We start from the raw sequence: 138663 nt of genomic DNA on the forward strand, positions 1-138663 counted from the left end.
CGTATTTATTTGAATCTCTTAGTTTATTTAAGGAGAAAAGGAAGAGGTGGTGTGACCAATTATTGAGGGCTGAAAAACGACCACTCGCATATAATTGAGAAGTGGGACTGATTTGGTCAAAAGTGACAGTCAAGCTACATTAAACATGTTTTAATATATAAAGCTGATTTTAGAATCATGAGAATGAAACAAAGAAATGCATGTTCCACTTTGAGTGTAATTTACGTCATGTATTCATGAGCAAAATCTGCTAATCAACTAAGTTTTACAAATAAGGGAATAACCAAATTAGAGCTATAGTATTTAAACTCACCCACTCAATATGTTTTAAAATGCTTTAGCTTCTTTCTGCTTCGCTAAGAGTTCCTGTTTGGTTCTTCTGTTGCCTCCAGAGTTGACTGGCGCTCCAAATTCACTGTTACATCCTCATCTGCATACTAGGGCCTCTCGTGGGTTATGTGCTATGAAGTAATATAACCAGCTTTTGGGTTCAATCTTATTTTATATCTAACTTGTAGATTCAGAAGTTCAAAACGAATTTGGAGGATCTGAAGAATATTACCATTCTTAAGTAGTGGAACATTTACATATGAAAATACATTCCTTCTCATGAAATCGAAAGTTAAGCTTCAGAATTCTTACATATGAATGTGGTCGAGATGATCACCACACACCTTACCGTTTAGCAGTCATAGTTTATTACAGAGCTTGGAATATTTGGGGAGAAAATCTTACTGTAGGGTTAAACTTAGAAAAGTCACATAATTAATTTTATGATAAAGATATTACCCCAGCTGTTATGTCATATGGCAGATCTTTAGTATTGCTCTTGCACCCCAGCTAGACTTTAATAATTCATTTTGGCAGTTAAGGGCCACAGCCTGATTATATGCATGTGCAGCCTTTTCATCACTAAGTTTGAAATAAAAAAGTTAAAAATAGGTATAATGTATTAATTTAAAATAAACTGAAAGTCATATATGAAAACTAAATAAAATAAAATGTTAATATTGGGTGAAGTCAAAGATTCATTAATATGTAAGTGATAGTGTTAGAAATTTAAAGTGCATTTCAAATAATTCTTCCATCAAAAGATCTATCATGGCTATGGTATATATACACAATGGAATACTACTCAGCCATAAAAAAGGACAAAATTGTCCCATTCGCATCAACATGGATGGACCTTGAGGGTATTATGTTAAGCGAAATAAGCCAGACAAAGACGAACTCTATATGACTCCACTCATAGGTGGAAGTTAACATATAGACAAAGAGAACTGATCAGTGGTTACCAGGGAAAAGGGGGGAGTGGGGGGAGGGCACAAAGGGTGAAGTGGTATACCCACAACATGACTAATAATAACGTACAACTGAAATCTCACAAGGCTGTAATCTATCATAATCTTAATAAAAGAAAAAAAAGATCTATCATGGCAGTATAGTGGTTCTCAAAGCATGGTCCTAGGACCCCTAAGTGGCTCCAAGTTTCTTTCAAGGGGTCCATGAGGTCAAGACTATTTTTGTAGTACTGCTACTAATAATACTAAGTTAAATAATCTTAACTTTTCTCTCTCTAGAGAGTGCATAATGAAATTTCCCAGAGGCTACTCGACGTGATGATGATGCCAGTGATTTTACGCACCAATGCTTTTGCACCATCAGTGAAATATAAACATAGTAAACAAGGCAAATAACATCTGAATATTATGATTAAAATAGCTTTGGACTTGCAAACACCCTAAAAGCATCTCTGGTTCCCCCAAGGCTCTCCATTCCACGCTTTGAAAACTGTAGTATTAGGGTAATGAATCTTGCCAGCAGGTGACAGGTGTAGTGAGGCATCTTCAAATTACTCCTGGCCACAGTTTATGGTATTGTGAGTTATTGCATGTAATCTTGGATTAGGCAAAGCCTTCTTAGATATATCACAAAAGTATAAGCAACAAAAGAAAAAACAGATAAATTGGACTTCATAAAAATTAAAAACTTTTGTGCTTCAAAGGACACCATCAAGAAAGTAACAAGACAACTCACAGAATGGGAGAAAATATTTGCAATTCATCTATCTGATAAGGGTCTTGTATCCAGAACATATAAAAACTCTTACAACTCAATAAGACAAATAACCAAATTTAAAATGGAGAATGGAGCTGAATAGACATTTCTCCAAAGAAGAGATACAGTTAATAAGCACATGAAAAGATCCTCAACATCATTAGCCACTAGGGAAATGTAAATCAAAACCCCAATGATATACAACTTCATATTCACTAGGATGGCTATAATGAAAAAGACAGATAATAACAAGTGTTGGCAAGGAGGTGAAGAAATTGGAACCCTCATATATTGCTAGTGGGAATGTAAAATAGTGCAGCTGCTTTAAAAAACAGTTTGGCAGTTCCCCCAATAAAAAGAGTCACCATATGACCCAGCAATTCCACTCCTGGGTATACATCCAAGAGATATAAAAACATACATCCACACACACAAAATTGTACATGAAAGTTCATAGAAGTATTACTCATAATAGCCAAAAGGCATAAACAATCCAAATGTCCATTGACTGACGAACAGATAAACAAAATGTAGAATATCCATACAATGGAATATTATTCAGCTATAAAGGGGAAGAAAGCACTAGCACATGTTACATCATAGATGAACCTTGAAAATGTTATGGTAAGTGAAAGAAGCCAGTCACAAAAGACCAGATATTATTCCATTTATATGAGATACCCAGAATAGGCAAATCTATAAAGACAGAAAGTAGATTAATGGTTGCATAGGGCTGGGGCAGAGGAGGGTGAAAGAATTGTGACTGCTAACGGGTAGGAGGTTTCTTTTGGGGGCGATGAAAATGTTCTAAAACTGATTGTGAAAACGGTTGCACAACTCTGTGAATATACAAAAAAACCCACTGAATTGTACACTTAAAAAGGTGAATTATATCTAAATGAAAATATTATATATACACAAAAGTCAGTGCCCTCATTACGACTTTAAGACACTACATGATCTAACCTTAATATTCTAACCTCATTTCCTACTATCTCCTCCTTTTTCTCTCCACTCTAGCCTATGCCTCAAAGATGCCAGGCATGTTGCCACCTTAGGTCCTTTGCATTCAGTGTTTCCTCTGTTTCATATATTCTTCTTTTAGATAGGTACAGTAAATTCTCTCATCCCCTTCAAGTTTTTACCAAAAAATTACTTTCCCAATGAGGCTTTCCATTTTTATCCAAATGAACATTTCAACCCCCTCTGACATATCCTGTCTTCATTCTGCTTTTCTTTTTTCCTCAGCATTTCTTTCTCTCTCTCTCTCTCTCTCGCTCTTACTCTCTTTCTTTCTTTCTTTTTTGGTGGAGAAGATAGGCCCTGAGCTAACGCCTGTGCCAGTGTTCCTCTATTTTGCACATGTGATCCTGCCACAGCATGGGTTGATGAGTGAGTGGTGTGTAGGTTCGCGCCTGGGAACTGCAGGCTACGGAAGCAGAGCATGCAAACTTAACCACTACACCACCGGGCCCACCCCTCCTTAGCCTTTCTTAATATCTAAAATGTTAAATATTTTATTCTTTTATTTCTTTTCTGTCTCACATTTTAGAGTACAAATTAATGAAAGATTTTTGCCTGATTGTTAAATGCTATATATCCAGCACCTAGAACAGCATCATACACATAGGACCTCATAATTATATGTTGAGTGAACATCTTTATAATATAAATGGTTGGCATAAGACTATAAGAAAAACACTAAGACTCCAATATTGGGCAAAGAGAAAAAGAGATAACTCACAGAAAAGGAAATACAACTAGTAATAAATGGTCAGTAATAAATCATGATGGAATAATTTCAATCTTACTTGTAATGGAAAATGTAAAAAGTGGTGAGATACCATTTTAGCCTATCATATTCAACAATATTTTAAGAGATAGCAAAACCATAATAATGCTATCTATCAAGTGTCCTAAAATGATCTGGTAATCCCATTTCTAGTTATCTTTTCTTAGAAAACAATCCAAATATAGAAATGACTTTATGTGTATAGGTGATCATTGCAGTTTGATATGGAATGCTAAGAGTGAAAGCAAATGAAATTCCAACAATAGTGAAACATTTAAACTGAGGAACAACAACTATATTCAGTTATAAACTTATGTTTCTGAAGACTATGTAATAATAAATGAAAATGTTTATATATGTAATGAAACAAAGCATACCATAAAACTCTACTAGGTGATGATCACAACTATAGAATTCACTTGATGGAATATCATAGAGTGACAAAGAAGTTGTGATATTCCTACAGAGAAATTTACCAATTTAAAATGTGCATATACTTTCAAAAATATACTTTTCCTAGAAATTCAAGCTGTGAGCAATTCTCCTACACAAGAATTCATTCACTGATTCAACAATTTTACTGAGCATCTCCTATATGACTGGCACTGTGCTGGACAACGGGGGTTTAAAGATGACTATCAACGATCTCAGGGTAATAGTTAATAGATTACTGGGGGAAATAAAGATATGAGGAAATAATTACAATAAAGTACAATATTTGGAATAGAGAGTTGGATAGGATTTTGTTCTCCTGTAGAACAGTATCTCTGTGAGAATGAACAAAGGCTTCTAAGAACAATTAACATTTGCCAGCTATATTTGCCATATTTGCAAGGTGGAGAATGCATAAGCTAAGGACCGCTAGGCAAGGTAAAGAAAACTGTGAGGACAGAGGCAAAAAGCGGAGAAAAGACAGACATCTTGTTTTAAGACGGTAAAAGGTTTAGTGTGGTAGAGATTAGACATAGGCTGAAATTATCGCTGGCCATCGGTATACTTTTTTCTTATCCCCTCTATTGAATACAAGAAGTAAATGCTGTTTATTTGTGACTTATCAGTGGTTTTAGCATATTCACAAAGTTGTGCAACCATCACCACTATCTAATTCCAGAACATTTCCATCACCCCAAAAAGAAACTCCATACCCATCAGCAGTTACTTTCAATTCCCCTCCTATTACCTCCAACCAGCCTCTGACAAACACTAATATACTTTCTGGCCCTATTCAGTTGCCTTTTCTGAACATTTCAGAATGTCCAGAATCATAAATGGAATCATACAATATATAGCCTTTTGTGTCTAGCTTAGCTTATTGAGCATAATGTTTTTAATATTTACCCCTGTTATATCATATATCAGTACTTCATTCTTTTTATGTCTGAATAATATTCCATTGTATGGCTCTATTACATTTTGCTTGTTCATTCATCAATTGATTGACTTTTGGATTGTTTCCACATTTCAGCTCTTATGAATAACAATGCTATGAATATCCATGTACAGGTTACTGGTGAACACACACTCTGTGGATAATAACTATTAGTGGAATTGCTGGGTCATATGGTAACTCTATATATGACTCTTTGAGGAACAGCCAAACTACTTCCAGAGTAGTTGTACCATTTTGCATTCCCATCAGCAGTGTATAAGAGATCCAATTTCTCTGCACTCTCTCCAACACTTGTCATTATTGGTCTTTTTAATTAGTTGTCACAGTGGATGTGAAGTGGTATCTCATTGTGGCTTTGATTTGAATTTCCTAATGATTAATGATGTTGAACATCTTTTTGTGTGTTAATTGGCCATTGTCTATCTTCTTTGGAGAAATATTTATTCAAATTCTTTTGTCAGGGCCAGCCCTGTGGCTGAGTGGTTAGGTTCATGCGCTCCGCTTCGGCGGCCCAGGGTTTTGCTGGTTCAGATCCTGGGCATGGACATGGCACCGTTCATCAGGCCATGCTGAAGCAGCATCCCATGTACCTCAACTAGAAGGACCCATAACTAAAAATATACAACTATGTACTGGGGGGCTTTGGGAAGAAGAATGAAAAAATAAAATCTCTTTTAAAAAAAAGCGTTAATGTTACGAGTACACACACATACACACAAAAATAGCACATAGCGTAGAAAATAAAATTTATTTCAAAAAATCCTTTTGTCATTTTTCAATTACGTTCTTTTTCTTTTTATTACTGAGCTGCTTGTTTTCTTTACATATTGAGTGCAGGCACCTTACCAGATATATGGTTTGCAAATACTTTCTTTCACTCTGTGGGTTATCTTTTCACTTTCTTTTTTATTGATTTTTTTTCTTATTGAGGTAATATTGGTTTATAACATTATATAAATTTCAGGTGTACATTATTATATTCCAGTTTCTGTGTGGATTACATCATGTTCACCATCCAAAGACTAACTACCATCCATCACTATATATGTGAGCCCTGTCGCCCCTTTCACCCTCCTCCCTTCCCCCTTCCCCTCTGATAACCACCAATCTAATCTCCGTATGTGTTTGTTTCTCGTTGTTTTTATCTTCTTATGAGTGAGATCATATGGTATTTGACTTTCTCCCTCTGACTTATTTCACTTAGCATAATACCCTAAGGTCCATCCATGTTGTCACAAATGGCAAGATTTTATCTTTTTTTATGGCTGAGTAGTATTCCATTGTGTATATACACCACATCTTCTTTATCCATTCATCCACTGATGGACATTTAGGTTGTTTCCAAGTCTTGGCTATCATGAATAATGCTGCAATGAACATAGGGATGCAGATATCTTTATGCACTCAAATTTTCAGGCTCTTTGGATAAATACCCAGCAGTGGAATAACTGGATCATATGGTAGTTCTATTCTTAGTTTTTTTGAGGAATCTCCATACTGTTTTCCATAGTGGCTGCACAAGTTTACATTCCCACCAGCAGTGAATGAGGGTTCCCCTTTCTCCACATCCTCTCCAACACTTATTTCTTGTCTTGTCTTAATTATAGCCATTCTGATGGGCGTGAGGTGATATCTCATTGTGGTTTTGATTTGCATTTCCCTAATAATTAGTGATGTTGAACATCTTTTCATGTCCCCGGTGGCCATCTGTATATCTTCTTTGGAAAAATGTCTGTCATATATTTTGCAATGGGTATCCTTTTCAAATACGAAAAGCCAGAATCAATCTTATTCTCTCACATTGACATAAATAACATGAATAATAGAACTCTTAATAGATGAACTATTGAATGTTTACTTTGTGATACACACTCTGCTGAGCATACATCTACCATTTCCATTTCACTCCTCCCAATAACTCTGTGAGGTAGGTTGTTTCAACTTCCATGTGTTGATGGGAAAATTGAGATATAAACATACTAGTAGCCATGCCAACATCATAAAGCTGTTAAGTGGTGGAGCCTAGATTAATACCCAATGCCTAAGCTCTGAACTATCTTTTCATATCACATCTGGCTAAGAGGAGTCAGCCCATGTCATTTCAAGGTATAACACAGGTCCACAAAGAACCCCAACCTCTCCTAAAAACAAGTACTGATACATGCAAGAACTTGGGTGGGTTGCAAACTAATTATGCTAAATGAAAAATGCCAGTCTCAAAAGGTTACAAACTGTATGATTCCATTTTTATAACATTCTCAAAATGACAAAATTATAGAGATTGGGAACAGATTAGTGGATGCCAGGTGTCAGGTGCAAGGCTTTATCTGGTAGGCAGTCCTTAGGAAAACTCCACGAGATGGTCAACTCCCATCTCCTTGTCTTCTTTTGAGCTCCTGATGGTTTTCTTCCTACCCAAAGCCCAGTCTTTTTTCTTCCCAGCACACTACTACAGCTCCTTCTCAGGGCTTAATCCCGACAATTCTTCCTTCCATCCACTGAGGACAGGAGGCACCAGCTAATTTTCTCTTCGCACCCAAAGGACTACATATAAGCTAATACAATTTTTCTCAAACTCTGAAGAACGAAATATGCATTATTTTCTAATTAGGAGCAAATGTATCAGTGTAACGTCAAGAAGAGGCCAAAGAGTTCATCAAAGAGCAAATCCATTCACTGCAAAGGGGATCGATGGTTGACGAGTGGCCTTAGTCCTCCCGGCCCCCTCCGAGACTCTTCCTTGTCAGGTGAGGCCTGGACCCCGGTGGCCTCATCCCACCCCTCAGCCCGCCCTCCTGTCACAGTTACAGACTCACTGAGAGGAGGAAATGGCCCACGACCGTAGGTCAGGGGGCATTGCTATGCCCTGAGGGGGATTTTTCGGGGGGATGAGGGCCAGTCACCCCACATTCTGCCCCCACCCGGGCGGCTCCCCTCCTTCCAGCGCCCAGAGGCAGGTGAGAGCCACTGCCCGGGTCCCAGAGCCTCCTCCTCCCCACGGCTCCGCAGTCACGTTACCTCTCAGCACACACCGAGCCTGAAAACAAACATGGCGGTGGGCAGTTAACACTGCCCCAGCAACGATGCTGCCCTTAAAAGCGTGTCTGAGCACGCGCTTCTCACAGCCAATCAGAGGCAAGGGTGGACGTCTCTGAGTGGCTTGCCTGGAGGCGCGAGTCTCGCAACCCATCAGAGCCAAATAAGCTCCGAAGCGTCAGCCCTGGGGGTGTGTCCTTTGGTACAACCTCACGGTCCATCAGGGCCAAGGCCGCTGGTGGTCCTGATGTGTCTTGTGGCCAGTCAAGGTCGAGAAAGGGAGGCGTGTCTTGGGGGTTCGCCTGGGGCAGAAGGCGCGGGAACATCAGAGGTCTCACCGTTGCGCTCTGTCAGGGCTCAGTGCTGTGACTAATAGGAGGCTCAGAACTACAGAACATCCGAGCCTGAACTCGCACTGTTCCCTCTGCCATAAACGCCCTTCTCGCTTTCCTTCCCAGTCGACTCCAGTTCGTACTTCAAAGCCCAACTCAGTGCCACCTTCTGCTTTAAGCTTCCTCCAACCTGGGAAAACTAACATCATGCTGTCTGGCCCTAGTCATCCTGCGTTGAGACCACGCTACTTTTGTCCCTCGCCCTGCAGACTAGGAGCTTGTCACACCGCCAGGAAGTGGAGGCAAAATTGCACAATAACGACTTGCAATAGCTTTGGGGTCAGAGGCTGAGCTTCACTCACAGGCAGGTTCCACCGCTTCCATGTTGTGTGGCCTCATGGAAGGGAATTCACCCGTTTGAGATGCACTTTCTCATCTGCAAAAGGGAAGAAGATGAAAAAGCCTCCATTTGGGTTGGACAGATTGAACTGTAAGTAGAGGGGCAGTAAAGCCAGTGCAGGATCTTGTCATTTCCCTAACCTCCTGAAGAATGGGAGGAGTTCAGGGACTGAGGAGTGGCAGGGGATTGTAGCACCTTCTGTTGCCTAAAGGCTTCTTTGGGAATAGCCATTTCCAGATTTGGGGCAGCTTAAGATGGCATTGGCCAAACTAGGCCTGGCAGATGGAAGACGCAGGAAGGGTTCTTTGCATGGAGAAAATGGCTCTAGTAAGGGGGTGATGTCCCCATACCATGATGGTTCTAGCTAGAACGAGGGCTCTTCTCCAGGTGGAGATGGACAAGAAGACTCCCTCAGACTTTATTCCAGACTCAGAACCTGTGACTGAGAAGGGAGCAAGTTCTGCAGCATTTTCCTCTCTGGGCCCAAGCCTCCTTGTCTCTAAAATGAGAGGACTGGGCTGGACATCTCTGGGCAGACAACGGGGTTAGTGTGGACAGCTAACCTTAGAAAAAAGCCCAACCCTCCCAAGCGCTGCCACTGTGCATCCTTGACCTCGTGGCCTTTCACCAGGAACACCTAATCCCACCCAACCCCTATGTTGTCTACCATTTCTCTCAGTGTTTCCTTTACTTTCAATATACTAAATACTAAATACCAAAATCTAGCTGTCCCCTCAGGGCCCTGATTTTTATCTAACCTTCTCAGGAACTGTTCTTTCTTAAATCCTGGTTCTAAAGGATTTGGAGGAGAAAAAAGATGGCCTCCCTGCAGCTCATTTCCCCTTCCCAGTCGTGTCTCTGTCCTCCTCCTTCAAACCCTCTCTCCTCCGAAATGCAGGCCATCAGACTCCGCCACATCTGTGCTGCAGTCATATCTACTCACAGTCTGCCAATTCCTTCATTCACTGAGGACTTTTCGCCTGGCTCACAGCCTTACTTTCTGTTACATGACTCTTCATCCAGGCTTTCAGCCATGACCCCTGATGTTGGCTCTAGTACCCTGGACCCAGAACTTCAACCTCATTTTCAACAATCCTTTCTGCATCTCACCTGGTCATTGTCAACTTCGCTACCTCCCACTTGTCCATTTCAAGCTTCCTACTCTCCAAAAACCACATAATGTTTTCCTAACACTCTCGTCTTAATAGCTCTTCTCCAATAATCTCTTCATCCCTTTGAGGCCTCCAGTTGATTGATTCGCCACTCTTGCTGCCCCAAAATCCCTTTGTGTCTTTGCCTTTCTTCCACCTAGCTTAGAAGCTTTGGCCTCATCACTGTAACAGCTCTACTTCAAAAATTGTTAACTCCCTATCCTCTCTCTTCCTAAATCATCTTACCTGGAGCACCCCAACCCTAGTAAATTCAACTCTTTACTCATTTGTCACTGGAATCTGAGCAGCTTAATGTGGTAGGAGAAGAAAAAACGTTGTAGACTGATCTCACATCTAGTTTCTAACCATGAATCTTAGGTGGGCCCTTGCCATTATCTGGCAATCTTACTAGATTTCTTCAGTCAATGTACTCCTCCATTCTCTGAAACACAATTTCATACCTCATTTCACATCAAAATTCCAGCATTCCTCCTGTTTCAGCTTTTAACCATTTCTAGATTCACTGGGAGTTAGAATAGAACCATTTCACTTTCCAAATCTTCCAACCTACTTGCACTGCATCCATATCATGTCCTGTTAAAATGCATGGTTCTCCTCTGCTCTTCCTAAGGTCGACAACTGCTCAGTCTCTCTTCTCTGCTAGTTCATCCCCATGTTTAAAAAACAAGTCTTGGGGGCTGGCCCGGTGGTGTAGTGGTTAAGTTCATGGGTTCTGCTTTGGCAGCCTTGGGTTCGCCAGTTTGGATCCCAGGCATGGACCTGTGCACTGCTTATCAAGCCATGCTGTGGCAGGCGTCCCATGTATAAAATAGAGGAAGATTGGCACAGATGTTAGCTTAGGGCCAGTCTTCCTCAACAAAAAGAGGAAGATTGGCAGCAGATGTTAGCTCAGGGCTAATCTTCCTCAAAAAAAAAACGTCTTCCTTGACCCCATGTTCCACTTCCACTACAGCCAGTTTCTCTGCTTTCCTTTATAGCAAAATTCTTCAAAGGAGTTGTCTGTGCTATGGTCCTCGCCTCCTGTTCTCTTTATCCAATCCAGTCTGGCTTTTATCTCCACAACTCTATGGATTCTGTTCTTGTATAAATCACCAATGACCACCATTTTCTCAATACAAAATCAATTTTCAAATAAGAACATGCTAAGCAAAATCGGAAAACACAGTGAAATCTTAGCTGATGGAAAGAGTGAAAGAAAAATTTTTGCTAAGTGTTCCATCAAACACACTAAAATCATGCAACATTAATATCTGCCTAACAAAGTGGCAAATATTCTTAAAACATGAAAATTCACTCACTGTGATAAAGAAGGTATAGGCAAACTGGCCCTCATACACTTGTGAGAGACCTAGTTCAGCCTATTGATAGGGAAATTTGAGAATATGTACTAAAATCCAGAAGCATTTACCATTTGACCGAAAATTCTACTTCAAAGTAATTTTTCTTTTGGAATGAATCAGAGTTAATCTTAAGATTAATGTAAAGGAAAGTCATGGCAGCATTATCGAAACAGTGAAAAGTTGTTAAATAATATGAAGACCAGGCCAAATAATATGAGAGTGAATCAATTAATTATGGAACACCCACAGCATAATATTTTACAGTCTTTAAGCTGCTGATTTGGAAGGCTATTAAAAACGAGAACATTCCCCCAGGCATGATAAGGTAATGAGTATATTCTTATATTATATATATATATAGTGTGTGTGTGATTCTAATTTTGTATCATATTTATCTATATACAAAACTTGAACTCATTATTTATTATTTTATATATTATATACATTTACCTATTTTATGTGGAAACGGTGATGGTAATCTCCTTGTGAATTATAGCTGTTTTTTCTTCTTTATAACTTCTTTTTAGATGTTCTTAGATATCTGAAAATTTCAATGATGATACTAAATGTCACTCTGAGCTCCACGTGCCTACTCTTGTTTCTCGGGATCTCTTGGTCTTTCCTTTCACTGTCAGGTTCTTTGAATAGGAGGCCCTGCTCACTGTCCTCACTTTGTGCACCTCCACGCACTCCTCATGCCCTGGCTGCTTCCTCACTCTTGTCCTAATATTGCTCCTGTTAAGGAGGGCCACAGTCTCCTAATTTTCAAATCAAATTGCCACCTCTAGGTTCTTATCTTCCTTGCAGCCAAGGTATTTTACACTATTTTCCATTATTTAATTCTCCCAAATCTGTACTCCTTTGTTTTCCAGGGCACTGATCTCTCCTGGTTTTCCTCCTACCCAGTGTTTGCTTCTTCAACCAGCCCATTAAAGTGGGTCCATTCATGCTTCTCTTTTCTCATGTTGCACACATTACCTGATTTTTTTTTCTTCTTCTTCTTCTTCCTCTCCTCAGAGCCCCTCAGTACACAGTTGTATATATTAGTTGTAGGTCCTTCTGGCTGTGCTATGTGGGACGCCGCCTTAGCATGGCCTGATGAGCTGTGCCATGTCCCTGTGCAGGATCTGGACCAGTGAAACCCTGGACCGCCAAAGCAGAGTGCACGAACTTAACCACTCGGCCTCGGGGAGGCCCCTGAATTTTTAACTCCAATGGAAGATTTACCATGAAGCTCATAAAGTTCACCTTTATGGCCTCTCACTTCCATGGGCTCCTTTGCAGGCTCTGGGAGAGACCCTAGTGTTAAAAGACAATTTTTTTTTAAAAGAAAGGTAAAATTATGACTCATGCAGATATAAAATAAACGTGTGTTAACGATTTTATTGTAAGTATAATGAGGGAACCAGGCAGATGTTTATAACCAGTTCAAAGGAAAAAACAAAGAACAGACACATTTATAGATCAGAAATATTGAAATGAATTTGCAAATGGAGACAAAGCTGGTTTTTCCCAAGGAGAAGAAGGCTGTCCTTCCACTGGGCAGAATTCATTTGCATTTCTACCGTATGGAAATTATTTTGCATTGCTATCACTTATTTACAATTTTGAGTTATTAAAAAGCTCCCATAGAATTAGAATCAGATAATGCAGAAGATGTGTTATAGATAATAAGTAGTTTTCCATGAAGCACAGGTTTTTCTCTATGGTACACCAATGTGCTAACACGTAACACAGTTTTATGTTTAATAAGACAGACAAAAGTCAAATAGCTTGACTGTAATTGGCTAAGACTGTTCTCTTCCCACTGGGAGTTTACACATACTTCTCATGCCAGAGGCTCAGGGGTGGCCACTGACATTTTAGGGGACCCAGCTAAGGGGAAATTGAGCTGGGAATACACTTAGATTGGATTTAGCAGGATATATTTATGTGGTCCCTAATCGCTTCTGAGTATGATTAAGTCACTGCTAATAGGAATGGCTTCTAGCAATAGTCCTACTGCCCGCTGTGCCTATGTACCTAACATGAAGCAATGGTATAGGGCCCAACCTGAAATCCAGAATGATCCATGGCAGCATCAACAATCAATGAGGCATTGAGTGTCACCAACGTAAATAATATTTTAGATTATTTACTGGATCCTCAGACCTTCCGCCTCAAATGACAGAAGTGTGAAACAGGTTTTCTCATATCGACAACATTCTTAAAGATTTGGAAGACACTCCTTATAAGGAGCTGTGGTGCTGAAAGAAATTTTTCTAAACTATCAATAATAAAGAAAAAGTTTTGATCAACCATGCTAGAAGGAAGATTGAATTAACTGTCTATTCTCTCCATAGAAAACATTTTAAAAATCGTTGTCACATGAGGAAGGAATCAGAGTATATGCAGCAGAAAATATAGGGGAGAAACTTTTATAAATATGTTGTAGACAATACATATTATATATTATTTTTGAGAATTTTGTGATGTTTGTGCTATTTTTCAAATTTATAATTTATTATGATTTCCGTTATCATGCTAAAGGAATATTTCTTTTTAACCTCCTTTTGCAGTTGTAATTTTGTACTTTTTCTCTTAAAGAGGGCCCCCACATTGAATAAGCTTCAGACCCACAAACCTAGATCCAACCCTGACTTCCAATTGGAGTCGTACAGCATGTAGCTTTTTCAGACTGGCTTCTTTCACTTAACATATGCACTTAGGGCTTCTCCATGTCATTTTGTGGCTTAATAGCTCATTTCTTTTTATTGCCGAGTAAAATTCCATTGTCTGGATGTAGCACAGTTTATGTATCCATTCACCTATTGAAGGACTTCTTGGTTGCTTCCAAGTTTTGACAGTTATTAAAAAGGCTGCTGTGGGCCAGCCTTGGTGACCTAGTGGTTAAGTCCAGCGAGCTCTGCTCTGGGGGCCTGGGTTTGGTTCCCAGGTGCAGACCTACACCACTTGTCTGTCAGTGGCCATGCTGTGTCAGCCGCTGACATACACAAAAAGGAAGATTGACGCTGGATATTAGCTCAGGGCGAATCTTCCTCAGCAAAAAAAAAAAAAAAAAAAAAAGCCTGGTGTAAACATTCCCATGCAGTTTTTTGTATGGACATAACTTTTCAACTCTTTTGGGTAAATACCAAGGAGCAGGATTGCTGGATCGTATGGTAAGAGTATGTTTAGTTTTGTAAGAAACTGCCAAACTGTCTTCCAAAGTGACTGCACCATTTTGCAGTCCCACCAGCAATGAATGAGAGTTCTCGTTGCTTTACATCCTTGCCAGCATTTGACACTGTCAGTGTTTTGGATTTTAATCATTTTAATAGGTGTGTAGTGGTATCTCATTGTTGTTTTAATTTGCATTTCCCTAATGACATCTGATGGTGAGTATATTTTCCTATGCTTGTTTGCCATCTGTATATCTGCTTTGGTGACTGGATGACCACAATGTACTGACTGTCAACTCCAGGACTCTAGGAGTCTATTTTCATCCCTCAAGTGACCAGTGAGTGGGCCCTTGTGAACTGTGATGCAGCCACCAGGGGTCAGTGGTGAAATGGGTCCCCAGTCTATCAAACCAACGCCCTCCTTAAAAGATGCCTTTGGTATCTGAGCAAATTACAAAGCTACTACTGGCGAAGTGGTTGTCCCATTACCAACACCGAGAGTGGGACAAGACTTTTTCCTAACACAGGGAGCTGCCATCGTGACACTGACTTCCATTCACCAAGGGTTTAGACACTCAAGAAAGTCCTTTCTATCTGTTATTTTCTTTATTTCTCACTGTGATCCTACATAGCAGCTGTCATTCTTCCCATTTTATAGGTGAGGAAACTGAGATGGAGAGAGGTGAAACAGCCTGCCCAAGATCACACGGCTAGAAAGTGGTGACGCCAGGATTGTGAAACCAAGTGCAGGACAGACCCTCTCCTTCCCCTTCTTACTGATGCAATCGCTGTGCTGCAGAACCAATGGCAACACTGGACACCCAGCTTGTGGCCACTTTTAGGGCATTTCCCACACACTACACTGTTCAAGCCCCACCATAGTCCTGTGAAATAAGGCAGGGTGGGTTTGGTGACTCGCCCAAAGTCTCTTGGTTTGCTCAGAAGTAGCAAATCCAGGAGAACTTGAGAATGGGGAGGGGAGATGATTTTCAGGGAAGTCAAGAAGGTCCAGTGTCCTGGCATGGAGTAGATGAGAAACGTGAGCCCAAAGTACAGACAGCTTCACTTGGTGAGGAGGCAGCAGGGTCTGAAAGCTGGGATTTCTAGGCCAGGGCCCACAGAGGTCTCTCCTGAGGGCTGGAGAACAAAATCGGGGAGAGGGGCGAGAGAAGCTCTCCCTTGATTCACCAGGACCAAAATATAGAAAGGTCTTGAGCACAGGCTGGAATCAGACCCTCCTGGGTTTGGGTTCATCTCTGACCTAGGGCAAGTTACTGAACCTCTGAATGAGGCAGAATCTTCCCGTTCCTCTTCCACCTCCAATTCCACCCGTCAATAAGCCTTCCAGATCCCCGCTCATCTGTCTTCCCCTCAGGTTTTCTTAGTTTGAGCTCTTCCCACCTATTCCCAGTCTCTCCTCTGGGCCTGTCTCCTGCTTCTCATCCCTCACCCTGGCCTCCTGCACCTGCCATGGAACCAGTCTCCAAACTCTCGGCCATCCTTGCTCTCTTACCATCCCACCTACCAAAGCCAAGCCACTGAGCTGAGCTCCAAGGCCCGTCTCCCCTCTCTCAGCACCCATTTGTCCCGCAGGAATCTGGCCCACAGCGAGCTGATTCCTCCCCACCTGCACCTCCCTCCAGAAAGGAGCTCATCCCACCCCCATTCTTTGCATCAACCGCTCCCCCTCTTCCAGAATCTCTCCCAATCCAGACCCATCTCTCTTTTACAACCCCAGCCCTGGGTTTTGAGAGTCACAGTCCTGGGCTTGGATTGTCTCTGCCTGTGGCCAGCAGTGGCAACTTATCTTTAAAGATGGATATGAAGAGAAAAATGAGAAAATTACGTGAAAGTTACTTTTTAAATGGTATGATACAAATATAAACTGCTATATTAATATTTACTGTTATATACACTCCTTCCAGAAACTCATAGAACAGCAAACTCCCCCTCCTCAAGGGATGGCTTCCTGATAACCCCACCTCTCTCTTGTGCTTCTGGCCTGCTTGCCATCCACGGTTCCCCAAGCAGAAATTTGTTTGGTGGCATGGAAATCTCAGAACGATTGGAGTCAGCTGGAGCTAAGGTAGAATTCCATCTGTCTCTTATTAACTCCGTATCCTTTAGCAGATTCCTTACTGCTCTGATTTCTTACCTTAAAATAAGCACGTTATTGCTTTATTTGGTTGCTGTGATACTTAAGAAAATACTTGTAAGGTGCTTGACAACAGGAGTTTTCTTCCTTAAGTCTCTGGATGACGAGGTCTTCACTGGTGGTGACAGTGAAGTTCGCTAAGCACAGAGAACCAGAGTGCCTGGATGTTTATGACCCTCTTAGTCAATGACTGACTGATGCAGGGGAGAAATACCCCAGCCTCCTCACCCCAGGGTAGAAATACCCCAGCTTCCTTGCTCCTCTTTAGGACATCTTTGAGTGCGTGCTATAGTATCTTCAGTGCTCTCCTTTTGTGCGATTAAGTCAAAGTTATCCACTGTGGTACACCCTTGCTTGGCCTCCTTCCCTTCTTACGTCTCTAATCCTCTTCCGGTTTTCCTTGGGAATACTTCCTGACAAAACACTTTCACAGAAATCCTCATTTTGCGAACTGCTTCTGGGGAACCTGGATCAAACCTAAGAAAGGCTCATAACATCTACCTCAGGCTGCTGAGGATAAGAGCTTACGTAAGACAGCAGAGAGCCTGGCGCACAGTAGGTGATCAACAACATGGCTGAGCTGAGGAAGCACCAACAAAGAGACAGCGGTGCCAGCACTGAGGAGGGGACACACCAGCTATGCCAGGAAATGGGAAAGGGATCTCAGAGAACGTGGAAGAAGAATAGTAGTGTCTGCTACACATCCTGATGACACAGGTGAAGAAACGGACTCGGGCTCTGTGTCCTTTGCCCAAGTCCCCTCAGCTGGGGAGTAACTGGGATTCAAACCCAGGTCTGCAGTGTGGTGATAGAAGGAAGAAATGGCACTGGGAAGGTGAGGCCGGGAGACTAAAGAGAGCAGAGAGCGAAGAAGTTGTGGTAATCTAAAGGGAGAGTGGAAATAAAGAGGAATGGGGTCATTTCAGGAGAAGAAATGGCACGATCTAGTGAGAGCCTGGAAGCAGGGAAGGCGGTGCGTGAGCTCCGTGAGGGCAGGGAGTCCTGTCCGTCTTGTTCACTGCAGTATCCCAAGCACCTTGAACAGTGCCTGGCTCCTATACAGAGGCACTCAAGAAATATTTGTTCTAGAGCAGATGACGCATAGAGTGGAGGGATGGCAGATAAAACAAAAAACGTAATTAGTTGAAATTTATATTGCTTACAAAATTCCAAATACCTTACATAGATTTGTTCATTCATTTTTCAAACACATATTGAGTGTTTTTTCCATGCCGGATAATGTTGAGGCCCTGGGAATACAGCGGTAAATGAGCTCAACAGAGGGGGAGGGGATAAAAAAATGAAAAATAAGTCAATAAACAAGATGATTTCAGGTATTGATAAATGCTAGTGAAAAATGAGAAAGAAAAATATCCAACAAATATTTGAATATTTGACTATTGAATGAATAAATAAAATGGCATTGCCAAAGCCTCCGGTCTGGGAATATAATACTGGTGGTACCCTTGGCAGACATGAGGAGGTTGCTCAGGGAAGCCACTGAGCAGAGAAGAGAGAAGAAGCGTCCAGTTTTACAGCACGTTAAGTTTGGTGGTGGCAGAGATTCCCGGAGAATTGACAAATAGGAAAATGAACTTTCAGGTTCATAGTCATACATATACTCATGTATGTATGATACATGCATATCTGGCATGATCAAGAATAAAAATATTTAAAGCAGAAAAGAAAAGAACCCAAAGAAGTAAGGAGTGGCTCTTCAAAATGGGAGGGTGCTACTTGGCCTGTGTCCCAACTGGGCAAACTGCCCCACCCACAAAAGGCCATACTGGGCCATTTCTCTGTCTCCAACACTATTTCCTGCTCCTCCGAGGTGGGCTTCTGCCTGTATCTTGGTCTGCCTTGATTTAGGAAAATGTCCTGGAGGGAGATCTTTTCAGGAGAGGTTTTGTTGTTATGTGGAAGGTGTAGCAATAACAAGGGGCGCTGGAATCACGACGGAGCCTGTTTTTCAGGGATTCTGCTGGAATTGGCTGGGAACGTCAACATGCTGGCACCTGCCCAGCCCTCCTTGCATGAGGGGTGTGGGACAGTGTGTTCTGGGTGGGTCCCTCACCTTTTCTCTCCTCATTCCCATCACAGACCTTGTCTGTGGGCACATTCCTAAACTTAGTTCCCAAACCTGATGAGATCTCAGTCCAGATTAGAGGCTGTATTCCAGTCATTACCCCACCCTACCCCCCATTATTAAGCACTCATCCCAGTGCCAGCCCCTCACAGATAACCAGTGATTCATCTGGCAGAAAGGTGGTCCAGGCTGCTGTTGAAATCTCATGCAGTAGGGTTTATCCCTGCCCAAAACACGGTGTAAAAAGTTAAAAGTTTCAGATTCAGTTTAACTCAGTCCAGAGAAAGTACTCTGTCTTTAGCCTTTTGTAGCAAGGATAGTACACATTACTAGAAATAGAACTCTAGATCACCATTTTAAAACATGTTGGGAATGCTTGACTGTAAAAGTTGCCAAGATAAGCCTCAATCACTAAAATCAAAGTTGACATCTTTTGAGTAAAACACCAGGAAATTACCCCACCCAAGAAAACAAAGTTGTCAGGCCGCCTGTCCTAGCAGGCCCCTAAAGGGTTTGTTGAGCAGAAAGTACATTTGCATCACAGAACCCACCAGGCAAAAGTGTGTGAACACCTGGCCAAAACCATGTATCCATATGACTTTGGACTAAAAAGATCATGTTCACATTTGTCAGTGTTGCAGGAGGTCTTCGCTCCCAAACCCAGCTCCAGACTCCATACATCTACTTCCTCCCCACTAAAGGGCTGCCCTCCCAACCTCCTCATTTCTCCCAGGAGTGCCTTTATTCTGGCACGAGGCTAGGCATGGAGGATCAAGAGTAAGGGTAAGTCATAACCCTGCCTTAGGAAAAAAAAAAATCTGCAGTCCTTTTGGGGGAAAAAAAGATCGACACTGGAAACGGCGTTAGGAAATTTCAAACAATGGAAATTTCATTAGAAGGAATGAGCCAACACACCTCCAATCCTTTTGCAGACGGGAACATGGTCCCAGCTTGTATGTGGAACTGCTGGAGGTCAGCCACCTCTTCTTAGTCCTCAAATGGACTTTGTTTATGTCCATGAACATAGTTCACTTCCCATGCCATCCAAAATCACTCCTCACTCTGAATGCATAAAGTGTTTGTGTTGAGGAGCGGGCACTATGAAGGAATATGGAAAATCCATAATGAGAAAATAAAGCTCATAAAATTTATACATAAAAGGACAGCAGTACTTTTTTATATGAGGCAGAACTACTGAGAAGGTCCATCTGTGGAAGCAGCATAGAGAAGGCCTCTGGGAAATAGCAATTCAATGAACATATAAAATTAAGCTTGAAGAAAGATAATTTTATTTGATGGTTCTTTTAAATCAAGAAAATAGCATATTTAAAAAATTACTTTATTAGCTTCTATAATAAAGAAGTTTGACTTTTTATAATTAATGTCATGGCATTTTGTGAATTTTAGGGGGAGAAAATGATTGATGCTGAGAAGTGAGGCAATGAGGAGAGGCCACCTTCCTGAGTTGCACAGGCCAAGCCAGAGGCTGTCTCATACCTGGACACTGGAATCTCTACTTCAGCTACTGGGGATCCTGGCATCTCGCCCTGTGTTGTTGTTATATTTATTTGGGGCAGTGCATTATAAAGGAATGAAATCTAGACTTTTTTTCTTTCCTTATCTGTAATAAGATTTTACTAATTTTTTTTGTTGTTCAGTATGCAAGCACCTTGAATAATTTGTATACAATTCTTAACATAAGCATGAACTTGTAATGCCATGTAAATAGAATTCTTCTCTAACCAAGTTATTCTAACCACTTTCCCAATTAAAATTTAGAGGCAATTTTCCCATAAATGAAGATTTCAAGTTGAAATTTCAGATGAAATTAAGATTTCAAGTTCCAGTACATTAAAATATTGATAAGTTTTTGCGTCTTTTATGGAGAATTTCAGGATTTAATGACATAGCCAATAAGAAAGTTAATAGGGAAAATAGGGCTACCCAATATCTTAGAGAATGTAATAGGTTCACAATTAATTATGGGCAGAGGAAGACCAAGGGTTTTATTTAGGAATACATTATACTTAAAATAAAAATAATATTCGAACAAATAGATTATGGAAAGGAAAAATAGTAACTTTATAGACACCATCTTTTTTTGTTTTTTGAGGAAGATTGGCATGGATGTTAGCTCAGCGCCAATCTTCCTCTATTTCATGTAGAACGCCTGCCACAGCATGGCTTGATAAGCAGGTATAGGTCCACACCCAGGAACTGAACCGGCGAACTCTAGGCTGCCAAAACAGAATGTGTGAACTTAACTGTTGCTCCACCAGGCCAACCCCTATAGACACCATCTTAATCAAGTGATCAAGGTTAGTGATAAGTCATGTTGATAACGTGTGCCTTCTATTAGCAATGAGAAGCAACAATAGTAATGGCAATGAAAAGATTACATCACCTCTGGGGTAATCTTCCCCCAAACTCCAAAACACGTCTAATCATGAGAAAACATCAGACAAATCCAAATTGGGGAAATACCTGACCAAGACTCCTCTGAAGTACCAAGGTCATGAAAAACTGATAAAATGCCACAGATTGAAGCAGATTAAGGAGAAATGATGACTAATAATAAAACTAATCTCAAGACAGAAAAAGTACATTAGTGGGTAAACTGGTAAAATCCAAAAAGAGTCTGTAGTTCAGGGGCCGGCCCCGTGGCCAAGTGGTTAAGTTCACACACTCCACTTTGGCAGCCCAGGGTTTCACTGGTTCAGACCCTGGGCGCGGACATGGCACTGCTCATCAAGCCATGCTGAGGCAGCGTCCCACATGCCAGAACCAGAAGTACCCAGAACTAAAATAATGCAGCTATGTACTGGGGGGATTTGGGGAGAAAAAGCCAAAAAAAAAGTTTTTTTAAACTAAAAAAATAAATTTAAAAAAAGAGTCTGTAGTTTAGTTAACAGTATTGTACCAACGTTAATTTCTTACTTGTGATAAACATGTTCACCTCAGCAGAGCTGGGTGAAGGGTATACAGGAACTCTCTGTACAATCTTTGCAACGTTTCTGTAAATCTAAAATTATTTCAAAATAAAAAGTTAAAAAATGGAGGAAGGAACAAGACAGGGAGGAAAAAAGCAAAGAGAAGGAGAGAAACACTGTTGGTAGAGTTGTAAAACTGTGCAACCACTATAGAAAAAAATATAGTTGTTCCTGAAAAAAATTAAAAATAGAATTACCATATGAACAAACAATCTTATTTCTGTGTATATATCCAAAGAATTCAAAGCAAGATCTAAAAGAGATATTTGCACATTCATGTTCATTGCAGAATTATTCACAATAGCCAAGAGGTAGAAGCAACCAAAATGTCCATCAATGGATAAATGGGTAAAGGAAATGTGGTATGTACATACAATGGAATATTATGCAGCCATTAAAAAGAAAGAAATGCTGGCACGGTGTACAAGGATGAACCTGAGGACATTGTGGTAAGTGAAATAAGCCAATCACAAAAGGACAAATACTGTATGATTCCACTCACACGAAGTATCTTAAGTAGTCAAAAATCATAGAAACAAAAAGTAGAAAAGTGATCACCAAGGGCTGAGGGATGGGAAAGGAGGAATTAGTGTTTAATGTGTATAAAGTTTCAGTTTTGCAAGATGAAAAAGTTCTATAGATTGTTTGCACAATAATGTGAATATACTTAACACTACTAAACTATACACTTAAAAATGTATAAGATGGTAAATTTAATGTTATGTGCTTTTTGCCACAATGAAAAAAATAACAGATTAAAATTTCAAAAATTGTAAAGTACAAAACCAAAATTAAGAATTCAACAGATAAGTTTAAGAGCAGATCAGGCACAACTGAAGAAAGATTTTGTGAACTGGAAGATAGGTTTTAAAAAGCCAAGAATGAAGCTCAGAAGGACAAAGTTTGGAAATACAGAAGTGAAGGTAAGAGAGAGAGGTCTAGAATACATTCAACAAGAGTCCCAGAGACAGAAGAGAGAATAAGGAAGAAGCAATATTTGAAAAGACACTGACTGAAAAATGTCCAAAATTAATGAAATATGTCAAGCTATAAATATCAGGCAGCATAAAAATAAATACTTATGTAAAACCATCATACTAAAACTAGTAAAAAGCAAAGACAAAAAGATCATACAAGGGACAGAGGGCACTAAAAACACAGAGATTACTCTCAAAAGAGCCATGCTGAAACCGACAAATGACTTCTCAGCAGAAGCAATGAAAGTCTGAAGAAAATATGTTTTCAAAATGCTGAAAGATTGTGGTGATGGTTGCACAACATTGTGAATGTATTTAATGTCACTGAATAAGGACATTAAAATGATTAAAATGGTAAATTTTATGTGAGATATATTTTACCACAATAAAAAATTAATTTAAGAAAGGCTAGGAAGCCAGCCTCGTGGCTGAGTAGTTAAGTTCGTGCGCTGCAATTCTGCAGCCCAGGGCTTTGCCGGTTCGGATCCTGGGCACGGACCTAGCACCGCTCATCAGGCCATGCTGAGGTGGTGTCCCACATAGCAGAACCAGAAGGACCTACAACTAGAATATACAACTATGTACTGGGGGGCTTTGAGGAGAAGAAGAAAGAAAAAAAAGAAGATTGGCAACAGATGTTAGCTCAGGTGCCAATCTTTAAAAAAAAAAAAGAAAGGCTGAATGAAAGAAAATAGCTTCCAGGTTAGAATTATATTTCCAATAAAAATATCCTACCAGATTAAAGGTAAAATACAGGCATTTTCAGACAAGCAAAAGTGAGACTTTATCATTAAAGAACTCGTGCTAATGAAAATAATAACAAAGGATATTCTTCAGGCAGAAAGGAAATGATCCCAAATGACACCTTGAAGTTGCCAAGAAGGAATGAAGATAAATATGTAGATTGATCTAAATAGATAATAACTGCCTAAAACAATAATAATAATGCCTGTGGGTTCTAAAAATATAGAGAGTACTAAAATATATTTCAACAAAGACATATAAGTCAAAGAAGAAGGTTGACTAATGAGGTTAGCATTCTAAGGTCCTTGCATTGATGACAAAAGTGTAAAAGTCCCAATTAACGTTGGACTTTTTAAAAAAAGGTTTTATTTGAAAGTAATTTAAAATTTATAGAAAAGTTGAAGGAATAATACAAAGAATTCCAGTATTCCATTTATCCAGATTCTCCAGTTAACATTTTGCCATATTTGCTTTATCATTCTCTCTTCTCTCTTCTTTCTCTTCCTTCAACCCTCACTTTCTATATATCTACATATATATTCTTTTTTCTGATTCATTTCAGAGTAGGTTGTATTAATCACATTCCTTTAAATCTGAATAGAAAGATATTATCTTACATAATCAGTATACACTTATCAAATTTAGTAAATTTAAAACTGACAACATTTTAATCTACAGAGCATTTTCCAATTTTGTCCATTGTTCCTATGGTGTTCTTTTCTTTTTTTTTTTAGATTTTTAAAAAATTTTATTGCAGTAAAATATACATAACACAACATTCACCATCTTCACCACTTTTGAGTGCACAGTTCGGTGGCATTAAGTGCATTCACGTGGTTGTGCAACCTTCACCATCACCCATATCCAGGACTTTCCATCTTCCCAAACTGAAACTCTGTCCCCATTGACACGGACCCCCTCCCCGTCCCCCAGGCCCTGGCAGCCCCTCCTCCTTCCCATCTCCCTCAGCTTCACTGCTCCAGGGACCCGACATGAGTGGAATCCTGCAGGAAGGGTCCTTCTGTGGCTGGTGTCTTCCCCTCGGTGGCGTGTCCTCCAGGCTCCTCTGGGTCGTAGTATGTCCGTGCCATTTTGAAGGAGAGTGGGTATCCTGCTCAGGCCAGGCAGGTCGACGTGGCAGGCCTCACCTAGCGATGGGGGGCCGGGGGAAAGCCCAGGGAGACCCCAAGAGCGGAGGGTTTGCTGGAAGAGGCGCGGGGGCAGGGAGGCGGCAGCCGTAACTACAGTCCAGCAGCAAATTGATGTCTCCAGGCAGCCGGCCGGCCAAGAGGATTTTTGTTTTGTTTTGTTTTGTTTTTAAGGTTATGAACGTTAACATCCTTGTGAAATTACAGTTGTACATCATTATTAGTCATGTTGTAGGTACACCACTTCACCCCTAGTGCCCTACCCCCACCCCCCTTTCCCCTGGCAACCACCGATCAGTTCTCTTTGTCCATATGTTAACTACCACCTATGAGCAGAGTCATACAGAGTTCGTCTTTCTCTGTCTGGCTTATTTCACTCAACAAAATACCCTCAAGGTCTATCCATGTTGTTGTGAATGGGACGACTTTGTCCTTTTTTATGGCTGAGTAGTATTCCATTGTATATATATACCACATCTTCTTTATCCAATCATCAGTTGCTGGGCACTGATGTTGGTTCCATGACTTGGCTATTGTGAATAATGCTGCGATGAACATAGGGGTGCATGGAACTTTTGGAATTGCTGATTTCAGGTTCTTAAGATAGATACCCAGTAGTGGGATGGCTGGGTCATAAGGTATTTCTATTCTTAACTTTTTGAGGAATCTCCATACTGTTTTCCATAGTGGCTGCACCAGTTTGCATTCCCACCAACAGTCTATGAGGGTTCCCTTTTCTCCAAAGCCTCTCCAACATTTGTCACTCTTGGTTTTGGATATTTTTGCCATTCTAACAGGTGTAAGGTGATATCTTAGTGTAGTTTTGATTTGCATTTCCCTGATGATTAGTGATGATGAGCATCTTTTCATGTGTCTATTGGCCATCCGTATATCTTCTTTGGAGAAATGTCTGTTCATGTCCCCTGCCCATTTTGTAATTGGGTTGTTTGATTTTTTATTGTTGAGTTGTGTGAGTTCTTCATAAATTATGGAGATTAACCCTTTGTCGGATAAATAACTTGTGAATATTTTTTCCCAATTAGTGGGCTGTTTTTTTGTTTCAATCCTGTTTTCCCTGCCTTGAAGAAGCTCTTTAGTCTGATGAAGTCTCATTTGTTTATTCTTTCTATTTTTTCCCTCATGTGAGGGGTTATGGTGTCCTAAAAGATTCTTTTGAAGCTGATGTCAAAGAGTGTATTGCCGGTATTCTCTTCTAGAAGACTTATTGTTTCAGGCCTAATCTTCAGGTCTTTGATCCATTTTGAGTTTATTTTAGTAAATGGTGAAAAAGAATGGTTGATTTTCATTCTTTTACATGTGGCTGTCCAGTTTTCCAAGCACCATTTGTTGAAGAGACTTTCTTTCCTCCATTGTAGGCCCTCAGCTCCTTTGTCAAAGATTAGCTGTCCATACATGTGTGGTTTTATTTCTGGGCTTTCAATTCTGTTCCATTGATCTGTGCATCTGTTTTTGTACCAGTACCATGCTGTTTTGATTACTGTGGCTTTGTAGTATGTTTTGAAGTCAGGGATTGTGGTGCCTCCAGCTTTGTTCTTCTTTCTCAGGATTGCTTTAGCAATTCGGGGTCTTTTGTTGCCCCATATGACTTTTAGGATTCTTTGTTCAATTTCTGTAAAGAATGACGTTGGAATTCTGCTTGGGATAGCATTGAATCTGTAGATTGCTTTAGGTAGTATGGACATTTTAACTATGTTTATTCTTCCAATCCATGTGCATGGAATGTCTTTCCATCTCTTTATGTCGTCGTCGATTTCTTTCAAGAAGGTCTTGTAGTTTTCATTGTATAGATCTTTCACTTCCTTGGTTAAATTTATCCCAAGGTATTTTATTCTTTTTGTTGCGATCGTGAATGGGATTGAGTTCTTGAGATCTTTTTCTGTTAGTTCATTGTTAGTGTATAGAAATGCTACTGATTTATGTATGTTGATTTTATACCCTGCAACTTTGCTGTAGTTGTTGATTGTTTCTAATAGTTTTTCTATGGTTTCTTTGGGGTTTTCTATATATAAGATCATGTCATCTGCAAACAGCGAGAGTTTTACTTCTTCGTTGCCTATTTGGATTCCTTTTATTTCTTTTTCCTGCCGAATTGCTCTGGCCAAAACCTCCAGTACTATGTTGAATAGGAGTGGTGAAAGTGGGCACCCTTGTCTTGTTCCTGTTCTGAGAGGGATGGGTTTCAGTTTTTGTCCATTGAGTATCATGTTGGCTGTGGGTTTGTCATATATGGCCTTTATTATGTTGAGGTACTTTCCTTCTATACCTATTTTATTGAAGGTTTTTATCATAAATGTATGTTGGATCTTGTCGAATGCTTTCTCTGCATCTATTGAGATGATCATGTGGTTTTTGTTTCTCGTTTTGTTAATGTAGTGAATCACATTGATTGACTTGCGGATGTTGAACCATCCCTGTGTCCCTGGTATAAATCCCACTTGATCATGGTGTATAATCTTTTTGATGTATTGCTGTATTCAGTTTGCCAAAATTTTGTTGAGGATTTTTGCATCTATGTTCATCAGTGATATTGGCCTGTAGTTTTCCTTCTTTGTGTTGCCCTTGTCAGGTTTGGGGATCAGGGTGATATTGGCTTCATAGAATGTATTAGGGAGTGCTCCATCTTCCTCTATTTTCTGGAACAGTTTGAGAAGGATAGGTATTAAATCTTCTTTGAATGTTTGGTAGAATTCTCCAGAGAAGCCGTCTGGTCCTGGACTCTTATTTTTGGGGAGGTTTTTGATTACTGTTTCTATTTCTTTACTTGTGATTGGTCTATTCAGATTCTCTATTTCTTCCTGATTCAGTTTGGGTAGGTTGTATGAGTCTAGGAATTTATCCATTTCTTCTAGGTTGTTCAATTTGTTGGCATATAGTTTTTCATAGTATTCTCTTATGATCCCTTGTATTTCTTCAGTATCTGTTGTGATTTCTCCGCTCTCATTTCTAATTTTATTTATTTGAGACTTCTCTCTTTTTTTTTAGTGAGTCTGGCTAAGAGTTTGTCGATTTTGTTAATTTTTTCAAAGAACCAACTCTTTGTTTCATTGATCCTTTCTACTGTCTTTTTTGTTTCAATATCATTTATTTCTGCTCTAATTTTTATTATTTCCCTCCTTGTACTGACTTTGGGCTTTGTTTGTTCTTCTTTTTCTAATTCCGTTAGGTGTTGTTTGAGGTTGTTTATGTAAGATTTTTCTTGCTTATTGAGGTGAGCCTGTATTGCAATGGATTTCCCTCTTAGGACTGCCTTTGCTGCGTCCCAAATAATTTGGTACGGTGTGTTTTCATTTTCATTTGTCTCCAGATAATATTTGATGTCTTCTTTAATTTCTTCAATAATCCATTGTTTGTTCAGTAGCATGTTGTTTAGTCTCCACATTTTTGGCCCTTTCCCAGCTCCATTCTTGTAGTTGATTTCTAGTTTCATAGCATTATGATCAGAAAAGATGCTTGATATATTTTGACCCTCTTGAACTTATTGATGCTTGCTTTGTTTCCCAAGATATGGTCTATCCTTGAGAATGTTCCATGCGCGCTTGAGAAGAATGTGTAACCTGCTGTTTTTGGATGAAGTGTCCTATATATATCTATTAGGTCCATCTGATCTAATTTTTCATTTAATTCTATAATTTCCTTGTTGATTTTCTGTCTGGATGATCTGTCCATTGGTGTTAATGGGGTGTTGGGGTCCCCTACTGTTATTGTGTTGCTGTTGATGTCTCCTTTTAGTTTTGTTAATAGTTTCTTTACAAATTTTGGTGCTCCTGTGTTAGGTGTGTATATATTTATAAGTGTTATGTCATCTTGGTGGAGCGTCCCTTTTATCATTATATACTGCCCCTCTTTGTCTTTCTTTATCTGTTTTTCTTTGCAGTCTACTTTGTCTGATATAAGTATGGCAACACCTGCTTTCTTTTGTTCATTATTAGCTTGGAGTATTGTCTTCCATCCCTTCACTTTGAGTCTGTGTTTGTCTTTGGGGCTGAGGTGTGTTTCCTGGAGGCAGCATATTGTTGGATCTTGTTCTTTGATCCATCCTGCCACTCTGTGCCTTTTGATTGGAGAGTTCAATCCATTCATGTTTAGAGTGATTATTGAAACGTGGGGGCCTACTGTTTCCATTTTATCACTTGTTTTCCAGTTCTTTTGCATTTTGTCCTGTTGGAGAGCTGTTACTTTGTGTTATTGTCCTTCTGCTTATCTCCTTTGTTCTGGATTTTGTAACCCCTTTCCTTTTTTTGATTTTTCAGGAATGAGGTTCTTCCTGAGCATATCTTGAAGAGGAGGTTTTGTGGCGATGAACTCCCTTAACTTTTGTTTATCTGGGAAAGTTTTTATTTCTCCATCGTATTTGAAGGATATTTTTGCTGGGTAGAGTATTTCTTGGCTGCTGGTTTTTGTCCTTCAGAGTTTTGAATATTTCATTCCAATCTCTTCTAGCCTGTAGGGTCTCTCCTGAGAAATCTGCTGATAGCCTTATGGGGTTTCCTTTGTAAGTTATTTTCTTCTGCCTGGCTGCCCTTAGTATTTTCTCTTTGTCATTGACTTTTGCTAGTTTCACTACTATATGCCTTGGGGTTGGTCTTCTTGCGTTAGTAAAGTTTGGAGATCTATTGTCTTCTGTCACATGAAGTTCCATCTCTCTTCCAAAGTTTGGAAAGTTCTCAGCTATTATTTCTTTGAACAGGGCTTCTGCCCCCTTCTCCTTCTCTTCTCCCTCTGGTATACCTATAATCCTTATGTTGCATCTCCTAATTGAGTCGGATAACTCTTGGAGAGTTTCTTCATTTCTTTTTAGTCTTAGTTCTCGCTCCTCCTCTGTCTGCAGCATTTCTATATTCCTATCCTCCAAATTGCTAATTCTGTCCTCCATATTATCGACCCTACTGTTCAGAGAGTCCAGATTTTTCTTAATCTCCTGCATTGTGTTCTTTATCTCCAGTATTCCTAATTGGTTCTTCTTTATAGTGTCAAGCTCTTTTGTGACATAGCTCCTGAACTCATTGAGTTGTCTATCTGAATTCTGTTTTAACTCATTGAGTTTTTTAATAATGGGAGTTTTGAAATCATCATCATTTAGGTTATAGATTTCATTGTCTTTGGGATTGTTTTCTGGGTGCTTATCATTTTCCTTCTGTTCTGGAGATTTAATATATTTTTCCATACTGCTTGATGGTGTGGATTTGTGCCTCCGCATAGAGATAGAGCTTCTACTTGTTGCAACTGGTGTGTGTGTGTGTGGGGGGGGGCAGCTGTTTAGACTGCACCAACCAGGAACCCTGTCAGCTGTTACTCACTGGACCTGGACCCGAACCCCTCCTTGTAGTCACAGTGGTCCTGTGGGGTCCCTCGTCAGTTGTGGGGGCAATTGCAACGGGGCCTCAGGCTGCTGGTGCCTACTGTTGCAGCCCACTTAGACGCGCTCCCTCCTTGTGGTCTGCAGCAGTGTTGTGGGCTTTCCCAGCAGCCAGGAGCAGGATCACCTATAATTGCCGCTTTGTCCCTAACAGAGCCCACAAGATCACACTTGTCCACTATAGGTCCCAGCAGAGCTATGGGTATCTTCTGCAGTCTGTCGTTAGCTCACCTAGCTGTGCTACTTTTGCCCCAGGGCCTTCCCGCCTTGCGATTGCCAGTCAGGACCTCTCCACTAGTGCTGTGCAGAGGCTTTCACTGAGGCTGCTGTAGGAACCTGGAGTTCCCCCCTGGGCTACATAGCCATTTCACCGGAGCTCCACTCTGCCCCACTCCACTCTCACGGGATCTCTGGGAGCCCCTTGCCTCGTCTGGGACACGGCCAGAGTCCGTGGGCCTGGTGGTGGCTCGTAAGCTGCTGCCTTGTGGGGAATTCTGCTCTAGGGAGCTTCCTGGTGTTCTGAATGCTGGGCGGGGCCTCCCTGCCAATGGAGAGCAGAGGCCCTCCCTGGTGGGGGGGTGCGGGACCCTGGAGCAACCCCCAGGGTGGCAGAGCTGGGTGTTGGAGCTCCACCCAGTCCCCAAGCACGTCCACAGGAAGTCCGGGCACCCCCTGCACCAACCCGTGAAATGGAGACCGTGGGCCCAGCAGCAGCTGGCGGTCTAGTGCAGTGCCAGGGAATCTACCCACCAGGAGCTTCCCTTTGTTCTGGATTCTGGGAGGGGCCTCCCAGCTAATGGCAAGCAGAGGCTTTCCCTACCGGGCGGGGGGGGGGGGGGTGCAGGACCCTGGAGCCTCCCCCCATGCTGCAGAGCTGGGAGCTGGAGCTCCAACCCTGTCCCTAAGCACGTCCACAGGAAGTCTGGGCACCCCCTGCACCGACCTGTGCACCGGACACTGTGGGCCCAGCAGCAGCTTGTGATCTGGTGCCATACCAGGGAATCCACCTGCTGGGAGCTTCCCTTTGTCCTGGATTCTGGGCATGGCCTCCCTGCTAATGACAAGCAGAGGCTTTCCCTGCCAGGGAGGTGCGGGACCCTGGAGCCTCCCCCCGGGCCACAGAGCTGGGCGTTGGAGCTCCAACCGTGTCCCCAGGCACATCCGTGGGAAGTCCGGGCGCCCCCTGCACCGACCCGTGCGCCGGAGACTGTGGGCCCAGCAGCAGCTTATGGTCTGGTGCCATGCCAGGGAATCTGCCCGCCAGGAGCTTCCCTTTGTTCTGGATTCTGGGCGGGGTCTCCCTGCTAATGGCAAGCAGAGGCCTTCCCTGCCGGTGGGTGTGGGACCCTGGGGATTCCCCCTGGGCTTAGGTGTAATCACGACGGGCTTGGGTCAGCCTGTTGTCACCTGTTTCCACCGTTGCTCCGCTGGTGAGTGCACACTCCCGCCCTTGGTGTGTGGCGATGCTATGGGGGAGTTGGCTGGAAGAGAGCCTCCTGCAGGAACTAGGCTGTCTGGGGGTCGGGGGTTGGGGGTCAGAGAGTTTTCACCTATTTCCACCTCCTCCCGGAGGCAAGTCTGTCCGCCTTCCGATGTATAGTAGCACGAGACTCTTAAGCATCTTGAGATGCTATCTGGATATCCTTTGTTAATCGGTGAATGTCCAATTAGTTGTAGATTTGACGGGGGAGAGACAAAGAAGACCACTCACTCCGCCATCTTGGTCCCGCCTCCCCTATGATGTTCTTAATAGCAATTTTTCCTTTCCCCTTCAGGATCATGTATTGCATTAGTTGCCATGTCTCTTTAGACCATTTTAATCTAGAACGGTCTTTGTCTTTCATGGCAATGATATTTTGAACAATAAAAACCAATTATTTTATAGAATGTAACATTTGATTTTGACAGGTTAAGGATACATGTTGTAATCTTATGGCTAATGACCAGAGGTAGATTTACTGTGATGCTAATGAGGCTCTAACTCCGTTCTCCTTCAGGAAAGGAGTCAGCCTCGCCCTGGTGGTGGTCCTGAAGCTGCAAAGCAGAGCCAATGGTAGGCCAGCGGTAACTCTGTTTCTGCCCAGCAACAAACAACCCACAGGGGCTTTTATTGAGCAGCCACACCATGTATTTGACTCCAAGGAGAAGGATTTGTACTAGACGCTTCCTTGCTTCCCACTCAAAGACCATCTTCATAGTTCCTGCCCCTCATCCAGGACCTGAGGAGCTGGGAAGCAGCCAGGAGAGGAATGCCAGGAGCAGGGAGGACCTGGACTACCAGCTAGGTCACTGTGATAGAGGACAGGGAGCGGTGTGCCATGCCCAGCAGGACCAAAGAGGTGGTGACCCTCAGGGCCTGTCTCTCCTCCCCTCCTCTCCCTGAACACACTGAACAAGTTAGATGTGGCATTCACAAAAAAGAGTTATGAAGCTAAAAGAAATGTTCCTAAACCATCAATAATAACAAACAAATTTAAGTCAACCCTGCCAGAGGAAAGACTCAGTTACTTTTTTCTCTCTAAATAAAATGAAATTATAAAAAAATAGTTGCCCTATGAAGAGGCAATTATAGGGTTTGCAGCCAAAAATTTAGTGGAAAAAACTATTACAGAGATATGTTAGCAGTAAATAATAAATGTTTTAGTTTTGTGATATTTGTGGTATTTATCAGCATTTTAAGAGTTATAATTAGTTGTGATGTGACTACTTTTTTCACTCTATGTGTTCATTTTTATACCTATTTTTGTATTCACAATTTTGTATTTATATTTTTATAAAGAGAGCCTCAAAAGTTGTATAGGCTTCAGGCTCCACAATTTCTAGATTTGTCACTGGTAACCACTACAAGAATAAGTAAAGGAATGTATAGTTTCAAAGCTAATAGAGAGGACAAAAGAGAATAATTTTTAAAATTCTTAAGCCAAAGGGAGAATGAAAGGAAGCAAAGAAAAAGGAATACAGGATAGCTAGAACAGTAGAAAACTCAAATATGTCAGTAATTAAACTGAATGTAAATAGACCAAATACTTCAATTAAAAGAAAAATGTTTTTGAGGCTGGCCGAGTGGCATAGTGGTTAAGTTCAGGCTCTCCGCTTTGGTGGCCTAGGGTTCACTGGTTCAGATCCTGGGCGCAGATCTACAAACTGCTTACCAAGCCATGCTGTGGTAGGCGTCCCACATATAAAGTAGAGGAAGATGGGCATGGATGTTAGCTCAGGGCCAATCTTCCTCAGCAAAAAGAGGGGGAATGGCAGTGGATGTTAGCTCAGGCCTAATTTTCCCCAAAAAAGAAAAAAGAAAAGTGTTTTCAGACTGGAATAAAAAAATTATAAGCCCAGGATACATTATTTAAAAACATGTATCTAATACATAAATATACTCAGGAGGGAAGGAGAGAAAGAAGAGGAGAAGGCCCTCATGTCATATGTCTAAATATTAAAGAGTTATGAGGGCCAGCCCTGATAGTCTAATGGTTTAAGTTTGACACTCTTACCACTTCAGTGGCCCGAGTTTGCTTCCCAGTTGTGGAACCACACCACCCATCTGTCAGTTGTCATGCTGTGGTGATGGCTCACATAGAAGAACCAGAAGGACTCGCAACTAGGATAAACAACCATGTTTGGGGCTTTGGGGAGGGGAAAAAAAAGAGGAAGATTGGTAACACATGTTAGCTCGGGGTGACTCTTCCCCTTTATGCATAAATAAATAAATAAGAAAAAGTTATGAGTCAAGGTTATAACTACAGAAATGCAAATTGAAACAACACTAATGTATCATTTTTCACCTATCAGATTGGCAAATATTAAAAAGTGTATTCTGTTGGCAAGGCTGTGGGGAAAGAGTCACTCTCATCCATTACTGGTGGGAATGCAAATTAGTACAACCCTTCTAGAAGTGAATTTGGCAATGCCTAAAAAAATTACACGTGCATTTACCTTTTGACTCAGCCATCCCAATTCTAGGAATCAACTCTGAAGATATGTCTCCAACATAAGAAGTTCATACGCACAACGTTATTCATTGCAGCATTGTTAGTAATCACAAAATATTGAAAACAGTCTAAATGCCAAACACACGGGAGTGGTTGAATGAGCTATGGCCCACCACACTGTGGAGTACTACGTAGTTGTAGGAAAGAATGAGGACAATCCCCATGAACTGACCTGCAGCGACTTCTGGGATATTTGTTAAATGAAAAACGCAAAGTGCAAAAGAGTATAATATGTTACCTTTGTGTAAAAAAGAAATGAATCTAAGGATATTTATGTATTTGCTCATTTGTGCAAAAAAAAAGAAATTCAGGAAGGATAAACCAGAAACTAATGAGCGTGATTACCCACAGGGGTGGGGCAGGGTCAGAGAATGGAGGATTGGGTATGGGAGAAGGGGGATGAGGGGAAAGTAAAGCTGCTCTCAGTACGCCTTTTTGTATAGTTTTGACTTTTAGAACTTGATCATGTTTTACATAACCAAAAAAGAAATAATTACACACAACCAGGATGTGGGAGAGAACTCAGCACAGAAAAAATAGCAAATGAATCTATCTAACTGTATTATAAATAATCTAAATACACTGAGGGCTTGGGGAAGAAAATAACCTAAGAAACTTCGAAAGATAGTATTTTGTAAGGCTAGTTGTAAGGCTCAAGATAAAAAGAACTCTACACAAATGTGGTATTTTAGTTAGTGAATTTGTTTTTCTTAAGAGTATGGGTTAATGTTTCTGAAACTACTGTATGTGTATTGTAGGACTGGGCAAATAAGTAAATGTCTTTTGGATAATGCATACCAGCTTCCTCTTTGTGAAGAAACTGAGTTACAAATAATGAAGGGGAGAAGGCTAGTATGAAGCCTCTGGTGTTGGGTTAGAATCAGAAGCATCAGTATGAACTCATGGTTTTTAGTATATTACAGATAGATATAGAAATAGAGGGGCCAGCCCCGTGGCCAAGGGGTTAAGTTCATGCCCAGGGGTTCGCCAGTTCGGATTCTGGGCATGGACGTGACACCATTCATCAAGCCATGCTAAGGCGGCGTCCCACATAGAAGAACTAAAAGGACCTACAACTAGAATATACAACTATGTACTGGGAGGATTTGGAGAGAAGAAGGAAACAAAGATTGGCAGCAGATGTTAGCTCAGGGCCAGACTTTAAAAAAAAAAAGAGGGGCAGGCCCTGGGCCGAGTGGTTAAGTTCACATGTCCGCTTCCCAGGCTCAGGGTTTCACTGGTTCAGATCCTGGGTACAGACTTATGCACTGCTCATCAAGCCATGATGTGGTGGCGTCCCACATAGAAGAACTAGAATGACCTACAACTAGGATATACAACTACGTACTGGGGCCTTGGGGAGGAAAAAAAAAGAAATATATATGTATGTGTGTGTGTATATATATATGTATGCGCATACATACACACACACATATATATTTCCTAGCTTTGTTCACTAAGAGGACCTAAAAGCAATGACACTCCAGCAGAAATAACTGTACTCAGCACCCAGATTTTTGTTTCTAAATACCAGTTTGCAATACAAGGAACCAGGGCTCCTTGGAGAAACAGCTGTCCCCCACCGTAATGGGCCACATTCTCATGATATATGGATGCTTCAGTCCACATCCTAGCTCCCTACCCCCAACCACGGCAAACAGCTGCCCTGGGTCACGCCTTGCGCCGTTTGCCCTAGAAAGGCAGTTCCATGGAAGGGGCCTGTGTAGGCCTTAGAAGCATGCTTAACGTGATTTGAGGTACGTGCTGCATGGTCTAGAAGGGACAGACTTGGCCACTGGGACTCTTTCCCAGTGGTGTGGATGCAGCTGGAGGAGAGCTAGAGTGGAGACCTCTGAAGTGTGGGATCCAGGGCAGAGGGACCGTTTAAGAGAATAAGTGATTTTATTACTCAAAAGAATTTGAATTGTCTTTAATTTTTAGGCCAGCTCACAGTCCCTGGGCCTAAGAGGGCTCCCTGCCTTTCAGGGCTCCCCATGATAACTGGTTTTAACGACTTTATTTTTCCGTTTTCTCCCCAAAGCCCCCCAGTACATAGTTGTGTATTTTTAGTCGTGGGTCCTTCTAGTTGTGGCATGTGGGATGCTGCCTCAGTGTGGCTTGATGAGCGGTGCCATGTCTGCACCCAGGATCCGAACCAGAGAAACCCTGGGTCATCGAAGCAGAGCGGGCGAACCCAACCACTTGGCCACAGGGCCGGCCCCTATACTGGTTTCAATATTTCATCTTCTGAAGGAAATTACTCAAGGTTTTAACATGTACTTCTAGCACCCACTTAAAAGCGTGATCTTGCCAATTGGCAACAAGTGAACCACAGCTGATGCACTGGGATAGAATACTGGACATCTGATTTGTTCATAAAAATTATCCAGAATTTGAAAATAAAGTTAAAAAAAAAATCACTGAGGGCCCTTTCAAAGTCACATCAGAGCCATGTCTATCAATGACCCCTAAGGGTCATGTGACACTCTCCAGACCTGTAGGTTAATTGACTTGCTATTCACTATTGAGTCGGCCCAAGCTCTCCCTGTAAGGTTAGATGTCAACTTGAGGAGGACTGCCAATGATTTCTCTCCAGTAAAAAAGATGACCCCGAAGATTTTACTACCCTGAAGGACATTAAGTAGATTCCTAACTAACTTGCAACCTTATGCCAGCATTCCTTTTCCTGCTGACATGTTCACCACGCTTGCCTGTCCTCTTTGAAACCAACTTCAACAGTGCCATTCTCTCATTCATGAGTTATGCAAATCTTTGACACACACACACACTATATTGTGTGAGTTATTTTATTTTTTGAAACTTATACTTTGCCAAGTTCATCCTAAAGGGACACAAAAACAAAAGGTCACCATCACCTAAACTATTATTTCCCTTGTGGACCTACTGTTAATTCAAAAGTGCTAGGCACAGTGGTTAAGTTTGCACGTTCCACTTGGGCGGCCCAGGGTTCACTGGTTCGGATCCCAGGTGCAGATCTATGCACCGCTTGGCAAGCCATGCTGTGGCAGGCGTCCCACATATAAAGTAGAGGAAGATGGGCACAGATGTTAGCTCAGGGCCAGTCTTCCTCGGCAAAAAGAGGAGAATTGGTAGATTGGTGGCAGATGTTAGCTCAGGGTTAAACTTCCTCAAAAAAAAAAAAAAGTGCCAGTCCTGAATCAAATGATTCTATTTAGGTGATATTCTGGAAGAGGCAAAAAAACAATACAAAACAAAAACTGCCTGGGAAGAAAATAGAGCAATGACTGGCTGGGGTGAGGGTGGTGTAGGGTTGGCTACAGAGAGATGCTGGAGGAACCTTGGGGTGATGAAACTGGTCTGCATCTTGACTGTGGTGTTGGTTATGTGACTGTATATGTTTGCCAAAACTCACAGAAAGGTGCAACAAAAAGAGTGAAATTTATTGTATGTAAATTATACATAAATTTTTTAAATTAAAAAAAGTGCTAGTCTCTAAATGTTGAATTCGTCCAAATATCCCACCAAGATTATCAGCTTACAGTGACTTATTTTGGTACTTACTCATTATTAAATTTTAATAACTGGCATTGTTGTCTAGGAGACATAAAATTCATTTTTAAGCAAGATTAAGTCCAGCACTATACTTCTAGGGAGAAAGAATCGATGTATACAAGGTGAGAAAACAAAACTTTACACATGTCTGAGGAAAAGGAAGTGGAGGTGGGGTGAGGTGGGGGGAGTCACTTAGATACGTCTCTTGTGGAAATTTCTTATGGCTATATACCCCATTCTATTCTTTCCAGAAATGCAAAGTTCTGTTGTCGCTGTTCTTACATTTTTGTCTCCTATTGTCATGTTTTAGAGCAAGTCAGAATCTTTACTGGAGGAAAAGGGAAAACAGAAGGTCTGGGGTTGTCTTCATCTCCCTGGTCGCCCTCCCTTTTTAGTAACCGTAAGTAAGGAGATTAGTTGCTTTCAATTTTACAACTCCCTCCTACAGCAAGGCATCCAGCCTGCAGCCCCCAAGCCACTTAATGCTCACGGAACAAAAACCAAATCTTTAACAAATATGCAGTACTGTTTGGTGCTTTTTTCAAACATTATGTAAAGATACAGTGTAAAGTCATTCTGGAACTCGATCTTTTTCCTCAACATTACGATTTCTAGATGTATCCACAGTTAGCTCCTGGTTATTCACTTTAACTTCCATTGAATAAATATATAAAATTTACTCATCTATCCCTCCACGGACAAGATACTTGGTGTGACCTACTCCAGGACACAGGACAGTGGTCACTGTACGTCTTGTGCTACAATTTCTCCACAGCATACTCTTGGAAGTGAAATTACTGGATCTAAGTGTACGCCCGTATCTTCAGTTTTACTAGATATTGAGAAATTCCCCTAAGGGGCCGTACTCCTTTACACTCCCACTAGCTTTGTCAGACAGTTCCTATTTCTCACCAACACTCACATTGATCAGACTTTTACAATTTTATCAAACTGATGGGTAGGAAATTGTAACATACTGCTGCTTTAGCTTGTATTTCCCTGAGTTCTAGTGCAGTTGAGCTCTGTAAATTACCTAACCACACCCTTTGCCTGTTTTTTTTTTTTAAATTGGGTTATGTTTTCCTTATTGATTCGTAGTTCTTTAAATATTCTGGATAGTAATCCTTTGTTAGTTATACCTTTATAGATATCTTCTCCCAGACTGGGGCTTATGTTTTCATTTTTTGTCGCTGTTCATGGGACAGATTTTTAAAACATTTAAGAAAAAAGAACTGTACATATTTTGATCACACATACATCCCTGGTTGGCTGGGTGTTGCCCCGTGTCTGCCTCACTCCCAGATCCTGGCTGCCTTCCATCAGAACATGGCCTGTGGCCATTGGAGAGGGGCCAGAGCTCTGCAAGGGCTCACGCTGCCAATGACATACGCCAGCTAGGAAGTGGCACCGTATCATTGCTGCTCGCAACCTGCTGGGCAGAACTGGTCACAGAGCCCTCGCAACACAAGGAGGCCTGGAAAGGCAACCAGACCTCTTCATTTAGACAGAAGTTTTTTATGCAGTCAGATGTACTGATTTTATTTGTTGCCTGTGCATTTTCATATTGAGATTATTCATATACCATGAAATTCACCCACTTGGCTGTAAAACTATCACCACTATTTAATTCCAGAATATTTCCATCATCCCCAAAGAAACCCCAGGAGGATGTTGACAATGGGGGAATGCCATGCACGCGCATGGGAGCAGGGGGCATATGAGATGTACCTTCCTCTCAAGTTTTGCTATGAACCTAAAACAGCTCAAAAAGTCTTACAAAACAAAAACCCCCCACAAACCCATAGCAGTCACTGCCAATTCCACCCACCACCCAGCCCCTGGCAAGCACTAATCAAATTTCTGTCTCTCTGCATTGGCCTGCTCTGGATATTTCCTGTACATGAAATCATGTACAAAGCTGGCGCCTTTCACTTACATTTTCAAGGTTCACCCATGTCATAACATGTGTCAGTACTGCATTACTTTTTATGGCTGAATAACACTCCACTGTAAGGAGATACCATATTTTGTTTATCCAGTCATCAGTTGAGGGACATTTGGGTTGTTTCCACAATTTTTGGCTATTATGAATGATGTTACTACAAACCCTCACTTACTAGTTTTTTTTGTGGATGTGTCTTCAATTCTTTCGGATATCTATCTAGGCATGGCATTGCTGGATCCTGTTTTAACACTTTGAGGAACTGACAGCTTCTGTTCCAAAGTGTTTGCACCCTTTTACAATCCCACCAGCAATGTATGCAGGTTCCATGACCCCACATATTCTATTTTTGATTTCTGGCTAACTTTTAATAAGCACGGCAGCTCCAAGCGGCCAACTGCAAAGGGGTGCACTGACCCTTAGAAGGTTTGGGTCCTTGTAAGCTCACCTCCTCTACTGGAAGAGGCTGAAGGAATCCATGGGGGCTGAGGGTGAGGTGTTGATTCTTTCTAGAGCTTTCCTTGTTTGTACTTCCTTCAGAAATAGGTCCTTCCTCGTTTTACTAGCTGCTTCTCCTGGAGCTTTCAGAGGATTAAGGAGAAAAGATTCCTTCCCTTGAAAAAGGGGTGCATCCATTCAACTTTTTACATTCAAGTCTCCCCTTGTGTCCAGCTAGGGACAAAAGGGAAATAAAAAATAAGGGGCCTGGGAAAGGAAATGGAGAATCGGGGCTGGGCTCAGAGGCCATTAAGTTACATTCCCATTTTGAGTTGTTCGGAAACTGCTACTCAGTTTGTGTCACAGTTTGACGCTGAAAGTATCAAGGGGGCAAAAACCACTTTAAATGCTCAGCGCCAACATGAGCTCAAGTGAAGAGCAGAGGTTCCCTATTGCAGGTACAGATGCTTGGCACTTTGAAAAGGCTGCTCCTGGGGCCGACCCAGCAGCCACGTGGTTAAGTTCGTGCGCTCTGCTTTGGTGGCCCAGGGTTCTCCAGTTTGGATCCTGGCCACAGACACGGCACCGCTCATCAAGCCTGCTGTGGAGGCATCCCACATAGAAGAACTAGAATGACTCACAGTTAGGATATACAACTAGGTACTGGGGCTTTGGGGAGAGAAAAAAAAAAAAAAAAAAGAGGAAGATTGGCAACAGATGTTAGCTCAGGGCCAATCTTGCTCACCAAAAAGCTCAGCTTAAAAAAAAAAGTGGCTCCTGTGCGGCAGGGGTAAGAGCTAGCACCATCAGAACTCCTGCAAGTTCTTATCACAGCAGGAAAGGGACATGGAACAGAAAACTTGAGGGAAAAACGTAGAATCCAGCGTGCTGGGCTTCTCTAGTTTGCCAGACCCTCCATTCAAAGGTCAGACCTAATATCCAGCCGGCATCGATGGTACCCCTGCCAAAGAGAGGAGCGACTTGTAAGAGTTGCTCACTTCCCCCGGCCAGAGTTGAGACCCAAGTTGCCCATCCCCCGGCAGGGGTTATAAGGCCAGTGCACACGAAGGCGGTGGCATCTATGGGAAGGGGTGGGGTGGGTGGGAAGAGGACTGTGCTAATTGGCAAACCACATTCTTATCCCTCTAAAGGGACATTTGCTATTCAGCAGCTTGAGAGATCAGCCTGCAGCTGCCAGATATGAGATTTCCCAGGAATCTAGAAGTATAGATTTTAAAACATTTAGGCTCGTTTACATTTCCTCTATTTTCAAATGCTGGTTCCACCTGTTTTGAAAACACTGCATGGACCCAAATCTGGCCCACCAGCTGGGTAACCTCTGGGCCATCCACCTCAAACTTCCTTTCATAAAGCACAGTGCACGCCCCCTTCTTTATTCTGGATTAAAGGATCACACAGACACACTATTTCCATGGAAAAACCCTCGTGTTTATTTGATTAAACAAAAATAAAATAAGCTGCATAGGAACAATTTTAAAGTCCAAAGAGACACCAACTTTGTTTTAAGGCTGCAGTAGCTGATACAGCATCTCCTTGCTACCTTCTCCAGCCTTCTCTGTGGACCACGGCGATACATTCAGAAGCCTGTTAGCTAACACAGGAGTTTTTGAACACTTTTCCATTGGTTCTTCACCTGCTCATTGCCTGTCATGCTTGCGGCCTGCAGTTTATCATTTAAGATTCAAAAGTAAAAATCCAGAGGAAAAGAAAAACCCGCCCCAAACAAAAACCCACTTTAAAGGTTTGGGGAAAAACCTTTGCTTCCCCATTCTCCACTTAATTGATGGGATCCACACCACCACAGCAATGCCCATTTTACAAAGTGTCAGGAGGCAGTCAGCCCCTCCGACGGGCTTGCAGCATGGTTTCTGTGGCCCAGGGAGTTACTCTGGCGGTGCATATTCCTTACATCATGTCTGCCTTGGACAAATTAAAAAAAAAGGTTTAACTTCGTCATTCTAACATCAGGCAACATGCCCATGTTAATTTTTCTCCAATTCTCCATTTACCTTTCTTACCAAAAAGAAAAAAATAACTCAACCAAGTCATGTGTTCTACACTTAAAAATTAAAGCATTTTGCTGACCAGGCATGACAGCTAATGGACAGTATTAAGCAAGATCCATTAAAAAATTACTAACAACCCTCCCACCCACCCAAGTATACCTAACATGCTAGTTAAAAACAACAACCCTTACCCACCCACCCTTCTCACCTGCACTGATTTTAGGGGAAAAGAAGAAAAAAGAAACCTTACCACCCTAAAAATAAGAAAAACCCAGAAATGTGAAAAATCTTCCTCTGAAGACAGACAACTACACAGACTGCTAGAAACACAAAAAACTATTCCAGAGCTGGTTATTTAAAGAAAGTAAACACTTTGCTACACACGTTAACATTCAGTCAGTGTGCTCCAAGATAGAGCCTTAAGAAAAATACTACCTGAGCTTGTAAGTTAATACAATCATTAAAAGGAGGTCTAAGACCATGTGGATACACAAAACTTTTAGAACCATTACTGGTTAAATGATGATGGAAAACATCCCACCAGGCTGGCTTGTTAACCCGTAAGATCAGTTTAAAAATAGACATCATTGAGGTATTTCTTCACCATGACATTTTAAATCCAATTCACAATAATTACAGTGGTCTTAGGACCCTCTCTTCCAACCAAAACAAAAATTAACTAGGGAAAGAACAGAGAGGTAGAGAGGCGATACAGTATATCACGGTCATGTGCTTCTCAACTTTATCAAGTATTTAATAAGCAAAGGAAAAATACAACCCGTCAACATGTTACCTTTGGTAGGAAAAAACAATTAAACACAAAAGAGCAACACACATGCCACCAGTCAGTGCTCAGTGAAACAGTGATTGTTGCAATGTCATGGTGATGCCCATCCTGCTGGGTCCAGAAAAGCTACAGTTACAATCACCAAGTCTAAAGGATGATCATTCCCTTCAAATGTCTGATGTTTCCAACAGCTAAGACCCTTCGAATTGCTCCTACAAGGGTCTATTTGCAGACATTCAGAATATAGATAAAATATTTTTCTCTTGAAGAGAAAAAGAGACCTAAAGGTCTTTATTTGCCGTTAAGTCCTCAAACAGGTCAGATGAACCAGTAGTTTCATAATACTGAATAACATGGCAATGATGCGCGCAATTCTTAGTGGGGGAGAAAAGGCCAGATTGGTAAGAAATACTGGGATTTATAACTACATTTGCCTGAGTAAAGGAATATTTGGTTTCAAAGTTTCTTTTTCAAGGTCAATCAAATGTTTCTCCCGGGAGAAATCAGTTCTGGATTTATGAACACATTTTCTTCTAGAGGTAGCTCCCCACTCCCACCCACTCCCCGGTGGATTAATACTATTCTTTTCAGAGACCCGTCAGATGCTAACGTGAGGTAGACGACTTGCGCCAAAAGTGAGGTAGAAATCAAACCGAAGCAGCCGGCGGGGTGTGGAGCGGTGTGTCCTGTGCCCCTGGCCTGCAGGAAGCCAGAGGAAGCCCAAGAGCCTCGGCAGGTCCCAGCTCTATGCTGTCAGCCCATGCAAGGACAAGAGTTTGACTTTTAGACAGCCCCACACTGTTGGAAACTCGGTAAGAGAGATGTTTTAAATAAATACCCTAAATACTTTTTGGCACCATTGGGTTTTTTTTTTTTTTAACAGAAAAACAGCCTATAACTTTGGCATATCTTTCACTATCTACCGGAACACAGCAATCTTAGAATCTTCCAGAGAGGAAGACAACACATATACAAACAGTATTCTGCTGCTTCAAGCCTAAAAAGACTTCCCTCCTCAGATCATTAAGCTTTGGCTTAACTAGAATAAAGCAGACTGAGCCGATCTCAAGCTATTCTTATAACTCCATCACAAAGTGCCTTCCGTCTGGCAACTTTTTTGGCCCAACACATAATTTAGATTCTGTTTATGGGACCCTTGTGTTTCCCCAGATAAGTCAGACTTAAAAGGGTATCCATCAGTTGAAGAGTTTGTGTACTTGGGGTACCGCGCGGGCCACTGGGCTCCAGCCAACTCACGTGCCACCCTGCCAGCCACAATATCGCACAGTTCTGAGACAGCGTGGCTTCTCGTGACCAAATTTACAGAAGAATGATTTTTTTTAAAAAAAAAGATTTTAACACTTTTGAAATGTTAAGTCAGTGTCAACCAAAAGTGGTTTTTATCTGTGGGTTATTTAATTTCCTTTAGCCATCTCAATACCCAGACCTATATATCCAAATAAAATTGGCATCTCCAAATATAAACTGACCTTACACCCCACCCCACCACCTGACCAGATCAGACACACATGGGGATTATTGTCTACATATCACATTTACTCAACATTTTATCCTCCTCCTTTGCAGCACCCAGAACCTTATCTTCTCACCATGTTAAAGACTCCCCTCTTTGACCCAGTTCCTACCCACCAAGTGTCACCTCAAAATGGGAAGGAGATATGCATTTAAACACACCTCTTTTGAACAGCCTCACTCATACTAGGGAGTTCTGAGTGTCGGCTTTTCTCATCCTTGATTTAGAGGGTTCCACATCATACAATACACACTCCACAGTGCTTCGCACCAATCTCCGGGGGTCAGGAGTCAGTCACAGGCAGCCACAGAGGGCCAATGTTTTAAAAACAAAAGCTTCCCAAGTGTGACCATGTTTCTCAAATGGAAGCTGTGCACAATGATGGGTGCAAAAAGGTAAGGAGATGTACCAGCATTGAGGGTACTGAGGCAGTATCACCCACCTACACACTCAATTCGGGGGACGACCTACTAGCTTTAAGCCTGCAAATTGGTCAGTCTATTAAGCAAGACCTGATTATTTCAGCCACGTGTGGAAACCCTGGCTTTACAACCAAATCCACAGAAAAACGTTAAATAAGCAGTTTGAGTTACTGCTATTCACCAAGAAGATTCTCACTCAGGTCCCAAGAGTTCCCCACATATGGGGAAACCGGGAAGGAAAGATGAAGAGTGAAGACGATGACAAAAATGAAGACGGGAAAATCAAAGTCAGTGACTACCTGAAATAACTTACCCCAGCCATAATCATGACCCAGGTTTCTGAGAACATTTTTAAGAACTTTCAAGATCCATTTCCTCAATAAAAATATTTTTTAAGCATTTAAAACCTGTTGCCTTTGGTGTTTAAAGGGTGATCTGTTTGGTGGTTGGGGGGTGGGGTGGTGAAGGAAGGAAGATCAACACTAAATTATTCCAAAAGAAAAAAGAAAAAGGTTTAATTACATGAGCTCTTTACCAAAGAACTAAGAACTTAGAACTCAGGGGCAAAATAAAAGGCAACTGAATAGGAACTGGGGAAGGATTCACTATTAATTCTTCAATAAAAGAAAAGGAGCTTTGACAAAACAAGATTTCCTGACACCGGCCCCCCTGCCACACAGCAGCGGGGGAGCAGTCTGGAGCTACTGTCCTAGTTTGGGATCCTTTATTGCATGCAGTTCTCCTTTATGAAGTGAGTTTTTCCCCATTTTGGTCACTTGCACAGCCTAGAACTGGAGCAATGGGAGGAGACAGGGTCCCTTGAAGTGGCAAATTAAATGTCCACTGGAGCTGGATGGGAAAAGCAACTTGACTGACTTGCTACACACAGTCCCCATCATCGCCTTTTCTTTGGGGACCACAAAGACAAGGACAAAGACAACTCCCCTTGGTAGTTTATTCTGTTCATTCAAAACTACATCCATATCTGACGATGAATTTCTCTTAAATACAGGAACAGAACTGATCTGTTAGTCTTTCTGTTTAACCAAGAGGTCTCCCTGTGAGCCACTGCCGGCAGAGAGGTCCTCTTTCTCCTGAAGTGTGCCACCCTGGAATTTGGTTCTTATTTCAGTATTTAGGGGGAATACAGGGACCCACAGGGGTTCTGACAAGCAGGTATCAGCTACACCTACTTTCCAGTTGAAAGACAGATAATGCCCAGAAGCACAAGGTTTTGTATCCAAGTCCAGCTTACTACAAACCAACCCTGTAAAGTGACAGATGCCATCCCACAGTTCTGCAATGGGAGCCTGGCTTCAATGTCCATTCTTTGGTACCGCCATACAGTTTTAACAAAAGATATTACGTCCTCTGTTTCAGGCTGGGGCAATTTGGTTTACAAATTCTTTACATTCAAAGACCTTTGGGGGGAAAATTGACGTTAACCATGAGGTCCCACAGCATGGCTCCGGGGCAGAGCACTCTCTAAAAGTGAGCCGAGCAGAGGGTGTGGAGATGAGCTGTTCCTATTAACTTGAATTTCAAACACTCTATTTCCCTGAACTTCCAAAGCAGGAAAAAATTGTGCTTTTAAAATAAAAGTTCATTCCTTTGCCTACTCTTCTCAGGAAAAGAAACAACTAGCATTAACAGAACAACATTCAATCTAGGGACGGGGACCAACCCCCGCCCTCCTGCAGAGTTCAGAAGTTTGGGGGTGCCCTGCTGCGTTCTCATGCTCTCTACGGACCACCTCAGCACATGCATGTCCACCCACTCATGTCCACACACCAGTCCATGTCTGAAAACCCTCTTTCTGAGAATGAGGTTAATTTTCTTCTTCCTTCCACTTAACTCTTTACAACCAACAGCAAACTAAGAATACTTACCTTTTGAGACTACTTTTAACCCAAAATCCTGAACTACATCTATTTTTTAGAAACAAAAGTGTGAAAAGAAAAGGTTCTTTGGGAGGTGGCATATCATTTTCAGCTTTACTATTTTGGTGTAAGAGAGCTTAACACACACACACGCCCCTTAACAGACATACACACACAATACAGACCCTCTCTTAAAAGAAACAAAAATTACATACCCTAAAATATGAATAGTCTGCTTTTCTTGGCTAGCAAGCCACAGCCACATCTTCCAGAAATAAGTAAAGATGCTGAACAGGATGATAAACACACTGAGGTATAAAAGGAGAACGCAGAAAAGTTCTCTGTTGCAGCATTAAAAAAAAAAAAAAATTAAAAAAAAAAAAATTAAAAAAAAAAAAAAAGATTTTCCAAAAAGATCAAGATCACACAATACAATCTAACCCCATAAAGAAAGTATTCTCAAGAACACAAATACTCTATAATTAAGCATTTTAAATCCCATTTTCCCATGTTTTATAGTTTTTAGTTTCTTTACTTAGTAGTTTTTTCGTGTTTCCTTGGCTCAATCTACAGAATGCACCCCACCACACATATCCAGTGCCCTCCCAGCCATCGAGATGCTCGGCTTGTGCATATCACGTCCCGCAGAGGGGCAGAGGGAGACGTGAACTCCACTGAGTGAGGGTGGGAGGAGGGCAGAGGGCCTGCTGGAGAAGGAAATGTAAAGATTTATGAGGTAGATAGAAATAATCACTTCACAGGCTCAACCCCTGCCGAAAAGATAAGTACATTCATCTGTAAAAAACTAAAGATGAGGTAGGACTTAAGCAATGTTGTACTTTTCTTGTTCTCTTTAGACAAAAGAAAAAAAATTTCCCTGAGACTGTTTCTTCTCTGAAATTCAAAAGGAGAGAAAGAGAGGTACACAGGCACACCCCAACACAGAAGCCTAGAAGATGTGATTAGAAGATGAGGATGCGATTGTTGCCAAAGTCCACCACGACGATCATTCCATCAGGGGTGACAGCGATGCCGGAGGGGCGGTCCATCTGCCCGAAGCCACTACCTTGAGCACCAAACTTGCACAGGAAGCTGCCGTTGGACTCGAACATCTGTACCCGGTGGTTCCGGGAATCCGCCACAATGATGCGCCCCTCCTGGTCCACAGCTACGCCCTGTGGACGCAGGAACTGCCCATTGCCAGTGCCCTCTGAGCCGAGGAAGCGAGCTGATTGGCAATCGGGGTGAATGACCAGGAGCCGGTGGTTGTTGAAGTCGGTGACCACCAAATGGCCCTCGTGGTTGAAGGCCACCCCCCGTGGGGAGTCAAAGTGCTTCCAGAGAGCCCCCTCGAAGCCATACTTATTCAGGAAGACTCCATCAGGCCCAAATAGCTGGATCCGGTGGTTCCGAGTGTCAGAGACGAGGATCTTGCCCTCAGAATTCACCGCCACATCCCAAGGGTAGTTGAACTGCCCATTCTTGGTTCCTTTCTCGCCAAACTTGAGGAGGAACTGGCCCTCAAAGGTGAAGATCTGGATGCGATGATTGTCCTTGTCAGCCACCACGATCCTGCGGGAGGCATCACAGGCCACGCCAGCTGGTCGGTCGAATTGCCCAGGCCGGGAGCCCAGGGTACCAAATTTGTGGTGGAAGGTGCCACAGGGCTTGAACACCTGGATGCGGTTGTTGCTGCGGTCGGCGACAATGATATAGCCCTCCTTGTCCACACTCACGCCCCAAGGGCGGCAGAGTTTGCCGTCGCTGTCGCCCTCGCTGCCGAAACTCAAGCCCGGGAGCCCAATGCCCACGTAGCTGCGGCCCGACTTCACCACCACCTTGAAGGGGCTATTCTCAATGTGCTGGTTGCACATGGTGACCGACACCAGGTGCTCACCCTCCAGCTGGGGCCGGTAGCTCACCACGTAAGTCCCGTTCTGCTGATCGCTCACCTCTGCACCAAACAGGTTGCCATCGGGGCCCAGGACCACGGCTGACATTAGGTCACCTCCTGAGAGGCGAGGCTCCCCATCGTGGTCGTAGCCAATGACAGTGAAGGAGGCCACCTTACCCTGGAGGGCCCGCTTGAGGCCATCGCCCGTGGCTTTGGTGAGTGGGGCAAAGGCTCCACTGCTGACAAAGCCAAAGGACTTGATGGCGAGGTAGAGGGCCTGGTCGGGGGGTGTGAACATGACCCGGTCATCCTCCTGGGGCTGCAGGAGGCTGCGCACGGTCTTTAGCTCCTGCACCTGGGCCAGCATGCGGTCTCGGGCCAGCAGAATATCCAGCGCCCTCCCCTCCTCCAGGACCTGCTGGACGGCACTGATGGTGCTCTCGAGCTTGTTCAGGTTCTGCCGCAGCTTCTCCACCTGCAGGTACAGAGACTTGGCTTTCACCTGGCGGATCTTCTCTACCTGCAGGAAAAGGTGAGGGATAGGGAGAGAGAACACAGGCTTAGAACCAAGCACAGAAACAACACAGAACCTGACACTGATCGCGAGGAAGCCTCAGACAAACCCATACCAAGCGAAAGCCTACTAGAAACAACTGGTCTGCACTCTTCAGAAATAGCAAAATCCAAAGAAAAGGAGGCTGAGGAACTGTCCCAGATTACAGGAGATGACTAAAGAGACACGGCAAGTAAATGCAATGTGTGACCCTGGACTAGGGGGATATTGCTGTTAAAAACATTGTTGGTGAAATTTAACTATGGACTGAGGATTGGATACTAGTATCAAGATTAAACTTCTGATTAACTGTGATTATATAAGAGAATGTCCTTGCTCAGAAGAAATAAACATTGATGTATTTAGCGGGTAGTGGGGCAGCGTGTCTCCAACACTCCAACTCACTCTCAAATCGAATACATAATACATACAGGAGAGAAGGATGAAAATGGGGCAAAATGTAAATAATCAGTGAATCTGGGTATAGGATATATGCAGTTTTTAACTTTTCTGTAAGTTAGAAATTAAATCAAAATGAAAGTTAAAAACAGCAATCTAACAAATGTTTACTGAGTACCTCCTTTTTGCCAGACCCTGGACGTACACAGTGACCAATAAGAAACATGGACCTTGCCCTCAGAGCTTATATTTTAAAATGACATATTAAAAAAGCAAACAAAGACATCACCCTGATTTCCAAAGCCAGACAAGGACAACACAAAGAAGGAAAATTACAGGTCAATATCACTCATGAACATACATGCAAAAATCCTCAACAAAATATTGGCAAACCGAATACAGCAATACATTAAAAAGATCAGGGGCCGGCCTGGTGGTGCAGCAGTTAAGTTCACACGTTCCACGTCAGTGGCCCAGGGTTCGCCAGGTGCAGGCATGGTACTGCTTGGCACACCATGCTGTGGTAGGCATCCCACATGTACAGTAGAGGAAGACGGGCACGGATGTTAGCTCAGGGCCAGTCTTCCTCAGCAAGAAGAGGAAGATTGGTAGCAGATGTCAGCTCAGGGCTAACCTTCCAAAAAAAAAAAGATCATACACCATGATCACATGGAATTTATATCAGGGACATAGGGATGTTTCAAAATGCAGAAATCAATCAATGTAATACAGCACAATGAACAAAAACTACATGATCATCTCAATAGACGCAGAGAAATCATTTGACAAGATCCAACATCCATTTATGATACAAACGCTCAATAAAATGGGCATAGAAGGAAAGTACCTCAACATTATAAAGGCCACATATGACAAATGAACAGCCAACATCATACTCAATGGGGAAAAGTTGAAAGCCATCCCTCTGAGAACAGGAAAAAGACAAGGGTGCCACTCTCATCACTCCTATTCAACATCGTACTAGAGGTTTTCACCAGAGCAATTAGGCAAGAAAAAGAAATAAAAGGTATCTAAATAGGCAATGAAGAAGTGAAATTCTCGCTGTCTGTGGACGACATGATTTTATATACAGAAAATCCTAAAAAATCCACCGGAAAACTATTAGAAATAATCAACAATTACAGCAAAGTTGCAGGGAACAAAATAAACTTGCAAAAATCAGTTGCATTTCTATACTCTAACAACGAACTAACAGAAAGACAACTCAACAGCATAATCCCATTCACAACTGCAACAAAAAGAATAAAACATCTTGGAATAAATTTAACCAAGGAAGTTAAAGACCTATACAATGAAAACTACAAGACTTTAACGAAAGAAATCAAAGACAACAAAGAAATGGAAAGATCTTCCAGGCACATAGATTGGAAGAATCAACATAGTTAAAAGGTCCATACTACCTAAAGCAATCTACAGATTCAGCGCAATCCCAATCAGAATCCCAATGACATTCTTCACAGAAATAGAACAAAGAATCCCAAAATTCACATGGGGCAACCAAAGACCCAGAATTGCTAAAGCAATCCTGAAAAAAAGAACAAAGCTGGAGGCATCACAATCCATGACTTCAAAATCTACTACAAAGCTACAGTAATCAAAACAGCATGGGAACTGGTACAAAAACAGGCACACAGATCAATGGAACACAATTGAAAGCCCAGAAATAAAACCACACATCTACAGACAGCTAAGCTTCGACAAAGGAGCTAAGAACATACAATGGAGAAAAGAAAGTCTCTTCAACAAATGGTGTTGGGAAAACTGGACAGGCACATGCAAAAGAATCAAAGTAGACCATTCTCCTACACCATTCACAAAAATACTCAAAATGGATCAAAGACTTGAAGGTAAGACCTGAAACCATAAAACTTGTAGAAGAAAATATAGGCAGTACATTCTTTGACACTGGACTTACAAGCATCTTTTTGGACATGCTGTCTTCTTGGACAAGGGAAACAAAAGAAAAAAATAAACAAGTGGGACTTCATCAGACTAAAGAGCTTCTACAAGGCAAGGGAAACCAGTATTGGAACGAAAACACAACCCACCAACTGGGAAAAAATATTTGCAAATCATATATCTGACAAAGGCTTAATCTCCATAATACATAAAGAACTCACACAACTCAACAAAAAATCAAACAACCCAATCAAAAAGTGGACAGAGGATATGAACAGACATTTCTCCAAAGAAGATATACAGATGGCCAACAGGCACATGAAAAGGTGCTCAACATGACTGATCATCAGGGAAATGCAAATGAAAACTACTCTTAAGATATCACCTTACACCCATTAGAATGACTCTAATAACCAAGACAAAAAATAACAAATGTTGGAGAGGATGTGGAGAAAAAGGAATCCTCATACACCGCTGGTGGGAATGCAAACTGGTTTGCCACTACGGAAAAGAGTATGGACATTTCTAAAAAAACTAAAAATAGAAATACCATACAACCCAGCTATCTTGCCACTGGGTATCTATCCAAAGAACTTGAAACCAGCAATTCAAAGAGATGTGTGCACTCCTATGTTCACTGCAGCACTATTCACAATAGCCAAGACATGGAAGCAACCTAAGTGCCCATCAACTGATGACTGGATAAGAAAGATATGGTGTGTGAGTACGTACACACACACACACACACACACACACACAATGGAATACGACTCAGTCATAAAAAATGACAAAATCATCCCATTTGCAACAACATGGATGGACCTTGAGGGTATTATGTTAAGCAAAATAAACCAGATAAAGACAAATACTGTATGCTTTCACTCATATGTGGAAGATAAACAAACACATGGACCAAGAGAACTATTTAGTTCTCTTTGTTTTTTTTTTTACCAGGGGGTAGGGGGAAGGGGTGTGGGGGCTGGGCACAAAGGGTGAAGTGGCAGTCTATAAGGCGACTGACAAATAATAATGTACAACTGAAATTTCACAATGTTACAAACTACCATAACCTCAATAAACAAAAAGATCAAAGAAATGATGGAAGATAATTTTAGACAGTGTTAGGTGTTAGAGAACACAAATAGAGTGTGAAAGACAGTGACTAGGGATAAAGGTTTGTCAGAGACAGGTGGCTTTGCAGGTGGAGAGAAAAGAGGCAGAAACCGGCAGGACTTCCCAATGGACTGAGCACAAGGCCAGACCTGCACTCCCCGAAGACTGAATTTTCAGTGCAGCTACACAGAGCCTGAAATCTCTTGGAAGATACCCCCCAGCTGCCTCCCAGCCCCAAACACAAACAAGGTGAGAGGCAGAAAGATAGTTTGTAGCGAGAGTAACAGGATTTGGTGAGCACTTCATGCAAGATTACAAACCCCCTCTTCTCCTTGTCTCCTGTATTCAGTTTTCTCTTTTCACAGGTTTTAGAAACCTTCAACAGTGAGCCAGAAAGGCCCCACACCCCAAATTTGGAGACAGCAAGTTTTTGGCAAAATTAGCCTATATTGTTTCCAAAAGAACCCTCTAAATCTAAAATGCTAGAATATAAATGGATTCTGACCTGCCAAGATAATTCCTGCTCCTGAGGTTCTCAGAGCACACTATTGAGGAATGTGGGATTTTGCCTAACCAATGAAAAATAAGAATTTCTCCACTCTTTTGCACTAAATATCTAAAAGTCCTCTAATTTTAAGCGATTTCCCCTGTGAAGAGAATCAGCAAGTCCCCCACAGCAAGTTTGTGCTGTTTTGCAGAGGACCATGACTCTGAGCGCTGTACTGATCCGAAAGCTACAGAAAGTCTCTGTCAGAATAAGGGTCCACTGTTGGGAAGCGTGGATGTTAATCGTATTTCCCCTTGGGTGGTGATGAGGTGATTTTTGACCCATTCATGCTTTTTCATCTGTCCACTCTAGAGACAGGACACGTGTGTAGAGAGAGGCCCGTGTGGGGACAGATTAAAGAGAAGCTTTGTCCTTTGGTCTTGCCCTGAGTCAAACCTCTGGGCTTTGGTTCTGATCCCTCAATCATGTGGTTGCAGCTAATCCCATGAGGAAGCCAAGTCCACTGGAAACCTATAAGCCCAAAGAACGAAGATGTGCATCCAGACACACAAAACTGTGTCACCTGGCACTCAGCATCTTCAATAACCAGGAATGCAAGAAAGCAAGACATTATATAACTAGGAGGTGCCCAGGCAGACACAGGCAGGAAGGCTTGGCTGGAAGGCAGCAGAAAAATCATTAATTAGTAAAAGGGAGGGTGGACTCCCGAGGATTTGGGGTGAGGTACCATAGCAAAAAGTAAAGACAAATGGGACTTAGGTGCGTCCAGATGAGCAAGCTTACTTTGGAGTTATCTGAGAATGAGTTTTTAGGCAATTAGAAATGAAGTTTACTACACGAAGAAGAGACTGACTCTTCTTCCAAATTTGCCTCTCCCAGAGTAAAAACTTGCTTTCCATTCCTCCTGAAAGAGAAGTGTCTTTAGAAAGAGTCAGCCTCACAGGAGGGAGGGTAACTAAGGTGAGATCTGCAGAAACCCTTACACACAAAGGGCTTTTCATCAGCAAATCCAGAAGAGCAAGTTTGTGGCAGAGTTCACCACAGAGCTCTCAGGTTGCAAGAAGTGGGCCCCTTTCAGTTATAATTAACATTCGTGGGTGGCATGAGACTGGCAGACCAGGGGGACATCTGAATGTCTGAAAACCGTGTCAGCCCCACAAAGGTGCCTGAATACAATATCTGCTGAATTAAACCTTGGACTTCTTTTCCACCCAAGGAATCGCCTCTTCTTGTCAAAAGGCAACTGAGCCATATCCCTTGAGAAGTCAGAAAAGGCAGGGAGCAGTCATGAGCTAACTAAATGGAAAACGAAATGCAAAGTCCAACGGAGGTACTGAGGTACCGGTCCAGTCACAGCACACCCTCCTCTTCTTCCCGAGTGGGGATGTAAGCTCAGAGAAGAGAACGTTGGGATGGTGGCTGGGGTGGGGAAGAGTCATCTTCCCAGCTGATGTTTATCTAAACAGCACACCCATGCACTCAGCACTCTTTCCTGCTCCAACAGGAAGGAGGGCCACATGCTCACCGCCCTCACACGTGGAGGACTGGTTTTCCACAAGGGGTCAGGAAGTACAACCAGCCAGGACACAAAAATAAGGATGTTTCCTAGCAGTCTGCTTTCATAACAACATCCCGACTGTACTCCCTCCTTTCTGCCTCCTTTTGAGTGTGTGCAGCGTAAAACTTGAGATTCCTTCCAGCCTTGGTGTACTACTTCTGGCCACTTCAACTCCTTCTGAAAAGGCTTCTTGTTCTTTTACTGCTCGAATGGCACCCGTGATGTTCCAGGGACCCCTGCATCTTTCTGCCAACAAACTTTTGGGAAAACTATCAAGTGTTCTGAACTCGGAGGTGGGGTCTAGGATCTGACATTAGAATCCTCGCGGTTCTGCTGTGGTTCCCATGAGAAGGCTGGCCGGAATGGAATTGGCGTGGGCATGTTACCTTCCACAGCAGCTCGCACTCCCGCTCCTCCAGGGCCTTCTTGTGCCTTGCAGTCACGGCTTTGACCTCCGACTGTACCACCTTTGCTTTCATCTCCACCTGTTCTGCCACCGTCTGGGCCTGCTCGATGCTCAGCTGGAAAACCACAAACAACCTCATGGCATTAGAAGGACATTCACTCCTCAGACAAAACATTTAAGTCTGCTTTTTTTCAGACCTGAAAAGCTAACACCCTGGGCCCCCAGACTGCTTGATCCACTTCCTTGGAGAGAAAGCAGACACTTAGGGAGAGAATGGCATCTGCCTGACATGTAACTGTAGGAGTTACTGGCAAGCACTGGAATTCTTTGTATGAGAAATGGCACCTACACAGTGACTGTCAGGACTATTGAGAGATACTCTGACACAGTGAAACTGGTGCAGCTAGGTCACAGCCGAAAACCGGGAATGAGGATCAGATGTGAAATGTACTGCCCTGGGCACACGAGCAACTTCCCAAAGCCTTTCTGGCTTACTCCCCACCTGGGGAAACCCTGCAGGCTGGGCACATCCTCACATGAGGTCGTACAACAGGCTGCAGGCCAGTGGTTATCCATCACGTTCTTGTCAAGTCATTAGCAGCAGAGTTCGTTCCAGCCAGAACAAGTGCATAGTGGGAATATCGTGTGATCCACCTACTGTGCCCTGCGGTCAGAGACGGTTTGCCAGAGACCATCTACACACCACCACACACCCTACCCTGTACCACCAGCCCTAGTAAATCAGCCAGTTTAATCAGACGTATTATTGTTCATAAAAAATTGATCAAGACAGAAGGCCTGGCGTTTTCATTAATATTACATGACATGTCTCAAAAAGCCACAAGGATTTCTTCGAGATACTGAGGTATTAAATCAGGGATTCCAAAGTGACTGCTGATGGTTTCCAAGTAGGGGTCCCAAATCAGGAGGGGCCTGGGGAAGCAGAAAGGGGCTGGAGCCAGACCTGGGCTCGGGAATGTGTTCAGGAGGACCAATCACACGTGTGCCCTGGAGGAGTTTCTGGGATGTAGAATAACATGTAAAACTGGACAGTCCTGGGCATCCCTGGAGGCAGGTGGCCCAAGTTCAAATGCTAGCTCCACCTCTTAGTAGGTGTGAGGCCCTGGACAAACTCCTGGCCTTCTTCAGCACGGTGAAGGGTGAACGTGAGGAAAACGCAGGGCAATACATGGAAAGGGTTGAGCAGAGAACCCGGCACAGAGTAAAGCACTATTATTATAAATAATGCTCGGCAGACAAACACCTGCATACAGAAGCTCAACCATCCTTTCCCCGCATCCCACTTAGCTCCATTCAGATAGGCTCACATACCTAGGCCTATTCACACTTCCTGCCTTATTTTGTGATTAAATTGTGGTACAATACATATAACAAAATTTACCATTCGTGACATTTAGCACAGTCAATGTTGGGCAACCATCAGCACTACCTAGCTCCAGGACACCTTCATCACCCCAAAAGGAAACTAACTCCATACCCATGGAGACATCTTCCATCTCCCCTCCCTCTCCTCCTTGGCAGCCATCATCCACTGGCTCAACAGACCTGTCCACCCTGGATATTTCATATACATGGAAGTGAACAATACACAACCTGGCTTATTTTTAAGATATGCTTAAAAATATATGACTATATAAATATAAAAATATAAAAAAGATATGACTCGTTTGGTCATCTACAACTGGGGGCCCTATTTACCACCTTTAATCCTCTCAGTCTGGATGACACATTAATGGCACGGGAGCCACACCCACACATTGCAGCTGCCCCCATGGCTGACATGGTTAACTGCTCACTGCATTCTTCAGCCAAACCCCTGTGAGGTCTAAGGATCCCCTGAGCTGATCAGAGCTGGCACGTGGGCTGATCTAGACGCCTCACACGCTATCAACCCTGGTCTGGAATGCCCTCTCTTCCCAATTCGCCCTAAATTTCAAAACTGAGCTCAGATGCCACTTCCTTCCTGAAACTGGAAGTGAAGAACACCTTCCCATAATGTTTCTGCTCCACCTTTACAATCTTGTCCCAAAGGTCACTACATATCAAACTAACTGGGGGCTAAGTCCATAGTCCATGGTACTCAGCCACTGTGTTGCAACAGGAACAATCTATACATTTTACATTTGTTCATGTCTATGGCCGTAACCATGTATATCAAAGCACTAGGTAACTGTACTGGGTTAAATACTGTGCCCCCCAAATCCAGGCCCACCTGAAACCTCAGAATGTGACCTTATTTGGAATAAGGTCTTTGCACATGTAATTAGTTAAGATGAGGCCATACTGGATTATGAGTCCTAAATCCAATGACTGGTATCCATTTAAGGCCAAGAGAAGACACACAGACACGCAGGGGGAAGGCCTTGTGAAGATGGAGGCAGAAATTGGGAGCAATACAGGTACAAGCCAAGGAACCACACGGATTGCTGGCAACCACCAGAAGCTAGGAGGAAGGAAGGAAAGAATCTTTCTGAGAGCCTTCAGAGGGAGCATGGTGCCACTGACACCTTGATTTTGGACTTTTAGCCTCCAGAACTGTGAGGGAATAAATTCCTATTGTTTTCAGTCATCCAGTTTACTAATTTGTTACAGTAGCGCTAGGAAACTAATACAGTAGCCCACAAATTGAAGCAGAGGGATATATCCCAATTACCCTAAGGATAAAAAATCAGAAGGACCAATCAAGTGTGCACACAAGCAGACATCATAATGGGGTGGTAGACTGTGGATGTCTCAGGCTGTCCGTCAGGAGTCAGTCATTCAGAAAAACAGAAACCTCACAAGACATTTAAACAGAGATAATTTAATGGAGGGAATTCAGGGCAGAGGGTACAATGAGGATTAGAGATAGCAACTGGAGGAAGCAGCGTCCTCCCCTTGGGCTGGAAAAACAGAGAGAAGTTGGGGTTACAGAACCCAGAAGTATGGAGGACGGGCCGTGCCCAGCTCACTGTGGAACCAACTTCAGCTGCCAGGTTGAAAAATGCTGCTGCTAAGAACAGGAAGTCAAAAGGAAGACGCAAGTCCCTTTCTCCTTCCAGATACGCGGTGTGAAGTGCTGCAGCCTCAGCATCACACAGCACTAGTGCAAAAGGGTGGGTTAGAGCCGAGAGAGCGGCTCGCCCTGTGTTCAGATGTGCTGGCTATTCATTAGCACAGAGGTGGCACCCAAGACAATATCCGACTAAGGCAACCAAGCCGATGTCCACATTTCTTAACGCTTCCTCAATGGAAAGCAGAGGCAGCAAACTGCTTTCTATCTATACCAACATCAGATTACTTACCAAACTATCTACCATAAAAATCAGGAGATATGGGAATAACAGGCCCACATTCCTGCAGGGCAGGAACCAGCTGGAGAGAGCAATGACCACCCCGTTTTGCATACCTAGAGAGTTTACATTGTGAGTGTCTCCTCGCCAGACTTACTCCCGCGTGTTTCCTGCCAGGTCCCTGAAGGCCCTTGGGTTTGGAACTTCCATTCTATAATAAGAACTGTTTCTTCCATTTTTCAAACAGGTAGAAAGGGTGCAAAGATATGACTGCAATTTGAGTCATTGCCCAAGCATGCAAGGACACTATCATCCCCAAGATTGAGTCATAAAAGCCCTGTGCATAGAGACAAAATGGGTATTTCCTCTCCAGATAGTACACAACCTAGGCAAGCATTCCATTCCAAGATGTGCAGACCAGGACCTGCCAAACTAGTCCCTATTTTCTGAAGCAGGGCATTTGAAGGAGACAAGAGGGGCTTGGTTGGGGAATATGGCAGTGGGTAAAAGGGCTGCATAAGCTTGGGAAACAGAAATATATACTTTGAAGCAAGAAAAACAATGCCACTCAATAAGCATGGGGCTTGAGAAAAAAATGTTATCTTTTGGATGTTAACCGATCCAGCCAAAAATCGGAAAGCTGAGGGTCTCAATCTGGGCAGGGAATCAGTGCATGCCAGCTGACTGTTGAGGGACTGTCACACTACAGAGAAGGAGTCTGAAGACAAATATGAGTTTTACAGGAAAGAGTGCAGATAGCCATTAGTGATGTCTGCTATGGGGAACAGTGGTGGCCTGATGACCGGCATTTACAGTGTCCGATAGCCATTAGTGATGTCTGCTATGGGGAACAGTGGTGGCCTGATGACCGGCATTTACAGCGTCCTGATAGAAGGTAACAGAGTATGCAAATGTCACCTGTAAACTCGCAGGCCACCACACCAGATGTGGGAACTCCTGCAGTGCAATCTAAAATGTAATTTTTATTACATTTAACATCTTAAATTGTAGGCGAGTTTTTTCCCCCCGTTAGTTGTATATAAAATAAATATGTATCTTCTAATCAACAGCATCTTAAATGGGATGAAAGAAATAGGTAATTAAACAATCAAGGCTCTCTTATGTGAAATACTTATATTCTTGTCCTGATTATGATATCCTCAGTGAATCAGTGCACCTTGTGAAATACTCTAATTACGTAAGTGAGCAAACTGTCGTACTTTGAAGAGTCAAAGCGAAAGTAACAGAATGTTGTAAAAGCACTAAAAATAAGTGGTCACCCTTAAAACACTGATGAGGTAGACCAGAGACATCTTCCATGCTTGCTTTGTTGTGGGTGACTCCAGACCCTCATCAGGGTAAATTTTCTTTACAGGATCTAGAATTAATTGAAAGATTTACTTCTGGGTTTCTGTTCTAGAACTAAGATTGCCATGCTAAATAAAGACAATTGTGAGTCAGTGACGTAACTTAGGAACTTTGGCTCATAGTCAACTACTTCCAACAGTTGTATTTTAACACTGGATAAAAGGGCCGGCCTGGTGGCGCAGTGGTTAAGTGCGCACGTTCCACTTCAGCGGCCCAGGGTTTGCCAGTTAGGATCCCAGGTGTAGACAAGGCACCACTTGGCACGCCATGCTGTGGCAGGCGTCCCACATATAAAGTAGAGGAAGACGGGCATGGATGTGAGCTCAGGGCTCACCTTCCTCAGCGAAAAAGAGGAGGATTGGCAGCAGTTAGCTCAGGGCTAATCTTCCTCCCCCCACCCCACCCCCACAAAAATTGGGGGGGAAAAAAAAACGGTTGGGGAAATCTACCTTTTATTTATTTATTTTTTCCTTTTTCTCCCCAAAGCCCCACAGTACATAGCTGTATATTCTTTGTTGTGGGTTCTTCTAGTTGTGGCATGTGGGACGCCGCCTCAGCGTGGTTTGATGAGCAGTGCCATGTCCGCGCCCAGGATTCGAACCAACGAAACACTGGGCCGCTTACAGTGGAGCATGTGAACTTAACCACTCAGCCACGGGGCCAGCCCCACACACAAATAAATCCTGAAAATAAGTGGATGGGGACATCAGGACTGGAGGAAAATAGGTGCCCAAGACAAGATAACCTTGCTAGGGAAGTTAACATACAACTGCATGCGGCACGAGGCTGCTTATTTGTTACAGGAGAGGAGCCAGACTAAGTCTCAAACCTTTTGGCACAAACACGTCAACATGGGTCAGTGGTATAATTTGGGGTCCAGAAGTGATTGACGAAAGGCAAAAACATTTCTGCTAAGCCTCTAGGGAGTGTATATTATCCCAACTCTGGAGGAGAAACTATGAGACAAATGTCCCTGGTTGAAGAAAGGGAATGAAGTTCCTACAAAAGTATTTTCTGAACAGAAGCTGGTAAATGGAAATTAAAACACCACCCTCAAGTTGTACCAAGTCCAGATACCTTGTAAAATGGCACTGATACTCACTTAAAGGTGTTGTAAAGTTGGTAAGGACTTAAACCTACCTGGCTAGTGTCCTTTCCTTTGGGGGTGTGTTCTTGCTCATCCATTCAGTCCAAAGGGAGCTCCCAATCCTAGTGCCTCTAGCCACAGTGCCCAAGGAGGCATGAATGATGACTGACGCCAGGACAATTAGGGGCTCTTCCCTGGGATTTTACATATAGACCTTCCAGCTCCTGCCCAACCACCCCCAAAAGAGGAGAGGAGAGGAAAAGGGGAACTCACTCCTTCCCTGAGGGCAGCCTGCTAGAATGGAACAGCACAAGCCTGAAGACATCTCCATTTATGCCCACCCTTCTCTCCATTGCATGGACGAAGCCCATGTCCAGCAGCAAAAATGAGGTTACTGTGGAGAAAAGGGCCGCGCTAAGTGACAGAGTGCTGGCACCAAGGTCTGAGTCCCTGGATACGTGAAGCCTGATCCATCCATATTCTTCTACCTGGTCACCTGAGACTATTCATTCCCCTACAGTCAACTGCAACCAAGAGTCCCAATTAATACAGCATGGGAAAAACTTTAATTGGGTCATGGATTGGGGGGTGGGGGGTGGGGGGAGTCGGGAGGGAAGCGAGCGAGCGCGCAAGCACGCCTGCCTCCCAAAATGAGAAGAAGTAACCACCAGTTTTGTATTCAAACGCAATTCCTCTGCTCACAGTCAGTGTGACCTCTGGCAGGTTACTAAATCTCTTTGAAGCAGTTTTCTCTCTGCAAAATGGAAGGAACAACATCCACACCTCAGACACTACTATGCACATATAAAGCACCTATTTCAGTGCCTGGAACAGAGGAGAAGCTCAGTAAACACGTTGTTAATTCTGACGGATGAAAAGGGAAGACTTATGGTTGATGAGATCTGGGATCTTGGGCAAAGCAACTAAATTCTGTTCTTCCATTTCCTTATCTGTAATAGTAAAAAAAAAGGTTTCCTTGATCTGCTTTCTGGGAGAGTAAATACGGTGATGTAAGTTCACAGGAGACGGCGGGCACTCTCGGCATTCACTGCAGTAAACCTGCCATCGTGGCAAGCAGGAGTGTCTGCAGGTGACTTGGTCTAATAAAATGACCGAACAAAAACAGACGTTGGGGGACCAGAGAAGTCCAGAAAGTCTAGATTAATTTACAATTTCATTTGTACAATTTAAAATAATTATGCTTAGTCATTAACCTCAGTTCTCATTTTTGTGTTAAATGCTGTAATATCTATCACACTTGTTTTAACATGAAGAATGCCAATGTTTACTTCTCTAACTGGGTAGACAACTCATGTCCAATAAAGGAAATTAGGAAGAGGGTAGGGCGAAGATAGCTGGTTGTCTACAACGTGCATTTCATCTTTATTACTACTACTGACTTACTACTAACATCAGATGAAAAATAACAGAGCTCTAGCTATTTCAGGCTATACTGAGCTTGCATAAAAAACTCCCTTGCAACCGATGTGGCCATGAGATTGGGCTTTGGCGAACAGATAGAGTAATTGTTATGCCAAGACTTATGGGAAATCTCTACAAAAGGCAGGAGGCGTGCCCACTTCCTTTTAATTGTTCAGAACACAGATGTGACTGCTTGAGTTCCAGCAGCCATTTTGGGCCATAGGGATGAATGTCGACACCTAGAAATGGTAGGGGAGAAGTGAAGCCTTCTCCGATGACTACCTGTATCTCCAGACTTTTTTTTTTTTTTTAAATAGAGGAGATTAAAATCGTGAGTATTTAAAGCACTACTTTTTGGGAGCAGAGAGAAGGCCTGTTACTCATTGCTAAATTCATTTCCTAATTGATCAAAAACAGAACAAAATCTTAGTCTATGACAGAAAGCAAAAGAGTGGTTGCTTGGGAACATGGGAGCAGTAAGGCAGGGATTACGATAAGGATATAAACAAACATTTGGGGGTGATGCACATGCTCACACTCTCTGTGGTGATGTTTTCTTGGGTGAAATACACGTCAAACATGTCGCACACTTTAAATATGTGTAGTCTACTGTGTATCAGTTTTCCTCAGTAAAACTGAAAAAAAAGTGCCTCAGTCCCACCATAATCAAGAAAACACTACTATTAATATTTTGGCCTATTTCTACCACCTCCCCTTATTTTTCTGAGTACTGTTTTCTGGTTTTGCATCATTTTTCTTGAACCAACTTCATGGTTTGCTCATTTTACTTAACACGATGTGTGTGTTTATGTGCATGTGCGTGTTAAATGTGATCACAAACTTTTTATAAATTTAAGTGGCTAAAAAATCTTACTCCTATTGACAATTCACAATGGTGCAACGAATACCTTCAGAATGCAGGTCACCGCCTTACAGGAGAGTCCCAAAGGAGGAAAAGTGCCTCCAGGTTCAAGGCTTTGACAGTTTTCAACGCACGTTCTCCCACCCACAGAGTAAGCATGGTGCAACACACAGTCAGTTATTTGTCCGGAATAGTATCCTGATGTCATTTTAATTAGATTACTGCTCAGGCTGATTATGTTTTCGTATATTTATATTAAGTAGTTGGATTTTCTTTGTAAGGTATGTTTTCATCTCTTTCATTCCTTTATCTGTGTCTTCCTATTGTACCTACTTTTATGATCTCTTCATACAGTAACTATTTGCCAGCATATTTTCTAGTTTGTTGTTTTCCTTTTAATATGCAGAAGTTTCTAGTATCACTTCTAATCTTAGAGTTCTTTCATGCCTTTAGGAATTTAATATATATCTACCTTTATTATTATTATATTTAATGCTTTCCCCCCTCCCCTCCACGTAACCCTTTAATCCAGCTAAGTTTTGATTTTAGTGTTTGTTCCAACGGATTTAAATCTATTCCTTCACCCCCCTTCATCACCCCTGATTTGGTCTGATGTCTTCTTAACTCTCTTATTAGCAAAATAAAGCCTACTTCTAGAATATCTACTGTTTCTTGGATCTGCCAATTTGCCTGTACAAATAAGCAGCTTTTAAGAGTTCCTGAATGATACACTTAATAAATTAACACTAATAAGAGTAAAAAAAAAAAAAAAAAACAAATCTAGGCGTTTCTTAGACCAATGATTTCCAAATCAAACTTGTTATTTAAATATTTCCTGTGAAAGAAATCAGAACTCTTCTTACCCTGTGACCAGAATCATTCTCTGTTTTGGTTTATATGGGTTGAATGAATTTCTTTAAAACATAAGGGGGCAGGGGACAAATTATATGTATATTTTCAAGAAATTTACCACTTGCCCCAAATTATATGTTAACTGACTGTATTCCTTCCTTCTCCAATGTTCACTTTAAGAAAAGTCTTCACACCACCTCAGGTGTACTTTTCAGTATAAACACTATTAAATGATAGCGTAAAAATTCTGTGGTTGGGCTGTTTACTTCATTAACATTTTGACCCACTCCATGAAGATATCAAGTGTCTGAAGCAACCTGCACCCAAATCACTGTGTTCTTTTATGGCATTTCAAGGTCACATTTTACCCTGCGGGGCGCATCTCAAAATTTCAGGGGCTGTCATTCTTTCCATTGTTTAGTGACCAACAAAGGAGAAGACACTTGTACACCGACACAGAAATCTAAATATCTCTTTATATAAATAAAGAAAATTTTAGGGGCCGGCCCCATGGCCAAGTCGTTAAGTTCGCGCGCTCCGCTTCGGCAGCCGGGGGTTTCACCGGTTCTGATCCTGGGCACAGGACATGGCACCACTCATCAAGCCATGCTGAGGTGGCGTCCCACAGAGCACAACCAGAGGCACTAACAACTAGAATATACAACTATGTACTGGGGGTCTTTGGGGAGAAGAAAAAAAATAAATTAATTTTTTTAAGATTTTTTATTTTTCCTTTTTCTCCCCAAAGCCCCCCAGTACATAGTTGTATACTTCTAGTTGTGGCATGTGGGATGCCACCTCAGCATGGCTTGACGAGCGGTGCCATGTTCGCACCCAGGATCCGAACCGGTGAACCCCCAGGCTCCTCCTGTGCTCACTCACAGTCAGTTCCAGTAACACATAACTCTTGACTGACCCCTACAAGGAACCCATGTGCAAAACGTTGGTTCACAACGAAAACTGGGTCACACCAGTCTTCGGACCTTGGGGACAGAGCTTGTTTCTGTGGTGTGCAAGGGAACAAACTGGCTTTTTGGGCAAATGTTGTTAAGCAAAGCTAACTTGTCTTCAATCTTTACCTCAGCTTTCCCTCCCTGCTCCCAAAGGCGTGTGCTGGTATCACAGTTAACTCAGAGGGAAAGAGGCGCTGTGTTCTCTACCAACACACGGGGACTCCTTTTTTTAACAGGCATGAATCTCAACGCTCCACTTTCATAGAGGGCCTCCAGATAGTTTTCTAGCAATGGTCAATGCATTGAGAATCTGATAAGGACTTTCAAACAGAAACGGGTGCCAATCATACCCCAATCTTCAGATCACTGGCTAAATGTAGGTTTTAAAGAATTATAACCAAGAGCCACGAAAGGGCACAACATAGCCCCCCTGCTACACACAAACACCACGGTTAAAAAAGGACTTTCTAGAAAGTCAATTCCTAATCCATGCAGTTGATGTTCAGCAGGTGTACCTGAGTACGGCCATACACATTATTAACGTACCAAGCCTTCCACCTCACCCCAAGTACTCACCTGCCACCTGACTCCTCCACCCAAACCCCCAGGATCCAGTATTCATACTGGCATCAGACACAGCAGTACCAACTAATATTTCAATTTCACTCCTAGGTGCTTCTCACTACTCACACAGCAGACTCCCAGCTGACACTGACCGTATTTGCTTTAGAAAGTTGTGCAAGGCAGGCAAAGTTTTCTGTCCCTCTACTTCTCTCTCTTCTCTTTACAAAAAGCTCAAATTTCCACTTCCCTGAGATTTCATCATTTTAACCACAGATGTCTCCTTCAGCCTGTAGCAAATCATCACAACTCATTTTTGTCCCGAGAATGGCTGATGCCAACAAAGCACAGAGGGCACCAGCAATTCTCTCAATCATGTTTCAAGGACTCCCTGAGTGTTTTGTCTTCAAAGGCAAGAAGGCGTTGATCAGATTATACCACAATCTAGGGAGCAGGACCCAGATATCAGCCAGTGTTCAGGAGACACCAGCAGGCTAAGGCATTTGAGAAGGTCCTAACTGTAGTGGCATAAAAATGGAAGTCACCAACCACTTCATCCAAGGGGACACCGATTCACTGAAAAATAAAAAGGAATTATGCACTAGTGGGGACGCTGGCAAACAAGAAGTTAACAACAACCAAGAGACACTCTGAAGGCATTTGAAAGAAAGCACATCACTCTGGCATAAGAATATGACGGAATGAATCATTCTAGAAAATAGACTCTCAAACTTCCTATTTTACGACTTGAATATGAGACAGTCTGACTCATTGGAAAGATTACTTCAATATCATGCACAGGAATGTGATAGCTGCCGAGAAACTTAAAATCCTAAAACATCCTTCCGCCTCCTTTAGAGCACGTGATCAATTCCTTACCACTTCCAAAAAGATCTTATTCTTTAAACAATTCACTTATTCAAATACTCTAGAATGTAAATACCAGTAGTTTCCTATTCAATTTCTTCTCAAGGATTAGCAGTGTTTCTTGACTTTCAACCTTATTCTATAAAACAAGGCAAACATCTCATGATTTTTTGTTTTCCTAAAACCTTGTCACCCGGACCAGGCAGGAAGATTCTAATTCAATTCAGGAACACTCTTAACCGCCTATGTAAGAGAACTTTGCTATGCCCCAAGGTTACACTTGTCACTTCCTAACCCCAAAGGGATGGGGAATTCAACAGAAACAAGGGTCTAAATTATCAGGATGTGACCTTATCACCCAGGAAAGAGTTTGGGACTCTGAACCTTGGGTAAAACTTTCCATGCTTACTGATTTCTCACCTACAGAGAAATCAATCTGAACAGCAATGCTCTCTGACTGAAAACCATTAAGTGCCTAGTCTTTCTGCAGTCCTGCATGCTACGGTCCACTTGGACTTGGGGAGGGGGCTGCTGGATGGGAAACAGGCAGATGATGTGAGGGAGGCCCAGCCCAGGGGTCTGGAACAAGCCCTGACTGGCCAGTAACTTTGGCCACATCCCTCTCATCTTCATAAGACTGCAAGGAGGCCTGCATGCTCCCCGACTCCTGAGGGACTGTTGCTGCGTGGATGTCACATGAGCTCACTTGGGTCCTTGTTCCATGGCTCCAGCACACTGGAGTCTGCCCCATAATCTACACATGCCATCTGAAAGGGAGTGGGAAAGGTTTTATGCACAAGAAGGAACAAGGGAAATAGGTGAAGGGTGGGGAAGAACTGACCTGGATTGCCTGGCGGCCCTGCTGGGCATCAGCCAGCAGCTGGATGGTGAGTGCCCGTGAGTCCTGCAGCGCCTCCTGGAGGTAGATGAAGCTGTGGCCCCCGTGCCGGCCCATTGTACACTCACGACAGATGGGCACCGAGCAAGTGTCACAGTACAGGTGCAGCACCTGGGGACCAGAGAGGGGCAGACATTAATGAGAGATGCAGGACGGGGGTCGGGACAACAACAGGGGTGCTCTGGATCCCACACTCCCAGCCACCCCCTTCCAATAAGCAAGCACACCCCTACAAGGAGAGAGAGCAGTGCAGTCAACTGTGAGCACAACTTGCTCTCCTCTCCCACCCGCTCAGCCCCAAATCAAGGAAAAAACAACCAACTCCTCCTTCCTCTCCAGTTTCATTCAGAGCCATAACTGAGGGACTTGAAAGGCAAAGATGAAACAAAACAATCCTCCTGACATAAGAGATTTCTCTGTATCTTAGATTAATTACCCAGAAAAGTTCTAAGATTATGTTTCCCTGGTCTGAGATTGGTGGCCTGAATAAAAGAATATACCAGAAAAGTCTCTCTTGACACCCCAGCCTCTGGGTGTGTGAAGCAAGGTTAGGAGCCGGTATTAACCACCCACCCATCATGGCTTGTTGCCACCCCCACCCCCTCCCATCCAGGAGATTAGTGTAAGTGCACAGCATGGTTCTCCCAGGCATTCAAGCAAGCTATGGGCTTAAGCTTCTGGAACGAAGGCAAAAAGCTAGTGGTAAGGCCAGCCAGCTTCTTGTCTTTCTTCTTCCTGCCAAGTTGTTCCAAGGAGTTGACCCTGGGAGGCAGCCCGTGCTGACAGAACTGCTTTATGTGATGTTCTGTATTTCCCTGGGGCCCAGCATGCTGGGAGGGAGAGACAAGGGTTGGCACGGCCTCCACCTGCTGATAAATGAGGAGCTCTCAAGAGCGAAAGTTCCTTGGCACAGAAACTGGGCCAGTCTCGTTGTATCCCTTCATAGAGCAGGGCACTTAGGATCACTGTCTGTAAATGTTTGCTGGACTGCTTCCAAGAGCAGAGTTTAAATTTGCTTCAGGTACACCTGGGTATGAGGGAAAGCCAGCCAACACGCAACATGCAGGGAAGTGGTGTCCAAGGGAGGTTCTTTCACATACACGACAAACTTAATCCCCAGATGAAGACAAGAGGTCATGACGTGCTTAAGCCCACACAGCTAGCAAGGGCAGAGCAGGGAGGCCAACGGAAGCCTTCTAAAAAGCTGGTTCCAACACATGCCTGGTACTGGCTACCTCATCCAGAGCACTAAACACCTTGCTAGGTATTGTGGAGGTCCAGGGTGTGAGACTCAAGACAAGGAGATTCTGCGTGGAACAGAACAGGAGCCTGTCCTGACCGAGAAGCAGCGTGGAGTGTTGTGGGAGATGGTGACAGGGAGGGAGCGCTGGTGGTGGCCAGGAAGTTCCTATTAGGCTGAAAGTCCCATGCAGTGAGGGACCAGGGCAAGCAGAGGGAGAACGCTGATTCTCCTCTTTTCCAGGTTATTAACGGACCAGAGTCTTGGCGTGGAGCACGTCCACCAGGAAGTGATCTCCCAAACGGCTCGGTCAAGCCACAGGCCTGCTCCACTCAGGATAAGAGCAGGAAGAGGGAGGTGCGTGATCCAGCAGGCTCAGGCTGCTTCTCTGGGAACTTCCGGATTCCGAAATAGCAAAGATTTAGGACATTCTGTTCCCAGCTTTAAGAAACGGTTGTGATATGGCAAGTTTTATGGACTCTATTTTATACGAGGGACATGTGATCAGGTTTATAACTTTACTACCAATTTTGTCCCATGCGGTACTTTTTAGTGACCATGGTAGACTGCAACCAGGTGACAGCAATTTGCCTTCTTAAAGGCCAATCACTTTTTAAAGCAGACCCATCACTGAGAGATGATCTTATCTTTCTAATCAGATAAATCGAAAATTCTCAAGCTAATCTTAAACACTAACCCAAAGATGCTAAGATGGATACATTTGGGGAAAATTCCTGGACAGTTTCTTTTTACGATATGGTGCTAAAGCAATTCTCCCACCAGTTTCAACAGCCCAACCACATTCCTTCCCTTTGCTCCCTCCATTTGTCACGAGAGTAAACGGATGGCTCATCCGTGTGCTAATGTGAAGTGTGAAAACCTTCCATCAGAAGGCTCCTTTTAAATTAGAATGAAAGGCCTCTCCACTCTCTGTTCACCAGCTCTTGCCAAACAGCTTCTCTTTACCTCTTCTCAGGGTTTACCTTTTCTGAGGACAGCTGTGTGGGCTGACTAGCAAGCATCCCCCTGCTTTCTTTAGTCTGCACACTCATGAAAATGTAACAGCGCTCAACTGCACAGGCAGTGGGTGAGAAAGACACTCAGGCTGTTAGCCTGAGCCTGGCACTACCTGGCCATTGGGCCATCTACAGTCACCTGTCTGGGCTTCAGTCTCCTGTGAAACACACGGCGTCTCACTAGATACCTCAGGGAGATCCCTTCCACCCCTGAAATCCAGGAACGCTATCTCCAGGGACTCAACATTAAGAAACCAAAAGGCTCTGAATAACTCTGGACCGAGCCAACAAGCCAGGCTCCAGGTGCCAATTGTGCAACTGCAAGGAATTAAGGTAATTCTTCTGGGTTTTAGGTTTGTTAAAATCCAGAGCCAGGATAATGGTGTGCATAGGAGATATCTTACAAATGGTAGGTTTTAAAGGAACGTGCAGATGAAGTGGCTGGAGAAGAAATCCTGGTCAGAACACATGGCAGCAGGGTGACCGAAACACCAGGCCCCTCGCATGCAGTATTGAGAGCCCAGATACATCCAAAATGGGCGAAAGGGGTGCCCCTGGATGCAATCCTGCCTGGTGTCATTTCACATGGGATGGATGCAGCTCTAAGCGCCTAGAACACACCGAGATGTCAGAAGTGCCCATGCTTCTGCAGTTCCAGGCTGACTCTAAGGAACAGAGCTGGGGCTGGGGGTGGGGATGGAAAGGGAGCAGCTAGTTGATAATAAAAAGCTATGGGTGAGTAAAAGCATAGCCTCATGGTGCTTGTAATTAATAAACCATTGATTTTAAAAAGAACACATTGTCCAAAACCTGAAAATGTGAACTTTTTTTTTTTTTTTTTGAGGAAGATTAGCCCTAAGCTAACATCTGCTGCCAAACCTCTTCTTTTTGCTGAGGAAGACTGGCCCTGAGCTAACATCCATGCCCATCTTCCTCTACTTTATATGTGGGACACCTGCCACAGCATGGCTTGCCAAGCGGTACCATGTCCACACCTGGGATCCGAACTGGCGAACCCTGGGCCGCTGAAGTGGAACGTGAGAACTTAACTGCTGTGCCACCGGGCCGGCCCCGTGATCAATTGTTATAAACTTTCGAGCGAAAAGTTGCAGAGAAGCTTTAGGACAATTTCACACTCCATTTAGAAGCTCCACATGTCCTCTGCAATTTCTCATACTGAAAACCCACAATTTTAGAGCTTGTAAAACTCAGTCAATAGGTAAGGATGCACATGGGTACAATTCTCTCTGAACCAGCTGGAAGATTATTTTAAAAGAATAAACTGGAGGGCTGTTCAGAGGGTCCACAGTCAGAAAGGTGGCAGAGACCATGAACTGTGACTCTGGGAAGTGGGGAAGGAATGGTCCTCTGGTGGCAGGAATTCCAGGGCCTGAAGCTGCCTGTTTGGGGCTTCCCCAGCAGATGCATGGACACGCCCCGCCCCCGCCCCCGCCTCACATGGCGACAATCTGGCTGCCCTAGCTGAACAGAGCAGGCTCGACCTCTGACCTTGCAAGCAGCCACCCCCTTCCCTGCCCCCAGCTTCTAACATGCCCCACCCACTGCCTTCCTCTCCCAAAATTTCTAAAATACCAGGCAGAGACAAAGACCTAGGAATGTGGGCCCAGCAGGAGGAAGCGGGGGAGGTTCAAGAAAAAATAAATAAATAAAAATACCAAGCAGGCAGGTTTACCTTAGCCAGCACTTAAATAAAGTGCTTTGTTACTTAACAACATTGTGTGCGTGTTCACACATGGGTGCTTCTGGAAATCTACTTTTCATACTACCTGTGATGCAACAAGGAACACATAGACCACGGAACTCCACACATCTGAAAGTTTAAAATACAACTACCAAGATCAGTGAGGAATGTAAACTGAAAGGATGGAAGGGCCTCTCATCGTCAAAATGCTCCAACTGAAATGTATTAACTGCTGTTAATGTATTATTTGAGATTTCTTACAATGACTGGGGGCATTTGGCTCCCACAGAGTCAGGCCTGGACAGAGGGAGGTCTCTACCCACCCAAGAGGGTTTCTAAGTTTCCCACTATAGCAATGAACTGAACTGAGGATGGCCAGTGACAACCAGAAGCCTTATCTGTGAGGCACTCTGCAGGCTCTCCTATGGAAAAATGGTAAACCAAGTTCAAGGAGCAAAGTCCAGCCACAAAACTAAGTCTGTTCACTAACCTCAAAACCAAGGTCTTCTTGATCTAGGGAAAACACAGTGAATGCCAAAGCTCCAAAACCACAGTCCAAACCTGAGGCAGAAGCCCCTCCTGCATCTCTGGCCGTGTGCTGCCTGAGCTGCGGCCTTGGGGGGCTGGGGAGGAAGGGAAAGAAAGGAATCCGGACCTTCGATCTTGCACAGTCACCACCAGGTCAAGACAACAGAGCCCAACGCAGGACAAGTTACCTTTTTTGGGGGGAGAAGGGGAGGGTCTGAAACATTTTTTAAAAAATTTATGTAAGGAACATACAAGTTTTGTTTTTTTTTTTTTTTTGAGGAAGACTGGCCCTGAGCTAACATCCATGCCCATCTTCCTCTACTTTATATGTGGGACGCCTGCCACAGCTTGGCTTACCCAGTGGTACCATGTCCGCACCTGGGATCTAAACCGGCGAACCATGGGCCGCCAAAGTAGAACGCACACACTTAATGGCTGTGCCACCCAGCTGGCCTCCATACATGCATTTTTAATACAGAAAGAGACACAAGTACAAATAGTTTTTTTAAAATCTCCTGCAATTTCTCACTCAACTGTTTCTATTTTTACATAACCAGCCAAAAATATGCTATGTTTTACGCATATGTGAATTTCTTAAAGACAAAAATACGAGTACGTTATCCTAGACTTTTTTCACTTAACCGTATTCACTTGGAGTATGTTCCGGGTCAAGCTGCCTGCTTTATGAATGGCTGCATGGTATGCAGACTGTGGATGTACAACAACTTATTTAATTAGTACCTGCTGATAGAATTGTAACCCTACTTCCTGATTTTTGAAAAATCACAAGCCAACACTGCAGTGAATATCCTTGTTCTTTATACAACCCAAAATTTTCAGTTTAGTAATATATCCAATTGCTACATCGCTTGATGTACTGGGGGGTGAAACCTACTTGCAAGTGTGGATAGAAAACTATTCTTGAATTAATCACTTTAAGTCAGGTTAACTTCCATCCACGTCAAGAACAAAGGTTGCCAATTTTTGTTCCCAGCAAGACCAAACATACACAAAAGCCAGCAGAGGGACACCAGGCAAGCAGGTCAATGTTGGCACGAGGAGTTAAAGACCACTTCTGCTTGGCTGGGGGGAAGGCTTCAGTGGGCGCTGGAGGTGGAGAAGCAGCTCAAAGTGTATGTAGACCACACTTCAATTTAAAAGAAGCCCAGAGGGGCCAGCCCAGCCGCGCAGCGGTTAAGTTCCCACATTCCTCTTCGGCGGCCTGGGGTTCACCGGTTCGGATCCCAGGTGCAGACATGGCACTGCTTGGCAGGCCATGCTGTGGTAGGCATCCCACATATAAAGTAGAGGAAGATGGGCACAGATGTTAGCTCAGGGCCAGTCTTCCTCAGCAAAAAGAGGAGTATCAGCAGTAGTTAGCTCAGGGCTAATCTTCCTCAAAAAAATTTAAAAAATAAAAGAAGCCCAGAGAAGAGCAGCAAGAAAGCCAGACCTGTTGTGTTTTGTGTCCTCAGCAGTGGCTGCTGAGGAGAGTGTTCTGATACGAGGACATGGGGAGAGTGCGGTCACTTCTGGGAATGTCTCTACTAGAGGTGGACAGCAGAAGGGTCTCAGGGAACATAAAGAGAGGTGTTAAGAACAAAAACACTCGAGTCCCAGAGGGCGCCATTCAAATACCCAGCAAAACAAACAGGGGAGGCCCCCTACAAACCCACCATTCCCCTTCTGCAAAATCCCAAATTCCAACAGACTCTGGAAACAAAAAATTTTTACATAAGCTACTTAGCAGCAAAACCTGAACTGGCATGAGAATGATTTATGGTTTGTACCTATACGAGTTAGTGTGAGTTTTCATATATTTCACTGAAGAAACACTAATACTCACTATTTTGTGGTGTTGTTACTTAATATACGTACATGCAGAGTTATTAACTTCCTAAAATCAGAAACTTTGAATGTCAGAGCACATCTAATCGCAAAGGTGGGGGAAAGGCGGGGGTAAAGACTTAGACACTACCACCACCTGTTTGGCCAGCTAGCGGAGTAAGATTCATTCCCGGGCTGACATACAACAGAAAGAATGAGGACTCCCTGGTGGTGGAGTGCAAGCGCAGCCCACTCAGCTCTACACCCAGTTTCTCGGCTCTACGGTCAGGACAAATCTGAAAACGAAGGGGTGAAAATGAAGGATGCTATTAGCTCTAAATTTATACTCAACACGGTTGCTGGTGCCAAAGGAGAAGCATAATTTGATGATCATGAAACGTCTCATGTTGTTCGCTTGATGTTTTTGTGCCACCCCAAAAGCCACATCATGATCCCTTCCCTATTTTTTAGGAGAAAATCTTCACACTCTCAATGACCACGGCTGCCCACTTCCCAACAGCAGCCAACCCAGCGGGGCTCCTTCAGTGCCCCAACCCACAAGCTTTCCTCAGACCCTCTGGGCTCCTTTTTCTCTGCATCACCTGCGCTCCTGATTGTGGGATCAGGTCCCAGCACCGCAGAGCCGGGAGTCCCCTCGTTATATTCCAGCAATCTGTCCCTGTCCCAATGTCTCAGGGCCTCACACACCCTCTTCCTCCCCCTGCAAGGACCCTCCGGAGCCCTCAGCTTTTTAATATTAACATATACAAAAACAGAACCATTACCTTTTTAAAGCTAAAACCAAATAAAAAGGCACAGGTAATTAGATGAATAAGTTCTGTTTCCACAGTTGAATGATTGAATTTGGCTGAGTGTACTTGCTGATTTGGTAAAAAGGGAAGTAACCCAGTTTTCGGCTCACAGAACTGTCAGAATCATTAAAAAGTACGAAAATGAGTTCATCCTGGAAGGAAACCCTCAAGCACTGAAACCCCAGAGAACTACGACACCCTGGGCAGCCCAGCACACAACACCTTCCACCAGTTTTGCCAGAGACACAGACAAAATAGTTTCAAGAATGTTTCCTACGGTAGCCCCCTCCTAAAGCTGAGGGTACAGCAGTCAATGTGACTCAAGAAAGGGCATTTAGGAGGCAAGAAAGGATGGGTATAACCCAGGCATGTGTTTTTCTGTAACCCTACTCAGGGAGCTGTGGTTAGTTTTACAGGGCAGGAGAAATCCTCCAGGCGAGCTAGAGGGCAGAGGTCAAGGTGGGGAGGAGGTATGGGGGTTTGGGTAGGAAAAGGCAGGCAGAAGACAGTACTTCCCGCATGGGGCTACTGGCAGCATTTCTCAGAGCCTTTGTGAAGTCACAGAAAGACATGATAATCATGATGTCCCAAAACACATGCCCAGCAAGACACACAGGGCTTATTGCCCACGGCCTGGCGTCTCCCTCACACCTGTTGAAGGCTTTAACACGGGGCCATGGTAAAAGAGCATCTTCTCGACGGTGGCAAGCAGCACATCTGTTTTTGGGGTTTCCTCCAACAGACCCAAGTTATATGACATTGAATGACAGTGTGAAACATGCTAGAACTGTTATGGATTACTGCCTACCGAACATAGTTTTTAACAAATAAACTTATTTACTTAAGTAAAACTTGGGTGTTTAAAAATTCCTCCAGTTCAAAAATAAAAACAAAGCTTGCACATCAACAGAGAAACAGACTGCAGTAAATCCACACAACAGAATACTTTTAGCAATGAAAATGAATTGCTGATGTGTGCATTCACACAGATGAATCTCAAAGGCACGTGCTTGCTGGAAAAAGTCAGAATCAAAAGGTAATCTACTGCCTAATTCCATTTATATGAAGGCAAAAGCTAATGTAGGATGGAAAAAAATCAGAGAAGCTGCAGGTGTGACTGGAAGGAACTTAAGGGAGCTGTTCTGGGTCAGTGGAAACCTTCTGTTATCTTGAGGGAAGAGTGGGTACACAGGTGTACATAATTATCAAAACTCAAAATGTACGCTTATAATAATCTGTTTTATGTAAATTATACCTCAAAAAGAAATATAAATAAGTGAGGGAGAAACCCCCCATCGACAACCTAGCGCTGACGGGGTGAAGCTTGGAGCCTGGCCTCGGCATGGCGCTCTTCATAGCTAAGGACCTAATAAATACTCGTTGAGCCCATAAATGAGTTCCTCCAATGGCCCCACATAATTTATTTCTAATAGGTTGCTACCATTCTTCCCATGATGTTCCCATTAGGTATTATTTTTCCTTTGCCCTCCACTATAAATATTATCTTAAGTTCTATCTCACAAGGGGCAAGTGATGGACCAACTCCCCAGAGGTTTTGAAAAAATTAGAACCCCGAGTCGGATTTACAGCACCACAGGCAGCCCGCGGTCACACAAAGCCGTATGAAATCATTAGTGTCCCAGCTGCCGCCCCGGCATGCATCTGACCCCTGATGTACTAATGAGTGGCCCATGCAGCTTCCAGCAGCAAATAAAAGAGATTTGTTCCAACACTGAGATCGCTGCCCACATAAATTATAGATTTTTTCCAACCAGACACGAAAAGATAGATTTAGACATAGCTACACAGTTTTCCTGTTCCTCCGAAGGGGCAAAAGCGAGGCAGAGTTTTAACCTGTTGTGTTGTGCACAGAGTCAGTGGTGTTCGGGGGCTGACTTAAAAAAAGTGGCCAGACTCTGTAGGTGGCCGTGTAACTCAGTCCTCACTTCTTAAACAGTGGGCAACATTGTGCACCTGAAACCTTTTCACTCCCTAAAGCAGCAAAGGGGTTTCAAGTGCCTGTGGGGCTGATCCCGCGGACAGGTGGATACGAAGCGAGAGAAGGCACTCATCACCTGGGGAAAACTGCCTTGAGAAGGGGAGTAGAAATAAAGACTCCGTAAGAATAAAATGAATAACAGAAAAGGGTTTTAAATATGACTAGCCACATTTTCTCCGTCTGACACACCACGAAAATAAAAATTTTTCCTTTCTCTTCCTATTCCAGCAAGTTCTATCGTCTTGAGTAGCTGGACTCCTCCCTCCAAGTTACTCAGCTGTCCTCTGCTTTGGGCAAGAAAGGTCCAACTCTGGCCTTCCCGAGGGCCCAAGGTCACACTGTCACATCCACTGACAATTTTAAGAGCAGGTTACCTTACCAGGCACTGCCTACAAATCAAGAGGTTAAGCAAGTATTTTCTGCTGTCGGAAAAAGTTGTTCACAGGCAGGAATTTAAAGTGGGAAGGGACCAATCGAGGAAGGAGTAGATGGCCTGTGACTTCTCTTAAGGCCAGTAAGCGCCCACTCCTCAGCAGGGGGCCGGGGCAAGGACCCCATGTGTCTGTGAAGCATGGGGATAAGCCTGGGCTCTTTCCACAGCACTCCTTGAAACTGCCCCTTCTCAAGGAGAGCATTAAAGGTAGAGGACAGCCAGGCACACTCTGACAGGGCACCTCCTTCTCCCCAACACCCCAGGAATCACCAGGGCCTTTCTCAGCAGTTTCCTCTGTGAGTAAAAGGCAAAATGAACAAGAACAGAGGAGGCTCAAACCAAATCTCCAGTGTAAAAGGCCTTAGTCTTGTCAAGAAATGGATTTCTTTTTAAACCCTTTTCAAGTTAACAGTTTGTTAGGCGATTAATTGAAACCACCCCACCACACACACTCCAACAAGAGGAAACCTAATCCCGTGGACACACCCACAAGTGCCAAGGGGCACCGGCCGGCCACAGAGCCAGGCCAGGCGACCAGCTTTAACGAGTCACCTGTCACCCACACTAGGGAGTCACGAGAGGAAAAGGAGCCCCAGGGTTGGACAGTTTACAGGGTATCACCCCTTCCCACTCCCAAGGGGAAAACTCCAACAGAAAAGAGCATTGGAGGCCCCCACCTACCAAAGACCTAGAGGGTCCCAGGTAGGGTGTACAGGCATGGTGGGGTAAGGGGACAACTGAAAGGAGACATACAAATACAAGGCAAGACATCTCGGGTTAAGCACCCATTGACACTGAAGGCCTTTAAGGGCGTGGGGAACAGAAACCAAGCTCAACAAAGGGTGGGACCAGGAGCCTGGGCAAACCAGTAGAAACTGGTCCAACAGGGAAAAGAACTGGGTGGCAGAAAAGCCGCATTCCAGTCTTAAGTGATGTGACCTGGGGAAGAAGGGCCCAACCTGTGCTGGAATCACAACGGACAAATAGGGATAAACCCACCAACTGCAAAGGACCCAGTCAGCTGCCCAACCAGGCAATCAGGAACTGTCGCTGGGCCCAGCAAGGCAGAAATGAAGCCCTGCTCCCTCAGAGTTCACCCATCCCTCTTCCCACAAGTGTGCACAGCTCTTAACAGCTGCGGTCTGAAAGAAGCTCTAATTACAGCAGGATTTGGCACCGAGTCAGGGAACCCCAACACCCAGGCCAGTAGACTTCAGGCAGGGAAACGCCAAGTAACTAGTAATAAGATGCAATCAGAAAAAAGGTCAACATTTGGGGACACTGAAGGTAAAACCAGTGAGTCCAACTCCTCTTTATAAGCCTGAATTCCCAGGACCATTCATAATACATTGGTTTTTTTCCTCTAATGAGAAAATGATGGTAATGAGAAATAATTCTAAGTCTCAGATACGGAGCTTTCTCAGAAATTCCACTTCATTCCAAAAAGGGAAGCTTGTTGTGAGTGAAGCATCTCTCCAAACTGTACCTGTGTGCTGTTCAAGAGAAGCGTAAGGGGCAGCCGGCTGACCCTGGCCCAGCAGGTAATGCAATCAGGAGCTCCCCGTCTTCTGCCCTACATAGGTGGTGAGGGGCAGAACCTCCCAGCTAGCCCCAAGCAGATACTCAAGGATATTAACTCTTGAGTTCAAAAAGATAGGAAAAGCTGGCCCTGCTAGGGTGGGGGGAAAAAAAATTCATGAGCTCTGAGCTAGTGCAACCATCAGATGATATCAGTTACGTAATCTAAAGTTTCAGGAGGAAAAGAAAGGAAAACAATAGGCCTTAAATTTGTCTCTACTTAGGTCCTAAAATTCCTGACTTGCTTCCTTGGGTCCTGTGTAAATAAATAAAAAAAGATCACCTTTATTTTGGCTAGCACCTAAGCCAGGAAAAGGTGAGATACAAAGCAGGCAAAATCTAAATATTTGGCTGGAAGGAATCCTCAAATTGATATGTTTTGAAGTTCTGGCCCCAAGCGGCTTTCCTGAGTCCTTCTCTGTTAATCCCACTGTGGGTCTTCCCCAAGAGGCACTGGCCTGGGAGTCTCAGGCCGGCCTGCCTACTTTTGGTCAGCTGTGGGGAGCCTCCTGGCTCTCCCAACATTTCCCTCCTGGGCGTTCAACTTCATCGTTTTAGAGACAGCCTTTCTTCTCAGCCTGCAGTCTCTGAGGCCACAATATTCTTATCAAGTGTGCTGTGTTTACTACTAATTGGTTGTTTTTTTGTGCTTTTTTTCTTTTCTTTTTTTTTTTTTACTATTTACACTAGACTTAAGGCTGTGAGCTAAGAGTCTTGCGACATAAAACAGCAACTCAAGAAGCTTCCAGTCTCCTAGAAATCTTGGCTGGTCAGTCTGCGGAGGTCCAGCCTGCTCACGTTATCCAGGCCTAACTATTAACAGCACCCCTTCCACTCTCAAAAATGGCCCAGTTTGGAAACCTGCTAGAGAGGATCAGTAAGATAAATGGGGAATTAAAACCAAAACACAGGGGCCGGCCCCGTGGCCGAGTGGTTAAGTTCGCGTGCTCCGCTGCAGGCGGCCCAGTGTTTCGTCAGTTTGAATCCTGGGTGCAGACATGGCACTGCTCATCAGGCCATGCTGAGGCAGCACCCCACATGCCACAACTAGAAGGACCCACAACTAAGAATATACAACTATGTACCAGGGGGCTTTGGGGAAAAAAAGGAAAAAATAAAATCTTTAAAAAAAAAAAACCAAAATACATGAGGATAGATAGGAAAAACTGCCACTCAGACAAGTTGTACAAAATTACTCCTTCCATAGGATTTACTGTGCTCACGTAGCCCGCCTGTGGGTGGGACAGGTAAATCAGAAATGCCTTCTTAGAAAGAATGGGATAGAAAAGGAAGACTCAGGTGGAAGTTCTACAAATCCAATTAAAAGGAAGGACTTGGGGCCGGCCGGCCCTACGGGCTCGTTGGTAAACCTGGTGCACTCCCCTTTGGCCACACAGCTTCAGTTCCCGGTGCAGACCTACGTCACTCACTGGTGGCCATGCTGCGGCAGCAACCCACATACAAAACAGAGGAAGACTGGCACAGATGTCAGCTCAGGGCAAATGTTCCTCAAGCAAAAATAAATAAATAAAAGTAACAGCTTGAGCAGAGCAGCACACTGTTCTTGGCCCAAGTGTAGAAGAATCTGGAGTAGACCGGAGAGAAATGTGAGCTGGAAGCTCATGGGCCAGAGAGGGAGGAGATGAGGGAGCCAGGAGAAAGCTTCTTGAGCAGGGGTGTAAACGGCAGCTGGGTGACCTTGAAGGGCCAGAGATTATAGTGATTATTCTAGTCATCCAGACATGGGAGGAGACCAGGGCACAACCTGGGCCACCTTGTGTGGACCTGGCTGAGAATATCCTTTCTTCCTTGCTCTCTTGGACAAGTTGGCTCACTGAGCTGCTTCTACCCATAAAATGGAGATAACGCACTTAATCTCATGGGTGGTGAAGAATTCATAAGAGAAAGTGCATGAGATCCAAATGGTGGCCGCAGTTCTGGCAGAAAGGAGAGGCGTGGCGGCCTGCCTGTAAGGGTTCCAGTGTGGTAAGTGGCAGAGCAAGTTGAACCCCGAGAACATGTTTGCGAGGGTGGATGTGTTTGCAAGGCAGGACTCAAACAGCCTTCTGGGCCAGCATTCTCCAGGGCTATTTTGTTTGCCCACTGAAAAGAATGCTGAGAGAGTCCATAAACGTGATTAGAAAAAGTGTACTGGATGATGACTTCTGACCTGTACATGTCTCCACCTTCCTGTGCAGCCACAGGGCCTGGCCATGAGGCCAGGGACTCTGCCCCTCCACTCATGTTCAGTCAAGTCAGCCTGTTTCAGCCCCCATCAGTAAATGTCACTTTTTTTTTTTTGAGGAAGATTAGCCCTGAGCTAACATCTGCTGCCAATCTTCCTCTTTCTGCTGAGGAAGACTGGCCCTGAGCTAACGTCCGTGCCCATCTTCCTCTATTTTTTTATATGTGGGACGCCTGCCACAGCATGGCTTACCAAGGAGTGCCATGTCCACACCTGGGATCTGAACCAGCGAACCCTGGGTCGCCGAAGCGGATGGTGCAAACTTAACCACTGTGCCACCAGGCCAGCCCCTGGCATATTTTTAACATGAATTCCCAACACATGCACATTTCCTTATTGTACCGTGCTTGGCACTATGCCCCTGTCCTCAAACGGGTTACAGTCCAGTAGGAGAGATGATTGCGTAAGGCCAGCAATTACAGGGTTGGGGGAAGAAAACCACAAAACACTGGGCATGGGATGTATTTTCAGCAGACTTCCTAGAGAAGCCCGAGTTTAGTCTAAAAGCGGAAATAGGAATGGTCGAGATGGAAGTTCCAGACAAGTGAGACTACTATAGGGAAAAGCAAGATACCTTCTGGTTCTGCCTGCCAAAGTCAGCGCCAAAGTTGAAAACTACAGGCTCTACTGGGGATGGGGCCTGTAGGAGATGCCAGTTAACCCAAGCTGTTGGGCTTCTCTCCTTTGTGCTGTGTGCTTTCCCGTCGTGACTGTGGCTCTTCTCCCTCTGAGGCAGCTCACCAGCACCACGCCCCCAGTGGGACAGCCCACGATTGTCAGCATCCCTTCCCTTCCCTGTAGTATCATGTTTCAGCTTATACTCAGTCCTTCTGAGCTCCCTCCTCCTCTCTCCTTCACAGTTGGGGGCCCAGTGCTGTGTTCCCTAAAACCACCATCCCTGAACCCAAACCTTCATTCTGGGACAAGCAAGTCCCTCTGGGGAATCCTTTCTCCTAGACTCTCCTGAGCATGCCACCACTTCCCAGCCTACCAGCAGGCTTGGGACTTGCCTCTTTCCCACACAGAGAGCATCTTTAAAAAAGCCAGAGATAGATGGCAGCACTCCCCTCCTGAAATCCCTCCACTGGCTCCCCACCGCTTTCAGGAGGCCATCCTGCCCAGTGTTTGGCTGGGCATCCGATTCCTCATTGTGCCTTTAACACAGGCTACACTTGCTGTTCCTGCTGCCTGAGAAGCGTGCTCCCACAGCAGCCTCCAGACCTGCAAGGCTCCCTCCCTCCCTTCATTCAAGTCTCAGCATCACTTCTTCAGGGAGGCACTTTCCCTGACTACCATACAGGGCACTGGCCCACCCACCTCCACTCCCTCACCCTGCTGAATTCTCTTCATAGCACTTTTCACTACCTGGAAGTGTCTGTCTACTCACTTGTTCACGGTCAGTCTCCTTGGGAGAATTTAAGTATTGCAAAGGCTGGGAATTTTCTGTCTTGTTCATTGCTTCATTCCCAGCACCTGTAAGTGTCTGGCACTTGGATGCTCCACAAATATCTGAATAAGTCTGTTTAGGTGGTGGTTAGCACCGTATCCCACGAGAATAAAAACCATGGCTGGAAAAGGGGCAATGAACATCTAGCTCATCGCTCTATCAGCAGTTCTATAGCAAATATCCAGAGTGATGAACTGAGAAGTCCTGGCCACCTGTTTGATCTTCTTTAGCAATGTTACTAACTGCTGATGAAAAACACCTCCCCTTCAAACAAAACACAGGGAAAGTGGAAGGGGAAAGAGACAGGGTGGGAGATATGATAGAAAAACACGTTCCACAGTTTGCAGTTCTAAAATCGTGAACAGAAATTTAGGTTATGTTAGGGAAATGGAGTTCCCATCACTGGGACATGGTATCTGGGTGAACTTACAGTTTTTTCTAGAAAAGCCACTTGTGATCAATTGAAGATGGCTGCACATTTTTGCTACTCCTCTCATCAAAATGTGGAGTCTATTTCCCCACTCCTTGCATTTGGGCTGGTCTTCCAAATTGCCTCACTAGTCAAATGTGTAAGTCATGATACATACGCCCTAGCAGGGACGAACAACAGAGCAGCAATGGAGCCATATTTCTCGAATGGTTTGCAAATCAGTCTCAGGCTGAAGAATTAATGTCCTCCAAAAAAAAAAAAAAAAAAAAGCCTCCCAAGCAGGGCAGCAGATGCCATCACGTGCTTGGAATACTCTCTTTCGGAACCCAGCAGCCACGCTATGGGAAGCCATAGGAAGGAGAAGCCAGGCGCTCTGCTTGACAGCCCCAGCCGCCCGCCAGCCATGTGAGCAAGCCACCTCAGACCTGCCAGCCCAGCTGACCTTCCACCTCCAATGACAAACAGGACAAAAGACTTGCTCAACTGAGTGCAATCTACCTACAGAATCACAAGAAACAATCGATCATCAAAACATCATTTTTATTTTGTCAACTAAAAAAGATAAAACAGAGCTTTTTCCTGAGTTGGAGCTGAGGGATCACAAGTTTTCTTCAGCCAGACAACGCCTGCTTTCCTCCGTGAGTAAGGCCCAGGGATGGGGGAGGATATTCCAGATTTGTTCCTCGCACTGCCGACAGCTAATTCCATCAAAAATCAATTCATGGATTCCAGTCCAGAGCCCGGAGCAGGCAGCAGCACGGAGGGAGGGGCAGAGGAAAATTCTGATTCCCAAAACTCCACAGCCTGGTTACAACCTCTCAGAGCCTCAACAGCCTACTAAGCATGTCCCGAAGCATCTTTCCATGTCCAAGACTATGCCCATGCACCAGATGGTTCTCCAGAAATAACTACCCATGAGAATGTGGTGGAAAACAAAACCATCAAAATAAGAAGGCAGAAGATAAATACCCGGTAAGGCTTCCAAAGCAGCCAGTCTCAGGACGACTTTCCACGGGTCTCCCTAGCCACTACCCCACACATTTACAACAAACAATCCCACATCTGACATGCCTGTGGTCCAGGGCTATAATCTCATTTCTCACCACTGGCCCCATGTGATCTCAGGAAAAACTTTAACCTCCATTTCTTCTCACGAAAAAGAGAGGGCGTCCCTTCTCCAGTAAACAAGAACCTTTACAAGCTACAGGACGTATCATTATATGTTCAAGCCATCCAGCTAGGAATGAGGCACTTCCTTAAAAAGACAGATGATTTACAGCACCGTGTTTGAGATCGGAAGCAAACTAAATGTCCATCGATAGGGGGCTGGTTACCTAACTGTTAAATAGATTGATTACTGGGCAACCACGAAAAAGAATGAGATGCTCTGGACCCATGGAATGATCTCCAAAATACATTACCATGAAAAAAATAAGGAGGAAGGAATGTACCCAGTATGCTACTATTGTGTAAAGAAAGAAAAATAAGTTCAAGTATTCCTTGCTAACCAGATCTACAGTGAGGTACCTGAATGTGCTTGGATGTCACCTAATACTATCGTGTATTTTTCACCCCACACTAAACTGGGGTGTGTTTATGTAGTTACTTAGAACTTAATGAAACTGCAAATACTTTTTGCGATTCCTTTCACATTCCTAAAATATTTGCTAAGATAGGCTACACATTGAATTACTACTTATACTAAATAACTAACACCAGATATCAACACGATATAATGTGAAGTGAAGAAGAACAGAATACAAATAAGTATTCACAGTATGATCTTTATAGGAGAAAGAAGGCACCCCCACCCTCCCTTTCTTTAAGCCATAAAAGAAATAATAATACATACCAAATTGTTTTTTAAAGATTTCATTTTTTTTCCTTTTTCTCCCCAAAGCCCCCCGGTACATAGTTGTATATTCTTCATTGTGGGTCCTTCTAGTTGTGGCATGTGGGACGCTGCCTCAGCATGATTTGATGAGCAGTGCCATGTCCGCGCCCAGGATTCGAACCAACGAAACACTAGGCCGCCAGCAGCGGAGCACGAGAACTTAACCACTTGGCCACGGCGCCAGCCCCCTACATACCAAAGTTTTTAAGAGTTATCTCTGGGTTAGGATGACCATATTTTCTAAGTTTCCATACAGGGCATACATAGGGGGCTTAAACGAAGAATAGGGCTCTCCTGAGAGGTTCCTTTACCCAAAGGCTCTGTCAGACCTGGAAGGAACTTCATAATGGCAAACATTTCCGTGTTAACTAGCATCAGACCCTATGGCAGCCGCTTTACCTATGTTAACTTATTTACTCCTCATCATAGCCCTATGGGGAAGCTACTATTATCATTCTTATTTTACAGATGAAGAAACTGAGGGAGTCATAGACAGTAACACAGACACAAGCAGAAAATGGCAGAGCCTGGCTCTAAAGTCAATGTAGAAACCACTAGGCTTTGCTGCCTCTACTTACAGTAAAAACGCTCCCTCCCCCACTGCCTAGAAAATCTCACCTCTGTAAACTTCCACCTACCCAGCTAGGGTTTTGTAATCCTGTGGCACAGGCATTTTTACCTGTGTACCTACAACCACTACTAAAATCAATCCTCCAATTAATTTTTTTCATGACTTCCCAACTCAACAACCCTCAATGGCTCCCTACTGCCTACAGGTCAAGAATAAATTCCTCTCGAGTTTAACATGGCTGACTTTAATAGCATATTCCCAAGGCCCCCTAAAATGAACTTAGTATGATGAAACCTCCCTAGTCAAATGTTCTTGTCTTGCTCTGGGCCTCTTCTCCGAAGTGCTCACCTCTAAGCAACGCCCCCACCTCCTCTCCCAGCCTCCGCACCCCCAGCTCTTATGAAGCCTCTCACTCTCTACACTGCATTTGCTCCAACCACTCATCTTGGCTTCTAATACCTCAAATTTCTATACAAACCCCTCAGGCATAAGCCAGTAGTGGACACGTGGCAAAGCCTATCTGTCTCCCAACCCCCACCCTCTCTGTGGTCAGAGGGAAGAAACACAGCCCTCAATGTCCTTCTCCAGGATGTGCCCCCAGGGGTTCCAGTTTAGGCCACAACACTGTCCCTGTGCCTAATTTCACTCATGGCCCCCGCAATCCAAAAGGCTACCCTCAGGGAATCTGTGATCAATTTAGTCCAAGGCTTAGGGCCAATTATAAAATAGCTGGGTCCAAGATGGCAGCTGGTCCAATACAGAGCCTTTGTTCCCACAGGTTCCCTCGGGCATGCTTCAGCACCGGGGTCCCAGGCACATTCTCTCTCCCACTGAATAGTCTCTTGCTTCCCCACCCCACCCCTAAAAAGAGATAGCTGTTTCTTATGCCCGGATGGTAAAACCAGCTTGCCTTTCTTTCCCTTTTTTGAAACTTTGATAACACTATTCACTCTTTTTGCCACCCCAAAATCATTAAGTTCCAAAAAACAAATTTTCTGATTGTCATGAAAGAGGTAATTAATTTAAACCAGAATTGCCCCATCTCTCAAAGTTGCCAGCTCTATTATCATTACTAATTGGAAGAAAAGGTGAGGATAAAAGGACTAAGGGACTCCAGACAAGTTTCTATTTAGCTGAGTGCATTCAGCTGAGGAGGAGGAAAGGCCTGCAAACAAGTCAGTCCTGCAGAGGCTCGTCACGGACTCAGCTCTCCGGCTGACAGTACTCAGTTCTATTACCAATCCTATTTAGTTCCTTTGCTAACTTAACTGTAGGCTGAAATTTAAATTTCAGGATTACTAAAGAAGTTTTTAAAAGTAGGGGTGAGGCTGGAGAGGGAATTCAAACCTAACATTTACCAAAAAGAACAAACTTTTCCCCATTTCCTGCAAGAAACATTGATTGTCAAACGAGGTTTTAAAAAGCAAGAGTTGAACTACTGACACTTTCAGTCACATTTGGGGAAAGGGAGCTTTGTTAAAGGCCTCTTCACAGAAAACAATAATTTGTTTCTCAATTTGTGTATTTCGATAAACAACTTTTTCTATGTGAGCCCTTCCCCCACTTGCACCTCAGGTTTTCTAATTTGAATGGGATGGGTGGTGGGGGTGGAGAAATGACTTGAGATTTTGGGATTTGATCAATGCAACATGTTAGGAGCAGAGCACAAGGTCAAAAGGAAATGATTAATCCCACAAGAGAAACAGGCGGATGGGGCAGGGAATGGCTTCCCCACAAAACCCTCACGAAGAAATAGGTCCAAAGATACTGTGTTAGCAAGGTTTTCTTCCCAACCCATACTCAGTATTAAAATACATTTTCTTAAAATCCAAAGAACATTAATCAACACAAGCTAGTTTTCCTTAGAGGTTATTTGCCAATTAGATTCCAGTTGTTGCCAAAGGGGGTCCAGAATTAAGCGGGAGGGAGAATGACTCCAGTCATCTGGATGACTACGACATTCTGACAATTTCCATTACTAGAGGGAACCCACTGATCATTAATGGAGATGGAGATATTTTAGGCCTACTTAAAAGAAGTTACCAGTCAAGACACACAATATCCCTTTGAAATGCTATGACATCACACTCTGAAAGTACATAAATAGGTCAAACACAAGAGGAGGGGGAAGGGAAATGCCGGACAAAAATCCTTTGGGAAACAATTTTCCTCTCATAGCTTTTCACCCTCCCTAATGCTTGCTTGCTTTTAGGGAATCACGCACAGAAATTCGTATTCCTAATTAATGATGCAGATTTCCTCCTCTAATCACCACAGTCTCCCACACAAACCCCTTAAACAAGCTCAGAACTGCCTCAACACTTTCTGTGCCCATACTGACCTCATGCCCCAAAGAAGCACCATACAGAGACCGGAAGTCTTCACCACCCTGGCTCAGGACCAGAGGGCTCAATTCTGAAACCATCCAGGCCAGGTGGGGTTTTGGTCCACCTTTTAAAATTCATGACAACAGATGGCTATCTTGCTTTGAAAGGCACTGAAGACATCTCCCAAGAATGCTGAGCCACAAAATCTTACAATCTGGATGAGAGCAACCCTCAATTTGTGTGCACAACTCTGAGTGTGCATACCTTTCTGAAGAGAAGTTGCACAGGTGCCAGATCCTTAGAGGTCTCGGACTCTTTCTTAAAAAGGTGGCTGGGGCAGGGAGGGAGGGGTCATCCACAATCAATGCACTCAACTCTGCCACTTCCACCAGACAAAAAAGTGGAGAAGGAGGCTCATTCATGTGGGCAAAACAGGCACAGGTTAATGTAGGAAGAAGGATTCGAACTTGGTCCTCCAGGCCCTATCCAGGCTCCTTTCTCTAAATTAGTCCTAAAGGGGAATCACAATGCCAGGTTTATAATCTGAGGCTGGTGAGAGGACTCGGCTCTGCCTATCATATAAAAAGATGTTTACCCCTCCGACTTCAGCGGCAGCCCCACAAGATCTGGTTCCTCCTGACCTTATCCATGCAAACTGAGGCTCATTTTCCAAAGCATGGTATGGCTTGTAAATTCAAATTGCAGTTATCATGCCCATCCCCCCAGCTCTCTCTGATTAAGGGCCCCCTGACCTCCTGGGGCCAGGATCCCCAGGATCCCATTTCCTAAAACAGAGAGTCCTTGAAAATTTTAAATAGCGTCTTAACCCTTCCCCAACCTCAGGCACTGTGGCTGCAGGGTGCTCACGGTAGGGGGGCCACGCAGGCTGGGGTTTGGGAATGTGGATGCAATGTTGGGCAGTGGAGCTTGGTGTAACCGCAGGAGCAGCAACCCATCCACTGCTGCGTGATGCAGCCATGGGCGGCTTGCTCAGCTTCACGGTTTTCCTGCAACCTTGAGTCCCAGCGGCTCCTCCGCTGTGCCCACCTGGGTCTGGCCACTGCCCCAGGGTTCATCCAGCCTGCCACAACAGGTGGCTGAGGGGCAAAAATGAAGAGGACACAGGCATTAAAAAACTGTCTGGCAAGAGGAAAGTAACCTCAGACTCCTGCTCATTAAGTTTATTCTTGAGCCTCATTTCCCAAAAGCACAGAAAGAAGTACTATTTAGAAATATGAAATGATGAAGAGGAGGCCAAGAATTAACAAGAACCATCTCCCTGTTTCTGTGGCAGAACCCTCCCAACAACCACAGGCCCCGATGACTCAGGCCCCCATCCCTCCAGGGAAGAGGGGTGGTATCAGAGATAGAAGTGAGGAGACCACCTGACTTCTGGAGAAGTGACGATAAGAGTTTATGGGCCAGACCTTGTGGAACTCCCTTGGCAGGATTCCTCTGTACTGAAGAAACAATGGGGCAGAGAGAAACGCACCCTACCCTGAGGTGCACAACTGTCAAAACGCAAACATTTCAGACCTGTGCATATAGGATTGCACCCATCACTATCCCTATTTACAAATAAAAAACCAAGGCAAACAGAGACTAACTTGCACAAGGTCACACAGCAGTAAGTGGCACTTTGCTCTTTGCTGCTCTTGTGTATAAAGTACACTCAAACATGTTACTTCTCAAATGTGTCCTATCACAACTAAAAAGAAAAGAACAGAGCCCCATACAGAGGGCGACCTGAGCCAAGACTCAGAGGCCAAAGTGGGAGGGGAGGCAAATCTACGCGGTTGTCAGCACTTTCATTTGTCACATGAGGAAGGGGCACAATTAACTGGGCACAAGGCTGAGCTCACAAGAGATACTCAGCATGTCCTTGCTAAGCGGATGGATACAGCTAAGTCAGGCCCCGGGCCGCATGCTACTCTGGATCATCACATTTAAAAAGCACAACTGGGGCTGGCCCCACGGCCGAGTGGTTAAGTTTGTGAGCTCCGTTTCGCCAGTTTGGATTCTGGAGTGGACATGGCACTGCTCATCAAGCCACACTGAGGCAGAATCCCACAGAGCAGAACCAGAAGGACCCACAGCTAGAAATACAACTATGCACTGAGGGGCTGGGGAGAAGAAGAAGAAGAAGAAAGCACAACCTAATGAGCCATAGTCCCATCTTCATTTTACAGATGGTGGAAACTGAAGTTTGCCCAGGTCACACGGCTGGTATGCAATTTGACCCAGAAACCTCATGAAAGACCCCAAGGCACTTATTCTCTCACAGGGCCCGGGGTGTTAGTATTATTAATCCACAATATGCATGAGTGGTTTATAACCTCACATAAATGTTCAGTTACCAAGTGCCCACTGCTTTAAGGAAAAGTTGGTACCTGTGAGTAACCCTAAAGAATGCCCTGGAAACCTGCTGGAGTGTGCGAAAGACACAACAATGATTTATAAAAGAGCTAACTGTTGGGGGCTGGCCCCGTGGCCGAGTGGTTAAGTTTGCACCAGCGTTTCGTCGGTTCGAATCCTGGGTGCGGACGTGACACCACTCATCAAGCCATGCTGAGGCAGCATCCCACATGCCACAACTAGAAGGACTCACAACTACAAATATACAGCTATGTACTGAAGGGTTTTGGGGAGAAAAAGGAAAAAAATAAAATCTTAAAAAAAAAACAGCTAACTGCTTTAGAGGCAAGACTTAAAAAGAAAGGCAGGAAGAGGGAAAGAAGGAGGAAGGATAGAAGAAAGGAAGGGAGGAAGGAAGGAGGAGGGCAGGCTGCAGCCCCTCATGTGCGTGGTAGCAGGAGCTCTCAGCCAGGACAGTGGGACATCCTGAACACTAGCTGTGAGCAGAGCAGTCAGCAGCAGCATTCTTCTTCCATCCTCTTTGCCCCTAGGAATTCCTAGGTCTTTGCAAGGTTGTTACGGGGCTAGTCCTGTATCAGAAACAGGGTATGAGCCACATATCGCCCAAATTTCCACCCAAGTAGCGGAATTCACCCTGGGCAGTGCAATGAATGGCTGCTCTGGCTCGGTCTGGGGGACACAGCCACAAGCTCAACATTTCAGCTTTGTCTTGCAATCGTTGCACTCCCCGCCATAGCAGTTGTTTTAACACAATCTTCAAATGAAAGGGGCGCTTGCGGAAGGTGTGTCCCATTTTGAACATTCCTGCCCTGCATCTGATCTGTCAGAGGCTGCTGGGGAAGAGGGGAGGTAGATGAATTCAGGGTGGCCTTTGCCCCCGGAAAGAGTTTGTATGAACAAACAACTAGACAGAGGACTTGGAGGGGGTAAAAAAGAGAGAGAATTTGATTTACTGATTCTCAGTCTTTCAAGGAAATATGGAGATTATTAAAAAAAAAAAAATACTGGGATACAGCACAATATTAACAGATAAATTTTCCAAGGAATAAAACAGTGTAGATCTAAAAGGATTATTTCTTAAGCCAAAATGAAAGTTGGGTGTGCACACAGGAGAGGACGGCCTGGGCTTCTCTGAGTGCTAAAATCACTGCCCTACTCTGCAGAGGGATGACCACCCTTCCTCTCCCAGGAGCTGCTGAGCCCCTCCTGCAACCTCGCAGCAGCCCCCTCAAGTGCCTCAGCAGACTCCGTGCCCTACAGACAGGGACCCGGGGGGCCTCCGGGAGGCTCCCAAAAGGCTCTCTTTAGACAGAGGAGATGCCAACTGGCAGGGAGACCAGCAGCTGAAGACCTGGCAGGGGATGCGGGCTCGCCTGGGCAGTGGTGGACATGGGGAATTTGGCGCCAGTGTCCAGTCCCAGAGCGGCTAACCTAGTTCCAGCTGCTTTTGTCTGTGGCGACAGCAGAGTTGCACATGCACTGTGGGGAGCTTCACTCCAATGCAGACCAAAAAACTTACTGTCTTCATTAACCTGTCTAAATTGGATTTTCATCCCAATGTCATTAAAACTGGAGAGCTTCAGAAATAAAGTGATTTCTTAGAAACATAATGTCCCCCTTGACCCTCTTTTCAAAGGTGGCTCAGAGGAAGGGGCTGGCTACAAGTCGATAATGTTCTGGCTTTAAGTTAAAACACCAAATAAGTTAAAGTCATTATTATCAAGGGCTGCTGGAATCAGGGCATCTGATGATAAACAGGTGTAACAACTCAGGTGCAATCGCTTAGATGGGATCAATGAAATACAGATAATTTATGATTGACAACTGAGGGTTAAAATGCCAATACAAAAAACAAAACTGTGTGTGCAGGACTCTGCTGTGACCTTAAATCCCCTCTCCTGGGACACCATTTAAATCTATTTCTCAAAGAGGCAACCTGAGTTGGAACCCTGAGGTGCTTGTTAAAAATGCAAATTTGAGTCCCACCCCAGTTTTAAAGAATCAGAATCTCTGTGGGGTAGAGAGTCCCAGGGTTTATCAACTCCCCGTTTTTGTTAAAGAGGGAAAGGCAGATTTACACACGAAATAACAAAGAATGAAATAAGAAAACAGAAGCAAGCTCGTAGCGTGCAGTCACTAAAAATGCTTTTTTGCACAAAATACTTCTGCTCTAATAGTTTAGGACACTTTTTTTTTTTCTTCTTTATTTCACCTCCAGGCATCTTGAGTTCTTAATAGAAAAAGTGTATTATCTGGAGTTATTTGCATAACATTAAATCCAGGAGGATTTATGGAGCTCCTCTACAAAGGAGGGCCAGTGCTGGGTGTTTCATGGGCAGGGCCCAGATTAACCCTTGTCCACGCCCTGGCTTGCTTTCTGGGTCGGCTCTGCACCTTCCCAGAAAGCAGGGAGACAGGACGAGTTTTCAGGGAGGTTCTAATGGCTCTTGGGCATGGACTCCTTCCCAAAATGTTACTTGTCCTTGGCTGGGCTGGAACAGAAAACCCAGCGGGTAACAGGATAAGCACGCAGGCGGGCAGCCTGCTTCCCGGGGAAGATTAAACACAGTTAATTAAAACCCTGCAGAACGGGAGGCAGGGGATTAGCTGGCAGGGGAAAGGAGGGAGCTGCTAGCAGGAGAGGTGATGCCCGCCCCAAGATTTCCTTCCCAGAGCTCTTTTGCTGCTAATCAAGATTAAATGTGCTGTGCTCCCTGGCCATCCAGTCCATTTCAATAGGTTCCAGTATCCCTTACTTAAAGGCCACTCTGTAAACCTGTGCCAAGAGCTGCGCAATCTCGAATGCTTTTTTCATAAGAAGCGAAGCTTCCTGAGGAGTTACTGCTGTATCTTAAAACTCTGGTGAATGAAACAAAGGAAACTGGGTGGGGAGGGATCTCTGAAGTGCAGGAATCACTCAACCTTCTCCCTACCCAAACCTATCAGGCAAGGCCAGATCTGGGGGCCTGCAAGCAGCACGAAGCAGAGTCCAGGGTGGGTGAGGAGCCTCCCCTCCCCTCCCGGACTCCCATGCCACTCAAATTCAGTCCAACCTAGCTCCAGCACCCAGGGAACCCTTGTTCAGTCACAATGTCTCCAGCCCAAGGCCCGGAGAGAGGGGCTCAAAACTACGACCCCAGTAATCCCACAGAGCTTCGCATCCCACCTCCCCATTTCAGAAGACCAAGGGCATCACCATCAAAAAGCATTTATTAAGCACCTAACTGCCTAGAGTCCGGGCAAAGATTCACAGGGGCCTGGCCCCTGCCCTGGGAGAGGGTCATTTATGACCATTAAGGCCAGGGTAAGGCAGGCTCCCAGAGGCCCATAAAACTCCCAGGGAAGGAAGTGGGGATTAACCACTTCCTCCCGCCCCTCAAGAAGGGGTTTCAAGCTCTACCAAATTGCAGAATAGAGGCTTCCCTGGCGGGGGTGGGGAGACGAGGGTCAGAAGATCCTACACCCGGCCGCGGCCTCTACCAGGGGACATGACTAACCCTGGGGTTTCTCAAATTGCTTTGATTTTTACAGATGAGAGAGCTTTGTAGTCCTGCGGCCCCAGCAGCTCTGTGAGGCACATTCTAGCAAGTCTCACCGCCCCTCAGCACGGGTCTGGACTCTGTCCAGGGAGGGACAGAGCATACATGAGGATTACGTGTTTGTGACAAGTACTACACCGGTACAATGGCTTAATTCTTTTACATACTCACCGCTCAGATTTATTGGATCAGAAACTGTCCCTCTCCTGGGCAGTTTACAACATCCTCAATCTTTCACTCAATTTTTATTGACATTTATTTCAGCAACTCTTACCCAAATCTAAGAAGAGCAGTTTACAAAGAAAGCCAGTAACACACAGAACAAGCATGAGTCAAGAAAAGAGAAGCATGTCAATGAGATTTCCTGGATGGAGACCGTGAGTTTGGCTCTGAGCTTCCTGGCAGTCAAAGCAAAATGATCAACACAATACAGTTATGTCACTGTCAAATCATCAGTTTGAGAGAGCCAAGACTTTTCCTGGCAGAAAATCCAGACACAGCAGTGGAACCTGTAAATTCCCCACCTGGGCAGTCCCAAAGACACAACTAGAAACACGCAGATCTAATCTGCTCTCTGAACTTGCCTTCTCCCTTCTTCTCCCAACTTTCAAAATTCCTGCCAAAATCCTACAAGGACAATCTTTCTTTCTGATGCCAGAGAAAAGCTGCTGAAGAACAGATAGATACAGGTGCTCAGAACCAAGAGGCATGTCCCTATGGTGTGTGGAGGGAGTTCCCCAAAACTGGACCCTAAAAACCCTCTTCTAGAACCCTGGTAACTATTCTCCCTATACTACTGCCCAAGCCCCTGAAGACAGGAATTGGGGTGAGGGAGCAAGCATATCATTGTGAACACTGAGATCTACTACTCCCATACCCACACTGGTCTATGGGGAGCACTAAGACCCCAGAGTGTTTGGCAGCAATGGACCAGGAGTGGAGGTGGGGCAAAGAGCTTTCTTGCTCTCCTGGGCTGGCATTTGGTTTCCAAGGCGAGCCTTAGCATCCTACCTCCCCACCTATTCTTAGCCAGGACACCCCCTCAAACACCCCCCCCCCCCCGACCTGCTTCTTTGCTAGGACCCACAGGGATGGGGGTGGGTGAGTCAGAGAGGTCCTGGTTCCAGGTAGTGTCCCTGTGAGAAGCTGCTGTCGCCTATGAGGAACCCTGCAAGGGTCTGCAGGACCCAAATGCAGGGTGGGGGCGGGGGAGCCTTTCAGGTTGGGAATCTCAAGCCCTTCCAATAGCTTAAAAGGAGTGTCATAAGTAGAACTGCCATATAAAATACAGCACAGCCCTGTTAAATTTTAATTTCAGAAAGACAATTTCCAATATTAAGTGTGTCCCAAAATTGCATGAGACATACTCATACTAGAAAATACTTACTATTTATGAACTGGGCATCCTTGGAGAGGGGGGCAGCTAAAGCTGGCAATCCTGGTCAGGGGGCTTCCTGGTGGGTTCTGGGGTCCCAGTTAGGTGAGGCAAACCTCTTGGGAAGGGAAACCCTGAACTTTGAACTCTTCATTGGCTTATTAACATGTGTTTTTTCTTCCATTGAGGGAGGGGTCTTAGTTTGATTGTGGTTAGGACAAAAGCTGGCTCACTTAATCCAGCCCAGGGGTGACTGAGCCAGGAGGCGGACACCCCCATCCCCACCCCCATTTGAGCCCTAAGAACTTCCCAGGAGCAGAGACATAAGGCTTCAATGGTGCTCGCCACTCAAGCCAAGGCGATCAACATTCCAGGAGGCAGCCATTCCCGCCCTTCAGGAGGAACAAAGAGCCTAGGGAGGAATTCCTGCTGCCCCAAGCATGGGGGGTGGGGTGGTATCCAAACACAACTGGGCACAAAAAGTGGCCCCAGCAAGGGGCCCTAGGAAGCCCACTCCCTCCCTGTCCTGTCAGAGGAACGAGACAGCCCACGGAAAGACTCCAGTGCAGACATTAAAACTGAACCGTATAAGCACAGAATGCAATTTGCGGGCTGAGCCTCTAACAGCGATGGAGTAAAGTTCAAGAGAAAAATCTCTAAAGGTAACAGGCCAAAACCTCTGAATTTAATCATTAACTTTATCTTGAGGGTCTTCTTTGTACTCACACTATGTACTGGCTTTTACTGTAACCAATGCAAATATTTTACTGTCCTTCAAAACACAGAAGGCGGGTTTGGTTGGCTTGTTTTTTAAACTACAGCTCCTGCATCACCATAAGTGATGATTCCAGGCAAATTCCAATCAGGGATCTCCAGCAAAAAGGACCTTTGGAAGGGAAGAGTGGGTGGGAGAGAGGACCTGATGGAAGCAAACTTTCCTCCCTCCGGCACAGTGGTGCCCCTACTTCTGCTGACAACACAGTGGGTAGGACCTTCAGGCAGCTTAAAAGGGAGATGAGAGACTTGAGCTTTCAAAGGCCGCAGTAGAGAAGTTTGGGGACAGACTTAAACAACGTAAGGTTCTCTTTTACTATGAGGGCAGAGGTAGTTCCAAGGGTGACTGTCTGTGTTCCCACGAAAGTCCCCTTTCACCATCTCCAACCATAGGTTTTCAATGGGGCACAACAGCTCCCCAGAGCCTGTTTGAATTAACTCCGTAAACATTGGTTGAACATTTGCTTTGCAGATAAAGTTCTAATCTGCCAATGGAGTCCTCAGCAAAGTGCTTCCCCGTTTTTCAAATGCCCAGCTCCTCAAAGGCTCACAGGTCTTTCTTCCTGGAGCACCAAGAGTGGTCCTCTCCCCTCTCCCTGGGCACCACCCACCAAACTCCCCCAACCCCTGCAAAAAAAAAAAAAAGCTAACTTGCATGCCTTGCAACCACTTCTCACAGTACCCAACCCTTACTCCGTTCCAGCTTCAGCTCAGCAAGCCTACTATTTCCCTCAGTAGAGCCTGTTCTCACTGGGGGCCAAAGACCATGCATGCGTAAGAGTTAGACATGAGGGAAAGTCGAGAAATCAACTGAATCCTGATCATGTCAGGCACTAAGGACCCCTCCCCCACGACAAAGCTCAATAATCAACTTTCCAAATTGAAGACTCAACAGTTCTGCACACAGGAAACAGCCTAAAACCCACTCTAAGTTCTCAGGCTTGGGGGTCACATGTCACCCAGTGAAAGGCAGTTGTGAATGACATTTACAATAGCTGGTCCAGGACAAAGAACTACCCCTAGCCCAAAATGAAATTTCCCTTGTAAATTCAAATTTTCTAAGAAGCTCAAAACCTAAATTTTTCTGAAGAGTCTTCAGAAAGAGAAGCCACCAATCTCTCACCTCCAATTGACCCGAGAGGCCTGGAAAGCTACAGATTTTCTGAGAAGCATTCACTACCAAAAGCCTAGACTCCAAAGACAAGACAGCTTTAGCTCCCTCCCCTATAACCCGCCCCTCCAGAAGAACACAGGAAGCTCGCACTGCGTCACAGGACTTTACTGCTACACTGCATACCCCTTTTGAGCCCTTGAATTAAAAAAAATAACCATGATAGCTAATCAAAAATAATTTAATACTTTCACATGTACCCAAAATCTCTGGTAATTCTATTTCCCTTTACAGTGTTATAAGGGTCCCCAGAAGGGAGCCTCTCTTCTAGTCCTTTGTGTCCTCAAACACCCGGAGAGAGCCAGGCACAGGGCAGATGCTCAATGAGAAGTGTGTTGATTGAACGGAATTCGCTTCCACATTTTCCAGGCAATCCTTGAGGAATTTGCCTCCCAGCGGGCATCTGCTCGCTGGAAAACAATGTGCCCTGGCCATTTGCATTGTGGCCCTGAAATGGCGAATATTTTAGAGAATCTGAGAATCTGGGCTGTCACAGAGAATATGGCCTTGCCTCTGAGGGAAAGATTTTAGGGAGTTTTAGTTATCTTTGCATCAGCAATAAACCAGGACATCAGATGTTGCAACTTTCCATCATTAGAGACTCATTCACATCCAAAGCCCCCTGGCTCACTCTAGCTCCCGAAAACCCTCCAAGACCCATGACCAGAGCAGCAGGCCAAATTCTCCAGAGATTAGCACTAAAAGGTACTGACTGCAGCAAGGGAACTTTCTGGGATGGTGGAAATGTTGTGTCTTAACTGTGGTAGTGCAGATGTATAAATGTCAGAACTCATCAAACGTGTGCTTAACTCATCAAACGTGTGCTTAAAATGAGTACATTTGATTGTGAAAACTAGACCTCAATAAAGATGATGAGTAAATGACTTGTGTATTATCTGTCATGCAAGGATGTGCCAGATTCATTATTAGATTCAAAAAACAAAGCAAAATAGGGGCCGCCGGGTGGTGTAGTGGTTAAGTTCACACGCTCTGCTTCAGTGGGCTGGGGTCCGCTGGTTCCGATCCTGGGTGCAGACCTATGCACCGCTTGCCAAGCCATGCTGTGGCAGGCATCCCACATATAAAAAATAGAGGTAGATGGGTACAGATGTTAGCTCAGAGCCAATCTTCCTCAGCAAAAAGAGGAGGATTGACAGCAGATGTTAGCTCAGAGCTAATCTTCCTCAAAAAAAAAAAGCAGCAAAATATAGAACTATAGCTACAGTATACAAATATATATTTCAAAAGAACTTTATCATTAGTGTGTGCATGATTAAATATGACAGATACAGTCAGAAAGATAATGCTGCATAGGCATAGGAAATAAGACCAATGATACAATCCAAAATGTTAACAGTAGTTACATCTGGGGAGTGAAATCAGCAGGTTATATTTTTTCAGCTACTTAGTATTTGCCTGTGTTACAATGACTGCTTATTTCTCTTGCAATTTAAAACGGCAGTGAAGATAAAAACTGAGGGGAGAAAAGGCAGCTATAGGAAAGCAAGTCTATATATGGCCATGCCCAGCAACTGTTACACAGCAGGCCACAGGGCAACACTTATGAACCGGCCCTAGACCAATATAAGCATCACGACCTACCTGTTGTGAGTAACTGAGCATCTGTAGAGAAATTCTATTTCCTTAATAGTTACCAAACATCGAAGAGATTTTTAAGAGATCACAGTACATGGCCACAAAGCATGAACACTCATTTACATTAAACTGCAAGCCAGTTAGCCAACAGCTATATTCAGAAGGGTTTCCCAGAAACGTGAGGTTCAGAGAAAAAGGGGAAACGAGACTGAGACCATTCACCAACAGTCAGGACATCAGGCTCATCATTTCTTCTAAATAAATTAGATCCCACCTCATCTGATACACTAAGAATATGTTCTAAAGTGGGATTAAAGACACACAATGTAGAGAAAGCAAAAACACTATTCACCAATTTAGTTAAAACTCAACTGAGGCAAGCCATGGACTCAGAGAAATCCTTTGCAACAGACACCTAGTACTCAGTATTTATCCAAAACACTTATAAATTAATTTTTCAAAAACCCAGGAGAGCCGGGGCAGGCCCGGTAGCCGAATGGCTTAAGTTTCACGTGCTCTGTTTCGTCAGCCCGGGTTTGAGGGTTTGGATCCTGGCCACGGACATACTCCACTCATCAGCCATGATGTGCAGGAATCCCATATACAAACTAGAGAAGACTGGCACAGATGTTAGTTCAGGGCTAATCTTCCTGAAGCAAAAAAAAAAAAAAAAAAAAAAATGAGGATTGGCAACATTATGTTAGCTCAGGGTAAATCTTTCTCACCAAACAACACAAAGTGAAGTGAAACAGGAGCGAGAGGCCCAGGAATTAAAGCAACTGGTGGAGGAAACCCAAATGGCCAATAAACATATGAAAAGACGCCCACCTCACAGTGATCACGGAAATGCAAAGTAAAACAACAGGATGAGCCATTTTTCTCCCAGTAAATTGAGGGCAACAAGGCCAGGTTGGGGGAGGGAGGAAATGTGAATGGTGGGACGCAAGCTCTTTAGAGCACATTAACATTTCAAATGCACCTCTCCAGCATCCTAGCAATTCGCTGTTTGGGGGTGGAGGGGGATCGCCCCTAGAAGTAACAGGGACACATGGGCATGCACATTGATGGCAATGGCCAATTGTAGAGAAAATCCAAATAAGGGAACAGGCTAAATAAATTCCACACCATGAATACCAAGTTCAGAGCAGTAACGACCAGCAAGTGGATACAGGAAAACGTCTGCATATGTTTTTAAGCCTACATTTCTGTATGTTTGTGTGTTTGTGTGTGAATGGCTGTTAAAGTTTGGCAGAAAACACATGAAAGGCAGATCATACATTTTAGAAAGTAAAGTATAGGGGCCGGCCCCGTGGCCAAGTGGTTGCGTTCGCGCGCTCTGTTTCGGTGGCCCAGGGTTTTGCTGGTTCGGATCCTGGGCTTGGACATGGCACCGCTCATTGGGCCACGCTGAGGTGGCGTCTCACATGCCACAACTAGAAGGACCCACAACTAAAATATACAACTATGTACTGGGGGAATTTGGGGGAGAAAAAACAAAAAAGATATGCAACAGTTGTTACTCAGGTGCCACTCTTTAAAAAGTAAATTGAAAAAAGAAAGTAAAGTAGTAGGACCCGGGTACACTTCTCAAAAACTTTACAGATAATTGAAACAAAGATATAGGTATGTGTCACTTACATAATTAAATCAGGATTAGACTTAACTGGTCCCAGAAACTTCCTGGAATACAAGATAGCCCTGAGAAAAATCTCAATTTTCCATTCGTCCAGCACCTACAAGCTGAGGATGGTGAAGTAGGAAGGAATGAAAGGTCAAATAAAAATAGTCACAGGCATATACATATTCAGAAAAACTAAGTGCTGTGAAGTCTACAAAAATGTCACTAAAAAAAAAAAAAACTTTCAATGTTGTTAAAAGAAAACAAATTTAAAACAAAACTGTTACTTCCTCCCCCCCTTTTTAAGCACTGTGTAGTGTTAGCAAACCTTCTCTAGTTTTCAGTAAGTGCTCGTTCATTTGGTTCCTCTTTTTTGTTTACTGTAGGCACACCTGTCTGTCTTTCATACCAAGAGGGAGTAAGAAGCCTCACACAGTGACACCACCACTTACAAGTGCTGACTGCAAGTCAAGGAGCTGAAATGAGAAGGGCCTGGCAGGCAGGACAGGGACCTCCAGGTCAGTTTTTCAGACTTATTTCTTACTCTGCTGAAACCACAGAATCGTATACCTTGCACATCCTGGGCTCCCCCACGCAACAGCCCCCTGCATCACGTTAAACATGAGAAAAGTTACAAGCCAACAACAGCGACCCAACAGAGCCTGAAACTGGATCTCTTCTCCCAAACATCACCTCCTCCTCACTTTCATAATTTGAACTTGTACGTGGCTTTTAAACTTTCTTCCTATTTATTTATTTGTTGCTTTGTATGCCTTTTTCTGATGGAGAAGACGAGAATTGGTTTTATATCCAGGCAAGCAAACAAACAAACAAAAAAACCTTGAAAATAACTTCTATGGGGCTAGAACAAATAGGCACCAAAGAACTGGGCAGATCGTCATTAAATTCAAACAAATTCTGTGCTGCGTTCTGCAGCAGATCCTAGACAATCAACAGAGGAAAACACTCTTACTCTGAATGCTGAGGACACCAAACGGGAACACCATCCCTCCCCTTTTATGAGGGGAAATGTTTGTTTTCAAACTTCAAAACTCGCTGCACTAGAAACTGGCCTTTCACAGTCTGAGATGCCCAAATACATTTAGTACCTTTCTTCCCCTGTATTTGTACATTATTAATATTTGCATACATAATTAACAACTAATAGACAGTTTAGTTAGTCAGAAAATAGCCAACAGTAAAGCAAAGAAGCTGCCGATGAAGACAGGCAGGAACTTCAGTTCTCAGATATCAAGGCACATGTATTTATTGCACAATAGACTTAAGGAAGAATAATAAGGTTACAAAATCAGTAGCTGTTGTGGCAAGTCCCAAATGTTGTTCAGAATTAGCGATTCTCTTTGTTGGGAGAGGATTTTGCTACCCCTTCATAAACTGATTTTCCATTTATCACCATCAACAACCTCTAACATAAACACCCCTTCTCCCCGACTAACCTTCAGTTTAAAAGTGGAGATTCTTGAACCTCACTTCATCCGCCCCACATGGACGGGGTCCTTTCCACGATTCCCTCAGAGTTCCCGACATTGGGGTTGGTCCATAGTGGACCAGAGATAGCATTTTTATCTTCATTTGCACTCCTGGTGTTTTAAAAATCTAATTAAATTGGTAAAACAAATTTTCCTGTTAGAATATTCCTCTAAATCCCTGAAATTCTGATAAAGCTAATGACAAACAACAAAGGAGATAAAAAAAACCAAGAGGACTTTTTCTGAAAGATTATTACAAATCAAAGGTGGCACTGGCGGGTACTGGTCCCCTGCAGCACTGCCCCCAAATCAGTTCCTTCATTTGAAATTTCTAAATGTCTTCACTTACATTTATATATAAGGGCACACTGCAATTTTTTATCAGAAAATAGTTCATTTGATTTTTCAACCAAAAAAGTCAGCTCTAGGCACACTAATGCAAATGTGACCGTCCTCTATAGAAGAATGAGGAAACAAGGCTCAAAGTCACCCAAGTTTACCAACAAACGTGCTGATCAAAACAGGGACTCTAGCACGAGACAGGGACCAACACTCCACACAGCACTGCACACATTCCAGGCATTAAAACACAGACTCACAATCACCAAAACCAGGAAACACAAGTGCCCCTCAACTGGTGAATGTCTGAACTTTGGTGCAGACACACACTGGAAAACTACTCAGCAATAAAAAGGGAAGAATTGACTCTTGAACGCATTATGCCAAGTGAAAAAAACACTGCTCAGACGGCTTAACACTGTAGGGGTTTCCATGGTATGACATTCTAGAAAAGACAAAATCACGGGAATAGAGAACAGATCAGTGGTCACCCCAGGCTGGGCGTATGCAACTGTTGTGTATTTCCACTGCTATAGTGATTTACACATTGTATACCCTTGTTAAAATATAACTATACACTAAAAAAGGTGAATTTTATAATATGTAAATTCAATAAACAAAAACAAATACAAAAAAATCAAAATAGGAAATCACCAGAATAGTGGAAGTAAGGCATTCCCTCTCAGCCTAAGGTTAGGCAGCACAATCTGCAGGACCAAGCTTGGGGGGTGGGGGGGCTTGCCATCTTAAAGGCTGGGGAGAGGGAAGAGAAACAGGGAAAGGGGGAGCTCCTTCCAGTAGCTGGTGCTGAGCCTCCCACCTCACTCTCAAGATTATAACCACAATGGGGCCGGAATAGTGTAGTTCACACCCAGGAGACACCCCTGGTCTTCCCAAGGCAGCCATCCACAGATGCCCCCTCTGTGTTCCAGCTGCAGCCCCCACTCAGGGATCAGAAGCCAATCAAGGCCATTAGGGAAGGCAGGGAATTGAATGACCCATCCCAAACTGGCTGTGTGAGCTCCATGAGGAGAGGGATTTGAGGTTATTTTGCTTGCTGCTGTGCTCCCATGGTCTCTTCATTTACCAAATCAGTTTTCACAGAAATTACATTTTCTGCACTCATGTCATCGTTGTCCAACTGTGTAAATACACCAACAAGTACAACAGACAGAAACAGGTTTGGGAACAAAAGCAGCAATCTCTCTTGGTGAGCACACGACTCCATGGGTGAAGGGGGATGCAGCCAGGGGGCTGCATGTGGCTAGTGCAGCCGCTGGCAGGAGTTGGCAGCCAGCCGGGTCAGTAGAGAGAGTGAGTGTAACCCCTGCGGGGCCGGCTGGGTGGCGCAGCAGTTAAGTTCGCACATTCTGCTTTGGGGGCCTGGTGTTTGCCGGTTCAGATCCCGGGTGCAGACATGGCACCGCTTGGCAAGCCATGCTGTGGCAGGCGTCCCACATATAAAGTAGAGGAAGATGGGCACGGATGTAAGCTCAGAGCCAGTCTTACTCAGCAAAAAGAGGAGGACTGGCCGATGTTACCTCAGGCCTAATCTTCCTCAAAAAAAAAAAAAAGAGAGAGAGAGAGTGTAATCACTGAGAGGAAGGCCACTGCTAACTTCGCATACGTTCATTAGTCTGAGGTCTCCCCTGTATTTCCCTGGAAAGTTTCAAATGGAATCAAGTCAGGTGGTGCTGCCAGGAGTAATGGCCCAAACGGGATGCCATCTTCCCAGAGAGGCTGCTTACTGACCCATCCTTCTCTGTCTCCTTCTTTTGGGGAGGGTGGGAGCACTGGCACTGAGCAAACCACACCCCCACCTTGCCAGCTGGGTCACTAGTAGACTCTGCCAATAGGGGATGTTACAGGGAGAAAGGATTCTGGTTTCATCTTGCCTGCTTCCTGGGTCACACTGTCAACAGACTTCTTACCCCAGCAACACTGGGTCCTTCCTGTGGCAGCACCTGAATCTAGTTTGCAGCTTTCTAACACTGGAGGAACCAGCTTCATCAGCCCATCCCCACCCCCAGAAGGAGCTGGACCATAGGGACCCTCCTTTAGTAGGTATTAGTAACTCCAACCCCTTCCCTTTGGATCCCCCAGCCCTAGGATAGTAGCTGCTTCCCACACTTGCCAGATGCCCTAGTGTTCTTTTCCTGCCTTTCAGCTCCCGGGTTAACAACTTAGTAACAGCCAACAATTCTTTACATTAAATTACCTGATGTGGCTCTGGCTCCTGACTGACACACCAGTTATCTCCTCTACATAACTGTATCAATAACCCATCTCCCTAGCAGAGGTAAAAGAAGGGGACCCTAACACTTTCCCTAGGGATGCTGAAAAGGTCGGGAAAAATTAGGTAAAAAAAATCTAGATCACACACCCTCCTCTAGAGTCAGCCCATCGTGGGCTCCTAGAAATCACCATACCTATGAGCGCATCTTCTACCTGAATCCCACCATCCTCCAAGATTCATCAGAAACAACTCTGCTCTCAGCCCAGGCTCATCTTCCCAGAGGAACCTCTATCTGTTGAGGTGCCATGAGCTTTAACATTTAGATTTCATCTAGTAACTTAAGTAAGACCACACAGAAAGCAGCCACAGAGAAGACAAGAATCCCCTTCCCCAGCACCTCCTCCCTTTCAGTTTCGTTGTCCCAGACAAACCACAAGGCTCAGGTAGGGAGCAGGTCGCAGATTGCTCTCACACATCTTTAGCATGAAGCACAATTCTTAGCAGCAAACAGACATTCAAGTATTTTGATGACAAATCTTAACACATCAGATCCTGTCAGCAATGAGGAACTGCCCAAATTACTCCATGGTATCAAGTACCTCTTGGCCACCAACCAGGAAACATTTTTTAAGAAAGATAAACAGCATATTTAATTTCATGAAAAAGGAATTTTGCCCGTTTGGCTGCGACTTGCAGGAAACGTTGAAGCCAAGTTTTTTTCAGGATAGTTACACAGTAATGTGCACGTATGTTAAAACAAATTTTTCTAGCTCCTTCCATGCACCTTCATGTAAATTATAGCTCCCCCATAAATAGGTCTCTAAAACCTAAGCACTCCTACTGCTCCCATCTTAAAGGTCAGAAATTGAGAGGTTAAATGACTTGTCCAAAATCGCACAGCTACTTCAGGACTACACTGGGCCTCAAACAGGTCTTTTTACTCTAAATCTCATGCTCTGGTTTTTATACCAAAAAGCTACAAGCATTTTCCAATTTATGGTTCCCCCTATTCATCCCCAAAACTTCCCCCTCCACCTACATAACATGAGAGAAAGATCCATCAAAACCTAACATTTTCAGGGGCATCCTTTGGCTTGAAAACTAGTTAAGTTTCCTTTGTTCTTGGCAAAGGAATAAAAAGGCAGAAGATGAGCTGCTGCTGAGGATCAAACCCAACTTGCATCACCACAGAGAACAGACAATACAGCAAAATCCTTCTGGAACTAGTCCTTAAATCTGCTACCATCAACAGAGGCCAGACCTAGCGTAAAAGCCCCCTAACACCGAAGTACTTGCCTCTGAAGCATGGAGGCCACGGTGCAAGGGTACTGGGGGTAGGGCTCGGGGGGAGGGGACAGGAGGCGGCCTCCACTGCCTGAGATCCAGAATAGAAGGTGACTGCGTTCTCTTTTTTTTTCTTCTTCTTCTTCTCCCCAAAGCCCCCAGTAGTAGTTGTATATTTTAGTTGCAGGTCCTTCTAGTTGTGGCATGTGGGATGCCACCTCAGCATGGCGTGATGAGCGGTGCCATGTCCACACCCGGGATCCAAACCGGCGAAACCCTGGGCCGACGAAGCAGAGCGCGTGAACTTAACCACTCGGCCACGGGGCCGGCCCAAGACTGTGTTCTAAAAGTTGGGTGGCAGAGGAAGCATACTTCTCACTCTGATATTGCAGAGACCACCTGAGACTTATCTTTTCAAGAGACTTATTAATTAAAGCTCAAAACCTCTTCCTTATTATTTTTAGTAATACTTCACATTAATTTTGCAACAAGATGCAGACACAGTAATGATGGCCACATTCATTTTTGCCAAGAGACCACAGCCCCTTTATAATTACCCGTATGCTATTTAACTCTCCTTAACAACTTAGAAAAGATCAAAGAAAATAAAACACAGGAAGCTAAATATTCAAGCAAAGAATTTAATATTAAATACCAGATTTTTAAGGACTAGTTCCAAAAAAATAAATTCGCCAAATATTGTATACAACTAGCAATGTGAAACAAGTGTTAGAACAGGTGAGTTTCTGACCAAGTCATTTCACCATCCCAGGCCTGTCTCCCCATTCGTAAAGCAGCAGTTCCTTCTATGATGGCTTAAGGCCTTTCTTGTAACATTGTAAGTTTCCTCTTCAGATGCCTCCCCCAACACACACATATCTGACAACACCATGAAATTAAAGCTTATGAAGTATTCTAGACGCCGAATCAGACTGGAGCAAGTTAATCTGTTTCCTTGAAAAGCCACAGTTAAAAAAAAAAAAGTATCATGGCTTCAAAGATTAGTGGTTCTCAAATACATCATATAAAATGTAAACCGGACTTTCATATTTAAAAAAAGCTGAAGGGGGTCTGGCCCAGTGGCGCAGCAGTTAAGTGTGCACGTTCCGCTTCCGAGGCCCGGGTTTGCCGGTTCGGATCCCAGGTGTGGACATGGCGTGGCTCATCAAGCCATGCTGTGGCAGGTGTCCCGTGTATAAAGTAGAGGAAGATGGGCATGGATGTTGGCTCAGGGCCAGTCTTCCTCAGCAAAAAGAGGAGGACTGGCAGCAGATGTTAGCTCAGGACTAATCTTCCTCAAAAAAAAAAAAAAAAACCTTCAAAAACAAACAAAAAAAGCTGAAGGTATTGATAAAGCCTCTAAACACACTGGCACCCATCTTCTCTCCTAGGTTTGGGGAGCTTTGTAACCCTAAAATGGTCTAGACCAAAAGTTAAAGTTGAGGTCTAGTTTCTCTAAAGGCAAACAAGGTATATGCTTTTTTCCAGTTCACCTTGCATCACCTGAAAGAATCACTAAATATCTTTCCTCAGCCAAAATTTCTAACACTGAAAATTAGTTTTCTTCTACAATACTCTCTCTGGGGAAAGGTGAGGCTGGGAAGGGAATGAGGAGTCTACTTCAATATTCTTTAATACTTTTTTTTTTTTTGGAAGATTTTATTTTTCCTTTTTCTCCCCAAAGCCCCTGGTACATAGTTGTGTATTTTTAGTTGTGGGTCCTTCTGGTTGTGGCATGTGGGATGCCACCTCAGCATGGCTTGATGAGCAGTGCCATGTCTGCGCCCAGGATTCGAACCGGCAAAACACTGGGCCGCTGAAGCGAAGCCCGTGAACTTAACCACTCGGCCACAGGGCTGGCCCCTCTTTAATACTTTATTAATAAAAGCTATTGTGAATGTTTACAATTGCCGTTCATTGTGGGATCCTGTGCTATGACCCTCTATGTCCGTTATCACTAATTCTTACAACATCAAAAAGTGTAACTGCCATTTTACGGATGAGAAAACGGAGGCAGAGCAAGAATCTCAACCTAGAACCACACTAAGAGTGCTCAAGTGGAAGCAAAGCTAAATAAGGATAAATCACAAACACATTTTCCCAACTACTACTAAAACTTTCTTTACCATATCCACTTTTCTGCTCAACACTTATCCACACATTTTTGTGCGAGCATTTTCAGTCCAAGCCAACAGATGATCCTAAGAGAGAAATATCTCCCTCTGACATCGATCCCAAAGACAGGCAGAGGGCACAGAGCAAAATTTGCAGGTGTGGTCTAAACAGACCATAATTACGACTGCCCATACCACCTATTCACAATTCTTTTTTAAATTAAAACACCTGTGCCGAAGTAGTCACATCCAATCCACATTTAGCAGCAAAAGTGTGTGCAGATTTTTAATACAACAGCATTTTTATAATTATCCCTATGAGTCAAAGGGTATCAAATAAGTTCCCAAAACCCACTGGCATGTAAAGAAAAACATATTTTTAACTGCAAACAGTTAAAGCTAGAAGGAAATGCCTAGCCAACCTTTTCTAGAAGTAACAACTGAAGGATACAGTTGCTGACAGACATTCAGGAAGGCACAGGGGTTCCTTTGTCATTCCCAGGGGTTCCTCACCAGCTCAGGCTCCAAAGCCCACTCAGGAGCCCTCAAAATTCACAGGGTGTTGGAGCCCTGAGGTGATGCCCTCAGTCTACACATCTGACCTTGACCCACTTCATTCTCTTGTGTACACTGCTCTGCTTCACTCGAATTCCATTAATGTTGACAGAATGTGCTATTCTGCAGAAGCCTGTCAGGATAAATAATCACAATCGAGAATCATCCCCTTATTCACGACCAAGCCTCCCTTCCCAATATTCACAACTTCAATTTGCTAATATGTTACTGAAAGCAATGACTTTATCACTAATGATTACCACTTCCTTAGGGCATCTGTGTGGAAAATTGTTTGTTTTCAAACAAATTACAACTGGCTGCCAATTTTTTGTGCCTACAGATCATTAAACTAGGATCATTATACAGATCTATTTTGAAAAGAACTCATTTGGTAAGAACTGATGCTCAGGTAAGGAACTGTCTGGGGTTAGTAGAAAATCTACAGTAGGGAGGACAAAACAAAATATTGGCCTGCTGTCTTCAGACTAAATATGGATCTCCCAAAATCTCAGGTGGGTCTGGGTGGGAGATGAAACCCAGAAGTCGGGGCTTTTCCGCATTTTATTCCACCCTACCTTCAAAACTAATTCTAAGCAAACTAAAACGTGAGGAAAGCTGGAGATGGCATCTGAAGAGGAAAGAATTATGGTGGAATAAGAAAATTCAAATCGTTTCAGAGGTAAACAGCCGGTGCTCAGCCCTCCCTACCCCCAAATATTTCTATTAACAAGTCAGAGTCTTGTCAATCAAAACAGTCAATCTGGCTTCAGTCAACTTAGTTTGTGGGCACAGACAACACCTCAAAGGGAGAAGAATATTTAGTATTGAACAAGCACGAGGTCACATCAAGTGGAGGGGAAAGATGGATCAAGCTTCCTCCTGCAAGTCACAATGCTTGAAAGGTCAAGAGAAGAGGGAACTAAGTGGGCTGCAATGGGTGGCATCTTGCTCCTTTAGGCAACTGTAATTCTTTATCAATATCTGTCTCTTGCTCTCTTCCAAAATAACCGGGATGGCAAAAACAGCCTTAGTGAGCCAAGCCTTTAACTCTTTGTTACCGTTAGGGGGGAGGGGGGAGCGCACACTACTTGAAACCGCCTGCATTGCAGAATCCTTCTCAACCTTTTGCTTAAGTGTCATGAAGAATGACACCAAAATGGTCCTTTATTCGCTAAGAATGAATACATCTAAAATAAATCTTGCCCTGTGGGAGGAACTGGATGCAGAAATGGCAAGATTAAGTAAACCATGTGACTTTTAAGTTAGCAACGAAGGAAATAAAATTTGGAGGGGGTTAAATTTCAGAGCTACGGAATTATCAAATAAGTTAAAATTTCCCTTGAATCAGGAAAATGTATAAACCGTCTTTTCCGCTGGCAAACTACTGCAACAGCAAAAGCATTTTAACCATTTCACCTCCCCATTTACAGCTCCCCCAAAAGCCAATGCCCTTTCTGCATATGTAAAGAGGTTTTAGAACGAAAACATAAAAAGCTAAATAAACAGCTATGCTCAAAAGTTTACATGTGAGGAGAAAGTTGCTTCCATTTTAAGTAGAAATTTAGGAAACTATACACTTTAATGTTGCTTTTAGTGTCCCGAAATCTGAAAAGGACTCTCTAAAAACAGTATTTATAAGTAGCTAAGACGAGAGGGAGAACTGGGGGAGAAAAGAACATTTTACTCAAATTTTTCAAACACTTTCAAGATTTCTTTATTCCATATCCAACTATTTAACATGAAAACATCTGAATCACAAAGAACATAGAGTAATATCAAATGAAGAACTGAAGTCTGGGAGAAGTGCCTGTTTTCTTCCTAAAATATCTTCATTGTTTCCAAAACATATATTCCTCACATTGGAAATAAAAATCTTGTAGACCAAAAGCAACCCCAAAACCAAACCAGTGTATAGTTTACTCTTTTTAGGAAGACAAAGTTAGTTACAAAAGGTTCCCCAGACAATGCTGAGACCACCACAGCATCAAATATTACTAGCACTTTATGACTCGGGTTATGCCTGTAAGGCGACCTCATCAGCACAGGCTCGCCAAACTAGCCATGGCCCACTTTCCCGGGATCCGCGTCGATAAAACCCTTCCCTATGCAGTTTAACGGGAGATGGACACATTCCTCAGCTCAGCCGTGACTCTATCTAAACACAAATAGATTACCTTCAAGGATAAGGAATTACGACATCAATAATGAACATTTATCCGCCATATATTTTCATCAAGCATTTTCTTAATTCAACAGACTTCAATCTACAAACGTACCTGCAGAACTGGATTCAAAGCAGTACCCTCCAATTATTTCCAAGTTGTGGAAAGTTTGGTTTTCTGTCGAATAGGTGAAATGAATGAGTCAAGCAAACCTAGTCTGATAAAGCCAATCAAAGATGGAGTGCAGAAATACCAGAATGCATATTACTACTCATTTTCTCTTATCCTTATTAAAAAGTCTCTTGGTATAGATTTTATAATTTGCACATGCATATTATTTAGAAAGAAACATGCATACTCTGGGTATGCAAGGCTGAAAAAGCTTACACTCTGGAACTGTAAAATAAAACAGGCTGGTATCAACACAGGTACAATCCCCACTCACAGTGACTTACTCAAAATAAGATACAAGAATTTATTCCACAATCAATTATTTTAGGCAGCAAATCCGCCTTCCTCAAAGTGGCTTGAGGCTGATTTTTGGACAGCAGTTTCTTGGAGAAAGTCCCCCAAGCCTAGGATGGCTCAATATTCAGGGTCACATCGGGCGGGAATTCTAGAACTTATCTTTCCAGGAAGATTTTTTTTTTAAGCCCACCACGGGAACAGAACATAAATTATCAGCACCTGCACCCCATTTTCCATCCAGGAGACTCAGGAAAATCCTAACTGGCCTAACGGGAGACAACATTGCCATCCTCGGGTGGGACTGGCTACAATGTTTCCCTCGACTCAACATGGCAACTGTGTCACCCCCGCGGGCCCCCCACCGCTAGCGACAGGGCCTTTCCTGGGGGCCAGAACGCTCGCAGACCCCACTCAGCTTCCTGCCATTTACAGAGTCCTGAAGCCCAGCCCTTGACACACAACACACATCCTGGACAACCCTGGAGATTTCTGCTCCACCGTCGCCTCCAAAGCAGCAAAGGGCTCACATCCTATGTGCCAAGACCACAACATTAAAGAGCAACTGGAAGCGGCTGGAGCACGGCGTTCAAGTCACGCTAACTCCTTCAACTCTTCCCGCAAAACACGTGCAAGACCCTTTCTGGGGTGCCCGCGGGGGAGGCGCGGCCACGGGTCGGGCCGCGTCCGCACAGCCGCGGCGGCTCCGGGAGGGCGGGCGGCGCAGGCCCACAGCAGCGCTGCCTCCGCCCCGCTCTCCGGGAGCCGCCGGCACTCGCCGCCGCGCGGGCAGCGGGCAGCGGCCAGGGGACGCGGGCCTCCAATTCCCAGCCTGGATGTCCGCCAGGACGCGGCGCCTGCAGGCCTTTCGGACCGACCATCAAAGCACAACATGAGCGAAAAACCCAAACTACGTGTTTTAAATGAGCCAAATACGAGAGTGGAAGCAAGCAATTCTTATCATTTGGTTGGAAACCCCAACTCTCTCCTTTTAGGTTTTAAAGTTACTACTATGTTTTAAAACAAGCGCTCAAAACACCACCTTGCGAATCCCAAAGAGCCATTTGGGGGAGGGCGCTTAAGGAAAGCAGTCTCGGGGGACAGAGGCTCCCGGCCGCCTCCCGCACGGAGGAGCCAACTCTTGGAGGCGTCCTCCCCAAAATTACAGGGAAGAGCCCGGCGTCCGGACCTCCTTCCCAAGGTCAGGTGGCATCAGTCACCACAAGGCAAGGACGCCCTGAATTATTTACTGAGCCTGTTGACGCAGGAGACAACTCAGTAAAGTAGCATTTTAAAAACTGAGATCGATGATACAGACAGTAAAATACTTAGATTTGGGCATTCAGTCTATGACAATCAAACATAAGACAGTCACCTCCAAAGTACCCTCTTCTATGCTCTTTTCCCAGTCAGAGGCATGGCTTTTTAAAGGAGCAATATTCCAAAACTGGTATGGATCACTCCTTCAGAAGGAAAGGAAGGACTGAGGCCGTGGGGAGGGGGACCCCATCTGAACCTGGCGCCTTCTCTCCTAACACTTGTGTCCTCTATTCACACCACCGGTTTGTCACCTTTAAACTCCAAATCCGGGAATGATTAAAGAGATCTAAAAATTAATTTCCAAGCTTTTATCTTTAAATGAAAAACTAAGGAGGGGGAAGTAGAACTTTGCTCAAAACTGAACCAATTTTGTGTTTCTAAAGGATATTTAGTTTAACGATGTAATATCTTACTGCTTTTGCCAATCAACTTCCACCTAGTACTGCACATGGTAAAAAGCGAATTTTCAAGGCATCCAGGTACCTCCCAGCGAGAGCTTCACCTCGCACTTCACACTCTCCCACACCGTTTGGATGGTTTTATAATTTAAAAAGTGTGTAAACCTTTTACAAGTCTGGCAACACTGAGCATCTACTGTTTTAGCCCAAATAAAACATATGTGGATCTTTAACTGGAAATATAAATAAAACCTGACATTTAAACTCAACTGCTGGGAGGGAGGGTTCAACCAACACCCATCCCAGGAGGGACACTGTGGCAGATTCAAGGCACCCCCTCCCCTTAACTCCCCCCCCCATCTGACCCTAATCTTCAAGAGAACTGGCTCCATCTTTCCATTCCTAGGATTCGGATAGGCATTTAGCCCAATCATTCCTTTTTCTCAAAGTGATGAAAGAACACAGTAGAAACATTCACCCGTGAATGTGGAAAAACTTTTAAGATGAGCCCATTCAGAGCTTCAAAACGAAGGAAAGGAAAAACTGGCCCCTAAGCTTCAAACCTAGAAGAAAACTTTTAAAACGAGGCGCTCACAAGTAGATTAGGATTTCAACTTTTTCCCAATAGGAGAAGCCGGCTTCAGGCCAGCAGGCAATAGCTCCGCCCTCCTCCCCAAGTAACAGGTCAGGAGTGGAGCCTCCGCGGTGCTCGGGACCAGCCCCACTCCCACCAGGATTTTTAAAGCCTCTGCCGTCTCCTGCTCCACCTCCAAGGCATGACTAGCGATTACACACACCAAAGCTTAGGGGGCTACAGGTAGACCGCCTAAGTCACCGACCCTCTCAGCAGAGCCTGCTCCTTAAAATGTTTGGCCCCTTCCTCTAATGGTTCGGGTGAGCGGAACGTACCACACGGTGTGAAAATAAGCAAGAAAGGGTTATTCGTTCCACAGCCAAGACAGGGAAATCGAGCCCCAACGCTGCAGGGCAGCCCTCGGACTCCGCGCACCCCCCAGGTTCGAGCCGCGTGCAGCTGGGTCCGTTTTTTTCCCAAGGGAAGTCGAGCCCCTGGGAGAGCGGGGTGGAGACACCTCCCAACCAGGGAAACCGGTTCCAGTAGGGATCGAAGCTGGGGTGGGCGGGAGCGGCCCAAGGGACTCCCAGCGAGGAGAGGGCAATGGGCAAGGTCCCCCGATTCCGCTTCTCTGGGCCCACGAGGCCGAAGGGCGAGTCCACATGAGGGAGATTCAGGGGACAACACGCTTCTTACACAGTGCGGGAAACCGCACCGCGGAGCAGGGAAGGGCTGAAGACCTGGGGCCCCTTGGCCCTCCAAGACCCACAGAAGCCCTCTCACCCAACAAGGAGGGAACGACTGCCACAGTGTCCCAACGACAAAAAAAATACCGTCCTCCCTCAGAAGCGCACACGTGCAAACCAGGTCCACACAGGCACACCCACCCACACAGCCATCTCCTCCTGGCTCATGCCCTACTCAAAAACAATAATCTACGAGTTTCGCAAACGAAAACGAGAAAATAAAGTTCAGCACATTGGGAGGCCTCTGGTGCGCCCGCACAAGGAGACCACGTCTACACAGACACACTCTTCCATCTCGTGTCTCACTTAAAACAATAGCAAGCACGCTTTGTCAAGCAGAAACGAAGGAATCAAAGTCCATAAAGAGGGGGTGTCCTCAAACCCCGGGGACTGTCGGCGGGGGGGGGTGACCCTCGCACAGGGAGGCCAAATCTACACAGACGCACATCTCATTCCTCCCAGCTCGTGCCGAATTGGAAACAACGGTTGCCACACTTTGCTACACAGAATATTAGATATGGAAAAAGGGGGACTCCAGTTTGGGGACCATTTGGGGGGCCCTTGCAGCACGCACACAAAGGCCAGGTCTTCTACACGCAGACCAGGATCTACTCGGTGGCAACGACTGCCAAGGAACCAAAGGAAAAACAAGAAATCCAGAAAGGGGAGGACCCACTCCCACCCCTTTGGGACCCGTCCGGAGGTGCCCCGCGAGCACGCCCGCGGCTACCGAGGGACACAAACACGTCCGCGCCCGGCGCAGACCCCCGGACGGCCGCCCACGCACTCACCTCGTCGTCGTGGTGCTGGCAGAAGCCGAGGCGCTCGGGGAAGACCGAGAGGATGGAGAAGGGGGCGCCGGGGAAGGGCGGCCCGAGCCCGAGCTGCTGCGCCGCGGCGGCGGCGGCCCCGGGCGGGCCGCGCTCGATGTAGTGGTCCTTGGTGAGGCGCACGCGTTGGTGCGCGCGGACGCAGTTGTCGCACAGGTGCTCCTGGCAGTCGAGACAGCGCGACGAAGCCGCGTTGCCCTCGTCGCAGGAGCTGCAGCCGTGGGGCCGACGCAGCAGCAGCGCCGACGGGGAGGCCGCGGGACCGCCGGGCGCGGAGCGGGAGGGCGCGGGCGGCGGCGGCGCCTGCGGGAGCGGCGGCGCCGAGGCGGACGCGCGCGGGTGCGCGTGGTGCGCGTGGTGCCGGTGATTGCTGTGGCCGCTCGCGCCCGCCGGGGCGCCGGCACGCCCGTTCTTAGGCGGCGGCGGCTCGTCGGCCGTGGCCACCACGGCGTCGAGCAGGTTGCTGAGCAGGAAGGCGGACGAGGGCAGCGCGTCCATGCCCGCCGCCTCGGCCAGCACGACTTTCTGGTCGCACACGGGGCAGCGCAGCTTCAGTGGCTCTCCGGGCGCGCCGCCGCCCGCCGCCGGCAGCCGGTGCGCCTCGAGGCACGGGCGGCAGAAGGCGTGCAGGCAGGGCAGGACGTGCAGGCGCCGCGCCGCGGCCCCGGGGCCCCCGCCGCCGCCCCCCGACGACGTGGACGTCTGCGAGGACGACGACGACGCCGAAGAGTTGGAGGAGAGCGGCGCCGGCGAGCCGCACATCTCCTTGCACAGCAGGCAGATCTGGAAGTCGGTCTCGGGGAACGAAGCCATTTGCAACCAGGCCCGGAGGAGGGAGGAGACCAGAGAGGAAGAGGAGGAGGAGAGGAGAGAGCGGCCGAGGTGGGTGGGGGAGCCGCCGACTCACTCAGAAAAATGCATCGATTAGGCCTGCAATCCAGGAGCCGGCACCAGAGCGGCGCGGCCCGCTTGGCCTCGCCTCGTCCGGCCCGCGCGCTGCCACCCCCGACGCTGCGGGCATTAAATGCCACTATCCAGAGGCGACACAGATTCCTCCCGGAGGACGTGGAGGCTGCGTGCCTCCCGAAGCGGGAGCGCCGGAACAAGTCCCGACTCGCGAGGGGCGAGCGGGGGCAGGGAGGTCAGAGGACTCCCTGGAGCAGCTGGAGTTTAGCTTCTTGCTAGCCGAGCGAAGTCCCCCAAAGTGGAGTCCGCTGTGCAATCCCAGTCCCGGCAGGAGAAGCAGAATTTGGTTCCACGAGTATTTATTTGGTGCGTTGCTTTTCTTTAAATGAATTTAGTCTCTTCTCGGGAGAGGAAGGCTCCCCAAACTAGTGAAGGCGGGAGCGGCGCGACGCCAAGCCCGTGTCCCCCCGCGCGACGCCGGCCGCCCCACCGCATGACGCGGTGGCCAGGGCTCCTGGGTGGCCCGGCGTGCTGCGCTCGGGGCTTGCGCGCGGTCGGGCGCGGCCTCCCCTGCAGGGCGGTCGGCCCCGCCGCAGCTGCAGCTCGTGGGGACCCGGCCGCGGCCGCACGCGTGTAGTACGCACGCGCGTCCCACGCGCCTCGAGTCTCCCGCGCGCCCGCCTAGCCCGGCCGCGGCTGCCGGCGCGTAACACGCACGCGCGCCCCACGCGGCTCGGGGCCCTTGTGCCGCCGCCTCGCCGGGCCTGGGCGCCCCCCGCGCGCTCTTCTCCTCCGGTTTAGCCGCGCTGCAGCGCGGGGCCGCAGGTCCCCGCGGGCCGTCCTGAATTATTCATCGGCAGGAAGATATTAGATGTACCCGCTGCCCGCTCCGCGCGAGCCGTCGTGCAATGCTATCCGAGCTCCGCGCGCGCCCCGCGCCCCTCCTCCTCCTCCTCACGTCCGTCCTCTCTGAAACCTTGGCAGCGAAGGGGGATCACATTTCCTTTGTCATCGGGCCATTTCGCCCTCGCCTTGGTCCCCCCTCCGATCCCGAGCCTCGGGGCCGGAGCCTGCTCTGGGGCGCGCTGGAATCAGTGGAACCAGCAACCGCCCAGCGCGGTGAGCTCGGGAGCCGCGTGGCCAACACCGCGGGCCCGCGCCCCCGTCATCTTCTTTCTGAAAGGAGTCGGCGTGCAAGACTCGGGTGGCCCCGGCCGCGCTGCGCCTACCGGCCTTTGCTCGCGCCGTGCGCCCTGGCCTCCTGGGGCTTTGCAAGACTCCCCCAGTTCGGACTGCGTGCGTGCACGCGCGCGCGCGTGCCCCCTCTTTCTCTGCTTTGCCGCCTCTTCCTCCTCCTCCTCCTCTCAGTACGCTGGTTATTGGGACTGATCGGAATTCGGAATCCTTTTAATCTCCAAAGGAGCAAACTCACTTCCGCCCGAGAGCTGGGAGGGGGCTGGGGGAGGGGACACAGGGGAGGGGGTTCCAGGCAAACAGGAAACATTAGCCCTCTCGGCAAGGCTCGCTTTTGTGTGCTCCCTCCCTCCTCCCTCCAACCTCCTCCCTTCTCCGGGCCGCTGGGGAGATGAACGCCCCCGAGCTTCAGTGTGACGACCTTTGAAACCTTCCGAGCGAGGAACCGAGAGCGACTCTTCCGTTTATTTAAAAAAGAAAAGAAAAGATTTCATTCTGAATCCTGGTTCAACAGAGGCTGATATCCACTGGCCGTGAGATCTGCACCCCCCCCCCCGCCTTTTCTTTCTACGTTTTCTAAGGACTCTGCCTATCTGTGACCAACACCAAAACATCACGCGGTTGTGTGCAGTTGGATGCGTGGAATTAAACGAATCTGAATTCTGCTTTCCGGAGGGGCCGGTTTCCTTTTGAGTTTTAATGGGGGGTGGGGGGCGGAGGGCAGCTGCTCAGGGGAGGCTACCCTGGTGATGGCCCCGCGGCCATCTGGGTGGTGCCCGAGGCTGCCTGGGTGGTTCTGGGGGAGGAACTTGCTTGGCCCTGAAAGCAGACTGACTTGAAGGAGCAGAGAGGGACACATGCCAGGATTTAGAGGGTATCTGGTCTGGAGGCCAACGGGTGGGACAGTTGTCCCGGTCTTAACACTGTCAAGCTGTTAGTGACATCTTGGGTTCTTCTTGTACAGGCAACAACTTAGATGAGTCTCAGAACCATCATGTTAGGAGAAAGAAGCCAAACACAAAAGAATTCATACTTTGTGATTCCATTTACAGGGAATTCTAGAACAGGCAAAACTAAGCTATGGGGATAGGAAAAGTGTTCTTGGAGGTGAGGAGTATTGACTGGGAAGGAGGATGAGAGAACCTTCTGGGGTAATGAAATGGAAATATATTGGTGTGTACATTTGTCAAAACTTGTAAATCTGCCATTTAAGATCTGTGCAAAATTTCACTGTGCGTAAATTATACTTCAATAAAAAGAAAGAAAAAAAATAACTTGGTGTCTAATCTGAACAACCCTACCTGGATCACACATATGAGAAAAAACAAAAACAAACTATGTCAACATTCCCAGCTCCTCCTCTGAATTTGTTCACCAGAATTCAGGTAGTTTTCCAGCGAAAGATCAACGTGGAAAGAGCCCTTAATTCAACCCAGCTTGGACAAAGGTGCTGAAGGCCCCAGGCTGCAGAAACAACTCCCTAAAGGGACAAAGCCAGCTGTTGTGGGGCCCAAGTGCTGTCCTGCCATGGGAAGAGCTTCCAGGCGCAGGAAGAGCCTGGCAGCCCCACTAGGAAGGCCCAAGTCCTCAGCTGCCCTCAGGAGCCCTCTGCTCCGCAGCTGGAGCGGAATCCAAGCTCTGAGCATTCCCTGCAATGTGTAAGGAGTGCAAAAATTATTATCACAGCCAAAACGTGTCAGTTATATCTCAGTAAAACTGGAAAAGACAAAACAGAGCTCCTTTGCCCATGAAAGAGAAGTAAACCTTTTATACTTTAAAGATTAGAGAGAAGCTGCTCAGACTACCATGCTTTGCCAGTGTGAGTTTCTTGCTCGGTTTGGGACTGCCTGTAAACGTGGGCATGCTCGCACGTGAATCTACACACTCCTATAGAATTTTCTGCCACGCTGGCCTTGCTCCAGAGATGTTGTATGTATTTTTTGGTTTTGTTTCTTTTCCTTTCTTTGATTGTTTTAATTCCTTTTTTTTTTTTAAACAAAAACAAGAGGAAAACAGATGGGGGGAAAAGAATTGCCAGAAGGAAGATGGCCCCAGAGGGTCAGAAAAGGGATGGGCCAGACCTGCTGTCTCCCTCTTGGTTGGTCCCACCCACTAGCGTCTAAAAAGGTTTTAAAAAAAGAAAAAGAACTCAACAGTCCTCCTGGTCCTGTGACTCTAAAATATCTTGCAAGTGGAGAGCAGAGATGAAAAGTCAGCTGAGACCTCATGGAGAAGCAGGAAGGCGGTCAGTCCAGAAAGAGGAATCAAACTTGGCAGCGGTTGGTGGGTTAGTTTCCTGGGGACAATTGCTCAGAATAAGTCAAAAAGAAAAGAAAAAAGAAAGAGAAGGGGGGCAAAAAAGGTTTTGATTTCTCTTCATGGGGCAGCTTCCCTTTCTTTCCTTTCTTGAATTGACAGGACGTTGCCAGGAAAGAGGGCTGCAGTGTAAATTGTTAAATTAGCACATTGCTCATTTCCATTAAGACTTCCTTTACCATAGGTAGGAAAGATGGAAATCCTTAAAGCAATTAATTTAACTCAAATTGTATAGAAATGCACTTATGATGTGTTAAAATCTGGTATAAAGAACAAATTAGAATGAGATTCCAATAAGGCTATATCTCATCCATGAGAGGAACAAGAACCACGTATCTGGATGAAGAGCCAAAGACAGTCTCCTGCTATAAACTAGTATTAAAGTTTTCATTGCCATCTTAGCTAATAAACACCCTTTCTTAGCACGGGAGGAGCACACAGCCTTCTAGGTTTTTTGGGGGTTTCTTTTTTTGAGGAAGATTAGCCCTGAGCTAACTACTGCCAATCCTCCTCTTTTTTGCTGAGGAAGCCTGGCCCTGAGCTAGCATCCGTGCCCATCTTCCTCTACTTTATATGTGGGACGCCTACCACAGCATGAAATGCCAAGCAGTGCCATGTCCACACCCGGGATCCGAACCAGTGAAGCCAGGGCGGCTGAGAAGCAGAACATGCGAACTTAACCGCTGCGCCACTGGGCCAGCCCTAGCCTTCTAGTTTTCCCTCCACGAGTTACCATTAGGGAGGACATATAACCTTCCCGAATCCTGAAAATATAGCATTTTGTATTTTAATAAGTAACCCTTTTTTAAAGAAACCAAGCCTGAAATTATGTACACAGTAAATTTGCATTCTTTCTCGAATTCATCTGTAACCATTTTCCCAAATGACACTAACCCTGACACTCTCTCAGACCTGGAGTTGCAGGTTAGACCACGTTTCCATCCGAGCGACTTTGCAACTCCTTTGTATGAAACTTTAATTAAATATTTGGTGCACCCACTTGTTTTGATGTCAAAATTGCACCTTTCACCGTCATCCTCAGGGTGCATTCACATAATTTTTAAATACATAAATCACCAGGGTATTTTTTTTAAACATTAAACAAACATTATAGCACAATTACTATTGTGAACCGTGGGAGTTGGGGGGGGGGGGGCAGCCTAACAGACAACCGTTGAATCATTGCTTGCATCCTGCCAGTTGAGGGGGTGGAGCTCCACTCACTGGGCCATCTCTTGACTCTCCCCGACTCTGGCCTTGGAATCATTAACAGAAGTGTGTCAGCTGCTTTCAACAACCCAGAGTTCAGAATAGCAACAAGTCAGGTGATACAATGTAAGCGCTAGTCATCTAGAAGTTTATAGACTACAGCAGGGAAACTTGAATCGCACATGTGAACGGTAAAAGTCAATATCCAGCTTTGGTAGTTAAAGGTACTTCAGAGCTCAGCTAGGCTTACATCCCAGTTCCACCACTCCACTGCATGACCTTGGGCAAGTGATTTGACCTCTCTTTGCCTCAGATTTCTCATGCATATAACGGGACTGATACAAGTACCTACCTAGCCCATCAGGGTTAAATGAGCTACTAAATCTACAGTGCTTAGTATAATACCAATCACATGTGAGTGCTCAAGCACACATTTAAATATTAGTCTTTTATTATTATTGTCAGTATTCAGCAGAGTGCTTTGCAAACTGCCTGCCTACTCACTTAAGTTTGTCATTGCCTAATCGCCACCCTTCACTGGACCTCTGCTCCTCACACAACCAGTTACATCCTCCTGCCCGTCTGTAATAGAGAGTTGCAATCTCGCCTCCTGTCACTCGCAAGACCCCACAGTGGCTGCCTGTGGCCCGCCATGTTTAAGCTAAGCTCTCAGCCTAGACTTTCTAAAAGGAAACATGTGTCTTTCATAATAAAGGGGCAAAAAACTATAAAAGTTGTTTTTCAAATAAATAGAGCAGAAAATCCAATGATACATAAATGAGTACATACTGTTAAGCCTGACCACTGTCTTCCAACCTTCACTCATTCTCCTGCCCCAGACTGCAAGGGCTCCCTCTTACCTGAAACAGTGAGCTCCAACTGCTTAACCTGAAGGTCAAGGACCTCTCTGCTCTGTCCCAAATCTCCCTTTCCGTTACTCCTCCACACGAACGCTGCCCACCACCCGTTTACACCCACACCCAATGGCTTAGGGCTCATTATGCTTTCTGCCTGGCCCTGGCTGTTTCAGCTCAGCCTCTCCTTCACTCCCAGGGCTTTCATTGAGGGGCGGGGTCTAGTGCCCCTCCCCTAGAGTCTGGACTGGCTCCTGGCTACTTTGACCAATAGAATATGGCAGAAGTGATGCTATGCCAGTTCTCGGCTCAGCCTTTAAAAGAACTGGCAGCTTCCACCTTGGTCTCTGAAAGACTGAGCCACCATGTAAGACTACTTGGAGAGTCCCTGAGTCTACATGGAGAGGGAAAGGGGCCCATTTGAGCCCAGCCTCCCAGCCATCCCCACCAAGGTGCCTGGCAAGTGAGTGAAGCCATCTTGGAACCTCCAGGCCATCCCAGCCTGAATACTACTGAGTTGGTGCCATGGGGCATCACATATCTGAGGCAGCCTGAATTCCTAATCCACAAAATAGTGAAGTGGAATAAAATAGGTGTTGTTTTAAGCCACTACATCTTGGGATCTTTTGTTAGACAGCGATAAATTATCAGGGCACTTGCACGCCAGCCTACCCTATATTCTCTGCCAGATTAATGTCCCTAAGGTTCTTCTCTCTGTTTTTAAAACAGCTTTATTGAGGTATAACTGACATACAGTAAATCAACTACACACATTTAAAGTATACAGTTTGATAAGTTTTGATATGTGGATTCCCCCATTAAAACCATCACCAAAACCAAGAGAATCAATATATCCATCACCCCCGAAAGTTTTCTTGGGCCCCTTGAGGATCCCTCTATTCAACCCCTCCCCAGGCAACAACTGATCTACTTTCTGTCACTATAGATTAGTTTGCATCTTCTAGAGTTTTATATAAATGGAACCATATAATATGTATTCTTTTGTACATAAGAATGTAGTTTTTTTTAGGTGGGTGGATCTGGCTTCTTTCGTTCAGCACAACTACTTTGATATTAACCCATGTTGCTGTGCATACGAGTAATTCATTTCTTGTTATTGCTGAGTAGTATTTCCATTATGTGGGTATCTGTTATCCGTTCACCTGTTGATGGTCATTTGGGTTGTTTTCAAGTTTTGGCTATTGCAAATCAGGGTGCTATGAACACTCACATACAAGTCTTTGTACGGACAAGTATATCCCTTTTTTTTTTTTTTTTTGGTGAGGAAGATTGGCCCTGAGCTACCATCTATCACCAAGCTTTTGCTTGAGGAAGATTGGCCCTGAGCTAACGTCCGTGCCAATCTTCCTCTATTTTTTGTATGTGGGATGCTGCCTCAGCACGGCTTGATGAGTGGTGTGTAGGTCCTTGCCTAGGATCCAAACCCACCAACCCTGGGCCACCGAAGCAGTGTGTGAACTTAATCACTATGCCACCAGGCCGGCCCCAAGTATTTCTTTTCTCTTGGGAAAATGCCTATGAGTAGAATGGCTGGATCATATGGTAGGTGTATGAGAACTTTACAAGGAACAGCAAAATGGTTTGAAATAGTGGTTGTACCATTTGACATTTCCACCAGAAGCACATGAGAGTTCAATCTCATCTGCATCCTCACCAACACTTTGTACGGTCAGTTTTGTTTTTTATTTAGTTTTAGCCATTCTAATAGGTGTATGGTAATATCTCGTTGTGGTCTTCATTTACTTGTCCCTAATGTCTAATAATGTTGAGCTTCTTTTCATGCGTTTATTTGCAAATCACAGATCTTCTTTGGTGAAGCGTCTGTCCAAAGCTTTTGCCTTTTTTTAATGAGTTGTTTGTTTTCTTGTTATTGAGTGTTTTCTTATTATTTGGGAGTCCTTTACATATTTTGGATATAAATACTTTACCAGATACACGCTTTGCAAAAATTTTTCTCCCAGTAGCTTGTGTTTTCCTTCTCTTTTGAATGAAATTTAAGTTTTGACAAAGTTCAGTTTTTCAATTTATTCTTTTATGGATTTTGCTTTTGGTGTTGTAGCTAAAAAAATATTTCTCTAGGTCTTATTTTCCTTTTCTATAAAATTGGGATAAAAGTAGATCCTAGCTTCCTGGATGATTATGAGGATTAAATGAGATAATGCTTTTAAAGCGTTTAGCTCAGAGCCTAGTACATGGTAAAGCTCAGACAGTGATAGTGATCTGTTATTATTCTTACTACTAATACTTTTTCCCTGCAAATGCTTGGATTGTCTATCATCTGAAATGTCCTAACCGTCCATCTGCATCCATCTCAAGCCACCTGTCCTCTAAAGGCTGACTCAAAGTCCATTGCTTTTCCACAACCCTGAGTCAGAAGTCATTTCTCCTCCTTGCCGCCTCCCGCCCCCATTGCACTTTAGCTGTTAACTCCGTCCTGAGATTGAGCGTTTTCACCTGTTGGGGTAGATCGTCAAAGTAGCAGTAGTCCCCTAGTTGTTCCTTCCTCCCTGTATCATGTCGTTTGGTACTGTCCTCTCACAATGACTGGCATGGCCATGTGATCTGCGTTGGCCAATGGGACAGTAGCAAATGTGACCTAAGCAGAAACCTGAAAGTGTTTGAGCATTTGGAGCTTGCCCTCTTGCTGCGCTGGAACTCCTGCGACCACCTGGGCCAACCTGCTGGAGGATGAGAGACTTGTGATCCAGTTTCCCCCTTCACTCCACTGACAGCCGGCCAACTAATGAACATGTGAGCGAGACCATGTGGGAACAGCCAGCCTCCAGCCTACCTGCCAACTGACCAGAGGAGTGATTTCCCAAAGGTAATACAGTGAGGAAGGAGCCAATAGGTGAATTCACTCGATGAATATCTATTGAGCACCTCTATGTGCCAGGCTTTGGGAATGCAGGAGTGAACCAAATAATACCTGCCTTGAAGGGGAAGAAAGACAGTGCGCATACAAATGAATGTGGAGTGTATAGGCTTCTGATCATCAGTGCTGTCAAGCAAAGCTGGGTCCAGGGACAGAGAGTGATGGGGGTGGGGTGAGGTTTTAGATGGAGAGATCAGGGAAGGCCTCTCTGAGGAGGTGACAGCTGAGCAGAGATCAGAATGAGGTGAGGGATCTAGCCATGTAGATATCTAGGAGAAGAGAGCAACAGGCAGAGGGAACCGCAAATGAAAGACCCCGGAGTGGGAATATGAGAGACTTGTTTGAGAAACAGCAATGTTGCCACTGCTGTAAAACACAACGAACGAGGAGGAAACTGGTGGAAAATAAGATTGGAAATGAAGTCCAATTATGTATGGCCTCATAAGTCAAAGTTAGAACTTCGGATTTCGTTCTGGGTGATGGGAAGCCAATAGAGGGTTAAGAGTAAAGGAGTCACATGACCTGATTAACGTTTTAGAAGGATAATTTGGGCTGTGTAGAGAATAGATGGTGGGGGGTGGCTAGAGGGGAAAGAGTGGAATCACAGAGGCAGATGGATGCTGGTTATGGCTTGGATCAGGGTGGTAGCAGTGGAGATCGTGAGGGGTGGTCGAGTTCAAGAGACTGTATTTTATGGACTCTAAGACCCCATTGATTGTAAGATACATTCTGACCATCCTCAAACAGAGCCTCAAATTCTTTGACACTCCTTTTATGGAGAGGTTGGTGGTCTGTGTGTCTTCCCCTAGAATCTGGGCGGGCTTATGACTGCTTCAAGCAAGAGAGTACAGTGAAGCGATGCTATGTGACTTCAGACGATGTCATAAAACACATGCAAATTCTGCCTTGCTCAGTGGGACACTCGCCCTGGCAACCCTGAGCTGCCATAATAGAGAGGCCATGTGGAAAGTCCACGTGAAGAAGTCCCAAGAATATATAAAGATGATTAGGTAGATAGATAGACAAATAGACAGACAGACAGATGATAGATAGATGTCTAGTGAGCCCCAACTATTTGTGTCATCCCAACCAAGGAACCAGACAGGTTGAGTGAAGTCGTCTCCAGGTGATTCTAGCTTCAAACTCTTCGAATCATCCCAGCCATTCAAGTCTCCCAGCTGAGATTTCGGGCATTGTGAAGTTGACACAAGCCATGCCTTGTCTGAATTCCAGATGCACATAACCTGTGAGCATAGTAAAATGGTGGTTGTTTTTGTTGTTGTTTCTTTTCTTTCCCCCAGAGCCCAGCACCTAGTTGAATATTACAGTTTTAGGACATTCTAGTTCTTCTATGTGGGACGCTGCCACAGCATGGCTTGATGAGAGGTGTGTAAGTCTGCGCCCAGGATCTGAACAAGTGAACCCTGGGCCACTGAAGCAGAGGACTCAAACTTAACTACTTGGCCATGGGGCCAGTCCCTAAAATGGTGGTCATTTTATGCAACTAAATTTTGCTGTGGTTTGTTAGGCAGCAATGGATAACTGGAGCATATACCATTATTACCCACCACTAAAAAACCACTACCAGTTTAATATTCTGCACCATCAATCCCAATTTCAGAAACATTACCATATTAAAAACTGTGCCTCTTCAAATTGATGAAATACACTATATTTGGGGGGTTTTCTGGTTTTTTAATTTTATTCAATTTATTTAAACTGAACAAATGAACAAAACAGTTCACTTATTTCTCCTACTCCCACCACCCCCTGCCCTTTAGAACCGCCAATTGTTCTCTGTATCTATGAGCTTGTTTTTGTTGGTTTTTTTTTTTTTTTAAGATTTTTTATTTTTTCCTTTTTCTCCCCAAAGCCCCCCGGTACATAGTTGTATATTCTTCGTTGTGGGTCCTTCTAGTTGTGGCATGTGGGACGCTGCCTCAGCGTGGTTTGATGAGCAGTGCCATGTCCGCGCCCAGGATTGGAACCAACAAAACACTGGGCCGCCTGCAGCGGAGCACGCAAACTTAACCACTCGGCCACGGGGCCAGCCCCTGTTGGGTTTTTTTTGTAGATTCCACAGATATAAGAGTGATCCTATGGTATTTGTCTTTTTCTGTCTAACTTATTTCACTTAGCATAATGCTCTCAAGGTCCGTCCATGTTGTCGCAAATGGCAAGACTTCATTCTTTTTTATGGCTGAATAATATTCCATTGCATATATCTATATGCCACAATTTCTTTATCTGTTCATCCATCAGTGGACACCTAAGTTGTTTCCATGTCTTGGCTGTTGTGAATAATGCTGCAATGAACATGGTAGTGCAGATGTCTTTTCGAATTAGTGTTTTCGTATTGTTCCGATAAATATGTAGAAGTGGAATTGCTGGATCATATGGTAGTTTTATTTTTAAATTTTTGAGGACCCTCCATACTGTTTTCCACAGTGGCTGCACCAATTTACATTCCCACTAGATTGCACAAGGGTTCCCTTTTCTCCACTTCTTTGCCAACACTTCTTTCTTTTTTTTCTTTTTGGTAAGAGCCATTCTAATAGGTGTGAGGTAATGTCTCATTGTAGTTTTGATTTGCATTTCCCTGATGATTAGTGATGTTGAGCATCTTTCCACGTACCTATTGGCTATGTGTATGTCTTCTTTAGAAAAATGTCTATTCAGATTGTCTGCCTTTTTTTTTTTTTAGGAAGATTAGCCCTGAATAACATCTGCTGCCAATCCTCCTCTTTTTGCTGAGGAAGACTGGCCCTGAGCCAACATCCATGCACATCTTCCTCCACTTTATATGTGGGACACCTACCACAGCATGGTTCACCAAGTGGTGCCATGTCCACACCTAGGATCCAAAGCTGTGAACCCTGGCCTGCCGAAGCGGAAGGTGCGCACCCAACCACTGTGCCCTGGGCTGGCCCCTGTCTACCCATTTTTTAATTGGATTGTTTCTCTGTTGCTATTGAGTTGTACGAGTTCTTCATGTTTTTTGGATATTAGCCCCTCATCAGATATATGATTTGCAAATATTTTCTTCCAATCAGTAGGTTGCCTTTTCATTTTATTGATGGTTTCCTTTGCTGTGCAGAAGCTTTTTATTTTTTTTTATTTTTTTTTTTAAAGATTTTATTTTTTCCTTTTTCTCCCCAAAGCCCCCCAGTACATAGTTGTATATTTCTCGTTGTGGGTTCCTCTAGTTGTGGTATGTGGGACGCTGCCTCAGCGTGGTTTGATGAGCAGTGCCATGTCCGCGCCCAGGATTCGAACCAACGAAACACTGGGACGCCTGCAGCGGAGCATGCGAACTTAACCACTCGGCCACGGGGCCAGCCCCCTGTGCAGAAGCTTTTTAGTTTGATGTAGTCCCGCTTGTTTATTTCTGCTGATTGCCTTTGCTTTAGGTGTCAAATTCAAAAAATCATCTCAAAAACCGATGTCAAGGAGCTTACCACCTACGTTTTCTTCTAGGACTTTTATGGTTTCAGGTCTTATATTCAAGTCTTTAATCCATTTTCATTAATTTTTATGCACAGTGTAAGATAGTGGTCCAGTTTCAATCTTTTGCATGTGGCTGTCCAGTTTTCCCAACATCATTTATTGAAGAGACTGTCCTTTCTTCAGGGTATATCCTTGGATCCTTTGTTGGAAATTTTGTTGTTGTTAGTGCTGTGGAGTCAGTTCTGACTCCTAATGACCCTGTGTCTGGCAGAGTGGAACCCTGCCTGGTTTTCTTGTCATCCTCTCACCTTCTGGCGCTGTATCAGAGAATGCTCCACTACTATTCATGGCCAACTTTTTGGAAGTGGGTGACCAGGTCCTTCTTCCTAGTCTGTCTTAATCTAGAAGCTCTGCTGACACCTGTCCACCATGGGTGACCTTGCTGGTATTTGAAATACTGGTGGCGTACCTTTCAGCATCACAGTAACATGCATCTGCCACTGTAGGACAATCAAAAGATGGGTGGTGTGGTTCTCTGACCTGAAAATGAACCCAGGCTGCAGTGGTGAGAGCACTGAATCTTAACCACTGGACCGCCAGGGTGGACTCTTGTAAATTAACTGATCATACATGTGTGGGTTTATTTCTGGGTTCTCTATTGTGTTTTACTGATCTATGTATCTGGTTTTTTTTGTTTGTTTCTTTCTTTTTAAAGACTGGCCCCTGAGCTAACATCTGTTGCCAATCTTCTTTTTTTTCCTTCTTCATCTTCTTCTCCCCAAAGCCCCGCCCTAGTACATATTTGTATATTCCAGTCATAGGTCCTTCTGGCTGTGTTATGTGGGATGCCACCTCAGCATGGCCTGATGAGTGGTGCCATGTCCACACCCAGGATCTGAACCAGTGAGACCCTGGGCCGCCGACATGGAGTGTGTGAACTTAACCACTCAGCCACGGGGCTGGCCCCTATGTGTCTGTTTTTATGTCACTACCATACTGTTGGGTTTTTTTAAAGATTTTTTAAAATTTTTTCCTTTTTTCTCCCCAAAGCCCCCAGTATGTAGTTGTATATTCTTAGTTGTGGGTCCTTCTAGTTGTGGCATGTGGGATGCTGCCTCAGCATGGCCTGATGAGTGGTGCCATGTCTGCGCCCAGAATTCGAACCGGTGAAACCCTGGGCCGCTGATGCAGAGTACGCTAACTTAACCATTCGGCCACGGGGCCGGCCCCATACTGTTTTGATTACTATAGCTTTGTAATATAGTTTGAAATCAGGGAGCATGTTGCCTCCAGCTTTGTTCTTTCTCAAGATTACTTTGGCTACACGATATTTTGAAAGAAGAAAGGAAGGAAGGGAAGGGAAGAAAGAAAGGGAGGGAAGAAAGGGAGAGAAGAAAGGAAGGAAGGGAGGGAGGTAGGAAGGAAGGAAGGAAGGAAGAAAGAAAGAAAGAAAAGAAAGAAATAGAAAGGGGCCGGCTCCGTGGCCAAGTGGTTAAGTTTGCGCGCTCCACTTCGGAGGCCCAGGGTTCGGATCCTGGGCGCGGACATGGCACTGCTCATCAGGCTACGTTGAGGCGGCGTCCCACATCCCACAACTAGAAGGACCTGCAACTAAGATATACAACTATGTACAGGGTGGTTTGGGAAGATAAAGCAGAAAAAAAAAAAAAAGAAGCTTGGCAACAGTTGTTAGCTCAGGTGCCAATCTTAAAAAAAAAAAAAAAAAAGAAGAAATAGAAAGAAGAGCCAGTAAGATTTGCTGATGGGTTGAATGAGAGAAAGATAAAAGTCAAGAGGTAGGCATGGGAGTAACTCCCAAGTTTTTGGCCTAAGCAGTTGGGTAAATGGTGGTGCCATTTTCCGAGCTGAAGAATGCTAGGACATTGAATGAGTTTATGCTGATACTGGTACCAGGAGGACTGTGCAGTTTACGTGTAGGACAGGAAACAGTTCCTGAAATCCTGACTGGGCTGCTCCCGGGCCTGTGTGCCGTCAGATCTGTTCCTTGCCCTCCCCTGCTCTGTGCTGTATGACAGAGGAGCTGAATCTTGCAGCTGGTATCACTTCTCAGGTGCCTGAGGCAGTTGGCTTCTGGTTGGGTTTGGCCAATAGGAGCTGGCAGTTGATTACAGAGTGGGAAGAAAGGAAAAGCCAGGGTATTTCTCCCCCTCTCTCTGTGGCATGGGCAGCAACTCCGGTCTCCAGCCGTGGCTGCATCTCTTCCACGGCTCCAGCTCCAGGCCTGTTGTGGTTTCAGCTTCCAGCAGGTGACCTCTGGGTTCTGGTAACATCATCCCTTCCTTTGACCCTCCAGCCGAGGAGTGGCAGCAGCTTCCTGCTCTAGCTGACCTCTGGATTCCATCACCTGTCCAACCAAATCTCTCCGTTAAATCCCTCTGTCGTAAATATGTAAAGTCATTTCTGTTTTCTTGCATTGCCTCTGGCCGTGGGACTGTGGGCTGAGGACTTACGTGAAAGCGTACAGGCTCAGGTGAGAGGCAAACACCTTGCACAACCCCACCCTGTGCAGACTCCCAGGCTCCAGGGTGTTTACCAGCCCCTCACCTTGGGATTTGCTCATTCCTGACCTCTGTGCTTTTGTACCAGACATTCCCTCCGTCTGTGTGTAGTACATGGTTTCATGCATCCGTGGCAATCTCCTCTTCAAATCCCAGCTCAGAAAACCCGGCCTCCTCTAAGCTTTTTAGCAATGACTCACCTGTTGAACCTTTGCTCAATGTGCACTTGCTGAAATATTGCCCAATACTTGCATACTGCCTTCTCCCTCTGTGCTTTGGCGGACTGGCCCCTCTACCATTGCTTACAACTCCCTTTTACTGCAAAACTTCTACTCAGCCTTCGAAACCCCTCCAAGTGTCCCATCTGGGGAGTAAGTCACTTTTGGTAGGTTCCCTCCCCAGACTGAGACAAAAACTCCCACCTTTGTGCTGTCATCTTGGTTCCCGTCAAACCACACTACAGTAGTTTTATACATATCTGTCTCCCACAGAAAACTGCCAGCGCCTTGGAGGCAGGGGCTGAGTCACAAACTCTGGTCTGGGCACTAGTGGCCTCAGTGACCCTTCATTGCATGCTGGCTGCTGGACGCATGGATGACCAGGGGTTTTCAGTGATTGCAAGCAAATGCCTTAGGTCTTCCCAGTCTGGATACGAGCTTCTCCTAGAGGGAGTTCTCATTCTTGTGCAGCCTGTTGGCACCTATCTTAGGGCATTATCAGGCAGGAGGAAACCAACAAATGTTGGCATCAGACACGAACATTTTATTTCCCTACATACTACCTTTTTTTTTTTTTTAGCTTTTTTCTCTTCTTAAGTTCCTTCATTTAGTTTTTCTTATTTTTCTTTTTGTTTACTTTGCATTTTGAAAAATTTTTTTTGGAGGAAGATTAGCCCTGAGCTAACATCTGCTGCCAATTCTCCTCTTTTTGCTGAGGAAGACCGGCCCTGAGGTAACACCTGTGCCCATCTTCCTCTACTGTATATGTGAGACGCCTACCACAGCATGGCTTGCCAAGCGGTGCCATGTCTGCACCTGGGATCCAAACTGGTGAACCCCAGGCTGCCAAAGGGGAACATGCGAACTTAACCACTCTGCCACTGGGCCAGCCCCACGTTTTGAAATAATTTAAGTGTAGGGAAAAATTACAATAATAATACAAAGAAGTCCCATATATCCTTTACCCAGAGTCCCTAAATGTTAACATTTTCCCCCATTTGGTATTATCACTCACCTCCCCCAAATATATGCATATATTATATGTATAGAATGTCTATATATGATGGGTACACAACACATATATTGCCTGCACACCTAATATGTATATATTACGTGTGCATAATGTGCCTAGCATGTATGTATTATATGTATTGTGTGTGTGTATACATATAAAATTGTTTCACTGAACCGTTTGCGAGGGGATACGTTGCCCCTCTATTCCTAATCACTTCCTTGGGCATTTCCTAAGAATACAAACATTATCTTATATAACCAAAGTACAGTTATCTAAATCAGGAAATTTAGCGTTGATACAATGCCATTATCTAATCCACAGACTGTATTCACATTTCACCAGTTGTTGCAATAATGTCCTTTCTGGGCACATTTGTTTCTCCCTTCCCAGGACCCCGTGCAGGATCCCATGTTGCCTGCCGTGGTCCTGTCTCTCCCGTCCCCTTAATCTGGGACGGCTCCCCAGCCTGCCTTTGTCTGTCAGGACCCTGACACTTTGAGGCGTCCTGGCGAGTAGTTTTGTTTCCTCGCAGGTCTCAGAATGCCCCCTAAGATTTTACCTCTCACCACGTTGTTACCAAACTCTCTTCTCTTCTCGTCCAGACTCAGGGGAGGGACTCTTGGCAGGCCTTGTAAAACCTTAAATAAACTACATGAACAAATTCCACTTTGACCACTGTCTTGTTAAAATTCCTTAAAAAAGTTAACTCGTTGGGCCCAAAGCCCCTTAACAAAAGCCAGGCTGTACTTCTCCTAGGATTCACTGCTCCTCAAAGGGTTTTATGTGCTGTTTAATGATTTTTCACAAATAGTTTTTCTTGCCCTTAAAGTCGGATTAATTGAATTTTAATTCAGAAGGATCACCCTCTGAAAAAAAGAAACAGTGGCTATGCAGGTCGAGTTAGGGCCGCTGGACCTAATTAGGCCTTTTTCAAGCAGAGCGGGATTTCGAAGGGTGGAAAATCCACGTATGCAGCACCCTAGACACACCTCTATTTTGAATCGTAATGAAAAAATCCCCTTTTCCTTCTCCGCAAAGGAAAACCCAGATGGCCCAGGAAGGGAAACCAACGGCGGGAGCTTTCTCGGGCTCCATGGACTCACCCTCCCGAACTGCATTCTCCCACCTTTGACTCTGTGGGTGGGCCCGAGACCACTGGCCCAGGGCCCCTGTCGCCCGCCCTGCTCTTGGCTCCATGGTCTTCATTTGTCCTGACTCTGTCAGAACTTCACTCTCATTTAAAAAAAAAAAACAACTTTTTATTTTGATTAAAAGTTCTTCTGAATTGCTAAACACAGTTGAAATTCCCTATCCCAGGACTACACCAAGAAAAGTCCAGACTTTCTCTCCTGAATCCTGGCCTCAATCTCAGCATCCTTAGCTGTTTCTGTGGTTCAGGCAGGTTTCCAGGGACCTTGAATCCTTTTGTTGTGTGACTTTTACTGAATGAATCTGTGGATGAGGGACTCAAGCTTGTCATTTCCTCCCAGAATCCTGCTATTTTCATGGGCAGCCTAGCCTGGATGTCAGCTAAAGTTGATAGATAGATGATAGATAGATAGATGGATAGATAGATGGATAGATGGATAGACAGATGGATGGATGAGAGAGAGAACACAATCCATACCCAGAGTTCTACAAAACATTCTGGGCTTAAGTGGAGAAGACAATTATCACAGAAACACCAGGCTAGCCAGCAGCCACTCCACTTTTGCGGCCTCTGAGGGGCTGACAGAGGCCAAATGAGGGGCTGCTAGTGACCTCAGATTCCTCATCCTGAAGCCACTTTTGGGTTTTTCACAGTGTTCTTATGAAAGGCTAGAAGGGAAGAAAAAGCCTATTTCCTTCTCTGGGAGAGAAGACTTAGAAAAGTCAGAGGCTCCAGACAAGGGACCGGCCAAAGGAGGCCCCTTCCCACCTACTCTTTACCCCTGAGCAGACTGCTTTTAACAGGCAGAAATCAGAAACTCAGGGAACCACTCCTAAAATGGCTGGAGGCTAGAACACTGAGCAGCATTCCCTAGGGAAGCACGTCTCTGTAACACTGGCTGCAAAGTGAGCGGTACTCCCATTTTACAGATGTAGAAGCTGAGGTCCAGAGAGGGCGAGCAACCTGCACGCAGTCACACAGCCAGGAAGTCACAGAGCTGGGATTTGAATCCAGGGGTGTCTAATTTCTAATTCCAATACCCAAGACTTTCCCATGAACCCATCTTTCTTCCTTTCCCAGACTGTAGGAGAGAGCTGGATTCAGGATTTCCACGTGGCATTGATAACAGCCTCTGTATTTACTTAATTTATTTAACCTTCAGCTATCTGGTATTTACTAGGTGCCAGGCACTGTTCTAGAGCTTATTTACATTTCAGATGTGGCACTTTAATGAAGAAAATCAACACAACTCCTCAAAACTGGGCTGAACTTATTGTAGACTTGGAAAATACTTTTTTTCTTTATGCAAATTTTCAGAGCTATTAACTTCTTAACTTTTTGTATAATATGGTCCACAAAGATCTTGATTATCTTAACTTTCCAGAAAACATCACATTGGTCTTCTGTTCTGACATATGTTGACTGGATGTTCCAGAGCTTTACAAATATGACTCATTTAAGCTTCGTAACAGGCCTATGAGGTTCATATTATTATGATCGCATTTTACAAATGAGGAAACTGCAGCACAGAGAGGTGAGGTAACTCGCTCAAGGTCACACAGGAAGTAGTAGAACTGGGATTTGGACCCGGGCAGTTGGGTTCCAGAGTCTGTGTGTTTCCTACCTTCCTTGAAGCCGGACAGATTGAGGAGGTGGAAAGGGCACGCAAGTAGATGCATCACAAACAAATTAGAAAGAAAGCAAAGTGGGATACCTCCCAAAATTTGTGGAAGGGAAATCATCTTTGCCCAGGTTGAGTGATGGGAACCTTACTGGGAGTCATGCCCGGGCAGTGTCTGGGCCCGTCGCCTGCCCCACCCTTCCTGAGGAGCCCTTTCCCATGGGGACAGCAGGAATCTTGTCTAAGCAGGCTTGCCCAACTACCCACTGTGGCATCGTGAGCCCCGGGTCCAAGCACTGGAAGGAGGCTCCTCTCTTCATCCCCCTCCCATCCTGCCCCCGCCAGACTCATAGAGCCCTGTGTGATCTCCAGGTCCCCAGAGGTCTCCCCCACCTGCAGATGGGTTAATCCCCACTCAGGACTGCTGTCCGCCCTGCGCTTCACCAGATGGGCCCAAGTGTGAGCAGCACGGCTTACCGCTGCCCACCACTGCGGTACCTCTCCTGGTCCCAGCAGGTTTCCTCCAACGGGCATTTTTGGCTGTCGCCTGGGTCTGCACTTCCCATGTGTCCCAGAATCCTCCCCTTCCAGTGTTCAGTGCTAAAGAAAGCCACAGTAATTAAACGGCAATAGAAAGTTGAGTCTCTCAATCTGAAAAATGTGCCTTTTTAATTAATTTTTTTTTGCTGAGGAAGATTAGCCCTGAGCTAACATCTGTGCCAATCTTCCTCCACTTTATATGTGGATCACCACCACAGCGTGGCTGACAAGTGGTGTAGGTCCGTACCTGGGATCTGAACCCAAGAACCCAGGCCACCAAAGTGGAGTGTGCTGAGCTTAACCACCATGCCATGGGGCTGGCCCCCATTTACTTTTTATTATTTATTTTTCCCTCCCTAAAGCCCCAGTACATAGTTGTGTCTACAGCTGTAAGTCCGTCTAGTTCTTCTGTGTGAGCTTGGCTACTGACAGACATGGGTGTGGTTCTGAGCACAGGAACTGAACCTGGGCCACCACAGTGGAGTGCGCTGAACTTTAATCACTAGGTCATCAGGGCTGGCCCTGGGCCTTTTTTTTTTTGAGGAAGATTAGCCCTGAGCTAACATCTGCTGCCAATTCTCTCTCTCTCTCTTTTTTTTTTTTGCTGAGGAAGACTGGCCCTGAGCTAACATCCTTGCCCATCTTCCTCTACTTTATATGTGGGACACCTGCCACAGCATGGCGTGCCAAGTGGTGCCATGCCCACACACCCAGGATCCGAACTGGTGAAGCCCGGGGCCACCGAAGCCGCATGTGCAGACTTAACTGTTGCGCCACCAGGATGGGCCTTTTTTAGAAAGTGAAATTTGGATGTCTTGGTGCTTTCCTTACTGGGTTGTTTTGAGAGTGGTATGGGGACAGGGGTGGGGAAATCTAAACAGACAGGGAAGCCAGAGAAGAAAACTTTTTTTTTTTTGAGGAAGATGAGCCCTGAGCTAACTGCTGCCAATCCTCCTCTTTTTGCTGAGGAAGACAGGCCCTGAGCTGACATCCATGCCCGTCTTCCCCTACGTTATACGTGGGATGCCTGCCACAGCATGGCTTTTGCCAAGCGGTGCCATGTCCACACCCGGGATCCGAACCTGCGATCGAGGCCACCGAGAAGCAGAACGTGCGAACTTAACTGCTGCACCACTAGGCCAGCCCCTGAGAAGAAAACTTTTTAAGAAACCACAGTTGTAGCTTCTGAGGAGGTGTCTTTCAGCTTGGAGAAGGGGGTGTCATAAATGAAAACAATGGGCCTTCTCCCCGTAAAAACGCATGAACGGTATCAAGAAATAATCAGATAAATCCAAGCAGAGGAAACTTCTCTAAGACCACTGGCCTGGAGCCCTCAAAACGATCAATGTGTGAGTGCCCAGAAAGGCTGGGGATGCTCTGAAGGAGAGTGACGACAACCACACGCAACGCGGGATCCTGAAGCGGCTCCTGGACCAAGGGGAAAAACAGCAAGAAAGGGCATCTGGGGGCAACTGAGGAAATTTAAATATAGACTGCGAATTATTAAATAAAATTATTCTACCAATGTTAAATTTCCTGGGAGTTACAATTGTTGCGGTTATGTAGAGAAAAGCCTTGGTCTTAGAGAGACAGGCTGAAGCATTCAGAGGCGAAGAATCATCGAGTCGTGTCTGCATCTTACTCTCAAAGTTCGTTTGAAAAAAAAGTGCAGAGAGAGATTGATGAGAGAGAGGCATATGTGTGCGTGAGAGGCAGAGGGCGCACACTAAAGTGAACGTTGGCAAAGTGTTAACTGGTGAATCTAGGGCATAAAGGTGTACGTTAAACCACTTTTTCATCTTTGCTATATGTTTAATATTTTTCAAAATAAAAGGTTGAGGAAGATAAGGTGAAAGTTCAGAAATGCAATTCATAGCACTTTCTAGAGAACTGGTAGGAAACAAATAGACTCATTCTCCCCTTCCCCCAAATAACACAGACACACACCATGTTGTACACGGACTTTCAGGGGAGCCACAAACGCTAAGGCCCTCCATGGAACCCCCAGAACCGCAGGGTCTGAGAACTGAGACTTCCCTGGCCAAGGACCCCTTGCCTTCCTTAAATCATAGGCTTCTCTCCCGCCAGCACCTAAGGCTGTCTGCAGTGTGACAGAGACACTTTCTTTCCTAGTTGTATTTATCAGGAACATGTCCCCTGTCATCAAGTCACCTGCAGCGGTCCCCTTCCCTGTCTGCACACCTGAAAGGACGCTTCCTCCATGACGCCTGTTCCAATTCCTGGGTCCTGGTCTCCACGCTCAGTTTGGCCTGGAGCTCTGGGCTTGGGACTCTGCTCTCAGCTTGACTTCCGCCCTGGATGCCTGGCAATGTGTCTGTCTGGCCCAAAGCAGGTGCCTTGATGGAGTTTAAAAATCTCATTGACGGGACATGCAACGAGTGTGTTACACTGTGTCAGCACAGGAGAAATATTAATGCCTCCCAGTCAATTAACCCATTTCCCTGGCCCAATTACGACTTCACACCTTGTCCCTTACTTTTTAGGTGTTTCCAATTTAGTTGTGGAGATGAGACAGACACCCTGAATAGTTAGCTAAAATAATATTTGTCTTCACTGCTTCTCAAAACTCAGAGGCAGGAACAAACATAAGCCTCAGAATAGGGTGAAAAAGGTACCCACCTTTTCCCTTCACCTACAAATAAGGTAAAAATAAACAAAATAAATACAATGAAATAAGTAAATGATGAGATAAAATGAAAAGTAAATAATAAAGTGAAAATGAAAACAAAATAAACGAAATTAAATACAATTAGTAAAATAAAATATGAAATGAAATACAAACGAAGTGGAATAAAATAAATAAAAACCAAATAGAAGGAAATAAGTAAAGTAAAATAAATACAACTAAATAAACATAAGCAAATAATGAACAGAAAAGGAAAGACTCAAATAAGCACGGTCGTCCCTGAAGGAAGCCGAGCGCGCTTGGCGGGCAGGCTCCCCCTGTCTAGGGCGCAGCCCTGGGAATCGCTCGGTCCCGGCGCGCGGCGTCCCTGGGCGGGCTGGGGGGTGGCTGTCCGAGCCGGGACCGCGGGGCCTCGCCGGGCGGAAGGGGTCCTCGGGGCTTGACAGTCCCCGCGTTTGCGGGGCTCGCTCGCCGAGCAGACCAGGCCGCCGGTAGGTGGCGCTCTGGGCCCCGAGGCCCACGCGCGGCGCCCGCGGGGAAGTCCGCTCGGCGCTGCCCGCGCTGCCAGGACCGCCGCCTTCAGCCCGCGCGTCTGCGCTCCGTGCGCCTTTGCCTTGGCGCCTCGGGCCGCCTCTTAACCCTTTGCGCCGAGTGCCCTTTTCAATAAAAATGTGCTTAAACCCCCCCAGCCCCTCCTCCACGGGCGGTCTCTCGGCTCCTCTGAGGATGAGCCACGTAATGGTTGGTTTGGAGCCCCTGCAAAGTGTCACATCAAACGCACGGTTCTCGCCACAAGAACGTAAATGTGAAACTGGACTGGAGGATGGTTCATCCACGCCCTGATCTTCCCCGAAAGAGTAAGTTCTTTCAAATAAAATAATCTAAAGTGTAAATTGGAGTAAAAAAAAAAATCACCTGCCTGGTGCCTCAGGGGAAAGGATACTCATTCAGAAAGTTCCAGGATAGCTACCTGTGGCTTTGGTAGGGATTAAATGATGGCAGAGGACAGTTGCAGGCGTCCTTTCCAACAGTCCCAGAAGTCGCCAGCAAAGCTGTGCTGGGGGGAGGGGAGAGTTGTGGGTGGGGATGGGGACAAGGGGCCGCTCACATGCAAATGCAGCTGTGACAATCCGGCCGGGCGCCTCCGCGCCTCCGGGAAGCCGAGGCTGGAACAAAGCATTAGCATTTTCTACATGTGAAAAGCCCGCATTCCTGGGCGGGGAGGCCGCGAGGGCGCCGCCCCCCCCCCCTTGCCATTCACACTCCGGACCACACAGAGCGCCTCTCGCGCCAAATGCTCGAAGGTTCGTTTCAGCTTTTCTTTTGACCCGGGCGATGCATACGAAATGCAGATATTTCCCTAAACGCCGGCTTTGACATTTAATGCGATCCTAAGTAGTCTGAAATGTGGACGGGATTAGGAGGCGGCTTGGGGCCCACAGGAACACTTGGCCAAATCCTCCTAAATCCTCCAGGACAATTGTTTGTCACCACACGGATCCCCTTTGCCCCAAATGAGGGGGCTAATGAACTTCCCTGCCTCCTCCGGTGGCACCCCGGACTCCTACCCCAGAGCCTGCATTTCTGCCCTGTTCTTCGCAGGAAGGCAAGCTGAACGTGTAAACTGCTTGCTTTGTGTATGTTCGGTTTCGTTACTTGAGGCTGGGCCAGCTGAGTTTGACCAGTACCCCACCCATCCTGGGCCACTATTTAACTCTCACTCGATAAGGCTCAGAGGGTCAAGGATGCTGAGGCCCTGTGAACCTTGGGATTATGTTAATAGGTCATCCCCACCTTGAAAGAAGTATGTCCTCTGACATTGCCAGGCCAAGAAAGGAAACATCACCAAAAATTCTGTTCCGCAGACTTTATTGTTCATCTAGAACAATCCA

The 138663-nt window shown here is 44.9% G+C and overlaps 1 protein-coding gene across 1 annotated transcript; it reads right to left on the reverse strand.

Annotated features, from left to right (window-relative positions):
* Nucleotides 1-47676: 47676 nt before the first annotated feature.
* On the reverse strand, nt 47677-115052 carry TRIM71 (tripartite motif containing 71). The gene is made up of 8 exons (XM_070492559.1): nt 114092-115052; nt 112999-113294; nt 110970-111236; nt 67172-67339; nt 67037-67097; nt 58038-58168; nt 55046-55180; nt 47677-49128 (listed from the first exon to the last, which is right to left on the reverse strand). Exons 1-8 carry the CDS (start codon nt 115050-115052, stop codon nt 47677-47679), a joined length of 3471 nt encoding a protein of 1156 aa, XP_070348660.1.
* Between the last annotated feature and the right edge of the window lie 23611 nt (nt 115053-138663).

The sequence above is a fragment of the Equus asinus genome, chromosome 21 (genome assembly GCF_041296235.1).
Source record: "Equus asinus isolate D_3611 breed Donkey chromosome 21, EquAss-T2T_v2, whole genome shotgun sequence".
Lineage (NCBI taxonomy): Eukaryota > Metazoa > Chordata > Mammalia > Perissodactyla > Equidae > Equus > Equus asinus.

Excerpts from the sequence above, each read along its gene's own strand:
- TRIM71 (XM_070492559.1), bottom strand. The coding sequence starts at position 115,052 with ATGGCTTCGTTCCCCGAGACCGACTTCCAGATCTGCCTGCTGTGCAAG. Across the intron at positions 113,295-114,091 it reads TCCGGACGGGTCCCAAAGGG|AGAAGCGGAATCGGGGGACC; the intron begins GTGGGAGTGGGT and ends TCGTGGGCCCAG. Across the intron at positions 55,181-58,037 it reads CAGCTGAAGTTGGTTCCACA|CTGAGCATCGAGCAGGCCCA; the intron begins GTGAGCTGGGCA and ends GTGGTTTTCCAG.